Below are 142,347 nucleotides of genomic sequence, written 5' to 3'. Positions count from 1 at the left end.
AGGGCTCCCCCATATTTTGCTTTATGTTCAACAGCAGCAACTTTTTCCTTCTCTAATTCATCAATGTGTTCAGTTAAGAGAGATTCTTGTGCCGGGTTCTTGTCAACTTCTATGCTGATGCCCACTTTTATTCCCAAGATATCAATATTAGTAGCCATGGCATCTATCTGTTTATGCAGCTTTCCCAGCAGATAAATTGTCCTGTTCAGAACAGACGCTACTTCATCCTTTACCAACATTCTTAAGATGTTCAAGGTCAAAGCTAGTTTCTCACAGTCCTTATCTTCAGACCAATTTCACAGCTGCACACTTGTAACAATGTCCCAAAACTCCCTCTAGAGGGAAACAGTCTCAATTTGTATCAATCCTTTCCAGCACAATTCCAGAAGTAAATTAATAACAGTTCCCAGTTACTTTTTCTTCTTTTTAAGTACAGAAGCAGACAATAGAAACAATGTCTTTCTTTCAAAGCTAGCTGTCAAGTTAAAGCTAGCTGTCAAATTTGTCCTGTTTACCGTCAATGGACTTTTTGCAAACCGTTCCCAGGTTCAGAGACGTGATGCTTCAATTTTTAATTTTCCACCTTCTCCTGCAAGTTCACTTGGTCAGAATTGATGGTTTCAATCAGTGGAGTTTTAATCCTTTACGTGAGACTTTCCAAAACCTTAGTTAATAACTACTTTGCTTCAGTCTATTTACAGAAAGGGAAGGTGGACTTCCTGTTTAGACCTTCCCCGTTCGGTGCCAAATTAAATTATTTAAAAGCTCAATTTCCCGTTCTACTCACGGGTTGTTGTTTAGAGTCCAACTGTCCACAGGAAAAAAGTCAGCGCTCTCCGACAGCGGCAATGCGGCTTCGCTCCGTGAAATAAGCGGTCGATTCAAAGCACCGCGCCTCTCACCCCACGTCACTCTGGATTCCCGATACCGGGTCTCCCCGCGAGTAGGGGGGCGCTGAAGGTGCCAGCCGAATCCCAGGTTCACAGACTTCTCCCATCTGTGATTTCTAAGGGTCTCCGCCGTCGCCGTGGCGGTCAGACCCTGTTTTTCACGGAGCCGGTTCCTCCTGATCGGAGGAGCTCCGCCATTGCCGGAGGCGCTAACCCGGAAGTCCTTACCTTTACCTTTTTAATGCCTAAATGCCTTCCCAGGTGTGGACAAGTCATGACAACTGCTTGCTGTTTCGGTGTTCGCCCTGAGTCTGTAACTGCGGCAAGACTTTGCAGGCTCTGTTGTAAGATGATTCTTCTAATTAAGCACTAGAACTGATCACTCTGGTGTTTTTGACATCCTTCTTTGGTTTCCCTGCACGAAACCACTCACATGGGGCCCGTGGATCAGGACAACCACAGAGCCATGTGAGGGACTGTTAGAAATAAAGAGGAGGGTACTTCTGAGCACATCCAGAGCTTAGGGTTTTGTTTTAAATACCAGAAGTGCACTGAGTACTGCTCACCACCCTTTCACACAAAAGTGTTCCTCATTTCAGCAGCCTAACGTAGGTGTGAAAGGTCATTTTGTTCTTGCTGTTCTTAAGCAGTTGCTTTTTTCTGATTTTCTACTATTTTAAAAATGTTTTTTATTAAAGATTTTCTTGGTTTACAGAAGTACTGTATGTGCATTGTCTCTTTTTTCAGGTTGTAAAGTCTTTTCTACGGATCAGTTACATTTGTTATGAGTCCTTACAATATGGTTTTTAAAGCCTTTATACACCTTTGCCTTATCATACCATAAGTATGCATGCCAACCAAAGCTATTATCATACCCTTCCAGATCCAAAATGTCTGTGTTCTCAAGAAGTAGCCAGTGTTTCAACCAGCAAAAAGCTGCCGATTCATAATAAAGTCTTAAGTCCGGCAGGGCAAACCCCCCTCTATCTTTTGCATCAGTTAAGATCTTAAATTTTATTCTGGGCTTTTTGCCCTGCCAGACAAATTTTGATATGTCTTTCTGCCACTTCTTGAAACAAGCCATCTTGTCCAAAATCTGCAACGTCTGAAATAAAAATAGCATTCTAGGCAATACATTCATCTTAATAGTAGCGATCCGGCCTAACAAGGAAAGTTTCAACCTTGACCATATTTCTAGATCTTTCTTTACTTCTAACCAACATTTTTCATAATTATCCTTAAATAAATTCACATTCTTAGATGTTAAGTTTATCCCCAGGTATTTCACTTTTTTCATTATTTCCAAACCTGTTTCATTCTGAAATCTCTCTTTTTCCTCCATTGTTAAATTTTTTTCCAACACTTTCGTTTTTTGTTTGTTCAGTTTAAAACCTGCTACTCGACCAAATATTTCAATTAATTCTAATACTCTTTTAGTACTAGTGTCTGGCTGTTGCAGGGTCAATACTAGATCATCTGCAAATGCTCTTAGTTTGTAGTGTCTAACTCTGACCTGAACTCCTTTAACCAACTGGTCCTTTCTAATCATGTTTAACAAAACCTCCAGGACTGATATAAAAAGCAAAGGGGATATTGGGCATCCCTGCCGTGTACCTTTTTCTATGAATATTTCTTCCGTTACCACATTGTTTACAATTAGCTTAGCTTTTTGTTTAGAATATATTGCACCTATACCGTTTTCAAAACCTTGGCCTACCCCCATCCCTTGGAGATTCTTCTTCATAAAGCTCCAACAAATATTATCAAAGGCTTTCTCCGCATCCACGAAAATCAGAACAGCCTTCCTGTTAATGTCAACTTCTAACAACTCCAAAATGTCTATAATGTTCCTCACGTTGTCTGACATATGTCTCCCTGGGAGAAAGCCCGTTTGGTCCTTATGAATCTCCCCTATCAACACTCTCTTTAATCTTTTTGCCAAAATGTCTGCAAAAATTTTATAATCCACATTAAGTAGAGATATAGGGCGGTAGTTTCTAACCTGGTTCTTTTCAGTCTCTGTTTTCGGTATAAGTGAGATGAAAGCCTCTTTCCACGATTCAGGTGCCTTTTTCCCCTCCAAAATTTCATTACAAACTTCCTTCAGTGGTTGTATTAGCCATTCCTTCAGCACTTTATAATATCTAGCCGTCAAACCATCTGGTCCTGGTGATTTTCCCAATTGCATATTCTGAATGGCACCCTCTATTTCTTGTTCTGTTATTTTCTCATTCAGGATCATTTTGCTTTGTTCTGAGATTTTTGGTAGGCCATATTTTTTAATAAATTCTTCTATTTCCTGTTCGTTAACTGGCCCTTGTGCATACAATTTCTTAAAAAAGCTTTGAAAACAATTACTTATCTCATTAGGTTTGTAGATAATTTTTCCATCCATTTCTAGACTTGTCACAGTATTCAATTTCTGTCTCTTTTTCAATTGCCATGACAGAAGTTTCCCACATTTATCTGCTGATTCAAAAGTCTTTTGTCTCATTTGCTTTATTTTCCATTCTATTTCTTGATTCATGAGTTCCATGTATTGCATCTGATAAAACTTTATTTCTCTCAAAATCTCATGGGACTTTGGTTTGGACCTCAATTTCTTTTCTCCTTCTTTCATTTTTTCTAAGATTTTTTCTTTCCTCTCATTTTGTTTCTTCCTCTTTATGGAGTTCTGTTGAATTAGGAAACCTCGCATCACGGCTTTGCTAGCGTCCCAAATTGTTCTTTTCTCCACTTCTGTTCTCAAATTTATCTCAAAGTAATCTTTCAATGTTTTTAGGGCCTTCTTATAAATCTCTTCATCTCTAAATAGGGTGTCATTCATTCTCCATCTAAAGGATCCAGTTGTTGTTAATTTCATCTCCATCTTTACAGCGTTGTGGTCGGAGCAGGTTTTTGGGCAGATTTCTACTTTTTTTGTTCTTGGCGCCAGGCTACTAGAAACCCAGATTTGGTCGATTCTTGTCCATGTCATTTTTGCTTCAGAGAAAAAAGTTCCCTCTCTCTCAAGAGGGTTCCTTATTCTCCATATGTCAATCAGGTCCATAGTTTCAGTCATTTCAAAAAAAGTCTTTGGTAGTCTCCCTTCCTTTGAAATCACCTGTCTCTGTGCTTTATCCATGTTTGTGGAGACGACTCCATTCATATCTCCCATCATTACGATTTTATAGTCTAAAAAGTCCATTAAAGTCTCATGCAACTTCTTAAAGAATTCGGCCTTCCCTTCATTTGGCGCATAAACTCCAACTATCAAAATTTTTTCTCCTTGAATTTGTATTTCAATTGCCAGGTACCTTCCTTGTTCATCTTTAAATATCATTTTTGGAGCCAATTTTTCCTTTGCATAAATCACCACGCCTCTTTTCTTCACTTTGTCTGATGAAATAAATTCCTGTCCAAGTCTCTTGTTTATCAGCAATTTCCTGTGTATCCTGGCAATGTGGGTTTCTTGCAAGCATATTAGGTCTAATTGTTCTCTCTTCAAGATGTGAAAAACTTGACGTCTTTTCCGGGGAAGGTTCAAACCGTTGCAATTCCAACTAAGAAGTTGCAGAGACATTTTGTTCTTAAGTACCTGTTCCTCCGACTGCTCCAAGCTTTTGTTCTTCCTCCGATGGTGGTGGTAAAAGTCCGAATGATAGATTTGCAATGTCAGTTGGTTCTTTCTCCTCTACAATTCCTTTCTGCAGGTCTTCCACGTATCTCTCCAGAAACTGTTCTTTGTCTTGAATTGTTCTTATTTTAATCTTCCTTCCTTTAAAATTGAAGGACAGTCCTTGTGGGAACTCCCATCTAAAAGGTATGGTGTTTTTCTTCAGCAGGTTGACCAAATTTTTATAGAGGGTTCTCACCTCCAAGATATATTTAGGGATGTCTTTAAAAATCTGTATTTGACAGTTCTGAATCACCAGTACCTTTTGATAATGCAGGTTCAATATTTTATCTCTTTCTTCCTTTGATCTCAGTGTAATTAGACAATCCCTTGGTTTCTTGTCCTGCCTCCTGCTCAGCCGAAAGGCTGTTGTTATCTCAAATTCATCTTCTTCCCCCCATTCCTCTTGCCAGAAAACCGCAAAATTCTCTGTAAGGAAGTCCACGAGGCTGTCCCCCTCACTTTCAGGAACCAATCTTAATTTCAAGTTTTTCTCTTTCCTCTGGAGTTCCAGTAAGGACAGGGTTGCATCATATTCATTCACTTTTTTTATGATCGGCCCAAACTTTTCCCTTGTCTCCTCTGCAGTATTTTTTGCACTTTCAGCGATCTTTCGTGTTTCAGAGCTCTCTTGAATTAATCTATTAATAGAATCTGTGTTAGATGTTACACTTGCTGTATTCACATCTAGTCTTGCTGTCAACTCTGTCAATTTTTTGGAATTTTCTGTAGACAACTTTGTCAGTGCTTCCAAAGATTGGTTTATTTTAAGCAGTGCCTGTGTCATAGGATCCATAGAGGCTGTTGCTGCTTTTTCCTGTGCAGCTGGTGTTGTGCCTGATATTGAGCCCCTTTTCTTCTGTGATTGCTTTGCTTTAAGTCTAGTTACTATCTCTTCTGTTCCTATCATATCCTCAAGGTCGTTCTCACAGAAAGAACTTACAAGTGGAAAATCCCACTGTTTCTTTTTTGATGTAACAGTTTCACTTAAAACCCTCTAGAGGGAGCATTCAATTGTATCCGAATGGAAAGGAGAAACAAAGGAACAAGGAAGCATAAAGCGGTAAACAGCAATTTCCAAAGTCCACACTGTAAATCCTCAGTTTTTCAATGTAACCAAAAATTCAGCAGGCTACTCCCATTAAAGTCCAGTAACTTTGTTTCAGACAAACCCCCACTTTGTATCCAGTTTAGTCTGACAGTTCACTTTCCCGATGCCTTACTTAGGCAGCCCGACCTGGGGGATTTGGCAGTGAAAGATCTTATTTTCCCGTTTATTTTCACGCAGGTTATCAATGTCCAACTCTCTTCCCCCCTTCTCCTGCCTGTCGGGGGGAAGCCTAAGTCCGATGTCAGGTTTGACAGCTTAAAAAAATATTTTCCTTTCAAATGCAGCTTGCTTTTTTCGTTGCTTTGTTTATCATGCAGCTCAGGGGAGGCAGACTTCCTTAGTTTATGCCTTTCCTGTTTTCAGCCAAATTTCCAAATTTTAGTGTCCCGTCAATCTCTCAATCTTACTCACGAGTGAGTCCGCTCTCAATTCTTCCTTTGAAGTGCTAGTTTGAATTCAAGCCGACAATATAAAGGATCTATCTTTGCAAGCATAGCTTGAGCAGCATCTATAAAGGATCCCCCCCCAAAAATTAGGAACTCAAAATCAGACTTGTTGTGTCACCTGACATCATGGTGACACCAGGTGATTGACAGGTGGGCAGCCCTGCCCACTTGTCAAAATGGCCCCAGTGGGAGCCTACATTGGAGTAAACTTCATTAAACTTGGCAGGATCTACTTCTGAGAAGACACTGGTTGTATTTTCAGAGATTTTTTTTTAAAAGCTCACTTTAAATCAATTATTGCATTACCAGCATCATAATAGAGGCCCCTTTTTGAGATATTGAATGATACCCAACGTAGCTTAAAATGTTATAAATGAAAGCTATGGCTCATTGCTAGACTGTAACATTTTGTTCATCTCAACATTTTGAGTTTCATCTGGGATCCCCAGATGAAGGACGGTCTAGAAACTTAATAAATAAGAAAATAAAATCTGAAACAAAAACATTCCTTAAAAAATGGGCGCTGAATATGTAGCTCTCCTATTTACAATTTGCCATCAATGATTAAAACCGAACCTTGCCAATGAATCAGCTAATCAGTTGGTTGATTTACAGGTTAAAATTCCCGCAAGCTTTAATTTAGCTTTGAGATATGTTTCCTAAACCCAAGTGTTCAGTGAGGTTTACTCACATATAAGTGTGAATAGGATTGGCAGGCTCAAACTTTGTGGCTATAAGGTCAATCTTTCTTCCTCTCACCCCCCTGGTTCCCACCTTCTGAATACAGTCTTGAGAGATTAGTCACCTATGGATGGCCTCCTGTAAGTTTGCTCATAGTTGCAGGTGTGGCCGGGGTCACCTTTTAAAGCCTTTATTACAGACTGATTCTTTTCGCAAGAAATTTGGCTTTGGAAGTTGTGAGACAGACCTTATCTGGACTCATTCCATTCAGACAAATAAAATGGTGATTAATTCATTTACAGAAGTACAGATGTAAGCCGTCTACAAAGGCACCAAACTGCCAAAAAATAAAAATAAAATTCTTTTTGAGATAGGAATTAGGAAAAGTCAGCAAAGGTTTAACTTTCTCCCCCACCCCTTGAGGCATGAATTAGGGAGAGCTAAGGAGGATCCCAAAAGAGGTTTTCATCCATTACGTTCAAGGGTGACTTGTTCCAAGAGTAAGAGTCCGTCATCGCAGTGAGCAGCGAAGTGAGCATTGTCAGAATCTCAGCTTTCATTTAAAAAACAGTCACATTTTAGCCCTTAAAGGTGCAAAGACCAGCTTTTATAGGCAGTCCCTTGGAAAATCTTAGAATGAGGGGTCAGCATGACTTCAAAGGGTGGGACACCAGAGTTTTCAGTAACTCCTTTCCTACCCCTTCCAGTGCCTAGCAGAAGAAATATTGTGTCAAAGGATATATGCAAATTTGCACCAATTATGTAAATGACAGATTTCAGCCATTTGGGGGTAAATTTAGAGCAAAGGTGTGCGCGCGTTTGCATGGAGTAAACCCTGCTCCAGTTATGATCTGTCTGTGATCAACAGTTAGTCCTTCATTTGCAACTAAAACCTTTGCTTCTTACCAAATGGTTCTCTGTGCACACAGAGTCCTATTAGGAGGCAGGCTGCAAAAGGCCTTCTGCACTTGTGGAGAGGGAAATCTCCATATGGAAACCTAGTTCACACCCACACTATACATTTGAAGCACCCTTAAAAGGGCGCTGAGAGTTTTCCAGAGAGCCCACCTCTTCGAGCTACAATTCCCAGCATCCTTAACGAACTACAGTTCCCATGATTCTTTTGGGGATGCCATGCTGTTAAAGTGATATAAATGAGTGCTTTAACTGCGTGATCCTATTTTTTCATTTAGATCTTGCGAAATCCAAGTCAGTGGCCAAAGGACCACTTTAACGCCAGACATGATAACAGGCTGTCCATATATAGCGTTCTAATGTGTATACACCTTTGTACATGAAAACTGCACTGTGGTACTTAGGAGTATTATTAGAAATTGCCACTATGATTATTGGTTGTGTTTATACTCTCAGAAGACATTGGAGATATTCCAGCTTTATTGATAATACCCACCCAGGACATATTTCCTTCTATTCCTTTACAGTAGTTTCTCCAACCTCTCTTTACAATCACAGTGTAGGCTAGACTATTTTAGCATTTTTTTCAGGCTTAGCCTTGCACATCTAGCTAATGATTTGGGAAGGTCTTTCACTCCCAGCAAATGAGGCTGCTGCTTGCACTGCACAGCCAGCCAAGTCATGGACCTTGACAGGCTGAGTACAATCCAGGTTCTTTTGTCCAGAGAACTATTGTGGCACAAAAGCTTAATTACCCCATTCGTTCATTCTCTGGCTCAGTTGCTCAGTTTTACAAGGGAAAAATGGATCACATAAGCTCTGCATTGTGGTTGCTTTAGTTATAAGCGTTACTGACCTGGCTCCATAATTCCAGAGGGGTAACCGTGTCAAGTCCATTGCTACAGCCAAATCTACAAAGAGTCCTGCGGGCAACACCTTAAAACTGAATGTGGGACAGGAATAGCATAGAGTTAAAAATGGTTCAGATCTAGGGATTAATTTCTCCTGTCACCCATAGTGGGAAGGAGCAGTGGCTTCCCAAAAGGCCTGTAAATTATTCGACTACATAGGCATTGGGTCTTTCCCATTCTAATTGGGTTTTAATTGCACTGCTAGGTTTTAGATTTGTTTTGTGAGCCACCTGGAGAACGGATGTTACCGGATAGCTATATAAATTCAACTATTCACAAATTGGCTCCCTACCCATCTGTCCCCCTCCAATGTGCTTAAGTCCTTCCCATGCAACACACAGTCATATTGGATTGGACCACATGAGTGTCTCCCATGCTGCAGAAGACACATGCAAAGCTATGCAAAGTGGGGTGCTGGGCCCAGAAGCCCTGTCCTGTGAATTAGATTTGTGTTGGGAGTCATGTATCCAGAGTCAGTCTAATAGGAGACTAAGCCAGGGGGAAGAGCCCTACTACGCATACCGATCTAGAGTGACTTTGGGTCACATCAACAACATACATTTGAAGGGCACAGTCCCCACCCCCACAAGAATCCTGGGAACCAAAATTTGCTAAGGGAACTTGGAATTGTAGCTCTGTGAGAGGTAAACTACAGTTCCCAAGCTCCTGGGGGGGGGGGGAGATCATGTGCTGTGAAGGTGCTTTAAAGATATGTGTGTCTGTTTATTTGCCACATGCATGCAGTGTGTGTGTGTGTGTGTGTGTGTGTGTTTGATGAATTGAGTTTATGAATATACTGTACTTGTTGTGTATAGTGGTGCATGATGCATTTTAAATATTGATCTGGACTAATCAGAAAGATTCTTGCCAGAACAAAGACACATTACCTAATTTAGGGCCTTGTGGATTTCAATTTGACTGCAGTTCCTTTCCTTCTACTTCTTCTTTTTCCTAGTGGCATCAAGTTCCCCTTTTTGCTAGTGGATAAGAGAGAACAAACAGCAAATAGTGTCTTCATGTGTTTGAGGAGAGGGAAGGTGCTGAAATGGTGACGTTCTATCAAACATCACCCTTTATACTCAGGGCTTTAGATTCTGCAATGGAATCCTAGAACCTGAAGGGATAGGGGAACCTCTAATTCTCGACTCCCTAAAATACGTTTTAGTCCAAGAGATTTTGCTACCTGTGCTACCCTGGGCTCTTTTAGGAGGAAGGATAAGAGAGAAATGTGGTTATCAACAAATAAAGGCATCCCCTCTCATTAGTTCACATGGGGCACAACAGAAAGTTTGAGTGTGGAGTTTTAACCCCCACGGGCCACAGATGCACATGCTTTGCGGTTGTTTGGTGACCTGGTGCTGGAACATTAACTGCCAGTCAGGTAATTGGCCCAAGGCAAGTGAAATTTGCGGATGGTACTTGTAGGCCCCAATCCACCCTCCTTTCACTCAAAGGTAGTTCAACTCTGGAGCTGAAAATCTGAGGGGTGTAATGGCAGTGGCTCCTTTGAAAAGTGTCTGCGTGGTGTTGCAACCTATTTGCTCTTGGCACAGCTCCCCTTTGCACTGCAGCCTTCCAAGCTAACGTATTAGATTTTAGGATCTTTCTGCTAACATAATTTGCGTGCTTAGGAGTTAAGCCCTGCTGTCAGTTCTGACACAGAAGTGACAAACTGCACACTTGGTTGAGAGCAAGCAGGGGAATTTGGTACAGCTTGCTTCCAAAGTGTTTTGCTGCTGCTTTCAAAGTAAATGAGGCGTGGGAAGCAAAGCAAAAACTTCATGGTACAGAGCAGTAGACAGTTGCTTCACAGCTCAGGAATGCAGAGGGGCACACAGGTTGAGGTGCATTTTTCCCTCACTCAGGTCCTTAACCCCTTGGAAACCTCCCGCACTAGGCATAGGTTGATGCCTGACAATAGACAGACTGCAACATGTCTGCATTTCCAAGCCCCCCCCCCTTGGTATCTGGGTCCTGGGATCCATGAAGATAAAACCAGAAGGGGCCTCCCCCATTGCACAGGCCCATGACTTGCAAACATGTCCCAGCCACCACTAGTGTGTGTGTTTTGTCTTGGGTGCGATCCTCCTGCAAGCTCTTCTAATTCTACAGACAGATCATGCTGACAGAATATAGGTGAAATAACACCTTTCTCAGGACTGCGCTAAACTTTGGGAGCTCCCAGTCCTGAGTTTCCCTTGTAAGGGAAATGCAGAGGCAGGAGTATTTTCAGGGGAGAATCAGTGGGCCTGGGTGGGTCCTCAATCTGCAGACCATTTTAGACCCAGGTGGGAGGTAGTGAGAATGGCCCATGGAGGGGTGGGGGGTGAGTTGTAGTGAAAAAATGGTTGGTGTAGGAGGTGAAGGGTCTTGCTTGCAGGCCTCATAGAGGCATCTGAGTGGACAACTGTGAGAACAGGATGCTAAACCAGATAGGCCTTGGGCCTCATCCAGCAGGGCACCCCTTATGTTCTAAGGTTGCTTATATTTGCATTTCCCAGGACTGTAGAATGCTACCTTATGCCAAGTCAGACAATTGTTCCATCTCGGTCAGAACTGTCTCCATCCCTAGGGTTTCGGACTCAGCGACATTCTCCATTTTACATGTGAAGCACATAGATCAAGGCTGGGGAGCTTGTGGCTCTCCTGCTGCTGTTGGACTCCAACTCCTATCAGACCCAGCCAGCATGGCCATGATCAGGAATGATGGGAGCTGGAGTCCAGCTACCTCTGGAGGGGCACAGGTTCCCCAGCCCTGTGTTAAATGTACATTTCTGCTGGAGTATCTCAAAGTCACAATCTCTACCAAACATGAACAATTGTAAAACTTTTTTTCTTTAAGAACAGAACTTTTTTTTATTAAATGTTCAAAATCAATCTGAGCAAGGAACATATTGTGCACACTCAGCTGAGTGCTGGCATTAAAAGCAGATTCTTTCAACCTGTGCTAGATCAACAGCTAATTCTGATATCTACATTGTGGTGGAACGGACAAGTCTCTCCCCCCCCCCCACCAACCAAAGACCTCCTAACCCTTGAAACCTGCTTCATTTGTTTCTTTTCATGAACCCGCTGCTGTTGGCTTGGCATGAATGTCACATTGACTTTCTTGCTGTACTCCCTTTCTCGTCGTCACTTTGCAGACGCTAGGGGTACGTGCCAATTCACACTCCGATGCCTAAAATGCTTTCTTTTCTTAGGAACATAGGAAAAGACATGTGTCCAGCTAGTCAAGTATTTTCTGCATCCAGCTTCCCCAGCCTAGTGCCTTGGATATTGTTGGGCTACAATTCCCACCACCCCTGACCATCTGCCATTGGTGGCGAGGGCTGATGGGAGTTGTGGTCCAAATGGCTGGTCTGCACTGGCTGCCAAACAGCTCTCCAGGTTTTCAAATGGGAAGCCTTTCCCAGTCCTGCCTGGAGATAGCAGGGACCCCCTCCAGAAAGAAACAGGTGCCCCAGGTTCTGCCATGTGCTTGCATCCCTCCCACAAAACCATGGCAGTACAGAGGGCTCCCTATCCTGACACTGTATCTCCCACTTTGTTCTTTCACATGGCAAACCTGCCAGCTTGGAAGTAGGCCCAGATTGCTGCTTCAAGAAGCCACCTGGAGCCCTCCTCAGCTAGCGACCTGGAAATGGACAGGGCTCCTGGTTATATCTGCTCTTCAGGGCTGACCCTCCTGTTTCAGAGCGTGAGGCAGCAACCTCAGGTGGCAGGTGCTGAGGGGTGCAGAGCTGTGCATGCCTCCCTCCAACTTTTTCTGACCAAAATCCAGGACATCTTCCCCCACAATACCCCCACCATGCTGCTGCCATGGCCCACCACTCCCCCGTGCCTGCCCAGGCCGCCTTGGTCCACTCGCACGCATGCTGCTGCCGCACTTGTTGTGGCAGAAGGAAGCCACTTCCTCCGCTCCAGGTGAGACCTACTTACGGAGTTTAACACCAAGTAGTTTGTGGAGGAAGCTGTGTTGGGCCATTGGCAGCTGAGGCTCCGCCACTTTGCACATGCACACAGACCCCTCTCCTGGGGGCTGATGTAGGAAAGAGAAAGGGTGCCGTCTTGGTAGGCACCAATGCCGCTGCTGCTCCAGGAACTGCTTCTGTGACCCCCCCCCCTCTGCAGGCTGTGCAAAATCGGGTGCCCAGAGACAAAGGCAGACCCCATGGTGCCTTCAAAGAAAGGGGAGGTGTCCCGCTTAAAACGGGGCACTTGGCAGGCATGCTACCAGCCTTGCAACCTCTACACCAGCCAGATGCCCTCAGGGTCAGTGGAAGAGGCCCTAGGCACAGTGCCAGTGTTGAAGGGAGATTCAGCTACCAGTCCAGGCAGCTTTGGCAGGTGGCATGAGGTGGCACAAACCATCCTGCCCTTTGATTCAGACAGCAAAATGTCTTGGGCCAGTCCTGCTGGTTTTGCATTCTGCACAGAACAAGTGTGAGGAACAGTTTCCAGCCTGAGGGTCACTCCCTCCACAAGTGGGTCGAACAGCAAAGGTCCAATTTGTCTTTCTGTGGCAAGCTGGCTTCTACACATGTTCACACACACCTCTCCATTCTCCATCCTGGCAAGCAAAAGGTATTGTCAGAGTTCAAGAAAGCAAGCTAGCTTGTGCTATTAAATATGTTTACAGATGATAACATGGACCTGGCAGATAAACCCCTGATAGGATACGTATTGATATCCTAGCTGCACATATAGCTATTGCCACTTTTGGAGGAATTTTAAGGAGCTAATTTAACAGCATAGAATAAAAGGGTTTGGCAGGCAGACCTAGCAGAGAAAGTTACACACCAACTAAGAGTTACTAGAGGAAATGAGCACAAAGATACCTTTACGAGAAACTGGTGAGGATTTATTACTTATGCAAATAGTTCAGGCATCAAAGAGAAATCCCTAGGGTGGACTCCAGTAAGCGGATTTTTGAAAGATTTTCTTTTTTTATTAATTTAAATACTGTATCTCTGCATTTTGTGTGGGGTCTGCACATAGATGCCTCTTGGTAGTTTAGTTTCTGGTTTTGTCCAGTTGGTTATGTTCTAGCTTTTGTAACAATCTTTTCTCCTTTATTAATTTTTTTAATTGGTTATATTAGTTATATTGGTTATACAACTTAAGACAATAGTATAAAGTAATTTTTTTGTGTTTTAAGGAGACATTCCAGTCAGGCAAAAGTATTCAAAGAGTATGCAAAGCAAGGCTGTTGAGGGGTGTGGCCTGGCCAGGAGAGGCTCAAGGACCAGGTAGGAGGCCTGCAGGCCTGCAGACGTTCCTCACCTGACATAGAATACCATGGGGCAGTGAGTCCCCCTTAAAAAAGGACCTGCCACATTAAAGACCAAAAGTGCAGCATTGACACTATAGTAGGTTTGCAATGAAATTGCAGCAGCTTTTCTGGGGACATATCCTGCAAAAACAGCTGGAGTGAATACACCCCAGGATCTTTTCCTCAGCCCAGACTTTACAGGACCCCTCTGATTCACACAACACAGCTGATAAGGGGCAGATACATAATGTGGCATGTTTTGATCTCAACTTCCAGAAAGCTTGTGGCAGGCTGGAATGCAGATTTAGTCAGAACCTCTTGCTTGGACCTGCCCAAGGACACAACTCACAATAAATCTGGCTCAGGGGACATATCTTCACCATTTTATGATTCACCATTTTAGCAACCTTCAAAGCTCTGAAATGTTGTCCTGGTCCTGCTCAGCACATATTTTATTTTCCCTCCTTCCTTCCTGCACATTTTACTCAAGGCAATTATGCAATGCATGGCCAACCTCAAGCAGTGCTGAAGAAGTTCCACCAACATCCAGTACTTCGGTGAAACCATCTGTGTGGATACAAAGATGCCCGTGTTGGAAGGAACTGCATATGCAGCAGCTGCAACTTCATAGGCTGTTCGTGGTGCAGCAGCTTGAAGAGCTAAGCCACCGTTCGCTTGTTTGTAAACAGCTAATTTCTTCCATGTTGGGCAGCGCTGCAAAGAAACCAAACCACAAGACTCCACTTCTGTGTGCATTGTTCCCACCTGTGTGTATGCGCATCCTTTGGAGCCCAGCATCTTGCTCAGAGTCAAGCCCAAATAGATTTTCACATAGCAACCAGATGAATTTGGCCCTGAAATAATCATATCTTCTCCCAACAAAATCTAAGGGGTTGAGCCTTAAAAAGAACAGAACAGTCATTAAAAGAACAGAAAAGTCAGTTGCTGCCTTTGGGCTTCCATATCTACTGAACTACCACCACCCCAAGCCCATTTTACCTTCCTTCTTCCCCACAAAGCCTAATTCCCTATGGGGAGGGGAGTAGTATGGGCCACATACTGGTGGTAGGCAGGGCCAAATTCAGGGGTCTGGTGGGTCAGATTATGCCCATATTCTAGAGGTCTCTCACCCCTGTCTTAGAGAACCCACCGCCTGGAGTCTGGGGAAGCTTCTAGGCCGTGTACACAGTATAACTTTGCAAAGCACATTGTTTCTCTCAAAAATTCTGGGCACAGAGGGTCTACCAGTGTGTGTCATGGTTTGACTTGATCATGCCTACTACTGGCATGAGGGTTGGCCAAGTGGTCTCTGGCTGAAAAAAGGTTTCCCATCTGTGCTCTTCACCTCCAACTGCTCTTTAAGACAGTGGCCAGTTGAGATGCAACTCTGTGCTATACAAATGGTAGACACATCTCTGCAACAGCTGCTTGAGGCTGAAGACTATGGCTGTGTACTATAGGTGTGTATTATAGGTGTTCAAAGCTATTTATCCCTGCAGAGAATTCTGGGCACCATAGTTTACCCCTCACAGAGTTACAATTCCCAGCACCCCTTAAAAGACTACAGTCTGGGGGGGGGGGAATGGGTTTTGAATGTGCTTTTAATTTAAGGTATAGTGTGCATGCAGCATTAATATAGCAAACATGCAAGAAGGAAACATTTAATTGTCATGCAATAATCTGAGTACAGGGGAAAACAGCCCTCCACCCCAGTAACAGAACATACCCCTTGTTCCCAGGTGTTGCAATTAGAGCCTTTGCAACTATCAATGTTTGCAGAGTGAGCTGTTGTTTGTGTGGACACAAGACATTTTTGCACCCAGCTTTGCGTGTGTGTTGCATTCTTTCCCACACTGAGCCTGCATAGGACTCACAATCTTTCTTGCTGTTTGCAGAGACTTTTCCTAGTCATGGCAAGAGATAAGCACATTCCTATCTTCTGTGCTCAAGTTCCCAATAGCAAGGGGTTCTGGGCGTGGCAGAAAACAGCAAAGGAGTGAAGGTGGGGTGGCAGAACCCCCAGTGGTAGGCCCACCCCATTTATTTTTTCTTCATCACTGTTGTTTTAAATGGGGAACCTGAGGAGGGAGGGGTGTCCTAAGGGAACCTCATTCCTCACTTTTGGAATTTTCTGCCACAAGGCAGATCAGTGGTTCAGGTGCAGAAGTGGCTGGTACCTGATGCTGGGGCTGATAGGGCAGAAGGCAGGGAGACCAACAGTAGGTGGTGTCAGAGCCAATGACAGGCAAAGCCACCTCTTGGACTGGTTGTAAATATGAATGCAGGCAGGTGGCAGGCTGGCTGAGAGCAGACTGAGGTTGATGTCCTTAAGGCGACAAAGGGAGTGGCTCTGTGCCTCTCTCCCTCAGCTGTCTGTTAGCTGGAAAGACAAAAGGCCAAAAAGGAGACTTATGTGAGCTGGAAGCTAGACGGCAGGCTGGAAAGGCAAAGAGAGCGTCATGCTTCTCTTCTGCTGGAATCCAAGGCTTTGGCTATGGGATAAGCAGGACCCTGCTGTGAACACCTCCATCATAGGCTCAGGTTGTATATATGTGCAAATAAACCATATATAAAAACACCAGAGTCTCTGCTGTGCCACATTCCGAAGGAAACACGGACCCTGGAACCCCTGGAATCTTGCCCTGCTTGGAGACTGGGGTGGTTTGCAATATTATATACATCACATGACTGTTATATACAAGCACATCTGTTATTATATGCAATAACAGAAATCAGGAATTCAAGTAATATATGGTCATACCCACTCATTCAAGAATCACACTCTCATTGCACACAGCGCTGCACCCCCTCCACTCTATTCTCACTTCAGCAAAATACTCAAAACGGCCAACAACCCCAAATCATGGGCAAATCCTACAGCTGAAAAAACAAAAAGACCAACCATTTTCTCCCCATCTTTCACCTGAAGCAATGCAAATGCCCTCCCACTATCCCTCACCTACCAACAGAATCAAAGCTGATTCCCAAAACCTCATAGGGAGCATCCCAGTTCATCAAGTAAAACAAAACAAGTCTCCCTAAAAAGAACAAGTATACCCCAAGAACAACACATTGAAGAAAGGACAAATCATAGCAGGACTTATCTGCATGCCATTTGGCTAAAGACCATATTAGATATCACTTTGCATTTTGTTGCTTAACATTGCTCAAGGTAGAGCATCTGATGCAGTTTCAGGGTTGAGGGACTGGAGCTCCTTGTTTAGCTTATACCCTTGGGATACAAAGAGAGATGACTGCATGCAAATAGCACAGATCAGTGAGTTAAAGAGAACTAGATATTTAGATGCCTTAATTGGCTAGATGTTGGTCATTTGCAAAAATCCCCTTTCATTCCAAGGCTCCTACAAGTGTTTAAAGTAACAGATTACTCGTTTCAGATTAGCTTTCTTGTCTGGTTTTGGAGGAAATGGTTTCCAGAACAAGGGATCCAAACACAGCTGGTTAACTACTTGCATTTAAAAGGCATACCAGGAGCGATGCCTGGAGGTAACCAGCCTCAGCCACTGCTTCACCTCCTCCTGCTGCCACCAGATAAACAGACCATTAGCATTTGTAGCTGCTAATGGGTTTGTGGATTGTTTTGTTATTGTTTTTATTATGTATTTTGTGTTTTTATCTTGTATTTTTATGTTATGAACTGTCCTGAGATCTACCGATGAAGAGTGGTATATAAATTTTAAGAGCAATAATAATAATAATTATACACAGAGCCCAAATAACATGGGCCTCTTCCTTCCTCTAGCACTTGCTAGGTAAGTTTAAAAACTGATGGTGAAGGCAGAAGTAATATTTGCACAAAGAAAGGGGCCAAGTTCACTGCATGTATGATGTTAAAGGAAAATATAATGAAAATGCTGTATAGATGGTATTTGACTCCTGTAAAATTAGCAAAAGTATACCACAACAGTGATAATTTATGTTGGAAATGTAAAGAAAAAGAGGGTACTTTTTATCATATGTGATGGGCCTGCCCCAAGGTGAAAGACTTCTGGGAGAACATTTATAATGAACTGAAAAAAATGTTGAAATATACATTTATTAAGAAACCAGAGGCCTTTCTTCTTGGAATAACAGGTTTGGAATTTCCCAAGAAAGATGTTAAATTATTTTTGTATGCCACAACTGCTGCTAGAATTTTGATAGCAAAGAAATGGAAAACACAAGAAGTACCAATAGTGGAAGAGTGGCAGATGAAGATGATGGACTTTTTGGAGCTGGCCGACCTGACTGGAAGAGTCCACGACCAGAAGGAGGAGGAGTACCAGGAAGAATGGATAAAATTTAAAGACTATTTAGCTAAATATGTTAAGATAACCTAACTGGAAAAGCTTGCAAATACAAGATCGGCCTAGGATTTAAAAATGTAAGGATAGGAATTAAGATGTCTTAAGCCAGATAGAAGGAATGAAAGATGTTAAGTGACAAAGATAATTTTTCTTTGAGAAGATAGATTTGGGAAAACCGTTAAAATGATATATAATGAAATTCAATCAGGGGGATTTGAGGAAGTCACTTAACAATGTTACCAAGTTTGGTTTAATTACAAACAGGATGTATGTACCGTATGTTTGTTGGGTTTTTTTTGGAAAATTAATTAAAAAATTGGAAAATTGGAAAAAAAGAAGTAATATTTGCACAGAACAATTGAAACTATGAGACTGTGCCATCTTGCATAGCTGCTAGGAATCCAAAAAGCACTGCACTCAAACCCCATTCAGGGGCAGCTGGGAGGGGTGTTAGCTGGCAGACAGCACCCACGCTCCCACATGTGTACTTGCCCTATACTTATGGGGAGCTGCTGCTGCTGTTAACATCTGCCCACCAAAGCTGGCGGTGGACTGTGGCTCTGATGCGGACTAGTGATGCTCAGTGTACAGTTACAGAAACACCGTGTTAGAACCTTTCAGACTCTGGACAAAGCTGCCCCATAGTGAGTCTGACCACTTTTCCACCTAGCTCAGTATTGACTGCCAGCATTTCTCCAGGGCTCCAGAGAGGGAATCTATTGCAGACTTACCTGGAGATGCCTGGGATTTGAAACCCATACTGGAGGAGGGTGCTCTTTAGCTAGTAATGTGTTACGTCAAAATGTGGTGAGCTGGCCCACTCCCTGCTCACTCTGCTGGGTCTCTGCCCCCCAAATCTTGCCCTGATGGCTCCACTGATAGGAACTATAAATTTGTGCCATAAATAAGAATCTTTAGCATTTGTACAGTGCTTTCAGCTGTAAGAATCAAATGTGCTACATGATCACTAAGTCAGCTTCACAGACTATGACTGTACAGTGGTACCTCGGTACAGGCACCAGTGGTAATTCGTTCCGGAGGTCCAATCTTAACCTGAAACTGTTCTTAAGCTGAAGCACCACTTTAGCCTCCCACTGCCACTGCGCTGCTGCTGCTGCACGATTTCTGTTCTCACCCTGAAGCAAAGTTCTTAACCCGAGGTACTATTTCTGGGTTAGCGGAGTCTGTAACCTGAAGCGTACTTAATCCGAGGTACCACTGTATACTGTACATGCCATGCATTGTACAGTCCATGACTCCCCCTGCCAAAGAATCCTTAGAACATTAGTTTACCCCCCACAGAGCTACAGCCTCCAGCACCCTTAGCAAATTAGTTCCCAGGAGTCTTTAAGGGAAGTCATGTGCTCTAAGTGGATGGTGTGTATGCAACCGTGATCTCAGTCATCCCCATGACTGCTCTGTGAAGTGGGTTCCCCATGCAACCTGGGGACCCCATGCAATCTGCAGGGGGAATTCTCCCGTCAGTGACTTCAGCAGGGAAGGGAGGCGTCGGTTTCCTTCAGCCCTTTACAGTGATCCCTGGCAGGGCTGGCCCACTCATGAGGCAAGGTGAGGCAACTGCCTCAGCCTCAGGTGGCAGGAGCCACAGGGGCAGCAGATCCCAAGGTTGGTCTATGGGGGTCTGCTGTTTGGGGGTCTGCCTCAGATGCCCAAATGCCTTGTGACCACTGCGGAAAGGGACTGAGGCTCTGCAGTGTTTCTAAGCCCGTGTTTGCCACAATCTCTGGTTGCCTAAGGGGGCAAGGGGCACTCAGCCAACCTCTGGCACCTGTGTTTGTGTTGTCAATGGCAGCCATTTTGTACTGGCACCCTCAGCATGTTTATCAAAATATTAGTATCAGCACCTCAGTTTTTACAAAAAGCAAATGCTGCTTACAGGTAAATCTGCAAAGGATTGTGTTGTAAATCTGCAATGCTGCCTATGCTCTTACAAGGTACATTTGTCAGAGCTGGTAATTAGCAGCTAGATTTGCACATCAAAGAACTTTCTGGACCATCAGTTTGTAGCACAAAATACAAGCCTGTCTTTGCATTGAAATAAATTTGAAGAACTAACAAGGGAAGATCTGCATACAGAAATCCCACCTCATATCTGTTTTAGCCCCTAATTTGCTCTTTAAAGGCAGTAGCTGGCGATCTGCAATTGTGTTTGTTCCCTCAGTAATTTTTTTGGGTATTATTATTAACGTCAACTTTATTGGAATACAGAAAGTATGGTGATTACAAGGAGTTATTTCCATGAAGAACAAGAATGGGGAGAAAACCAGGATAAAAGCAGAGACAAATATCAAAGCTTTAACTAAAATTGTCTTCCTTCCTTCTAATATGGTCTTTTTCGGGGGGGGGGGATCTTTTGTACTTGTAAGGCTATTAACACCGGCAAGATATACCTTTTTTATCTTGAACAGGTGTTTTGCTTTGCTGTTCAGGAGCTTATTCCTTTTAAGTTGTTATTTTACTTCCCAGTGGAAGTTGAATATTCACTGTCTTGCCTTGCTCCCATTTGCAAGTCCGCGCAGACATACACCCCCGGTCTCCACTTAACAGAGCGGGGCCACACCTGAAAACGTTCCTCCCAGGTGTCGAAATGTCCGGGGAAAGGCGCGTTGAAGAGCTCCAGCTGCAGAGGCCCAAGAACGAGAAGGGAGGGTCTCCTGGAGAAACTTGGGCAACTGCTGCCCTCTTTGGGCGTCTCGGCCGCAGGGAGGCTTCTCTTTTCTGCTCGGGGTTACCTTCCAGCGAGAGAAGGGTTAAAACAGGTGCGCCCCCCGCCCCCTCCGGGGCGAGGCAGCCCGGGCTCCGCCCCTTGGCTTTCCAAAAAGCCACTCAGGTGCTGCGAGTCCGCCCTCGGCCCGGAGCGCGCCCGCCCCCTCGCCCGGCCGCGCATATAAGGAGGGGCGCGCCCGCCCGCCGCCCGAGCCGCCCTTCGCAGCCCGCCCGCCCGCCCGCCCGCCTGCCTGCCTGCCTGCCTTCCTCCCGCTCCGCTCGACCCCGAAGGCGCCACGATGAAGAGGACCAGCACCACGCTGTCCACCTCGTCCTTCCGCAGCGCCTCCGCGGGCCCCGCGCGCTCCTTCAGCAGCCGCTCCTACACGGCGGGCCCCGTCGGCGCCTCGCGAGTCAGCACCTCCTATGCCTCCTCCAGCTACGGGGGAAGCCGCTTCGGCGGCGGCGGCGGGGGCTTCCGAAGCAGCTCGTCCTTGGGCGGCGGCGGCGGCATCACGGCCGTCAGCGTCAACCAGAGTCTGCTGGCGCCGCTCAACTTGGAGATCGACCCCAACATCCAGCAAGTGCGGACCAAGGAGAAGGAGGAGATCAAGACCCTCAACAACAAGTTCGCCAACTTGATTGACAAGGTGGGGCCGCGGGCGGGGGCGGGAGAGGGACGCTGGGGGCGCGCGGAAGAAGTGAGGCCCAGTGGTTTCAGCGGGGGGGGGGGGAGGACTCCGCGGTCTTGTTGACTAGCGCCCTGGGTGCTATTGTGGGGTTAGTTGACGCGGCACCACCAGCGCCTTGCACGGGGGAAAGGGGTCTCGGGCTCCCAGGAGACACACTCCCAGGTAAGATGGGGGAAATGAAAGGGTGAGCTTCACGCCTGAGAATGGAGGTGGAAGCTGTAGGGGGGCAGCCCAAGCAGTCGGGTAGAATCGACCTGTGAGGGAATCTCTGTAAAAGTTCGCATCTCTCTTCTGCCAGCTGATCTCTCCTTAATGAAGGAGGGTGTGTGTACCCAGGTGTGAGATGGAGGAAAGGGAATTCGGCAACTGGCAGTCTTTATAGGGAAGGAGAAGCACGAGAGAGGCCTTTGCTGTGCAGGCAAAGAAAGTGAAACCTGGATTCTACTCCTGGGTGGTGCGCAGGAATCTGTGCCAGAAACGAGAGGCTAAAGATCGCTTTTAAAGAGCACATTCATGGGCTGAAAGTTTCCTGGACTTTGCTCACCCCTGTGGTGGGGGAATCAGAGCTGGTCCGTGTGTGATCAGACCAGTTGAACAAGCGGAGGCTCCTCCTACAGGTGTGAGAGCCGACTACACACAAAAAGTTCTGTCTACTTTCCTGGTTAAAAAGGACATGGGTAGGGAAAGAGAGGAAACGGTAAGGTCCTCAATCACATTTTATATCAATGACTCACCATGTATCACTGAATGCCGTCCCTGGATGGAAGGGCAAACTGCCCCCTTCTGCAGAGGCCTTAGTCAAAGGTTATGAGCAATTTTGTTTGCCAACAGATGGGGCTTTCCTAAAGATGCCTTTTGAGGCTGCAAACCTTTATGCAACCACCTGGGAGTAAGCTCCGTTTAACTCTGTGCTGCTTACTTCTCAGGAGCTATTTTGCCAGGTGCTGCCATAATGTTTCCACTCTCTAATTATAGTCTGTCAGGAGTGGTTGCAGGATTGGGCTGTCTCCCGCTGCTGCCATTCACAATTCCCTACTAGTGGGTAGAAGCCTTCAGACTTCCTCAAAGGAGGAAGAGTAAAAGCATTTTCCCTAGCATTAACTATCCTCAGCCTGATGTAACCAATTGCCAAAGTCAGGGCCATTGCAGGAGCAGGTAGGAGGGAGGAAATATGCAGGTATGAGAGGTGAAGCTGAGGAGAGGGAGCTTACAAACTTTGATCCTGCAGTCAGCTTCTGAACTCTTACAAGCAGAGTTAGAAAGTGGAAGCCTTATTTCTGTTAAAGCAGAATGGGAAGAGGGAGAGAACCACCAACTTGAATTCCATGTGCATTCCTGGCTATGCCAAGTTTTTACTAAAGGATATCAGAGACTGGATTGCAAAATTTGGAAGGTCCTCCTCTCCTATAAGTTTTCTGCAAAAGTTCCTGCATGGTTCCTGTGGCGGGCTCCTTGATACACCTGGACAGGGCCCTTCCAATTTTTGTATTGTCTTGTCTCTGAATTTCTAGGAATGCTTTCAGTTAATTGGATTCCTTTGCATTCAATTCATGTCAGGCCTCTGTTTCCTACAAAAAGATGCAGAGTTTGAAATCGGGTTTATTAAGAGACCAGGTGTGGTGTTTGAATGTGCACCAGATGGTACCTGAGTGGAGCCAGACAGGATTCAGGTAATTATTAGTGTTAATAATAAATAATACAGGAGTCATCAATTGGCTCCACACCTTTCTAGCTCGAACACTACTGCAGCTTCTCATGTCTGGAACCTACAGAGATGAAGGGCTCCATAAGGTTAGACATGAGGGCTTACCCACACTTCCTCTAGTCCCACTGCCCCCCCCCCCCCGAAAATAGCTCTTTAGCACTCAATCAGAGCAAAAGGTAATTTCCCCCAGATTGAAGTTTGGTGTAATTTAGAGCAAAAGAGTGGATTTTCCCTGAGAAAGGAGGGGGAAAACCACTTGAACCTGTTTTCTAGGAAGGGCTCAGGCGGAACTGTGGATGAGCCCAAATACAACTATATCCACACTGGGGACGGTATACACAAAGACACTCACTCCATTGTTGTTACTTGCCATCTGACAGGGCTTCTGCATTCTGCCTGTAAAAATGGCTTCCAGGTCTAAGTCTTAGAGCTGCCTCAGATTAAGCACACAACCTAAACACCAGCAATGCCAACTCACCTCTACATCTTATCACCTGGGGTAATCTTATATGCTTAAATCTGGCTTTAATAAGCATTTTGCCACAACAGCCATGGAACTGTAGTTCTTTGACGTCGGGGCAATGAACCTCTAATTCAAAATTGATTACTCTCAACAAACTACAACTCCCAGAATCTTTTGTGCATGTTAGGGCTGCTGGAATTTCCCGAACATAGCCAGGATTCGGCTGTTGGAAACAGCGCCTGCATGTAAATCGCTTTAATGTCCAGGAGAATCTGGACATATGGCAACCCATGTTGGAAGGGTAGATTTTGGCAAATTTCCTTTAAAATAGCTCAAAAACTTTTTATTTAGATTTTGCAGAAAAAGCCCAGCAACTTTTGTGTCCAGATTTTCACTTTTTGAAATATGGAAACCCTAATGGTGGTGGGGAAGAAAGCGAGGCTTGTCGAAATGGTATAAAACAAATATGGAGTTCACCATGCTTCCTTTGCCGGAGAGTATGAAAATGGTTGCCAAGTGGCTGTTGCTTTTAATTGCTTCCTCTGGCAGTTGTTGCTATGTGGCTTTGTAGCTTGTAATATTGATCAGATCCCCCCCCCCTTTGTTGATGCTGCTGAAAAGTTTTCCTTCATAAAGTTCTCTGATCCATTATAGTGGGCTGAACTTTTGCTGTGTGGAAAAAACCTTTTCAGAGGGAGCTTTGAAAGTGGTCTCCATTGGTAGTTATATTATGGGCCCACACTCTTGACTGCAGGAGGATGGGGTGAGGGAGAAGGAGTGATAAATGCAAGGCCAAAGGTATAAAAGGGGAAGACCTCTGGCAAACAGTAGGCACTCTGAACTGAAAAGCTTTCTCCTGTATCCTGGAAAACCTTTATTAACACACACACATATTAGGCTGAAATTAGGCTGCTTTTATCGTCCATCTGTTTATGGTGTTTGATGAACCTGGGCAACAGCTGTCAAACAAGCTCCTAACCAGAGGCCTGCTGGTAGTCTAAAGGTCTTTTTTTTGGCCCGAGGCCTTTTAAGAATGTGCCCTTCAGTCATTTCTGATCTGCAGAAGCAGCAAGATCCTCTCAGTCTCTGGTGTTTCAACAACAGCTAGTAGCCATTGGTAGTCTTCCCCCTGCAAAAAAGAATATTGGGATCTGAAATTTATTTAGTGTGGTAGCTCTGTGTTGGGGTAAACTCCCAGGATTCCTTGGGAAGCCATTGCTTTAAATATATGGGTGTGTGTGTGTGTGTGCCAACTGTGAGATAATAGAAGATTACACCATTTTGGCATCTGATGAAACAGGTGGAAGAGACTGCAGACTTCTACAGAAGTGAGCTTTCTATCTTGAGTATTTAACTGGATGGAATCCCTTCTGTTCTCCCCCCTTGCCTCCAGGTTCGCTTCCTGGAGCAGCAGAATAAGATGCTGGACACCAAATGGAGTCTCCTGCAAAACCAGAAAACCACCCGAAGCAACATGGACGGCATGTTTGAGGCCTACATCAACAACCTGCGCCGGCAGCTGGATGGCTTAGGGCAGGAGAGAGTGAGGCTGGATGCTGAGTTGGGCAACATGCAGGGCCTTGTAGAAGAATTCAAGACTAGGTGAGTGGGGGGCTGCTGGGTTATTGCACCTTCATTATTTAATCTTCCTCTGACTAAACAGCATTAAGCTGAACCTCAGTCACGCCTGTTGTCAAGGCTGTGAAAATTCCATCGTTGCTCTGGAATCAGCTCTACTATTTGGCTTCCTGAAGTTATCGCATTTCTTCTTTTTAACATAAAAGTTGTTAGTCCACACCAATGATGCGAATCGCTCCCTGTATTAAAGTTGGCAGTGGTGTCTGATGGCTTGGGATCTGTTTTCCTGACAATGACCTTTTGCTGCCCATATGTCTGATTAATGCAGATGTAATAGTCCCAGTCTCTGGGTTGCAGTACGTGCTAACCAGGTTCCCCACTCTAATCAGGAACGTTAACAAACTCTGCCGAGGAAGGAACCTGATTGGTGCTAATATATAACTTTAAGATGGGAGGAGAGGAATTCTTTCCAGGGAGCAACTGTGTTGGTGCAAATAAATGCTCTTGCCATCTGCTTCCCCCACATTCCTCTTCACACACCTGTGGTCACTCTGAAGGTGGAGTGGGGCTCTAGAAACTTACAACATGAGAAGGGCAGATTGTATGCTGACTATTTTACTGCTTTAAGATCTTCAAACCTATGTTTCTAAGATGCTTCAAAGCTTCTGGAGAAATGAGAATTAAAAAGCATACAAAAAACAATCTCTAAACAATGCTACACTTGAAATGAATTGTTCCCTTTAAGAGGAAGTAACGGAAGACATTTTTGCAGAATCTTAAAATGGTTGGGTCATAAACCTGCACATGGTAGCTTTATCCCCCCCCCTTGACTCTTCAGTCAAGTGTACACACCATGTTACCTGAGTGTGCTGTTCTTCTTCCTTGTACCAAGCACAACTACAGCTGCTGCAGTGCACGAACCAGTCTTGCAAGTGTCTGACGATTTCCAAAATGAGGCTGACACATATGGACACCCTGCCTGCCTCTCAAGACATACTTGACAGTGAAGGGAATACTGTTCATTAGGGTTGCAAGCTTTCCTGGGACTGGGAGGGTGCAGGGGTGTGGTACCTGGGAGATCCAAGGAGACATCTCTGACCCAGAGGAGGAGCCGGGCAGCCTTTGGTGATTAGACCACAACCCACTCCTGAGCAATCTCCAGAACAGGATTAGGATCTCCGTCTCCATGCATTTTTTGGCATATATTATGTCTGGTGGTGGTGTCTACCACTCATGCACCTTGCCTCACAAAAGAGGAAGAGAAAACAGACTGGAATAACATGTTGAAAAAGGGGGGCGGTTTATAAAGAGGAACACAGCTGGGATTGGATTGCACCTGAAGACAGAGGCTGCAATCCTATGCACAAGGGGATGGAGATCATGTGGTCATCCGGATGTGGCTCTGCTTGTTAATTGAACTGGATGCTAGCTGAGTGACACCTTAATTTTGGTTTGTGAATTAAACCAGCTAAAACCTAATTTTGTGAATTGAAAGCTGTTGGGACTGAGCCTTGGTAGGAAGTTTATGATGTCTGCTTCCTCTGTTTTAGAGGTCCTTTGGGGTTGCATGTGGGATATTTAGAGTTTCTTAGGAGAAGGCTAATGCACACTCTGCACATGCTCAAATACAGTGTCTCCACACATGCTTCCCAAAGCAGTCTTTGCACCAAAAGCGTGTGGCCTTGGTTTAAATGAAGCCATTCTAGGCTCACTTGTCACCTAAACTAATCCATCCTGTTCCTTTTCCCATTAGGTATGAAGAGGAAATCAACCATCGTACTGAGAAGGAGAATGAGTTTGTCCTTTTGAAGAAGGTGAGTGATTTCCTAGCTAGTGCTTATTATGCTTTGTGACAACTTCGGACAGGTCTTTATTTATAATGGTGGCTTGTGCTCTACCTCCTTAGGACGTGGATGAGGCCTACATGAACAAGGTTGAGCTGGAGTCCCGTCTGGAATGCCTGACAGACGAGATCAACTTCCTGAGGCAGTTGTATGATGAGGTAGGCATCACCTTTAAGGAAACAGAATGGCCAGCGTGCCAAGGCTTCCAGGTTCAATCCCTGTCATGTCCCTGTGGCTGGTCAGCATGGGCACTACTTAACTAGATGGACCCAAGTGTCTGGTGCAGGACAAAGCAGGTTCCTATGGGCATTCCTCCTATTCTGCTTGGAAATACCAGGGGGAACCTGTAAAATAAGAATAGGCAGCCCAGACATATCCATGGACTGAAATTATTACTAGTATTTATTAAATCTGTTTACTGCCCTATACCCACAGGTCTCTGTGCAGTGCACAGGATAAAATCAAAATATAAAACCACAAAATACATAAGCAAAATAAAAACAAGAACAACCCAATACCCCTCTCCCCAAAAGAAACCCCACACGCTTTGAAAGGGCATTGCATGTCAATCAGCCAAAGGCCTGGTTAAAGAGGAAGGTTTTTGCCTGGCGCCTAAAAGTGTACAATGAAGGCACCAGGCGAACCTCCCTGGGGAGAGCATTTCACAGACGGGGAGCCACTGCAGAAAAGGCCTGTTCTTGTCTTGCCACTTCCAGACTTCTTGTGCAAAGAGGCTATCGGGGTCTTTAAACTTAATAGCAAATCTTTTTTCCACCTCCATGTCTAATGCTGAAAATCCTTTTAGCTTCCTGGGCCCTGGTCTTAATAAGGTTTTAGCTATTCCTACTAGTGTGTTGAGACATGAACAAACTCCTCCTTCCAATACCATTAAAGTTGACTTTCCAGTGGCTCAAGTTTAGCAAAGCTATTCTTACTGGGCTGCGTATGTGAAGGCATTGTTGGGCAAAGTGTTTAGCTTTCTTCCAGGAAGCTGGACTTTTGGAAACGTTGCTCTAACCACTAATAACATGGCCTAGGAAATCTCAGTACAGGTGATGGAGTAGAACCAGGATGGGGAACTTGGGGCGCTCTGGATGTTATTGGACTCCAGCTCCCATCATTCCTGACAACTGGCCATGCTGGTTGGATCTGATAGGTGTGGCAGCCCAACATCGCTGTCCCTGACCCTAAGTGTTGAAACCCCTTGCAGAGAACAGCGCTGTGCCTTGGTAGCAGAGCATGTACTTTGAGGCCTTTCTTGGTTCACTGCATAAGAATTTTTTTTAATTTAAAGCTTGAAAAACAAAAGATGGTGTACAGAAGTTAACATCAAGTACCAAGCATTTTTTAACATAAAAACTGAGAGGAAATAAAGAAAAAGAGGAAAGGAAAGGACAAGACTTCTGATTCTGTATCAGCTGTATATAGACTTACGCAAAACACTTGCTCCAGAATAACATCTAATTCTTCTTTCCATAAACCAACCTTTTTTCAGTCTTCAAACCCAGATATCCAGACAAGTTCCATTTTCCTTTTCACAGTAAAAAGTCCCTAAGAGGTTCCTAATGATTTATAAATGTCAACAATGACTTTTCTCTAAACACGTCAACTCTGCCATCTCTGACAAATCCAATAATTTCAATAACCATTTTTCCATAGTAGTTAATAGTAAGTCCTTCCATCTTTGTGCATATAGCATAATCTCTGCTGTGAACAAATATTGAAATAATCTTCCATAATCTTTTTCTAGTTGTGTATTCCATTAGTTCCAGCAGGAGGAGTTCTGGCTTCAGTTGAATATTAACCCTCAAAATCTTCTGTACAGTATTAATGTATTTGTATCAATTTTTAAAAGATTTTTTAAGATGTCCACCAAGCATGATAAAATGCCCCTTCATGTTCTTGAAAGCCTTTTTGGTTCCTCATGGCTGTTTGCTTCTTGATCATGATTAATGATGGTAATACCAAATTGCCTCCAACTTTTTCTCCATGCAGGAGCTGCGTGTAATGCAGTCTCAGATCAACGACACCTCTGTGGTCCTGTCTATGGACAACAACCGCAGCTTGGACTTGGATGGTATCATTGCTGAGGTCAAAGCACAGTATGAAGAAATAGCTGCCAAGAGCCGGGCTGAGGCAGAGAGCATGTACCAGATCAAGGTGAGCCCCCCTGCCTTGCTTACTCCTGGCTGGGCTAGGAATCCTTCCTGTTTAGGGTGCAAATTGGCATATTACGAGGGGGGGGACGCCTTTTGATCTGTGTTTCTCCATGTTTTTTGTTAGTATGTCTAGCTAGACATGAAACCCCAGTAAACTGTGAATGAGCTTGAGGATTTTCATATTTATGTTTGCAATAGGTTGACTCGTTCACCCCCAGTACTCTGCGAACTATTGACTGTGTTATCATCACAGTCCTCACATCACATTCATGCCATGTGGCCAGGGAGTGAAACTTCCCACAGGGCCAAGGATGTAAATCTTTGCCTCTAAAACCCTGAATTACCAACAAGTTTACATCTGTTCTCCTTAGTGAAAGACAGCCAGTGTCAGCTAACGTAATTGAAATGGCGTGACTATATTGAAACAGGATACTTCCACCCTTGTTTTGCGCCACCTTTATGGTAAATTGATAAACACTGCCCCATAATTTCAGATTAAAAAGCAACAATCCTAGCAAAATAATCTGCTTGGACTCAGAGTATGGAGGAAATCTGCAACATCTATAGGGGGAATGTATGTATAGACTCCTGGCAAGAATACCAAGGGCTAGTGTCCTTCCAGTAGATTAGCTAACTTTGCATGTGAAATTTGTTAGAAAGGATCCTGAATTTTGTGAGTTTTTGCATAAGGTAGGGTTGCCAAAACAACTGCCATTTACTGGCATGACCTGCAGAATGGTGTTCTGACAAGGGTTGGTGTATTCTATTCTGAAATGCCCCTGAATTCCATGTGCTGCATCTCCTGGCTTCTGTGTTGTCTGATGGATTTATATTTAATTGGAAGTGAGCTGCCTTGATCCTAGAATCTGCAAATGGGGTGGGTGATGGGGAGTGGGGCTGCCAAACACATGCTGGTGAGCGTCAGTATTTGAGATGATGGTGGGTGGAAAGTTGCCCTTTGACATCAATCACGTTAATCATCATAATTTGGCATAAAGTATGAGCAATGTGCATAACATATATATTATCTCAGTGACAACAGCCCTGTATTACTATGATCATCCTTGTGTTGCAGACAGAAGCAGGTGAGGCTAAGAGATAATAGCTTGCCTAAGGCCACACGAGGAGAGTTTGTGGCTGAAGTGAGATTTAGGAAGTATTTGTGCATTGTGACTCATACTCTTAGCCACTCCAGTGTACTACCAGTTTTCTTGGAAGTTGCAGGAGGCATATGCAGAGGACCTGCCCCATTCATATTGTACCTGTTCTCCAAGGACTTCAGGGGCTGATCCTAGTTTAGCCGTTCCAATGGGACGTCTTGGGTTGCTTAGGAGACTTGGCCACCCCCTCAATTTGTTTTGTGCCTGGGCTGCATTACACACTGCAACATTTAGAACATCCTGCCAAAGAATGCTGGGAACTGTAGCTTACCCTGCTCAGATCTACAATTCCCAGGATTCCTTTTTTTAAAGGGGCGGGAGTGCTTTAAATGTGTTTCAAATGTATGGTGTGTATGCTATGTTAGACTCATGTCTGCTCTGAAATGTCAATAGGTCAATAGGCCTTTCTCAATCTTTGGTCGCTAGATGTTGTTGGGCTACAGCTCCCATCATTCCTAGCAAGTGGACAGGGGTCAGGGGTGATAGGAGCTGTAGTTCAAGAACATCTGGAGAACATCTGAGAAAAGTTGCTCTATTCCCTGGTTGGTGGGGAAGAGAGGGGCCCCACCCAACCAACCTGCAGCATCCCCTCTGCTCACCAGTGGAAGGACCCCCCCCCCCCAGTCTTACTGCAGCATTAGGGCACTGGGGGAGGGTCACAGCTGTGGAGGGTTAAATATCTCCATGTTTTAAGAGGTTGCCCTTGTGTGTGCACTGTGTGTTTTAAGTGTTTAATCTGCCTGTCATGACAGTAGTAACAGGGGACTCCATCTGAGTGTCTGCAAAGGTCTTCCCTTGCTGGATTCTTGAGATTCTCTGACCCTCGCCTTTTACTGAGAGCCACCTTTTTGGAAGCTGTTCCCAACGCATGTCACATTTGTCTCTTTTTGTCTCCTCCCTGTAGTATGAAGAGCTCCAGTCAGTGGCAGGCAAGCATGGAGATGACCTCCGCAACACCAAGAATGAAATCAATGAGCTCAACAGGATCATCAACCGGACACAGTCAGAAATTGAGGGTCTGAAAGGCCAGGTCAGGAGGCAATGTTTGTGATTGATACAGTGCCATATATAATAACATTAGCCAAAGAGGCAGGCCTCTGACCTCATGGAACTCAACCACCTACCTGTACATAGGCAAATGATTTTGATTGCTCCAATATCATATTGGTTGTGTTTTTCTTCAAGTTCCATTGCTCTTGGCAGAACTTGCAGCACACCATTTCCCTTGAAACTGAAGCACCTAGTGTTTTCAGTGCTCCTAAATGCTTGGTTTTGGAGCAGACAGAACAGCTCCTCCTCAGTGTTCTTTTCCAGAGTGACCCTGGGAGCCAGTCCTCAGTGGCTGTCTCGCCTCCTTTCAATCCTGACTGTGTTATTCTCAGTGGTGGAAAAAACCCCCCTTTCTTCATGCAGACCGGGCAGCTCCAGGACACTGGAGACAAGGACCCAGAGGCAGAAATAGGACTGTGTCTTTGGCACACACACATATGCACATACCTATATGCACTCTGGAGCACTGCACCGCTGCTTCTGGCTTTTGGGATTTTAACAGGCAGTGCTGAATATCTCTCTTGCAAATGGGAAAACCATTGGGCTCTTCCTTTTTTCCTCTCCTCCCCAGCGTGCTAATCTAGAAGCTGCCATCACTGAGGCTGAGGAACGTGGGGAGTTGGCCGTAAAGGATGCCAGCAGCAAACTGTCTGAGTTGGAGGCTGCCCTGCAGAGAGCCAAGCAAGACATGGCCCGCCAACTGAGGGAATACCAGGAGCTGATGAACGTCAAGCTGGCTCTGGATATAGAGATCGCCACCTATAGGAAGCTTCTGGAAGGAGAAGAGAACAGGTGGGTGCCAAGACAGGGCTCTGACGTGTACTTCTAAAAAAAGAATACAGTGGTGCCTCGCAAGACGAAAAGAATCCGTTCCGCGATTCTCTTCGTCTAGCGGTTTTTTCGTCTTGTGAAGCCCATTGACGGCTTAGCGGATTAGCGCTATTAGCGGTTTATCGGCTTTTAGCGATCAGCTGTTAAGCGGCTTATCAGCGGATCAGCTGATAAGCGGCTTAGCGGCTTAGGAAAAGGGGAAAAAACCCGCAGGAACTCGCAAGACATTTTCATCTTGCGAAGCAAGCCCATAGGGAAATTCGTTTTGCGAAGCGCCTCCAAAACGGAAAACCCTTTCGTCTAGCGGGTTTTCCGTCTTGCGAGGCGTTCGTCTTGCGGGGCACCACTGTAGTGCTCTTGGTGGCATTTGGGTGGTCATATGGGATCTAGTTTCCAGTACTGCTTGTGCCTGCAAAAATTTTGGGGGCTAATGTACTGCTTTGTTTCCAGTTAGTGCATGTTCCCTTTCTTCTGTAGTAACTATACTGCAATTCCTCTGGGATGCCTTTTCTTCGTCCTCCTTTTATTACACTGATTATTAATGCCAGAGTGCCCCTCCTGAAAGCGACAGTGGAACGATCAATAATGCAGAATGGACTGGACTGTCCAGTAGAAATTCACCACTATTATTTTGTCAATGGCATGTTGCAGAATACACCTGCAAAAAACCCCAGCTCTCTGTAGCCCCCTCTCCTCCCACCCCCCAAAACCAGTAGTGCATTCTGGCAGCAGCATATGCTCCAGTGCTCTGTCCTTGCATGGGTGTGCAGCAATTGGGATTGCCGGCACATAGACAAATGCTTCCACTTCCACATAGACTTTTGCTTTTAGCAGTTCCATTTTTTGTCCCTGCTTCTTCTGTCCCTGCATGCTGATTTTGTTTTTGCTTTGTCTTCCCCTCCACCCACTTTGGCAGGCTGGAGTCAGGGATGCAGAACCTGAGCATTCAGACCAAAACAACCGGCTATTCAGGTAAGCAGACTTTGCGACTTGGTTGAAATAGGATGAATCCACAGGGTTATGTTTTGAGGAATGGAAGAGTCATGGCAACTAGATTTCCCTTTTCTATATCACAATGTTTTGCTGGTGATACACCAGTTGAAAAGCAGATATAGCCAGCTCTGCCAATGAGAGGCAAAGCCAACTCCTCCTAGACTGGTCCTCATCCTCCTCTGAGTTCTACTGGGCAGGAAACTGGGCCAGAAGTTGACAGCCAGTGCAACTCCTGGAATGGCTGAAAGGGGCTGCCTGGCAGGTTGAGCAGTGGGCAGGGCACTATTTGTCCCAGTTAACCAACCTCCATTGATAGGTGGAAATTTTGAAAATGTAGCCACCATGTTGGATGTATCCACCATCTATGCTTGAAGGAGCTGGGAGGCCCCCTGTGTCATGTATTCCCCAGTTTCTGCCAATAATAGGAGCAGCAATATCACCCCGGGGGGGATTAAGGCTGATAATTCTCCAATGCAGATTGTGTTATGGTGGGCAGGGGGGCGGGATTCCAGAAGCATCACCGTTGCCCTGAAATCAGTTCTGTCCCAGAGTCCTGACCAAGGGGACCCTGGGATGCCCAGAGGAAACTTTTTAACAGGACTACCCCGCTGTTGCCTGGGTGACTCACATTGTTCTGGGGCAGCTTCTTCCCCTGTCAAGGGTTTGGAAACACCACTCTGTCTCTAATATTAAACTCCTTTGTTCCCACCCAGGTGGTCTGTCCAGTGGCTTCAGTAGTTATGGGGGTGGCTACAGCTCTTCATACTCAAGTGGTGGATACTCCATGAATTCTTCCCCGCTGGAGAGCTCTGCAGTCACCAAGTCGAGGGCCATTGTCATCAAGAAGATCGAGACTCGGGATGGGAAGCTGGTGTCTGAGTCCTCAGATGTGCTGTCCAACTGAGATGCTGTTTGCATCCCAAAAGAACCACCTCCAGCAGTTTAGAGTGCCTTAAATCCAATGAGCCTTCTTTTATCTAGCCAGGTCAAAAGGTCAATGGGAGGATTGGGAAGGGAAAAGGGCAGGAGAAGGGGTAGTGGGGCAATTTTCTTCTTCTCAACCTTTGCTGGGGCATCAGATATCACAAGGGGGACCTGTAACAAAATGTTGCAGGGTGGTTGCTCCTACTCAGATTTCAAGCCACCTCCCCCTGTTTTTCCATCTATTTTTCTCTCCCCTAGTTTCCCTACCTAAAGAGCTGAGATTCTCCTTAACCTGTTGTTAAATCTCTTCTTTGTGCTTTTTAGGCTATGCATATATAGTTTTTTGTATCCCTTCCTCTCCCACCTACCCTGACACAAGTGATTTATGTTTTAAGTACCCCCCCCCCCAAGTCTGTAGACACTCCTGTTTTACTCAAGAACTATTATCAGTGACTTTTTGGGTGCAGGGAGAGAAGCTAGGACTGCTCTTATACCTTCAACTACAGGTTGAATGGTAGAAATCAGCAGGCAAAGCTTCTCATAGTACAGAGCAGGCAGGCAGGGCTTGTGGCCAACCCATGTTGTTGGACTGCCAACTCTCATCAACCCCAGCCTGCATGGGCAACAGCCAGGTGATGGAAGTCCAATAATGTCTGGTGGGCTACTTGTTCCCAGTCCTGCTGTAAGCGAAAGAGAGAACCTTGGGCAATATAGAGCTGCCTTGGTGCCTTATACCCAGGGGTAATGAAGCTTGATGCAATGTCCTGTCTCCTACATGGAAACGGCCCCAAAGGTAATTTTCTCTGCCTCCTTGGAATGTTTTTCTACATAAACCTCCAATGCAAGGACTTTTGTCTTTGCTTGATTCTTTTACCATGATGGGATTGCCCCTTTGTGGAATCCTTGATGAGCCTCTGTAGAACCCACAGGAGATTTCGGTTGGATCACCTCTTCAGTCCCAACTCATAGGTCCTACCAAAGATGCAGGCACACACAAACTAAGAAAGTGTTGAAATCTTCCTGGTCCAAGTCAAGTGATGCTGAATCGCCCACCCAGCTGGTTTGCATGATATCGGGTAACCTTTCTTTTAGGAGGCTGCTGGTGGTGCTTCCCCTGCTGCTCCTCCTGCAGTAGACATAGCTGAACTTCTCAATGAACCCTGTGCTGCATTTTTACTAGGAAGGAAGTTCTACTTGAATTCAATGGGGCTTGCTTTTTTAAAAATATTTTAAGTAATAAATACACACAAAAATAAAAATAAGCATTGGTCGGAACTGTGGCCTTAAAAGTACTGCGTGCATTCACTGCCCCAAACGAAAAGAGCAAAGAGAGGGAATGAATGTGAGCAGCTGTATCACTCAATCTAGCTGGATGAGGGCAGAAATGTGTGCATTTCATTCTTGAAACACACCTTAATTACATTTTAGTTGCCTCCAGCATGGTTTTGATGTGGGAGATGATTTCGTAACTTGCACCCCCTTTGCAGGGCCAAAGTGGTAGTTAAAAAAACTAGATGGGGGCACTTGGTTAAGCATTTAACAACCCCAACAGTCCACATTTAATGCAAAAGGGAGCCCCAAGTGACTCTCCCAAGTTTGTAGAGCTAAGGCATAGGCCTATATATGCATATGATTACTTGGGGGGGCTCATTCCCATGTAAGCACCCATAGGATTGCAGCCAGGGCTTGTTCTTGATGTCTCTGCCAGAAAAGTCTTTTTCATTCCTATGGGGCTTGTGGAGTAAATGGGTCAGGAGGATGGACTGCATTTCTTTTGTGTTTTTTCTCCCCTCAAATGGTATCTCTGCACAGCAAACCTCTCACCTCAGACCTTGTTTAATAAAAGCATTAATTACACAAAGATGTCGGCATTCATTTTCTGCACCCAAGAATCACTTGTTTTGTGTAGCAATAGGGATGTGGCTACATATAGCAATAGGGGGAGCTGTGGCATGTTCTGGCTTCACTTGGGTTAAGGAGAAAACTGACTGATGCAAACACAGAACCAAAGTAGGTGGTGATCAGGAAGCAAGTCCCTTGGTGCCTTGTTCATCTATTAGCTTAAGACACCAATTGACACTCCTAGGCAATACTGACATGACATGTGGCATACAGGTGGAGGACCCCGAGTCCAAATTCCTACCACATACCATATTTTTCGCCCTATAAGACGCACCAAGTTTTTGGAGGAGGAAAACAAGGAAAAAAATATTCTGAATCTCAGAAGCCAGAACAGCAAGAGGGATCACTGCGCAGTGAAAGCAGCAATCCCTCTTGCTGTTCTGGCTTCTGGGATAGCTGCGCAGCCTGCCTTTGCTCCATAAGACGCACACACACTTCCCCTTACTTAAAAGTGGGTCTTATAGAGCAAAAAATACGGTAATCACTCCCGTTTCTAAGAAAAAATGTCCACAGTAATATATCCCTTGAGATATCTCCAGCTAAACAATGTGATGTATTGGTTGGCTTCATGATTTTCCCTACATTGTGATTTTTGCATAGCACAAACATGATTCACAATGTATTGCCAGGTAGAAAATTATGAAACTGATGTCACTACAGATTTTAAGCTGGTTTTGAATGAGATATCCATATATCAATATATCGCCCAGCCCTAGAGACATCACAACAAAAGTTAGTAGGTATTCTCCATTTGAAATCTAAACAACCAGCTTACACTGTACAGTGGATGTTCAGGTTGTGAATGTGTTCCGTACGAGAGGCAAGTTTGCAACCCGCAGTGCCGCATCTGCGTGGGTTGCGATTTGGTGCTTCTGCGCATGCGTGACCACCGAAACCCAGAAGTAACCCCTTCCGGTACTTCCGGGTTTCGGTGCGTCCGTAACCCAAAAAAACGCAACCTGAAGCGTCTAACATGTATGACACTACATGTTCTTCAAAGACGTTAGTGGGCCCAGGCCCTGTCTGCAGGAGTGAACCCTTTTCACCCCCACAGGGCCACAGCTGCCACTTATTCGGGGACTCTGGTTTTTTTTGGGGGGGGGTGTTTCTCCTTGGTTATTGGACTCTTGCCACAGCAGTCAAGGAAGAAGGAACTTTTATACAAACACTCTGAATAAGAGTGCTATTTTTTCAAACAACTTGCAAACAAACCTGGAACCTGGTCACTAAGCCCAGATCTTAAAATGACGGGAAAATATAAAACTTCCCCAACAGACTGAATTTCAGTGGCCACAAATGGCAGCAACACCCCCACAGCCACCCCCAAACAGAGGGCCTTCTCTGTAGTGGCGCCTGCCCTATGAAATGCCCTTCCATCAGATGTCAAGGAAATAAACAACTGACTTAGAAAACACCTGAAGGCATTAATGTTTGATGTTTTATCGTGTTTTTAGTATTCTGTTGGGAGCCGCCCTTATTATTATTGCCCTTACTAGGGGTGTTTCTCGCTGAACCCCTTCCTGCATCTCACTCTTCAGGCTTTTTTCCATCAGAATTCCCACCCTCACCTACAAGAACGAACAGTGGAATTTTCATCCATTCTCAACCCCTTGCAGTTCGTCATCCTTAATTAGGGGGGGAAAGAGGCATTGTGGAAAATATGGAAGCATTTATTGCACATGAACATTTTAAATTAAACTCGGCAACCCCTGTCTCTGCCATGAGGCAGCGGCAGCTTCCTCATTTCTTCATTCTCATTTCTTCATCCTCTTTTAATTAAAGTGGCATCTGAAAAATAAAATCTCTAGCGGTTTCTGGAGATCAGTGCGAAGACCGTCGGCGAGTCCGGGCCGACACCGGGTGATGGCTTGGCTTCCAAACGTGGCAAATCTTTGGCATTGCGGGAGCACCTGGCTTTCCCAGCTTAAGTCTCTGTCCCACATCATCCCCCACAGGAAGCAGGCTGGGGGGAAGACCGGAAGTGAGAGCCCAGGATCCTTCGTTCCGGCCTGTGGCGGAGAAAGAGCTGGACTCGGGAGGTGATTGTGCTTCTTTTTCTCTTTCAGCCAAGCTGCGGTTATTATCAGAGGAGACTGGCAGCTTGGAAACTGTCCAGGGCACTGCGTCCTTCCCCACATATGGACGGAACAGACAGCTTGACACTAGGGGGCCTGAGATCAGACCAGCACCGGCCGCTCCAGCGGCTTCAAGTATTCCCTTTTTTGCTGGGAGCAAATGCCTTTGCTGCAACCCCCAGTCAGGGCACGATGGGTTTTGTAGGATCCAAGCCCCAGGGAAATGGGGGGAGAGGGAGGGCATTGGGCCTTGAGAGCCTGCAGCCTCTTTCTCTGTGAGGAGCAGAGGTGCCTGGCCTCTGCAGCAGTCCGTGGGGCCCGGTGCCTGTGGCCCTGCCCTGCTGGTGTTGGCTGTGCTCCCCTTCTCAGTGCTCACAGCGGACGATCCTGGTGCCTCTTTGCAGGGCAGCAGCGGCAACACACCTACATGGAGGGCGAGGCTGGGCCTGCTAGGCTTCTGAAGCTGCTTGTGGCTTCAGCTGAGCTTTCTCCATAGCCGTGCCATAAGGAAGTGAGCGCTTGAAAAAGCCCAGCTGTGGAGGAAACACAGAGACAAGATCAGGGCTTATAATGTAAAAGGTACAACCCAGGAATCTTCTGGGGCAAACACCACTGCAATGAACATGCCTTGTGCACATCTCTAAATACTCACCTTCATCGTGATGGGGAGACAACCAAAAGAAGGAAAACTCCCCCAGGAGACATTCCCAGCATAGTTTACCCATAACAGTACAAAACAAGAACGGGACTGCTCCACCCATCTATCCAGTGAGTCTTGTAACACTACTCTAGCCCACTGCATCTTATAGATCCTGCCTGCTAGTTTTCAGACAGATCTCCAAACTAGAAACACCCATAGGGTAAAAGCAGAGAGGTTTTTGCACAAGTCACAGAAATTAGGGTTGCCATATTTCAAAAAGTGAAGATCCGAACACAAAAGTTATTGAGATGTTTTTGCAAAATAGCAAAAAGGCAGGAAATAAAAATAAACCAAAACTCTGCAGTCAGAATAAATCATGAAAATTAAGCACACTTAAGACTCCTTCACACGAGTGTACAAATCACTAAGTCTCTGTTGAATATGTGAACTGACTACATCAAAATGCAGGGCAAACACAGCAGTTGGACTTGCAGCAGCGCATTCTCACATGCAAATTTTGACTGCATGTTGTAATCATCAAGCGACCAAAGATGGATTCACATGTGTCATGCTTTTTTCCTTCTTGTTGTTGTTTACACTAAGTCTTTCATTTCCACAATCCAAGAATTAGGAACGTTAGGGACTGAGGGGGAGGCTCACACATTACAGCTGCTCCAGATTCCTTGCGGCGGCAGCTACATGTGAAGGGCAGAATTGCATTGCTCCTTGCTGCCTGCATCATACATGACATCACACATGACACTTTTAGTTGCACAGAAAGCAGAAAACACACATTTGCAACTGTTGGAGATGCTTTAGCTAGGTAACTGCAGTGTACCTGCAACTCTCAGTTGAGCATGCAGGCAATGGCAAACCTGAATTTAGCTCTGTGCAATGTGCAAAAATGACTCAAAGTGCCTATGAGGGTGCGGGGTGGGTATTGCAGGGACTAGAAATAATAGAGAAAGGAGGGGCTAGGAGCTGTCCAGAGTGCTGAAGCCACACCCCATTACCACCACTTGAAATCCTGCAGTGTTCATCTGGAATTTGGAATGTTATTATTTGTTCATATTGCTCTCTGCAACTGTAAGGCCAAGAAACTGCTGTTAAAAAGCATTTGAAAGCAAAGCTTTTTAGCAGTCTAGCATAAAAACGTGGAGCATCCTAAGCTGATGAATTTAGTCATTACAGTCCTACTTGCAGCTGGTGTGTCAGAGATTCTAACACCTTATCCCCAACTCTGAACCTTGCCCCCCCCCCACTTTCTCCCAATTCAGTTATCCCACCTTGTATAGAACATAGATGAGCAGCGCCAAGAGCAGCAGTCCAATCAGAATAGCTAAGATGATGATCCAGAGAGGAACCCCCTGACTGGTCTCTGCCTTGGGCCAGTGCAGTGATGTTTGCACCTGTCAGCAGAAAGGAAGCAGGAATAAGGTTATCACCTGTCTTGCATCCAGAGGCTGCCAACCATTCAAGTTAAGTGGAAGCCTCATGTACAGGAACAGTCTTCTCAGTATCAGGCACAGGGAACGAACACCAAAGGCGGCCATTCCTTGGTTGTGAGCTTCTATCTAGAGGTATCTGGCTGCCTCCTATTGGAACCAGAATTCCATGGATGGACCCTGATCCAATCTAGAAAGATCTGCAAAACACTCTCTTTGATCAACAGCATGATTCAACAGCTTGTTGAAAGAAGGCCCAATTGAGTTCTATGGGACCTATTCCCAAGTACGTGTGCGCAGCAGCCCTGACTGGTGGGTCTAACTGGGTCCCCAGCCCCCCAAGTGGCCTGCAAATCATGTCCCCTGATGTCATATATGATGGCAGATGTTGGGCAGGCTAAGGCGTAAGTGGCCCAAAGGGAGGTTGCAGGCACCATAGATCAGCTAACCATCAGCACCTGCAAAGCTCCCTGAACAGTGCTTTGCAAGCATTGACCATCAGCTGATCACTGGGGCTTCTGCAGCACAGCACTAAGGAAGAATGAGTCACCCAGTGTCATTGTGACATCAAGTGACTGACAAGTGGGAAGCCCCCCCCCCCCCCCCCCGGTCAGGCTTGGCTGTTGTCATAATGATCCGGCCAGTCTGTCAGATCCAGGACTGCAGCCTAATTTTTACTTGTTGGAAAAGCAACAAAATGTATTCCAGCTAAACTGTCCTGTCCCCCTCTCCATCTATCTCCAACTGTTCTGTGGTGAGGATCCTGAAGACATGCTAGGTTTTTGTGATTCTAATGCTATTTGTAAGTTACCTTGGAAAGATCTGCATCCTGAAAGGCAGGATACTACTATTATTGTCACCGCCACCAAGGATTTATAACAATAAACATCAACAATAGTTAATGGTAATGAATACTGACCTTGAGGTAAGCGGTGGGTTTCTCTAGAGGCTGGATTTTGTAGGGCACTTTCTGCACGTAGTAAACAGCTTCGCACTGTATGGTGTGGGGATTATTCTCTTTCTGCAAATGTGTAAAGGGGATAAAATAAAAGTGAGGGCCAGATCCTGGGATGCACTGGGTTAGTATGTGGCCAGCTGACTCTGAAGAGACCTAGTAAATGTATGGGGAGGGGAAGGCCATTGGCTTCCTGCAGTGACTATTTTATTTAGGCAAACAACATTTCCATGTGGAAGAGAGGGTCAGACAGACACCAGCTGCATGCCTCTCTTCATTGCTCCACCACCAAGAAATAAGTGCTTTGATTCTCATCATCAGTTGCAAGTCATTCTGGGGCTTGTTTGCTTGAAAAGCGGGATATAAGCCTTTATCATAAATAAACAGAGCCAAGTCAAGAAGTGTGGTGTGTCCTTCCAGTGGAGGCAAGAGGGTCTGGGAAAGCTGGCAGGGGTTTCAGCACAATACACCAGATGCTGTGAAAGCCAGCCAGCACCCAGCAATCTCTTCCTCTCTCTCAAGTTGATTCTTAACCCGGAAATCAAATCTGCAGCTGTAAAGTGAGGCCTGGAAGAGGCTCCTGGCTGCTGCTGTGCTTACCAGCTGGAAGCTCTTGGACCAGACGCGGAAGTAGAGGCGCAAGCTGACACTTTTCTGTCTCTGCAGCGCCCCCATGTGGCAGCGGAGCTGGAAACACTCCTCGTCATTGCATTTCTACAGCACAAGAAGGAACCATAGTCAGAAGAGAGCCTGAGGCTGAAAACACCCCCAGAAACCCAGTTAGGCCACCAGGGCCAAAGGCAGCGATCGGATGCAGCAACAGGGCTTCTAACAACTAAAGCGTAACTCCTGGGGAAAGTCATCATGTCTAAGTGATTCACAAACTTTCTCCCTGACCCACGACCCTTTGAAAATTGTTGAGGGTCTTGGCAGACCACTTAATGATTTTTCTGCCGGTTGCTTAGGAACTGCAATGTGCTGTGCACAATGTGCTGTCTCTCAGCCTTTCCCCCTCTTTCTCATGGCTTCCTTCCTTCCCATGTACTGACTTTCCACTCCTTTCAAGTGCCTTGTCGGTCTCTTCTCCCCATCTTGGCCCAGCTGCAGTTTTCTTCCTCCTCTGAGGGCAGCAGAGCCTCCTCTCCTTGCTGCTTCCACACTTTGGGAACCCTGCTCTAAAGCTATAGCTGGGAAGGGAAATGATAAGGGCTGTACACAACTTTTCATACCGATGGAGATCTTAGAATCCCATGAAATCATTATGTGAGCAAAGGCTGCGGAAGAGCATGAGGAAGGGATGCATTAGGGCAGCGTTTCTCAACCTTGGGTCCCCAGATATTGTTGAACTACAACTCCCATCATCCCTAGCTAGCAAGGCCAGAACTCAGGGATGATGGGAGTTGTAGTTCAACAAGATCTGGGGACCCAGGGCTGAGAAACACTGCATTAGGGGCTTTGTCAGGCTGCAGCAGCAGCAGGAGGAAGACAAGGGAAGCAGGACCACTCCATCAGCTCAGCTGGACCAGCAACTTTTGGCTTCTCCTCTCGCATTCCAGGTGGTCATTGTAAGCGCTCTGTAGATAAGAGCAAGTGCTCAAGTTTACATTTTTCTTCCTACATGTTATGTATTTTAGACTGAAAGTCTGAGGGCAGCTAACTGATTGCTGTAGGCCACTCTGGGTGATTTTTTTTTCCAGCTGAAGAAGCTACAAGGCTTACCAGAGTGTTCAAAACTCCATCTTGTTTCTGCACATAGTGCTGCTCTGGCCAAGGTGAAGCTGCTGAGCTCTGCTCCAGCTAAAAGAGAAAGAAGGCACCTTTCTAAATAAGTTATCAATAGTCACGAGCCCATTGTACAAGCCTTTCGATAGTAGCTGTGACCCAGTGATACAGTTGACATAGTATATACTCTAGATGCTGCACCTCTGCTCATAGAATCATAGAGTTGGAAGAGACCACAAGGGCCATCGAGTCCAACCCCCTGCCAAGCAGGAAACACTCCACTCACCGACCCCACTGCCATTCCCCCCTGCAACAACTCATTCTGCCTCAGATGACGGAGGCATAGCCTTAGCACAGCCACCATGGCTAGGAGCCACCGATACCCTCCACCAAAGCCTTCCTTGCTGCTGGCCATCACCGAGTTCCATCCTTGAACTAACATTCCGCTTCTTTGCATGTCCACAAGTTCTGCTGAATCAGACTGAGCAGGAGTGCAACAGGAGATGCACAGAATTTATAAGAAAACAGCTGATTCTTTCACTGAGGTTTAGCAGTCTCCTTCTCTGGTAGTCAAGCCTCTCTTACTTAGAACAAAAAAGCCTCCCCATCCCATTGTTCAAAAGAAACTCAGCTCCTGGGTCTGCCTGTGTCAAGAAGCAGGCATGCAGTATCTCATGGAGACACCGTGCTTAACGGTTTTTTCTTTTCCAGCCGACCAATGGAGGCAGGTTACAAAGGCCAAAGATATGCCAGGGGGCAAGAGAAGCTATTGGAGAAATGTTGGGGAAGGGGCAAAGCATTAGGGTTCCTGGCACAGAACAGGATGGGGATGAGTTATGAAGAAGGTTCAGAACCTGGAGGGCCATCAGATTGTCAGAGTTTTCAGGAAGGAGTCAAGAAAATACCAAGAAGCTTGAATAATTAAAGTGGATCAAGGCGACCTGTCTCTATGGCAACAAATCCACTTAAAAACCCCAGAAACTGGATTTTTGCGGTTTGGAAAGTAATGGGGAAATGCATTGAAAAGTGTTAAGATGAACAGAAAGATGTAGAAACACCCCAAAGGCAAATTAGGATGAATGCTCAATGTCATAGAACCTCCCTACAAACAAATTAAAATGAGCGCCCAATAAAGGATACACATAATCTAACTTCTCTGTAGGCTTTATGCAACCAAATCAGGATGAATGCTTAATAAATAGGCTTGTCTGGAGGAGAGGCTGCCATTCTGCAGTGTGAACGCTGAGTCCCCCCCCCCCCCATCTAAAAATGTTCCTACTACTCAGCATTTTAATCCTGTGCTGATAGGGAATTGCACTCTCCCTGGTTGCAGAGGCTGAGCCCCAGGCCCCAAACTCACATCCCAGGCGGAGGCGCTTCTTTTCCTGCCCACTGACCAACCATTACCTGCAGGCGTGACGGGTTGAGGAGGTGGCTGGAGGTGCAGTTGGCTTGCGCCACGTAGCGTGTCATGTACAGCACAGCTCGCCCTTGAGTCCGGAGCGGGCAGCTGATGTCCAGGATCCCCTCGCTGATGGCGCTTGGCCCGTCATTCAAAAACTGCAGGACAAATGGGAAGAAAACAAATCGCAGGGACATCGGAAGCTGCATTACGTCACCAAGTCAGATTATGAGCCCGTCTGGCTTGGTGTGGTCGGTTATGGCTGGAAATGGCTCTCTGGGGCTTGCAAGGACTGAGAAGCTTTCTCATCACCTGCAGGCAAAGCAGATGCTCCAGCACTGAGCTACAGGATCCTCCCCCAAAGAGGCGGCAGGAGGGATGGGGGCGGAGGGGAAAGCACAATGGTCTAAACATGGTGGACAGGCCCAGTGGTCACAGAGAAAGGAGGATAGACAGATTGGTGCTGTTTTAAATAGTGGCAAGCCAGGTGCTTCCAGGAATGAAGCAAACACTCTTTCCTGCAGTTTGCCCTTTAGCACCCATTATCCAACGATACACTGCCTCTAATGCTGGAGGTTCCATTTTGCTATCAGTGCTGCCAACAGATTTCTCCCTTGTGAAACCTTGAAAGCTAAGAATATAAGATAGTGTGCATGCCATAATTCTTCAGGAACACAGAAGAAACACAGATTACAGCACTGGGCACAGGATTCAGAATTTCACCTTTTTTCCTCCTTGCTTGTTAAGCAAAGGTATGGTTCCAAAAGCAAGAGTGATCCTGCCCATGCATGAACTGCCACCACCCTTGCACTCTTGTCGTCCGTGGACAACACCCACCTCATAGACATGGCACACACCAGGGCCCACGTCTTGTTCTCGTTGCAGCGCTCGACTTGGGAGCAAGCCAGTCCCTGGAAGGGACACTGTCTCTGGCATGGATGCTCTATAGAAGGGGAAAGGAAGGCACTCAGACATGCAGAAGAAAAAGCGAATTTAAACAGGCCAGAGCAAAATCCTTATGAATTATTTAGGCTATTCAAAATGGCAAAAAATGCAAAATTATGAAACTTTACAGAATTGCAATAAAACTAGTGTTGCAAATCTGAAGGCCAAAGCCCTCATCAGTTGCCTTGTATTGTATTCTGGTGTAACAGCGGATTTTATTGCAACTTTTAAAAAATCTCTCTTTGGTAATTTCAAAATGAAGATCCTTTTCCTAGCCCACTTTTCCTCAGCAATATCAAATTGTAAGATCTCTGGCATTGGTATCATTTATTTATTGAAATATTTTTATTGCTCCATAAATTGTTCCAGGCAGCTAACCTAGATTCTCCAAAAAGGTGATGATAACATCCAAGAGGAAAAAATAGTAAATTAACAAGAACAACAACAACAGGCTGCCCATCTGACTGGGTTGCCCAGCCACTCTAGGTGGCTCCCAACAAAATATTAAAAACACTATAAAACATCAAACATTTTTGTTAATATGCTTTATGTGTATTTGGATTTGTCTACTTACTGAAACAAAAGAGTTTCTGATGCAGAAGCTTTATGTGTATTTGGATTTGTCTACTTACTGAAACAGCTCGTGTGGCTATTTACAGCTCGTGTGGCTCACAGGAGCAGATTAAATGAAGTAAATAAGAATTACTGGCAGCACGACTTTCTGCTGCTGAGAGAACTGTGCTGGTTGCCAATTCACTGCAGGGCAGCTTCAAGGTTCTTGTATTAATTCACAAAGTCCAAAGTTCCTAAAGGACCACCTGCTCTCTTATGCTCCCCCTCGATCACAGATATCCTCTGACTAGCCCAGCCTCCCGTGGGGAAAACAGATTGAGTGTGAACCAGCTAAACCGAAGCGTCTGGAGCGTTGTCGTAGTGCTAATTCAGATACAGGATTCCTAGACCTGCTTCTTGGGGCTGCTACAAAGGATCTGAGCATCGGGTGAGATTCAGCTAACTAGTCCTGAGCGCAGAAGCCAATGCAGGGGCTTCCTCTAGCTCAACAAGGGCTTTCCCCCCTCTCCTCTCCCCACACCGCCCACAAATATGAGCTAGAGGGTTGAGGGAACCCCCAGGGCGAGCAAAGAGGGAGGCAGAGGGGAAAGTCTCAATGAACGAGCAGACCTCACTTCATGAGTGTATATCCCTCCCAAAGAGAGACGGGGCTTCACCAGGGAAGAGCTATAATTTACCCTTTGGGGACTGAAGAGGAGATGTGGGGGCCTCACACCTTCTTATTAAAACAATTAATGACCATGCCAAACACTTTGCTTCTGGCGTCACACTCACCCCTGGGCTTTGAGATGAACGGCGGCCTCGACACGCAAGGGGAACGAAGCCACCTCACTGTGGGAGTTGTTTGCGTTCTTGCTGTAGTGAAAGAGACATAGTCATATGTGACTGTATGTAGGACTAGCACTGCACAGAAGAAGAGTACACAAGAAGCAGCTAGGAAAGGGGTTGTGGACCTTCATTCAGCCCAAAGGCAGGTGGGGCCAGAGACAAAAGTGGGCAGAGCAATGGGTGGAAATTGTACCTCTGTAGTTTTTACACAGACGCATGCACACCCCTCTGTCATCAACCTAGGGAAGGAAGAGGCATGACCAGAGCGCGAGGACACATTCCACTTGGGCAAAAAGCCCCCGTCCCCAGAAAGGATTAAAGAGGCACAGGGGGAAGAGAGGGGGGAATTCCTTTGCACAAGAGGACCATGTTCTGCACTTAGTTGAATCCTGCCCTGGGGAATCCTGCGGTTCCTCTGTCACAGGGATGGGGAACCTGCAGCCCTCCAGGTGTCATTTGGCTCCCAGCTCCCATCATCACCAGCCATCTTGGCCAACGGACAGGGATGATGGGAGTCCAGAAACAGGCTGCCAATCCCTGCTCTGTAGACAAGCCTCCCCGAAAATCATCTCACCCATTTAGCCCTGGTCCTTCCTTGCAATGCGCCGACCTGGGGCAGGTAACAGGGGCAGCTATGGGGAGAATTTGGGGAAATTCTCTGGCTCATTTTTACCTGTGAATCTGAAAGTCAAATTGGATGGATTTCTTCGCATCAAGGTGAGGCACAGTAAAGCGTAGGCCACCCCAGAGCTAGGCGAGATACGGAAAAGAGAAGAGTCAGTATCTGTGTCCCTCCCCCCCTCCACTGTCAATGGCTGTGCGTCACCTGAGGCAGCGGCCTCACTCTGCCTTATGGTAGAGCCAACCTTCCTATTCTGGGTGAGCCTAGCTAGCCCTACCCTAATTGGTTAATCCTCACACACAGGTGGGATGAATGCCCCCCAACAAATAGCTCCCACTTGAAGGAAAAGGCACTGTGCCCCATATATACGCTCCCCCCATTATTATGAGTGTCATCACTCTCCCTGATTGCAGCTTCCCAAAGAACACAGAAGCTCTCTCGCACTTTGTCGCTGTGTCCCCTATCACAAATAGATTAAAGTGGCTCTGATCACAGCTTGCTAGTTTTGCCTTGCTCCAATGAGCGGCCCCTTCGCACCATAACCATAGATCCCTTCATCACAGTTGACTTCTCATCTTATGGTATCCCAGGCTCTCCCAGCACACCCCAAGCGCCAGGGAAGTGGCCCGAAAAGTCCTCCAACCACCTGCCCCTAACAAGACCCCCTTGCCATGGAGTGCAGACACTCACACTGGTGCCTGCCTTCATTGGATTGCCGAGGTCACAGAAAACCATGTTGGTGTCATTCACCGTGTCATAGTGGCAGCTCAGGCTGGAAAGGTTCTAGAAGACAGAAGGGAACAAGGGTGAGAAGAGGAGGGTGGACTTGCCTCTGCTTGAGCTCAGGGGTTGGTGCATTGCCTCACCCTCGCGACAGATGCTTCAAGTATTTGGGTCGCATCAAATGTAGCAATTTCTCATGTGGCTATTGCAGTAAAGTGTGTTTTTTCCCCAGAGCATGGCGTTGATGCACCTCCTTGCTAAGGGTGCAAGGGACCACACTAGCTGGGACCGCGGGGAGCTGTACTCTAAAACATCTGGAGGACATCCGGTTGGCAAAGACTGGGATGGTGGGTGGAGTCATCATCCCAGCCCCACCCACAGGTTGACTCAGAAAGTCTGCTCTCTGAGGAAATCAGGGACATTATTTTATTTTTTTTAAAAGAAATTTGAGAGCATTTTAGTATACCAATCTAAGCAATCAAGCATTGCAGCCTTACCATAACCGCATTCTCTGGATCCCTCAAGAGGGGGCCATGATAGTTGCAGCTGCAAAACCTATTATCAATTTCTAGCATAGATCTATCCACAGACCTTCTACCCCATGAGGACTAGACCTTTTTGCAAAACCACTTCCTATGTTATTTCAAAAACCCACAAAGGATAAACTTGCTGCCTCTTCTTCTTCTTCTTCTTCCCCCCTTTAAAAATGATCATACTCAGGAACCCACCATCATATATCTGCTTTCCCAAAAATTGAGAATTGTGCTTGTATCTCAGTTCCAAGCTTTGGGAAAGGACAGTCTCTTCATTAAGTTCACTCCCCCCCGACCAGAAGGGGCTGCAAGGCAATTTGCCTGCAGAAGGATGAGATCCCCCCAGCGGTGGCACGTACCCCATGATTCCGCAGAACCCCCATGTAGTCTGCTTCCGGTGGGATGGTAACGTGGAGCTCAGCCTCATAAGCACCACCCTCACCGCGGTTCTGGGCGTGGAAGGTGAGGTTCAGCGCATTCTTGTCTCCCAGGTAGACAACAGTGTGGTCCCTGCATCAGACCCAGCGAAGAAGGAGAATGAGAGCACACACATATCAGCGAAGATCCAGGGATGCCCATTTTTAGGAGGTACAATATAGAGAGAAGCCATTTCAGACCATGCAAGTCTGGTTGTTTTCACACATGAAGCTTCTATCACTTTGAACTTAAAAAAACAATGGCAAAAACTGTATTCAGTTTCTCCTCCACCCTTCATTTTGGACTGACATATGGAACAAAGAGAGTCCCAGAAGTGCCTCGGGTACATTCACAGAACTGCAGAGTTGGAAGGGACCACGAGGGCCATCTAGTCCAACCCCTGCAATGCAGGAATCTTCCACCCAACATGGGGACTGAACCCACAACCCTGAGATTAAGAGCTGCATGCTCTACTGACTGAGCTATCCAGCTATGCCCCCACCCCTCTGGGCAGCTCGCATTATACACAGGATTATAAATGAAAATGGGCCTGTATGTTCAGTGTGCATGCCAGGCACAGATCTCTCTGCGTAAAAAGGAGTACCTATTTTGTCCTTAATACTAGTGCCATATATATATATATATATATATATATATATATATATATATATATTTCCCATAACAAAGGCCTCCAAGAGCATTCCTTGAATGCACCCAATACTGAGTGATTAGCATTTGCTTAACTGAGATCTCAGGTCTCTGCACCCTGGAATGGAAACCTTGTGAAGGTAGGAGAAGGGGACTGAATCCCTAGGAAGGTAGGAAGTGACCTTCTACAAAGTCAGGTGACTGGCCCAGGTCAGCAACGTCTATACAGATTGGAAGCAGCTCTTCTGGGAGTTTCTCCCAGCCTTGCCTGGAGACACCGGGGGCTGGACCTTCTGCATGCAGAAGAACATAAGAAGTGTCCCGCCGGATCAGCCCAATGACTCATCTAATTCAGCATCCTGTTCTCACAGTGACCAACCAGATGCCTGTGGGAAGCCTGCAAGGAGGACGCAGGTGCAACTACACCCCCCCCCCCGGAATTCCCAGCAACTGGGATTGAGAGGCATAATGCAAAGTAGATGTTCTTCCATGGAGCTACAGCCCACCCCATTGATTGCAGACAGATTCAGATAGGAAGGGGTTGTTGGTGCTGGATGAACACATGCCCTCCCCTTAATTCATAGCTTGCTTCTGTTTATACGACGCCTTTTGCAATTCTTACTCTTTTAAATTACTCTATTATTAGAAAGCTTATTTTTTAAAACATTTACATATGGGCAAGCAGTGTGCAAGATGCTGCTGACACAACACAAGAAGTGATATAATCTATGTCCATGTGCTATTAGATGGGAAAGGCACGAGATCAGCTAACAGCAGAGAAGCAGGAGCCGTTGCTGTGGGTAATAAGAAGAGCATAGTTTTGGCCATCTTTTTATCCCGTCCAATTGCACTTCCATTTTACAACAGCAGAGGGAGCCAAACTGCTGAAGGTGAACCCTTCTGAGGGAAATCACTGCTCCCCCGGCCCCCCAACGCCAAAGGTGTGCAAGTATTGTATTGTATGTTCTGATGTTCCCACGTGGCCGTGCTGGATGCAGATGCGCTGGTAAGAGGGAATATCTGATTAGCAAGAGAGTAGACCCCTGGAAGAAAGGAGGGAGATCAGGACTTCTGCAGAGGGTGCCAAGAGCTACAATCCCTTCCTGAATCCACAAAAGCAAAGGGTTCAACATGTGTAACAAGGATGCAAGGGGGAGTGGGGATCTGCCTGAATATTCTGGGTGGTGGATAAAGCAACAGAATGCAAACAGCACTCAAACTGCCTGGCTTCTTCCATGTTTGTAATGCCACAGAGCGAGGCAAGACAGAGCCTTACCCAAAAACGTCAAGCTGAAGGTCAGGGACACAGACATTGTCTTCACCACAGTCCAGCTGGATCTGGGCCTGGTAGGCAAAAAAGGACAAAAACACCTATTTGCCTGTTTGCCGACACTAAAAGGATCACGTTAACCTATTACTATGCTGACATAACATAAGCTACAAAACTACAAAAGCTGTATTTGGTTGAACAGCTAAACCATGGTGTGGAACTATGTTCATAAGCTGCAGTGAGTCTTGGGCTTGCATGCTTCCCATCTCCTCCCATGCAGGCAGGGAAAAGATGCTGGCAGAATTTTCTTGCCGAGTCCCGGAATTCTGGCTCCTTGTTGTGTCCAAGACTGAGCCACTACTTCTGAGCTGTCGTGTTTTGAAAGTGACCATTAACTGTTGGATAGCCTGCAGTTCTTCTTGAAACGAATAGGGACATATTCTAGACAAAGGGCATTAGGTTTCCCTGTCCTGTAGACCTTACATGCTTTTGGGTTATTATCTTTCCAGAAAGGCTGAGTGTCGCTGCACTGCAGTCTACCCTGCCAGGGAGGAGAGAAGCCCTTTCTGTACCCCATAGCACCAAACATGTGTTCATGGAATGCTGGGAGCAACTGCTGGGCATCCTCCAACCCGAGAGTACCTTCTGTTCAATGTGGTTGTGCGTGAGGTAGTTGAGGGTGGGCTGCAGACCATGGGCGTCCTGCGGGGCCTCTGGATCCAGCGAGAAGTTGAGGGACAGGTGGATGGGGGAGAGCTTGTCGCGGAATTCAGTCTCGTTCTGGAGAAAGAGACAGAGGGGGGATAAGGCACCAAGGGCATGGATCCCATGCTGCAGAGAAATGCTTGCTGCGCCATGGGGTGACAGGTGCTCCTCCGAATCTTCAGCCAAACTGCGAGGGCTGCATGGAGTTGCAGGTGCAGTCACATGCCAGCCACTGTGGGAACCCTTTTTAGATCCCTGGATGTGGGTGCTGGGAAGCAGAGTCCAGCACATCTGGCAAACCCACAGGTTAGCCACCCCTGCACAAAACCATAACTTCTCTTGCAATGAAGTGCAGAAATACCCAAGAGAAGAAGGCAGAGCTTGTGGGCACAGACTGAGACTCACCCTGAGGTAGATCTTCATCTCGCGGCACTCAGAGTTGGCACCGTTGCGGATTTGGAGGGTCTCGACTAGGTGGGGCTGGCGGGAACGCAGGAAGAGCGCTCTCTTCACTGCCCCTTTCTGTTTGAGGTGGTCGAGGTGCAGCTCCACATTGAACCCTACGCATGCAGGAGAGAAGAAGATGGGGTCAACCGAGATGTGATAGTACTATGCCCCAGAACGCAGCCTAAGAGGGGCTCCCACATCAGTCCCAGAAGAAGTACTGATCACCCACAAGATATAACTCTTGGTTTCTTAGCAAAATGGCAGTCAGGGAGGGCTCAGATTGATGGTTTGGTTGTTTGCAGGCATATTCTGCAACATTTCATTGCTTATGCAATAATAGAGGTGGACTTCTACCAGACCACCCAAACATCATTCAGCTTTATTAATTGTTCTGCAATGCTTCCTCAGAGTTACAGCATTTTTGGCATCTGGAAGGGACACTCTTGCACTGTACTCGGACCATTGGTAATTTGGGGCCTATGGATCACTACAAGTGTGGCAGATGCTCTTCCTGCCCATTTTCATTACAACTGAAAGAAATTTACGATGAGAATACTATTTTCAGATTTGTTATATGTCCACTTAAAGGTAAAGGGACCCCTGACCATTAGGTCCAGTTGCGGACGACTCTGGGGTTGTGACACTCATCTCGCTTTATTGTTGGCCTCCAGTGCCTCTCTCAATGTTGCTGGACTCCATCTCCCATAATTCCTGAGCATTGGCCATTCTGCCTGGGGGTGATGGGAGGTGGAGTCCAGCAACATCTGCAGGGCCAAGGTTCCCCATCCTTGCTGTGTAGCCTTCTGCTTTCGCCATGCTTTCTGTCCCAGCTTCTGGGTCCCAGAATCTGAAAACTTGGCTTGACCTCCAGCTGATCTTGACCTAACTCCAAGGCCTCCTTGATGCTGAAGGTTCATAGGAACATAATAGGAGCCCTTTGGATCTGACCAAAGGCTTCCTCTAGCCCAACATGCAGTTCTCCCAGTGGTCAACCAGATGCCTGTGGACCAGCTGTGCTAGACTCTGAGACAACTTCTTGATGCCAGCACTTGTCAGTGGCACAGATGCCACCCCTTCCCCATATTACTCACCAATGGAGTCAGGCACATGTTTCCCAGATGCATTCAGACAAAAGCTCAGGTTGATGCTGTTGACATGGGAGAAAGGGGGGAGCAATGAGTCATTGTAAGAAATGAGTGAAAGGCAGTGCAGTCTAGGGAGGGTCAAATTGGAATGTGAGTGCCCTGGGTTCAGATCCTTGCTCAGTCAGGGGCTCCTCTACATCTCCACTACAGTAGAATGACATTATTTAAGGGCAGGAGTAGTCAACATGGTGCCTTCCAAATCCCATCAGCCCCAGCTGTAATGGCCAATGGGCTGATGGGAATTGTAGTCCTGAAACCTTGGTTATTCCTTGTTAAGGGCCTACCTCAAAGGATTGCTTGCTTTAATCACTGTAAAGCACTATGGTGCTATAAAAATGGAAATCGCTGCCAGGAAAGGAGGTTGGTGCTCTGGACAGGGTGCCTTCTGATGCAGCTGGAGCTGAAACAGAACTTCGGGGGGAGGGAGATAGAGGAGATCCAGTGGCACGCAAGAATGCCACCTATTTAAAAAAAGGAATGGCTATGGAGATAGGAAAGATGTGCCACGTTCTGTCAGTTCTGCCAGGAAGGAAACGGGATGGGGCAGCAAAGGGAATCTGGGCTTTGTTCCCAGGGACACAGGTGATCCAAGGCAGAACAAACTGAAATGCAGAGAAGAGGGCAACAAAAGGCACCTGGCCTCAGGGCAGCTGTTCTAGGTGTAGAAAGGGAAGCTCATTCAAGAGGCAGATTCTCTTGATGCAAGAATTGGGGTGGGGGGGTGGTGGTGGTTGGGGTGTGTTCCTGTCTGGATGACTCAGCCTCTCCTCCCAGCCATGTGGTCCCAGCCGGGTCACCAGCCTATTACAATCACCCATTCATAGTCAAGTTGGGCAGGTGGCCAGGGCAACCTCCACTTCTCTCCAGTTGCTGAGCAACTGAAAAACTCAGTTCATAAATATCCCCCCAGGCCCCTTTCATGGCTAGAGGATCAATACAGCCCCTTCTTAGCTGGAGCAAATCTGGAAGGCACATGCTATTTTTGTCACATGGAGACCACATGAAACCGATCTCCATTGTGACAGCTTATTTCACCTCTGCCATAAAATGTCACAAGACTATCTGCTTCCTGGTTCTGCTTTGCCTGGAGTGAATGAGTTAGTGCAAGCACGGAGGTAAGGGCTCCTAGGGGTTTGTTCATGCAGGAGCCTGCGAATGAGGTTCCATGTGGTGAGAAGCCTCTAGGTAACAGTAGAAGCTCTTTGGTTATGACAGCTGCTACAAGCACCCACAGGGGGGCTTCCTTCCAGCTCCCAGCACTGCTGCCCACTAATATGTAGATCCATGGCCATTGTTTTTGAAAAGGACAGCCCCCCACATTTTAAGCGTTTCTGGAATTTTACAAACTGTTGGGTTTTTTTTAACACTCCTACAGTAGCATACCATTAAAAAAACACACACACAAAAATGCAGACACCAGGATGCACATGCTAGCGCAGGTTTAATAGTAAAAGGCCTCCTGTCCTAAGACTCCCTTACTGAGAGATAAGCCCCGGCACTGATCTCAGATGGGTCTAACTCACAGCTCTCTTAGGGCTTGTCCACATGGGACTCTTCTCTTTCTCTTATCGGGTAAACACCAGAAAGTGTCCTGGTGAGAGGTGGGGAGCTTTTGCTCGTGATACTCCTTTACAGTGTGGAAAGACACTGCTTTTGAAATGGCTCACCGGCCACAGGAACACAGGAAACTACCTGACACCAATTCAGGCCACACCCCCTTGCAGTGTGGTCTACACTGACCAGCAGGAACCTATTTCAGAGTTTCGCACAGGGTTATTTCCCAGTCCTACCAGGAGATACTGGGGGTTGAACATGGGACCTTTGGTGCCCTCCCTCTGAGCTATGGTCCTTCCCTATGGCTTACCCCAGAAGACTGGGAATTGTAGCTCAGAATAAGGCCAAGTGAGCTACAGTTGCCACCGTCACTTGAGGACCATCAGGACTGTGGTTTCCTTCCAACATCACTCACCAAGCAACGGGGGTTCCAGTGCCCTCTAGGGTGCAAGCTCTCTCCTCAGGGTTAAACATGGTGGGGAAGATGCTGAGAGTGGCGCTTGCATGAACAATGGGGCGGCCCCTGTGAAGGTAGGCAAGAGAGGGAGGGAGAGAAAGAACTGTGATGTGTTTACCATTTCACCTGTCTTTCTGAACCTTTCAAACTCTTCTCCCCCAAATCGAGGGGTGGGGAGATGCATTTGTCTGCATCCCCATCCACAGTCCTTATGCACAGTGCCTACCTGTAAACCAGGGCTGTGTCCATTCCAAAGGCTCCCACAATCAGATCTGAGAGAGAGAAAGTAGTGGACAGGCAATGAGCTCTATCTTGTTGCAGATTTTGATACCATTTTCCAGGGGATGGTTTCAAAAGAGAAACTTAGCTCAAAGCTGCTTATGTGTCACATTGCCTATTGTTTCTCAGTGGTTATGGGGAAAACCACTTAGCACATGCTCAGAGGAAGCCTCCTTTATTGCTCTTCCTTGCAAAGTCCTCTGAGATAAGGGCAAATCAACAGCTGCATGGTTAGGGGCAGATAATGCTCTTATGTCCAAGTTTTGCGAAGATAAGTATCAATGGACCACTTAAACATAGACAAGGGCAGTAGCCTCCTTGCATGACTGCTGCCCTTCAAGTGAGAGTCTCTTTGGAGACCTGATATTAAATGCTCATGATAAAGTGGGTGTTTATAAATGCCATTGCAGAGGGCTTTTACAATACCACTGGGACACTTTCTTGCTTTCACTCTGCCTTTGAGAGCATTCTGAGGGTTGCCTCCCTGAAGACCTATATTTATGCCAGATGTTAACATGCTCCTTAGGATACAAGATGCCCAAACCGGCTGTTGGATTAACTGATCAATCATCAGGAATATAATAATTCCCCTCTATTTCCAACACGCAGGGTTTGAGTGCCGCTGCCTACAGAGCCAAAATGGCGCCATACATGCACGAGGGAGGTATCAGGAGCACAGAGATCTTAAAATAAAAACCACTAAAGCTGTAAGAAACCTCAGACAGTTCAGTGAGGACTGAGAGTGCTCGATGGCCACAGAATGCTGAAGGGGGTGGAATGGGAACCCGGGTGGGAGGAACTGCCTAGAGAGCATGGCTGGCTGACTGATACAGTGAACAGGAGCACTCCACGTGGAAACATTTTCTTGCAGATCCCACTTGTGAATATTATTTGGACTTCCTTAAGCTGTTACTCAATTGCACAGAGAACCATATTGCCTCCGTATTGGGGTCAGACAACAGAGTGCCCTCCAGATATTGCTGGACGATGAGTCCCATCATCCCTGGCCAGTGGGCGACACTGGCTGGGGCTGGTGGGGACTTGGGAGTCCAACAACTTGGCTAAACCTGCTCTATAGGATAAAGAGTTTGCTGGGCCCCCTTTGGATTTCTGCCTTTAGCCAGACAGAGAGAGCTGGGACCGAACCTGGGACCTCATCCATGCAAAGCTACCAAAGATAACCTATGGCTCTTTGATGCTTCAGATGCTCCATTGCAGCCTTTCTTGTGGTTTCACACTCAGTCCTCACCTGGGTAGCCGTTTCCATCCAGGTCCTTAGCCCCACGCATGGAGAAGCCAAAGAAGTCTGGAGTCTGGCCAGCTGGCCAGTGACCCTGTAACACCTGAGAAGGCTTGGGATTCAGTCCGCCAGGCCGGCCATTGTACACATAGACCATGCCTTGCTGCTCCTTGCCACCAAACGGGGCCCCAATGGCCACATCTGCAGGAACAAATTCCAGCGTCAGCATTCATTCAGGTATTTGACAAGGCGTAGATGCCACTCGATCTACAAACACCTCTTAAGTGGCTGGCATGAAACAGGTGCAGGTGAACTTTGGCCCTCCAGATGCTCTTGGACAGCAACCTTTTTCAGCTGTGGGCCGGTCCACCATCCCTCAGACCATGTGGTGGGCCAGACTATATTTTTTTTTGGGGGGGGAATGAACGAATTCCTGTGCCCCACAAATAACCCAGAGATGCATTTTAAATAAAAGGCCACATTTTACTCATGTAAAAACATGCTGATTCCTGGACAGTCCGCGGGCCAGATTGAGAAGGCAATTGGGCCGCATCCGGCCCATGGGCCTTAGGTTGCCTCTCCTGCTCTTGGAGTTGAACTTTCAGCTGCCCCAGCAAACATGGCCAATGGCCAGGATGACGGGAGTTGGGAGTCCAGCAACCACGGGAGGGCCAAAGGTTCCCCATCCTTGACATTAAACAAAACACTCATTTAAAGAAATGCCCATGTGTTGAAAGCAAGTTGGCCTAAAGCATTTCGAAACAGAAGTAAAACCAGCAGTTTTAAAAAAAGAAATAACAAATCACAATTACCTGTTAAAAACAACATGTCAAATGCACATCTGGACAGGCTTGATTAAAGAAAAGAATTTTTAGCAGGGGTTAAAAAAAGCAATGCAGTGACAATTGGAATAAAGAAAAAAGGACAGACTAACCACCATCAATAAGGCACCAGTTCTCCCCGTTTGCTTGAGACTGTTGTCATGCTAGCGCCCTTGAGCGCATGCACAGCCAGCTGTGACTGACAACTCTTGCCTGTGCGCAAGTTGGAGGGTGAGGGAGAGAGGGGTGGTAGTTAGGCGGTCAGAGGGGAACTGCCATCACCACTGCTGAGCTGTGAGCTGAGCTGAGGGGAAGGCCAGAAAGGCTGAGAGAGAGGAGGGCACACTGGGTTATAACCTCCAGAACTGGAAGCCGTTATATTGCTGGCATCTGTCTGGCTCAAGAGACAATGGAGTGCACCTCCAGGGGTGAAGCCAAACTACTGCATTAGCAGCACTGAAATGGGCAAGCCTGGGCAGGGTGGATTGAGGTCCTGGGCTGCTCAGGCATGACCCCACTCTCAGCCTCACTGATGTGGTCCAAAGCAAAGCAGAGCAATAAGCTTGGCACCAGCTGGGCTGCAGGAGACTCCACTCCAGATTTGTGTAGGTTTTAATCCTTAGTCTGTTCTTTTCCTGAAGATGCCCCACAAAGCAGAGGAGGTTTAGGACCAGAGTGTTCCTTCTCCTAGATGGACTCCCTTACCAGGTGGACAGCCCCACCTGCCCCTCACTTCCCTCAACAGCACATGCAGAAACTGTTTTCTTGACCGTTGGACCCACTCTTGGTCTTGCCCACTCATTCCGCTGGAGCCTTTCTTGGCAGTGGTACAGTTAGATAAATTGAGTTGCTGGTCTTGGTCCTACAGAGTCCCCCATCCCTCCCCACTTTAGATGGTGAAGTGTCTTATTTCACTTCTTTCAAAAAGGAGCCCAAATGGATTAAGGGACCCTCCTTCTCTCTCTGCTGAGTTGTCCCCCAAATTCCCCAGGCTGCCTCCATTAGTACTCTAACCAGAAACCACACCGAGAACCAATATGGTGTAGTGATTAGTGTTGTCAGACCAGGGACTGGAAGACCAGGGTTCAAATTGCAACTCAGCCATGAAGCTTGCTGGGCCTGACACTGTCTCTCCGCCTGACCCACCTTACAGGGTTGTTGTGAGGATAGGAAGAGGAGGGGGGAGCCAGGTATGCCACCTTGAGCTCCTTGGAGGAAAGGTGGGGAATAATGTTGATGACATTGAAATGAAATGAAGGGGTTCTAGTAACAAGGTAAAAGACTATGTAAGAATGGACTGATGGTAATTGAAAGCTTGAAGTTAATGAATTTGCTGAATTAAATTTTAAGTGGAATACAAAAAAGGGAGGCGTGAGGAAGTCAGGAAAATAAGTTAACTAAAGAGGAGAAGATAAAAAAGAGGGACTTTTGTTTTTCTGGGTTTTTTGTTGTTTTTATGTTAAGTGTCTGTATTTTTTGTATTTTGTATTTCTGTGTTTTTGTATTTTTTCTTGTGTTTTCTTTACTGCTTGTTTTATAACTTTTTATTGTTAAAATTCAATAAAATATCATTTTTTTTAAAAAAGGTGGGGAATAATGTAATAAAAACACATCGTAACCTCTTCTCACTCCACACCCTCATCCCCCTAACTTCTGTGCCCAGGGAACCCCAGTACAGGAGCACAGAAACGGTTTCGCAGGATCTGTACACAAGAATGCACACTCCGCTCCAATTAGTTTTAATTTTTGCTGCCTTTTCTCTCTTAGCTGCTTTAGAAACTTCTGTTAAAAGGTGAGACCAAAGGAAATATTTTAACACAATAAATTAAAACAATGGAGAAGAGGAAAAGCATCAGGCCTTAGCCTCTTGTGCAGGACTGTAGCAGAAACCAGGAATTTCAGTACCTGCTTCAAGGTGTGCCCAGACATACATAGCACGATGCAAATGTGCAGTATGAACCTCCTCCAGCAGATGGCAGCCAAATCACATGTAGGGTTTTCCTATTCGGCTACATACACAAATATGGGTCACAAATACCTATAATACTTTTGTCCTGGGTTGCATCTGGCTGTGATCAGAATCCAGACCTTGCTCATAAACGTATTCTGAAAGGGCAGGAGGAATCATTGCTCTTTAATGATTTTGGAGCCCCTCTGATTTGCCTATGACATTAAAGGAAAACTAATCTACTGTAAGCTATCTTGAGTATGCACACTATGTCTAGGGCGGGGAACCAAATCAGACACACATTTTCTGCTGAACAGATTGCTGCCTCCTCTTTCAATGTACCACATTAAACTTGATCCCCACTTTGCTTTGTTATTTTGTGGGACACTTGTCTGGCAGGTTCAAGAGGGTTCCCTAATGGGAGCCTATGTTGCAGGGGGAGTCGATCACCAAGGGTCCAGCACCTATAACAGCTGAGTAGAGAAAAGGGGAATTCAGTAAGTGCACACTGGTTTGAACAGCTGCTCTTGCCCAAATTATCCCATCTACACAACTGTTAAAGGTACATGAGCTCAAATGTCGAAATGATGGGCTTGACCCTTCTGTACTTTTAGTTATATAATGGCTCATGAGATCAGGACTCTGCAGATTCAAAACCACATCCCAGGGCTTGCTAGTGGGCTGCAAGAAAGCAAACAAATGAAAGCTGTGGCTCTTCAGATGCAGCTGGACCACAATGCTACTGTGCTGCTGCATCAGGGGAGATGAGATTGTCCAGTCCCACTCCTTGGAAAGGCTCAGCCATTTTCAAGGGGGCTGCCTCTTGCATCTCTGTGCGAACTGTTACTCTCCACTGGCTGCTTCCATTCAGGAAGCATGCCCTGAACAATACAACATGCAGATGCAGTTTGGCATTGATTGGGGTGTGCTTCCAATTTTAACTCTTAACCCGCCCCCCCCCCAAATCCACCAGAGTACCTTAACCTCAGCTATGAAAAATCTGGGAAGGGCGGGAGAACTGCTTTGAGTGGAACAGGGGTCTGGCATCAATGCCCGTGTGGCATTGTGAAATAAAGGGAGGGTAGAACTAACAAGCTGTTGGTTAATCCTGCTGTCACAGTGAAAAAGTTCAAGAAAGGGCAGACATTTAGCAACAGCAATAAAATGAAAATGTCCTCATGGATGCTCACAAGTTGCAAGAAAATTGTTAGGAACTTGGTAACTTTTGACGAAAGGTGGGATGCAAATATCTGGGGCAGCCCACCCCTGCATCTCCTTGTCAAAGATCCCTACCATTGTAGCCATCCTGGTCAAGGTCTCCCAGGGGAGCAATAGCACTGCCAAAGCGACCAAATTCTTGGTGACCAGTAAGTGCGGCCGACGCCACTGGCTCCATGCCGTACAGCTGTTGCAGGAAGATGTAGACTCTGCCCACCTCCTGCACACGACCATCTTCTGTTTTTTCCATGTATAAGGGGGCACCAATCAGTAGGTCATCTAGGCTGCATGGTGGGGTGGGAGGAGAAAGAGAAAGAGCCTTAAAATACCAACTCTGGATCCAAAAGGTACAAAGAGCTCACTGTCAGGGTTCAGAGAAGCACTAGTGGGAGTGGGAGAGCAGCAGGGTCTAGAGGCACATAGCCTCCCTCCTCAACCATGGCCAGAGTATCTCCATGGGGTCTGCACTGCCCCTTCCCTCTGCTATCCATGGCAACTCTCTTCCTCCTTCCTAGACAGAGCCCACCCAAAATCTCCCAAACTCAAACATAGTCAAACATTTCCACAGCTTCTTCTAGTGTGAAGAAAAGCCTCTCTCTCTCTCTCTCTCTCTCTCTCTCTCTCTCTCTCTCTCACACACACACACACACACACACAAACTAGTGATTGCGGTCACCCTTCCTCAACACTCACCTGTCACCGTTGAGATCAGTGGCAGCCACAGCATAGCCAAAATAGGCAGCCATCTGTTGAGGGAAATGACAGGCAGCTGGTGAGGCTCAACGATGAAGGATCCTGCAATCGTGACAGACTGTCTGCTCAGGGTGGGACTCCCCACAGACTACTCCCCACAAACCCCTCAGACCCAGGCCACATCTGCATTGTACAGCGAAAGCATCTTCAGGGTCGCTTCCCCCAAAGAATCCTGGGAGGTGTGTTTGTTAAGCAGGCCAAGAATTGCTAGGAAACCCCTGTTCCCCTCCCAGAGCAACAATTCTCACAATGGAACTCTGGGAATTGCAGCCCTATGAGGGGAACTGAGATCTCCTGACAACTTGCAGCGTAAACTACACTGTTCAAAGTGGCATAATTCTGCTTTAAATGCATTGGGCAGGTGTGGCCCCAGACCCATCATGGTACCTGCACACCTCCAAGACAGGATAGTTCCTAAAATTTCTGGGGTTCTCCAGGGCAGCCTTCTCCCACTGGGAGCCCTCCAGATGTTGTCTGTAGTCTAACTCCCATCGTCCCTGACTACCAGCTTTGCAACAACACTTCTGTTCAGACAGATAAGCACTAACAGGGTATATACTCTGGACGAAAAACCAAATTTAACACCCTGCACCCAATCAATCCAAATCCTGTACTTTTGATAGACTGAATCACACCATAGACAAAGTCCTGTCTAAGGCCCCAGGTAGCCTGAAAGCTGGGGGGGGGGGGTTGAGTGGGGAGGAAATAGGATTAGTAAACACAGTGGATCTTAGGAACCATCATATGCTTCCTATTTCTTGCTCCTGTCCTTTCCTGGAATGAACCTCAGACCTCAACGCAGGTGTGGCCTGCAGGTGGCAACCTGAATGGCACCCTAAGGGATGGCAATGGAGCCTGGCATGAGGGCTCTGGGGCCTCTGTCAGAGGTTGGGCATAGCCCAGCTGCAGCATCAAGACCCCCTTTCCTGGCTTCAGTGTGAACAGTGCAGCCATTTACCTGCTCTCCAGAAAAGTTGTACAGGGGCCGAATGTCACTTCCATTTAGAATTGTGACCTGGAAAGAAGGAAAGAAAGGAAGAGAAAATAAGAGGTCTTCAGTCTCATGTAGACTGATCCAAAGTGATCCAGCCGGAATCCTCCACTAAGGCACTGCTGGATTACAATTCCCACAATCCCCAGGGAGGACGACCAATGGCCAGGGATAAAGGGAGTCATAGTTCATCAGTACTCAAGGGACTCAGCTGGGAAAGGCTTGTTGTGGCAAAGGAGCCAACCCAACTTCTCCTGACAGGGATGAAAAGGGAAACGAGGAGTCTTTGCTCCCAAGACCCGGGGTCTCGCTTTGGCCATGTACGCATTCTCCTTCCCCAGCTGGGGAGTCCTGGCTACCAAAATAGAAACCTTTTCTTTAAATAATACCAATAATTTATTCAAATCACTGTAATTAATTGCTCATATCACTAGGACATTTTCCCTTCCTTCATCCACATAGGCAGTTTTTCACAACACTGGTAGTACTCATATATGTGTGTGCATGAGCTCACACATGATTAGAATTTTCTTGAGTCGTGAGTCAATTTAATGATTGCTTGTTATGTATTGTATTGTATTGTATTGTATTGTATTGTATTGTATTGTATTGTATTGTATTGTATTGCTGTACACTGCCCTGATATTTTATGAGAGGACAGTATAGAAATGCTATACTGTGGGGGATGCCAGCAGGGAGAGAGAGAACAGCCCTGAGGTAAAAATATCTGTTTTGAGTCTGGATGCCTCCTGCACTACAGCCCCAAACTTAGAATGCAGAAGTAAACCTCACCCAAAGGATCCCACAGTGTGGCAGAAAATGAGTTGGCGGAGGCTGTATTGTGGGAGCTTTGGGAGGAGGGTGCTCAAGAAGTGGGGCTGAGGTTCCTCTCAGACTGCTCTGTGGGTGACTAAGTGTCACAGCAAGGTCACCGAGAGAAAGGCAGCGCCAGGAGGAAGGAAGGCCACGTCACATGTTAGAGGCGAAGAGAATCGCAGCCCAAAGTAACCTCTGCAACAACATCATGGGGTTGGTTCTTGGCCGCAGCCAAAAGGCCGCAGGGAAATCAGATTTGTTTGGTTTCAGGCCTCTACATTTCCCTCATCTTTAGAAATGCACCTGTTACCATAGCAACCCACAGGGTCAACAACAAACATGCAGCTGAGTGGTGCCGAATCAGGAGAGGGTGAGGAGGAGAGACAGGCTGGCGTGTCATGTGTGAGGCAACATCTCACTGAGCTCACCGTGAACTCGTGTGTCCCGTGTCAGGGAAAAGTCACAATGGCAAGGGATCACGGGAGCCAAAGAGCACACCAGCGTCTCCAGGTGGGATGACACCCACTTTCACCTTGCACCTTCCTGTGAGTGGGGCCCTCCCCTAACCACACGGGAAGGGGAAATGCCACACCGGTTGATGCCATGGCACCACAAAGCCCCAGCACAGGACTCTTCAGCCCGGATGTGGCCAGACATGCCTCTCATGGAACTTCTGGGAAGGAGCAGCGGAGGCCGGTGCCCACTGGGACGGGTAGGGCAGAAGGCTGGCAGGCCAACAGTGGTTGGAGCCAGAGCACAAGGCTGGCAGAGCCACCTAATTCTGGTTCTGTCTCCATCCACCTCTCTCCTGAGTTGTACAAGGGCAACACTGAGACTAAGGAGAAAGGAGTTTGGTGGCCCACTGCCACCCCCAGGACTGGTTATAAGCAGGTGGGGACTGGCTAGGGGCAGAGCCATAGCATGGTTTGCCAGTGCCCGTGGCGTGCGTGCGTGCAGGGGGTGGGGTGGGCAGAGGATGAATGGAGCCTGCCGCGCCAGCCCAGCCCTTGCTGCTGGAGTGATCCCCCACTGGAGTCAAGAAGGGCCATGCTGTGTCACCTGCCTGCCCGCGCAGGGTGGAGCTCAGCTGGGTGGCACAGCCCTTGCACCATCCCAGCGTCGCAAAGCAGCTCAGGGATGGCAGGGCGGTGTGAGAAGGATGCAACAGCAATGTGCCCTTCAATCACAGCCTTGCCAGCTTTGCCCAGCGAAGCATTCAGATCAGATTCCAGCCTCGCAAAGTGCTGCAGGGTTGTCAGAGCAGCAGGAGGAGCCAAATGCACCCCCCCCCCGAGAAAAATGTGGCAAGCCTTCACCCCGGCTGCACCCCCTACACATGATGCCCCTGACTGGGGGGAGACGGAGGTTGGTGGAGCAGTGCCCTAATAGACCAGCCTTGACTCAGAAGCAACTGACTGCTTGCTGCATTGCAAAGAAAAATGAAGAATGTATTGAGATTTCAAATGGCTTTTAAACAACTTTAAAAAATAAAAACATAAAAACATAAATAATGCTACCAGTACTACTTTATGGGCTGGATTCAGAGAGTCCTGCTAGCACAACACGGTTCACTTCCCTTCCCCAGTGCCCACCCCCCAGTCGGCTTGGGGTGGGGGCTTGGGATAACCCCCAGAAAAGGAGGTGGTTCCATCAGGCTGCGCCAATAGAGCAGTTTCCTGAATGCTACTTTGAATTTCACCCTCTGGGTCTGGTCCCCTATTTACCCATTAGTAACCCAAGTAGAAAGGAGATAACGAGTACCGTATTTTTCGTCCCATAAGACGCACCTAGTTTTTTGAGGCAAACCAGGTCAGGGAATCCAAACCAGGTCGGGGAACAGCGGTATGGCGGCGCTCCGCCTCCCCACTGTCCCCCGAGCTTGTGGGGCTGCCCGATGTCTGCCGGAAGCACGGGGCGCTCTGCTTCAGTGCGCCCCGCGCTCCGTGCAGCAGGCTGCTATCCGCAGCCTAGGGAGCCCTTCGGGAACTCCCGTGGGTTCCTCAGGCTTGCTGATAGCTTCCTGAAGCCTGGAGAGCGAGAGGGGTCAGTGCGCACTGACCCCTCTCACTCTCCAAGCTTCAGCGAAAGCCTGTATTCACCCCATAGGACGCACAGATTTCCCCTTCATTTTTGGAGGGGGGAAAAGTGCATCCTATAGGGCGAAAAATACGGTATTTCTCAGGCAGCCTTCAGCAACCTGGTTGCAAAACCTCCAGAGATTGCTGGACTCCACCTTCCATCGGTGAAAGCCAGCGTCCTCAGGGATTAGGGGATTGTAGTCCAGCTACAACCCAGAGGTTATCCCGTTGGTTTAGGCCAGTGTACTTCAGCCTTGCGGCCTCAGATGCTGTTAGACTACAACTCCCATCACCCCTAGCCTGGCTAAACTGGCTGGGGATCATGGGAGTTGTAGTCCAACAGTCTGGGGACCCAAGGTTGAAGAGCACTGGATTAGGCTAGCCAATGAAACTGCTCTGTTTCAGCCCCTGGAAAGTATTTTTGGGGGAAGAACTTTCCAGTTTGTGGATCAGGCATTAAGAAGGTCTCAACGACTTATATCAGAAGTTGTTAAGAGAATGTTCCTGGTTATGAGCAGAAGTGGAGATCTGAGGAAGTTGTTCTTTTAAGGTCCAAGCTGTATAGCAATTTTTTAAATAAACACTCTTGTAGATTAGCTTGCAGCTGGAAGAACCTGAGGCAGCATCTTGTGCACCTGCTGAGGAAGGTGGTGAGGGGCATCTGGAGCACTTTTACAGAAGTTCCTGACAATCCACCTGCCATCCACAAAAGGTCTGCTGCCAAATTCTGTGCTAGCCCCTAGAGCATATTTTCAAGGGAATTACTGTATGGCCAATGTTCCAGCTCTACAAAGCAGGCGGGGGACAGGGACACTCAGCCAAATGATGCAAAGGTTGCCAGGAAGACTAAGAGTTACAGTACACACAGAGAGTGGGGAGAAAGGAGGCACGGGTTTGGCTCTTACATATCCATAAGTCAGGTTTCCTTTAGGAACGCCAGCCACAAAGTCTGCAAGAGAGCAAAGGAACACAATGCAATCAGTGGCAGCAGGAGTCCGAACTGCTGCAAGCACACTGTGAACAGCAGAATATGGCACAGATCCTAGACCCTGGAAGAGCCCTCATGGGAGAGGAGGAAAATACATACATACAGTATGACTTTTAAGAAACCAGATAATAATGCAGTGCACTATTTACTAATCCCAAGCCCTTATTATGAGTCCCTGTCATGGGAAAAGGTGGGTTATAAAATAATAATAATAATAATAACAACAACAACAACAACAATAATAATAATAATAATAATAATAATATGAACCCCAATCTCTCTCCTACTGCCCTCATAATTGCACTCTTATTTTGCATTCCAATATTCCCTCCACAATTTCTAACAAAAAAATAGAAATAAAGTTATTATAATTTATTTGAAAACCTATTTATTGTCTTGGGGGGAGGGGTAGAATTATGCAACATTTTGAAATCTTGATGTGTGTTATTTACTCAGAATGCAATGGAGGTAAATATTTTTGACACAAGGTACACATAAACTGGACTGTCACATGGAAGATTGAGCCGGCTTGATTTCTCTTGCCCTGGGGGGTAGGACTTGTACCAACCGATTCAAGTTACAAGAAAGGAGATTCCGACTTAACATCAGGAAGAGCATTCTGAAAATAAGAGCTGTTTGACAGTGGAATGGTCTCCCTCAGGAGGTGGTGGACTCTCCTTCCTTGAAGGGTTTTTAGGAGATTTTGGATGGCAGTCTCTCGTGGATGAGATTCCTGCATGGCAGGGGGGTGGACTAGAGGACCTCTACAATTCTAGATTCTTTGCTCTCCAAACCAGCCCTACCACCCATGCTGAAAGTATCTTCCCTTACTAATAAGCCCATTGGTACCTTCAGTGGCATCTCCGCTAAATTCACCGACCGCCACAGAGTAGCCTAGGGAGAGGGAAAGGAGAAACAACATGATTAAGGGGGGGGGGATGCATGCCATTCTACACCTACCAGGGCCATCAGGAAACGCTACTGCCATTTCCCAGCATGTCATGCGGTACCACAGGTTGCCATAGGTCCCATAATGCCAACTAGTTAGTCAGCAATCTGGCCCCAGGCTGAACATCGCTAGGAGGCAAAATCCTTCCCTTTGGAGGAGATGGGATAAGGCCCCTCTCTGGGTTTCTCTAAAGGTAAGTGCATGTGGTCATTTTTGCAGGGAAATGGAAAAGGACAGGTTGTGGGCTCAGTGGCAGAGCCTCTGCTCTGCATTCAGAAGGCCCCAGGTTCAATCCGCCGTATCTCCAGGTAAGACTGGGAAAGAGCCCCCCCCCCTGAAATCTGGGAGCACAGCTGCCACTTGGTGCCGAGAAAAGTGTGCCAATAGTCTGACTCAGTTAAAAGCAGCTTCCTATGTTCCTAAGCATCAGCAGGAAGTGAAAAAATTCTGTGACTGGGTTGAAATAAAGGACATGGAGTGACAAATTTCACCATCATAGTGTGGTTACGGTGATGTAACAACTTCTATCTGTTAAGTAAGATTAATTCCAGAGCATTTGGGGTATCCCAGGATGTCTTCGCTGACCCTGAAGAGATGCTTATGCATCATTCTGCTTATTATTTGTGAATAATATCAACACTTCCCATGAACACTACTCACCCCCACCTCATGGATGAAACAAGGGGTGAACTCAAGTACCCTGGATCTTGCAGAGATCTGCTGACTCTGAAGTTCAGGGAAACCTCTGGTCCACTGCCCATTGACAAAGGCTTGATCAGAGGCCACCCCTTCCTAACAGGGCCCAGATTCTGAACTGAGCAAGTGCTGAAGCGCCAGAACCACCTGCTCAGCCAACCATGAAGCACAGAATGGGCAAAGGCAACCAGCTCCCAGGAAGAAAATGCTACCCCCTAAGGCAAGGTTTAGAGAACCTGCGGCCTTCTGGGTGTTCATCTCCTCCTTAACCTGGACTTCTGGGCTGTTGCAAGATCAATCAACAGCCTCTTATTGTGGGAAAGGGAGGAGCACAAAGGATGGTAGGTCAACTGATAAGAGAGATATGTTCTGATTGTATTTTAAAAGATTTTGTAAAATTTAATATCTGTCTGTCTGTCTCCATCCAACTCCTCCATCACTCCCATGCAGCACAGCCAATGGTAATGAATGACAGGGTTTCAGGACCCCACCTCCAGCACTGTCCTAAGACAACGATATTCTCTCTCTCCAACCCTTTCCTTCCATCCAGCACTCACCAAGGTAGCTGTCATCAGCCTTGAAGTTAGCCTGACCCGTCTTGAGTTGACCTCGAGCCTCCAGGACTAAATAATTTGGGTCATATACCTCCACAATGGCATCCTGTGCTGCGGAAAGCACCTGGCCTGAAGGGAAAGGGGGGGGTGGCAGTTAGAGGGTTGGACTAGGACTGAGAAGGCCAAGGGTCAGGTCCCCCACTCCCTCAGGAAGCTCACTGGGTGACTTTGGGCAAGGTGGCTACATCTCAGCCTAACTCACCTCACAGGGTTGGTGTGAGGATAAATTCATTTATATAGGGTGGCATTCCAAAAAGCTTTGCAAACATACAGCTCAGTCCCTTCCAATAATTTCAGGGGACCTACTGTGAGTAAAACCTAGCCAAATAATTTCTAAACAGTCCTTCATCAAAAGAGATCTCAGGACTGTTTACATACAAGGACATTTTTTAAAGAACATACTATATAATAAACACCGACAATAGAACTACAATAATAATAACAACATAACAGGAAGTTATTCTGTGTGCCACCTCTGGCTCCTTGGAGGAGAGGACAGATAAACACTGAATGGATGAATGAATGAAGTTATCCTGAATTTGGGGGACAGGAAGGTGGGAGATGGGGGGAGAAATGGGGGTGTCAATATCCCCAGGTGCAAGGAGTCTGAGGCAGTGAACAGCTTTATGGATATGCTGTGATTCCACAGGAACACAGAAAAATGGCTCTTCCTGGGAATCTCAAGCTTTCATTTTCTTTTCCTTAAAAGAAAAAAGAACAGAAAGGAGTATGTTACTAGCCCTTATGGTTAAGAAGGTGCGTTTGAAAAGGAGGCACTTGATCAGCTAAATAAATATATAAATCTCAATCAGCTGGACCAGTGAAATAAGGATCAAATAAATATTGCCAAAATAGTAATATTTTTCATAATAGTAACAAAGAAGCTGGGAGGGGGTCACCTTGCCAGTAATAGCTTCCGGGGCCACCAAGGAGAACACGTCCAGCCTGCCAAGACAACAAAAAACATTAGTTTTCTTCAGAGGTATCTGAGCCAGTTCACCTGACCTTTGCCTTGAGTTTTCCCCTTGTATCTTCACAAGTACCCTGTGAGGTTTGCTGGGCCAAGAGATGGTAGCCGACCCACAATCACCCAGCCAGCTTTGTGGCTGTTCAGGGGATTTGAACGACTCCACTTCCCGTACCTGCTACATCACGCTCCCTCTTGACACCCACCCACTGACATCCCCATCACTTCACTCAGAGATCACTCCGGTCACATTGGACCACCCTCAGCTCAGCACCCTGTCTCTTAGCAACCAGGCTGTGACTCACAAAGGTCACACATGAGCCATCAATGATGCAATCAGAAAAGCAGGGGCTTTAGGCACTGGACCAGTCTCAGGAGGTACGTGTTGGCAAGCCTCAGCTGAACATAGTTGAGGAGCTGTAAGTCTGGCAGCAATACTCAAAAGCATTTTTGAAATTGTCTTAGAAAACAATATTTTAGGTAACATTAGATCAGCTTTGTAGATCAGAAGTTACCAGACTTTTACAAGCCCTCTCACTCGCCGGCATGGAGTCCTGGGTTGCCTGGGGTGACCACGGGAGCTGTCAAGTACAAGACTGGTGCAGAATATCCAGACGGCCACAGGTGATGCATGTATGTGCACAGGCTTGATAGGGAAGGAATTCCCAAGCAGAACCCCGCAAACTCTCAGCACGTCTTTCCCCTGTTCTATATAACCAGAGCACCACTAGCAAGGAAAACAGCAGCCAGGTGTCCCATAGAGTTGGGTTGACAGAGAGGGGAAATAATTGGCCTTCTGCCCTGCCCTTCAGATGTTATTGGACTCCAATTCCCATCAGCCCCAGCCGGCATGGCTGAGGAAGGTGGGAGTTGTACTCCAGAAACCTATGGAGGGCAGCAGATTGGGGAAGGCTGACCTAAGCACAGGAGCATTTACCCATACAGCTCATACAATTCACCCTCCTGTGGGCTTCACAGGCTATACTGTTTTCCAGATTGGCATTACAGCTGGGGCTGCAGACAGCTGCCATGTGGATGCGTCTGCAGTGCCTGTTGTGTATCCACAGCCAGCCACCCTCATGCCAAGGAGACTATCTCTGTCCCAACCCCCAAATACAGGAGCCCATGTTCCGCCCATGTTCTTGGCAGGGATGGAAACTCACCTTTGTGAATTCAGCACTAAAGCCACTTTGGCAGTAGCCTTGAAATCTGAGCCCGCTCTTTTCTGGCAGGAGAAAGAAAGACAAAAGGGGTGGGGGGGGTGGAAATGGAAATTCAGAGGTGCTGGAAAAAGTTACAGTATAGAAGCTTAAGGATACAAGAGAGGACCATGCCTTTTGCAGCTGAATTATGCATTGGCAATCGGAGTTTTTGAATATGTTCTGGTAAGCTTCAGATTTGCCAGTTGCAAATATTTATTCATATTTGCATGACTAATAAATGTGTGGTGCATGGTGGGGTAGAGGGCCTATTGCAACCAGCATTCAAAATGATCCCTTCCAAATACAGGGTCCTATTCCCCTCACCCACCAAACTGAAGCCACCCTTTAACTGGAGCCAGAAATCACCAAACAATAAATATGCTATTAAAAATATCCCAGTCCATCAGAAGGTGGTCCTGTCCACAGGCTTACAGATGAATTATTAGAGAACCACCAGATCAGTGCACTTGGAGGAGAGAGAGAAGGAAGCTGAAATGCTTGCACTGACAGAATGATTGTGAGTGTGTGATGCTGATTCCTCCCTACATAAACTGTTCTGTCAGACAACACATGAACAGGAAGCCAATATGCCTCAGGTTGTGACTAGCTTCTAACAACAGAACTGTTACAATAAAATAAATGATCCAGCCTTTCACCTCCAAAAAAACCTCACAAAATATGGGCAACCAAGACAGCATTAGAGCATGGGCAAAGTGCCATTTGCCTGATCACAGCCAGACTTTCAGGCATATACTTTAGAAGGAGTACTACAGCTGTGATGAAGCACCAGAGGTCCAGCAGGGAATCCCAGCCCTGAGCAGGGAAGAGGAATCCCCATTATTATTATTATCTACTCTCCATCAGCTGGCAAAGAGATAAACAACAATGACTTTCCATTTTTAATGTCTGATGTTTTGTTGTGTTTTTTTATATTCTGTTGGAAGCCACCCAGAGTGGATGGGGCGAGCCAGTCAGAGGGTGGGGTACGTCTTCTCCACCAAGTATGGTCTCTGGAGACGGGAACAGTCTTTTCCTTTGGCAATGTGGGCGTCTAGGGCTTGAAGCTGCGCGTTCAGCATTCTCTTTCCACCACAGGCGCTTCTCCTTTCAGGCAGGCGCCCCCTAGCCTAATTCTGCTAATTATCAAGAGGCCACAGCAAATAATAATAATAATAATAATAATAATAATAATAATAATAATAATAATAATTCTTCCTTGGGAAAGGATTCTCATCTTAAGAGAACAGCTTGGCCCTAGGGAGCATATGGCAACAATAAGAGAACCCAGGGCTGCTGTGCCCACCCTGCCCTGCTATAGCCTGTTCTCCCTTTGCTTCACAACAGCAAACCTTCAGCATCAATAATTTGGTGGGTGAGGTGGTAGAAGATACAACACAGCAAGGGGCAAATTGGCTGTATTCTATTACTATGCTGTCTGTTATTGTTTTTATTATTGGTGCTCTGTAATGTGTTATGTTGCACACTGTCTTGGGATCTTTTCATAGAAGGCAGAACATAAGCTGAACTCATCTTCGTAATCCTCCTCCTCTTCATTTTCAGTTGAGCAATATGACTTCCCTCAGAGCTCCGAAGGACAGCTCTTGCTTGTGTGCATCTGTGGGGGACCAGGAATGCTTTTGCCGGAAGTCCCTCTTCCAGAGCTGACCTCAAGCTATGCAGTAAACTCAGCAAGTGCTGCTCTTTCTGGCTCTCTAGAGACTGGAGTGGCCACTGTGAGAACAGGATGCTAGACTAAGTCTTTGGCCAGATCCAACAGGGCTTTTCTTATGGGGGGGGCCTCTGCTGGTGGCACAGCAGACTTCTGGTGATCACTGTATGGGTGTCCCCAGGGAAACGCTCCCAGCTTTTCCCACACCCACTTCCTACTGCTCCAGATTATGCTTAGGAAGCAGCTGGCTGGCTGGCCCTTTGGTTCATCTGCCGTGTTCTTTCAGCAGGAGGGACGGCTCATTAAAAGAGGTTAGTACAAGGGACAAGGAAGGGACTTCTATAGTCACTCATACTTCTTCCAGCTCCCTAGTCTAGTGGATAGCAAACCTTACCACCACATGCAGCTCCCATACCTTCATTGCCCATCACCAGGCGCAAGTCAGCTGCACAGTGGCACACAGCTAAGGCAAGGTAAAAAAAAGCCTAACAGCACACAGATGCACCTCCATGGAGGAATAGCTACAGATCAGGGAACCCAGAACCAACACAGCAAAGACACTACTGTGTCCCCTTCCTTCTTTCTCAAAGACTGATGAAACCATAGGGAACTGAATTAGACATCCAGTTTAAAGATGAACAAGGGGAGAAAACGTGGTCAGCCCCTCCTTTATGCAACCTTTTGGGCACATTCAATAAGTTACCTTAAATATAATGTTCCATTAGTTATACAGGCGATGACCAATTAGCACATGTCAGAAAGACATGTAATCACACACAGCACCAAACTTGGAATTGACTGAAAATGTCACAAAAAAGTCATAAAAGGGGTGGACTTCCATGCACTCAGTCGATGTGCACAGGGGCCAGGAATGGAACCTCTGCATGAAATGGTTGCCAACTGTATTAATAAACCTCATGGTCCCCCTTACGTTTACCAACCATTTATTTTATTCAGCAGATGTGTTGGTTGGTTGTTATGGTTTTATATGTATTTTTTGTGGTGTCCAGTGGAATCTTCTAATGTACTTCTACAAAAATTCAATACAGTTTTCTTAAAAAGAAAGAAAGGCTGAGGTCCTGTGCAAGTGCTGAACCCCTGCCAGGCAGGCACCCTCTCCAGAGCCCCTTGTTACCTGAGCGGCAAGGTGCGTATTCCACAAACTTGGTGAAGTTGTTGATGGACAAAAAGCAGGTGCCCACAACCTCATGCTCAGGCTCGTCATTGTAGGTTCGCCAACTGTACAAGGGGGCGCAGGCCTAAGAGGAAGAAGATGAGCCTGGTAAGCAAATAGAAAGGGCTCCACAGTCTTCATTCATGCAAAGCATTTCTACCCCCACACTTCTGATGGAAAAAACTCCCAGGGCTGCTTACAAATCAATATAAATAACCCAGCACTCTGGCCTATGGCACAAAAAGGAAAAGGGGTGGGGAGGGAAGATGAAAACAAGCAACCTCATGCACCAGACTCTTAATGTTACAAAGTTCTTACAACCACCAGCTTTCAGTTTTAATGTACAGAAGCTGGGAGTGAGATGGTCTTCTCATTTGTGGCCAAAGCTCTCACAGCTGGAGTCAGACTAGCCCTGTACAATTCAAGTGTCAAACACGGCAGCTTCAGCAATGCCAATGACCTCTGTAGAGATGTGCCACCTTCTGCAGATGACTGCCCAGCAACATCCAGGCCTATCTTGCAGCCACACCCTTTCCAGCATCTCAATCCACATGTGGCCAGATCAGGACATTGCTCTACATCGTAGAGTCTACAGCAAAGAGTCCCAAACTGTGTCAGAGCCATGAAAAAGGCGGAAGAATTCCTTGGTGATTTAAGGCACACTCTTTGATACATTCACCAGTCACTCTCTGCACCAACACAGGCACTGGCACTGTCCCAAAGGAAAGAATCCAGGATGCATTAGAATTTTCTAAGGCAGCCTCTGCTGTAGTTAACCAGCATAACAGAATCCTAGAAGCCCCACCACTGGACAAAAAGCAGAGTCCCATCTCTAAGAAGGAAAAGAGGAGGGGTGCTCTAGGCCAGGAGGCAATGTTGACCCAGGTTCCCCTGAGTTGCAAGGAGGATGCCTTCCTGCTGTCCTGGGACCCAAGATATCCACCCACCATTTGGAGAAGGGCCATAGATCACTGGTAGATCATTTACTTGGCACGTAGAAGATCCCAGGTTCTCTACACCAGCATCTCCAGGAGGGGCAGGGAAATCCTGGAGAGCTGCTGCCAGCTGGTGTAGGGAGTCCTGAGTTAGACAGAGCAGTGGGGGAAGCTGTCTATGTTCCTGTCACATACGCACTGTTTGCATTTTGTACTTTAATTGATTTTGTTCTGTAAACTAACCTTGTATTCAAATAGGATGAAGGGTGCCTTTTTTAAAAAAAAGGTTTCAAGCAAAATAAAGTAAGGTTGGAGTGAAGTGTGTCTCTCATTTTAATTTAGAAAGAAAGCAACAAGGTATGTCCTAGATGTCAAAAGACTGGAGGAAGCTCTGCCCTGCAGCAAGCTAGTTGGAAAGGACTACAGGCAGCATCTTGGGGGAAACCAAAGAGAAAAGCAGGGTGTCCTAGTGAGGCCACAGGGTTGCTTGAGCAACGGCCAACAACCGCCTGCCTGCCTGCCTGCCTGCCTGCCTGCCCCCCCCCACACTTTGCATTTCCTGCAGTTCTTACTAGCTGCATCCTTCCTGCCCTGCCCCCATGTGACAGATTTTGGAAAGTTGAGGAGTTCAAAGCACAGTTTGAAGTTCAGCAAGGTAACTAATAAACTGCAGGGAAGCAACCCCCCCCCCCAAACCCTCTGGCAACCCTAAAGCAACACCTGGAAATGAGCATCTGATACTCTTAGTACTGGGGAGATTGGGGTGTGCATTTCAAAAAGGACATTTTTTAAAGATAAAAGAAAATAAAACTTGGTTGGGAGGGGATTAATAAGGAGATCAAGTTCCCCCTGCTCACCCATCTCTTTTTAGAGGAACCAGACAGCCTCTTTAGACAGAGGAAGATCAGTATTGTTGTATGAAATCTTCCTTCAAGTCTACATCAGTTTGTCACAAACTTTATCAATGGACTTTGATCACGACAGGACACAGCATTGCAACAGTAGCCAAAACAGGGGTTTCTGACACTGGGAATACCTGGCCTCTGTGTGTGTGTGTGTGTGTGTGTGTGTGTGTGTGTGTGGACTTAGATATGCAAGGAATCTAGAAGGGAAGAAATGGCATTGCCGCATTGGAGATTCCTGGGTTTCTTACAGTGCAATCCTGTACAGTGTAACAGCATCTTGTTCTCACAGTGGCCAACCAGTGGCCTGCTCTGAGAAATCTGCATCCATGACCTGGGCACATGAGCATTCTGCCCTCCTGTGGTTTCCAGCCCAGTGGCTCAGCCCAGTCGCCCACTGTGACCAGTGTGATAGGAATTTTATGGTCTTAGATATATGGTAATGTTCATAAGTTACCAACCAAGCACATACATAGATCAGCAAAGAAAGACCGAACTGGAACCATTTTGATTCCTAAACTGAGTAAATGTTTTCTCTGCAAGGTCAAAGCGGGAAACCTCCCATTGTCTTTTCCTTCACAAATCCTGTCTTAAGGGTATGTCCGTGTTTTAATAGGGTGATCCTGTGACCTGGCCCAGGAACTAAGTATTTATCATTACAAAAGACTAGCCAGGCTCCCCAGGGTATCCAAACAAGTAACCTGCCAGACAGGAGAAAAACAACGACAGGAGAAAAACATTCAAATTTCTGTTTAGACCGCCTTTTCTGTGATGTAGGCGTGATGTATCTGAGGGGTGGTCTTAGGTTACACCCCTTCTGTGATGTATGCATGATGTTTCTGGGGGTGGTCTTGATCTACAGGGTGGCAATTTCAAAAGTCTTTATAAGGGCTTGCGCGCCATTGTTCTGGGTTCCTCCTCCTTTCCTGCGGGTGAGGGGAGCACCCTGTTGCAACAGATCAATAAAGACCAAGCTTACTAGCTGCTTTGCTTCTCAATATTCGCTGGTTGGCCTCTGCTATTTTCTCCTACCAATAGGGAACTTACGTAAGGACTCTATATGGGCTCTTGGATACCCCACAAGGGAAAAGGGCAATTTTTGTATATAACACCAGCAGGGCTTCCTTCTGGGTAAGGGTGCACAGAATGGCAGCCTTAAAAGAACCCAGCAAAAAATTGGGAAAGTGGCAGTTTTCGCTCTCCAGTTCAGAGGGATCTGGTTTCACCAGTGCTAATACAGAGGCGCCGTTAGCCCTGGTTATCAAATATTCAAGAAACATGCAACTTTGGGCCATGGAAGGCACATAGATCACATCTGTGTAGCACACAAGCCAGGAGAGCCTAGAACTTAGCTATGGCAGCTCCAGAAGCCACTGAGGCAGGAGCTCTCACAGCTACCATGCTACAGAGCGGTCCTGTGATGCGAAGGAAGAAGCAGCTAAAGACAAACCCTGACCCGGCGTGGGCTGTTGTCACTGAGCCCCACCCCCCACCCTGGCGACACGCTGTTTGCTCATTCATCCTGATGTGTTTCCACAACATTTATGCAAAGGCTAAATTATATCCCGTCTTTATTGAGCCTTCATGCTGGTTTGTTTGCAGCGAGGTTATAGGGCAATGAGCATTCATCTCGATCTTCTTGTGGGGTCTTTTAAACATCTTCCCATTATTTATTCATTTATCACACATTTTTCATCACACTTTTCTGTCATGACCCAAACTGCAAAAAGTTCCCAAAACCAAATTTGTTGTGCTAGGGTGACAGAGCACTTCAATTTCCAACGTGCAGACCTAGAGTTCTGGTATGCGCTTAAATCTTTCCTGCAAAATTGTGACCATCTGGAGATGCCCTGGGTCCCCCCGGTCAACCAATTGCTTACGTGCTTTCCCAAATTCATACCACGACTCCGCTCTTACCAGGATGGAGCTGCCATGTGACCGCACTGTGGCTCCAAACCACTGCAGCGATTTGAACTCCATTTGCTCCACCATCCCATTAAAGTCCTCCATGCGGGATCCTGCTGGACAGAGAACACAAAGGGGTCTGGATCAGTGTTCCTCAAAGGCTTTCAGATACCCGGGACACAGCTTCCTTCCAGCATTCTGGATTAAAATTTTACTCTCACTGTTGAAAGAAGGTGGATAGGCAGAGAGAGATGATGTAAATCATATACACTTTCATTTCAGTCAGCCCCTCGAAGAAGGATTGTAGCTTGGTGGCAAAAACATCTGCCTTGCATGCAGAAAGTCCTAGGTGCAAAAGACTCCTGTCTGAAACCCTGAAGTGCTGCTGCCAATCAGTGTAAGCAACACTGAGCTAGATGGATTAATGATCTGACTCAGTACAAGGTAGCTTTCCATGTTGCTATGCTGCTTTCCTGTGTTTTCTATGGGATAACCCAAGGACTATTGGCCCCAGGTATCCTGACCTCCCCTTTGCCCAGGCACATCAGGATTCTGGGACTGGACCATACTTTGGGGGCATGGGGGATGTTTCTGGGAATCCCCGGCATCCATCAAGTGCAAAGCATCTTCCCCATCTGCTTGACTTGTTACCTTCTCTGGCTCCATCCCACCACCACAAATACTTCCAAAATCTCCACTTTTTCACTGTTTTCCTAAGATGTGATCATTGCCCCATTTGGTTAATTCCCAAACTGCAAGCCAGGACACACTACTTTTTATTTAAATCATGAAAATCAGTGTCAATGGTTCTGTGTTTTATAGGTCATGATATCAACTAAATAAAAACTTAATATAAAAATTTGAAATACATAAATAAAGCATAAGAATAACCAACATATTGCAATATGTATGTTGTTTGCATATTGTATTGTATTTTTATATTTACTGGGCGGTATTGGGAGGAGGGACTATAAAAAAACATAACCAATACAACAAATACTGTCTTTCACAAGGCAACTGCCAGAAAATAACTAAATGAAGGTGATTTGTGGGCCAAATGTATTCACCCTCAGGTGTGGCAGCCCATACACCCCAGCACTAGTCATGGCTCCGGCCTCTGAGGGGGGCCTAGGAAATTCTAGAAATTCTGCCCCATCTCAGCCTCAGGTGCGACAGGATCCTGCCATCACTCCTGCTGCAGAGAATTGCTCACCCACAGAAAGGTTGCCCCCCTACAGCCCTGAATGTTTCTCCACTTTTTCCAATCAGGTCCAGATCAGCAGCTTATGCAGAAAATGTACTAAATCCATGTGGAGTGCTAAGAGGGAAGAGGGCTTCCCGTTTTCATTTAGGGGGTGGGATGGAGCTTGTGGGAAACAGCCTGATCTGAGGCTGTGAGCTTGCTATTCTCCCAGCAGTTGTTGCCTTTGGTTTTGATCCAGACCAGAAGAGGTATCCCCAGCCCACTGGCTCTGGTTCATACAAGGCCCTTCATATCAATCCAATGGGATGTAGTGATAATACCCTCAGATCTTGCAGGAACGAGCACCACTTAATCCCTTTCTTGCAAAAGAAACCATCAGGCAGTGACCCCAGAAGACAAATGCCAAGTCTCACAAGCTACTTCTCGTCCATTAAGGGCATTTCCAATTCTCTCCCTCTCTCAATTTACTCTAAACTAAAGGAACTGCCAAAAATACAATTTGGTTCCACGTGGGCATTTCCAGCCCGCCCCTCCACCCTTCTTTAATTCACATCACTGACTGAAAAATCAACAATTCCTGCAGTTTGCAATTTCAAAAATCCCACACCGCCACTGTGAACAATGCTCCAGAAATTCCTCCCTTGTTTATTCAGAAAGAGAAAATATTTCATAACATAGCACTGCTGCCCATTTTCCCCTTCAAGATTTCCCATTGTTCCCATCTGGTGGGGAAGAGGAGACTGGAAGAGGAGGAGGAGGAGGGTAGGACCAGGGAGGGGGGGAGGTTGTTCTTGTTAATCAAAAACCACTTAGGCCCCACAACCCTCCCTAATGGTGCGATCTCCACTCCAGTGGTTCTTCAAACTCCAGTCCAGGAAACTGTGAGGTGCCTTGGATGCCTCTCAAGGTTTCCGCAGTGAGAAGATGATTGGCAATGGCAGACGCGCTTCCTTGCCATGCTTGATCTTCCCCTGCAACTCACAGCCCGAAGGAAGCAGGGGCCGCGATGAGAGAGAACAGGCTGACCAGTGCTCCTCAGACAGAGCCCCAGACCATTCCCCACAAGCCTTTGCAATGTGCAAGGAGTCCTCAGCTGGGAAACAGATGTGGAAAGGATTCCCTCAAGAAAGTAAGTTTTCAAAAATCTGTTTTACTCCATAGACACATGAAGAAGCCACAACATGGGAAGCTACCATAGACTGTGTCAGACTGTTGGGTCTACCTAGCTCAGTACAGTGGTACCTCTGGATGTGAACGGGGTCCGTTCCAGAGCCCTGTTCGCATCCTGAAGCGAATGTAACCTGCGTCTGCGCAGGCGCGGGTCATGATTCACCACTTCTGTGCATACACGTGACGTCATTTTGAGCGTCTGCACATGCGTGAGAGGCAAAACCCGGAAGTAACACGTTCTGTTACTTCTGGGTCGCCACGGAGCACAACCCGAAAACGCTCAACCTGAAGCTACTTCAACCCGAGGTCTGACTGTAGCGCCTACACGGAGAGGCAGTGATTCTCCAGGACTACTCCTGTCTGGAGATATTAGGGACCTTGGCTCTGCCCTCAGCCGCCACCCTCCCGCTCACAGTAAGCCAGGGGGGTGGAGCGTTTCATGCTGCTAGCGTGCAATGGATCAGGAGTGAGGAAGCCCGGGCTGAAATCCCTACTGGGCCATGGCTGACCATGAGCTATGGCCTCTCGCAGGACTGTTGCAAAGGTCAGATCACTGGGGTGGGGGGAGGGCACTGTGCTTCAGCTTCACGGAGGAAAGAGGAGGGGAATAAAACAGTAATAAACAAAACATGAAACAAGGAGTCCCTAGAACAGGAATCTTTCCAGCGCTACTTTGACAGCTGCTGTGATACTTTTGTTTCATTTGTGAATGCAGTTCAAAACAAAACAGAATCTGCAGCACAGCCCTCTCTCATCCCAAATGGGCATGAGATCAAACCCAACAACACATATCTCAAAATGCCATGACATACTGTATATATAAGAATTTGGCCTGTGTTTTTGTCACCGAACCTGCAACCCTTACTGTTTCTTATAAGACATTCAGTCCATTTTGCTTATTCAGTTAACAAAATTCTTTGCCTTCCAAGGATTATGTGGGCTCCAAATATGGATGTCAGGGCTGCAGTTCAACAGAACCATAGAAGTTGGGAAAGGACCACCAGGGTCATCTAGCCCAACCCCCTGCAAGGCAGGAATCTTTTTGCTCAAACCCATGACCCTGAGATTAAAAGTCTCATTAAGAGCTATTCTGCATACTCAGGTACTTGAGCATAGGCTTCATTTACCTCACTGAGATTTACTTCTGAGAAGACTGTGCAGGAAAACAAAAAGCCTTACCAATCAGTTGCCCTAGACAAGGGCTGGTGGACCTGTGGCCTTCCAGAAGTTGCTGGACTGCAGCTCCCAACATCCTTGATGGCTGGCCGTGCTGACAGGGGCTGATGGGAGTTGGAGTCCAACAACATCTGGAGGGGGCACAGGCTCCCCAGCTCAGCTGTAGATTTTCCAGCTCATTTTTTTTACATTGCCATATTTGTAGTTTCTGGGGAGGGAGGAAGTATTCAATATAAAAGCTCCAGAAATTAGTATCCTTGTAATGACTCATTTTTTTGCTTTCAGCAATTCTGCCTGGGAAAAAAGAAACCTCTGTGGAAATAAAATGCTCACTTTTCGGAGGATTAAAAGAAAAGTATTGTTCTCTCTTGCTCTCAGCACACCAGTACCCAAGATTTTACCAGCCACCTGGAGAGTAGTTCCCAGATTCAGGCCTACGCGGACGTAGGGGCTCCCTGAGCAATGGCCTGTTTGGCTCTCTGGCTGGAATCTGATCTCTTGTTCTCAGCTGAGCCAAGGAAACTCTCTCTGGCCCACGTCCACTGGGGACCAGCCAAGTCAACACAGAGCCATGCGGCCAGACAGGAAAGCCCCAGGCCAGGCCAGGCCAACTAAAGTCCAGGCCTTTCTGAGCCACAAAGTTACAGTGGTGGGGCAGTTTAGACCATGGGTAGGAAAACTAAGGCCCGGGGGCCAGATCCGGCTCAATCACCTTCTCAATCCGGCCCACAGACAGTCCAGGAATCAGTGTGCTTTTACACGAGTAGAATGAGTCCTTTTATTTAAAATGCATCTCTGGGTTATTTGTGGGGCATAGGAATTCGTTCATTCCCCCCCCCCAAAAAAAAATATAGTCCGGCTCCCCACAAGATCTGAGGGTCAGTGGACTGGCCCCCTGCTGAAAAGTTTGCTGACCCCTGGTTTGGACCCTTTTCTTCTCCCACAGCACAGAATGCCTTTGAACCTAAAGGGAGACTGTCAACATTTGCACTTTACTCTGCCTTTGGGCGGCTTTTGATCTCTTTATTCAAGATTAGTTCTGTGTTTTTGTTGTATTTTCACTCCAACCTTCCTGCAGAAGTTCACAGTACACCATTCTCCCCCCCCCCCCCCCCGCCCACAACAACCCTGTGAGGTGGGATGGGTCGAGAGACAGTGACCAGCCTTTCATCAGCCCAGCTTACCCAGCTGTGCGGAAGGGAAGCTGTTCGAAGGCAGCGTGCATGCTCTCGATGCAAAAGGTCTTAGGCTCCATCCCTAGTGCCTCCAAGTTGAGCCCTACCTGAAAACCTAGAGAATCGGTGTAGATCAGGGTTTCCCAAACCTAGGTCTCCAGCTGTTGTTGGACTACAAGTCCCATCATCTCTAGCTATCAGGACCAGTGGTCAGGGATCATGGGAATTGTAGTCCAAAAAACAACTGGAGAAACCCTGAGATAGAGAATACTGAAGCTAGATGGAGCACTGGTCTGACATGGTGTAAGGCAACTTCCTTTGCTCATCCACATTTGCCTTCATGGCTGCAGGGGAATTTAGAACTTGGGTCTCATCAGAACTTGGGTCCAACACTTTAATCCAGGGGTTCACCCCCGTGGATGCCCATGCTGCCACAGAGGCACTCCCCCTTTCTCCCTGCTGCTCCTGTTGTAGTCAAACAGGCTGCAATGTGTGCTTAGCTACAAGGTGTGTGTGGTGCTCACCACAGTTGCTTTAATTTGCAAATGTCTGGCTCTCCTAACCACAACATCACCCCAGCTCTCTAGGGACTGCATGACTCTTCTACCCTGTGACTTGAATAAAATATTTTTTTGGGGGGGGCAGGTAAGGCCTGTCCTGATCACATGTCACGGTGCACACACACCATTTGAATGGCAATGCCCATCAACCTCAAATATTTAATGGGGGGGGGGCAAAGGGACCTTAGCCCCTAGGATTTGGCTCCTATGCCTTTAATCCAGGACTGCACTCTCACATTCATAAGCTCTATGTGTCAGGAATACACAGGTCCCTGACAAGACACTTGCAAATAAATTCATGAAGAATCCCTGCACAGGGCCGCCTTTACCCCGGGGTGCAAGGGGTGCAGGGCACCTGGGCGCAGAATTCTGGGGGTTGCCAGGCACCCACCGCTGAAGCAGCCTAAGCTCTTAACCTGTTATGAAATAATAAATAATTTTGATTGAGCTAGAAAAACAAAATACATATATACGTAGGTATTATCGAAATGTATGGCTACTATTTACTAAAGGACTTTATGCACTCATTTACCAAAGATCACAATGGCAGCACTTGTGGGGCGCTGGGCGGATCTTTGCACCCCGGCAGCACATATGCTAAAGACTCCCCTGCCCCTGCAGTTGCCTGATTTGAGTATTGAGCTAGGGCTTTGGTGTTTCTGACAAGGCGAATTTGGGCAGGCACCTCTGATCACAGTCTAACAAACCTCTTAAGACCGTGACCATGAACAGAAGCCAGCTGCATTCCCCTGTTCACCATCCAAGCCAATGAAGCGTTCTGGGGAACTCAAAAGCTTGCATGCAATTCTGGTTGGCCTAATAGAGGCTTTGTCCTACTATGGATTTTGTAATTGCTCTTATAGACTGACACAGTTGCCTTTATTTTCTGAATTAAGTAGGGAAGAAAGAAGAAGTGGGAATTCGGGGAATCTGGAGTAGCCGTTCTGCCCAGACACTGAGGTCCAGTGCCGATGGCCTTCTGATGGTTCCTTCACTGTGAGAAGCAAAGCTACAGGGAACCAGGCAGAAGGCCTTTTTGGTGGTGGCACTCTCCCTGTGGAACGCCCTCCCATCAAAGAGATAAACAACTACCTGACATTTAGAAGACATCTGAAGGCAGCCCTGTTCAGGGAAGTTTTTAATGTGTGACATTTTAATGTATTTTTAATCTTTGTTGAAAGCTGCCCAGAGTGGCTGGAGAAGCCCAGCCAGATGGGCGGAGTACAAATAATAAATTATTATTCTTATTATTATGACTGAAAATCAGAGTAAAAATTGGAGGTGGATGAGGATGGGCAAGTAGCCAGCCAGTTAGCCAGCCCTTACCATTGGCACCTCCCAACCCCACACATCCCGCTTACCTTTGCTGCTGTCAAATTCAATGGGTATACAGCTGCTCTCGCCAAGGGGCCAGGGACAGTAGTAGACAGCACCCCCCTCCATAACGTCCACCTGGCTTGTGTTGGCCTTGGGTGCTCCCACGAGGACACTGGCACTGTGGAAAGAAAGGGAGCAGGAAGCAAAAGGATGAGTCTAAGCCAGATGCACCTTGAGCCTGGCTAAGCTCCTCCCACCCTTAAACTCCTGTTCCTGAAGGGGCTACCCACAGATTGCCTCAGGCTCATTGAGCTTCTACCTTTGGGGCCCACTTTCGCCTCCCATAAATTGGAGCCCCACAACTTGCCTTTTTGTGCCCCCGCAAAATCCCTTCCAGCTGTCACTGTTTCCTTATAGGTTTTCCCTTTTTCTCATGAACACTCAGGTGAAGCATCATGCATACATCACAGATACATCATAAATATGTCACAAACAGTGAGGGGTTTTCTGGTAGAAACCGGTTCATCAGGTTTGCCCCCAACCTCCCTTACCCACCACCACACACCCAGCAAGTGATACAGTAGGAATATTTACAAATTCCTGGTTTTCTGGTCAGGTTATCACACTCCTAATCCATTCCTGGGTGGTTTGCCATTGTCCATGGGATGACTGCCTGTCTGACACCCACCTGCCAGGATGCTAGTGATGATCTCTTGTACAAGAGGCTGCTGAGTACCTGGTCTCAGGCTTGAGGGATTATGGCTGCTCACATCCCAGACTCCCCCCCCCCTTGGTAGCCATTCGTTTCCTGAACAGAACAAAGTTGGAATGGTGCAAATCCATACTGGAGCGACTTTATATGACTTTCTAAAGTTTTCCCAGTGAGCCAGTACATAGACACATTTATCAGTGAATTGTTGGATTTGCTAATGTGCAGCAGAGGCCCTTTGAATAGAGATAGGAAAAAACTGTGATGAAGTGTTTTGCAGGGACATTTGCAGGAGTGATTGTGTTGAGTTTGGTAGATGGGGTGTGTGTGTATATGATGTCTGCTGGAGGGGCAACCCCCCGCAACCTTTACATAAATTCCTGTAACACTCTCCTGGGAGGACAGTGCCATTTTGGCTACAAATGGAATGACACTCACACCTGAACCTGAACACTGGGAATAGATGGAATGGTAAGTTTTTGGAGTCCAGAACAATGTGGGCTTGCATAGCAGAAATGACCGGTAGCAGAAATGACCAGCAGAATCTGTGACCAGGGAAAAGAGTCGGCGGAAGAAGATTGGAAGAAGTTTAAAGACTATTTGCAGAAATATTGCAAAATGAATGAATGTTAGAATGATGTTGGATAGAAACTAAATGGTTTCCAGCTGTAATGTTTAAGAGATATGGAAAATAAGGTTTTGAAATAAGTAAAAGAACTAAAGGTGAGGATTTGCTGAACAAACAATTTGAATTGGAATATAAGAAAGGGAGGTGCGAGGAGGTCGGGAAAATAAGTTAAAAGAAAATAAATGAACTTTACGTGTTTTTAAATTGTTTTTATTTCTGTATTTTTGTTGTTTCTTCTTTTTTTGTTTTATTTTTGAAAACCTTAATAAATATTTTATTAAAAAACAAAACAAAAAAAAATGTGGGCTTGCAGTAAAGAAATGCTGTGAGCTGCTGGCAGTTCTGATAGGAGAAATCTACTCCTTAGTAGCCTTTCTCCTTGTGTTCTGTAATGATGCATCTCAGTGGTCTTCCTGAGAGCCCCCAGCCCACTAGCAGGTCTGTTTGTTTTACCTGCAGGCTCAAATTATTGCTTCCGGCTTATTTAGCCTGGAATGATATCCATGCCAGGTTCCTCTCTCCCATTCTGTTCCCCAACTCCTGGCAGCCTCCCTATTCTCCCTTTCCCCTACCCTACCCCCCACCCACTCTTCAGAGCTCCCTGGTGCAGGACAAAGGGCCCTTGTGTAGGCAGCCAGGTGTACAATTCAGCAGCTGCAAGCAGGCAGTGAAGCCACCCCTCCTGGGGCCCAGAAAGAGGCCTGGGAAACAGCTTAAGATACCCAGAAGTGGCAGCAAGAGCCCCACAATATCGGAACAGAGGGGGCGGGTGGCACACAGCAAGGAGAACATCCGCAGCGCTGCAAACCTGTCAGACTCATCCGACTGCTAGGAGGGAATCGGTGGGAACCCAAAACCACCTCCCCCCTTTCAAATCTCTGCAGGGAGCCGACTGCTGGTTCGTAGCCCAGACCAAAGTAACTGGGATAAAGAGAAGCCTGCCAGGATTCCCAGCCCAACTTCAAAGTCTGTTGGAGAAACTCACACCAGTGAGAACCAGCAGAATGATTTAAAAAAAAACACACCACTCCTGCCTCGAGAACCAAAGGAGGAATGAAAGGGAAGGAGAGACAGCAGGGGCACATCTACCCCCAAACCACCCCCACAAAATCAGCTGAGCATTCTCCCTGGCAGGCGTCCATGCAGTGAGCAGCCAAACTGCAGCCACAGGACAAACCAAATGTCCATGGAGAAACCTAACAAGAGAATCTGCCCAGCTCAAGTTCCACCACAGCTGTGAAACTTGGGTGGGAAGGCATCTCATGATTTCTAACAGGGGTCAGCAACCTTTTTCAGCCATGGGCCAGCCCACTGTCCCTCAGACCATGTGGTGGGCTGGACTATATTTTGAAAAAAATATATGAATGAATTCCTATGTCCCACAAACACACTGATTCCTGTCTGCGGGCCGGATTGAGACGGCGATTGGGCAGCATCCGGCCCACGGGCCTTACGTTGCCTACCCCCGATTTCTAACATGGGGTGTGGGTTTGTCTTGTTGTTGGGGCTTGGCCAATAAGCTCTTGAGACCTGGAGATGCTAAACTTAATGGGAACGTCTGCAGAGTTTTGATGAAAACACTAATGCACTGTGTGGGGCTTCTCTTTACTAAAGGAAAACCAACCCCACTGGGAGCTAAGACCTCTACTGAAAGGCACCCAAAACTAGGGCTATTCTCACATTGCATTCAACGAGTGTACAATCTATGTGCACAATAGCGGAGTTGTATGGCTGTAGTTATTCACATGTAACATTCAACAAGTTTGCCATTTACACAAATAGCTGAGCTGTACAAATCAGGAAGTGTTCGCCCTTCCACACAAACACTTGTGCAGAGACAGCTTGTACCTGCAATCAGTGTAAAATTTGAACAAGCCACCTGTGTTCTGCATCCAGGGATATGTTTTCAGTGAGGGCAATTTTTGCAGGAAAAATATAAAGGACATCAAAATTCAATCTCCCAACACATCAGCAAAATAAAGCTAATGGTAAGTCAAACTAAGGAAGGTATTCCCCCCCCCCACGGAATGCATAAGAAAGAGACTGGAGCTCATTGTATCAGGAGGGTGTAGTCATGGGCCCTAATTCCTGTGGATTTTGGAGGGGGGAAGTTACAAAAAAAAAATAATGTAAGAAGATCATGACTGAGGAGCTTTTCAACTGTCAACTTAGTTTCTCTGGGTAATAAAACTGGTTCAGTCCCAACAACTCTGATGGTGTTTCCTGCTTGGCAGGGGGTTGGACTCAATGGCCCTTGTGGTCTCTTCCAACTCTATGATTCTATGATTCTATGAACTCCAGAACTCCAGAACTTCAGAACTTTTCCTCTCAAGTCTGTCTTGGTTCATTTGCATATTTGTTCAACCATGCCCCACAAAATCCAATAATTTCACCCCAAATTCTATCAGGGATTTGCCTGTAGGGTCTGTGAGTACAGACCCCAGGAGTATTAGCTATTTCAGATTAATTCATCTGGGAGTAATGACCCATGATCCTGTTGATAAGTATTGCAGATCACTAGTTTACATAGTTGCCAGAATTTTTTTGGAGCAGGATTGCATTAAAGGGGGTTGCATTTACAATGCAAACATGCCTTTTGAAATATCTGCCCCTGCCATGGTCTGAAGTTGCAGTCCCATAATGAACAGGGAACCCAAGGATAATGGCTAGGTACACACTTGAGTCTTCCCTTCCTCAAGTAGCCTCTCTGATGATATTTTCACAGGAGGTAGGAAGGCCTTTATCTAATCTCTGTTTGAGGAACCTGCTCCTTTTTATCCTCTCAGCAACAAAATAAGCAATGGGATATGTTAGTCCAGAGGTCGTCAATCTAAGGCCCGCAGGCCGGATACAGCCCACCAGGCTCGTTAATCTGGCCCACAAACCTTGCGGACCCTGCTGCCCCCTCGGTATGTTCCGGCGCTAAGCAGGCATGGCGCAGAGGCCTCGCTGTGCGGATACTGACTTCCGTGATGCGACATGGCTTCTGATTGGCTGCAGGAAGCTACTGCAGCCAATCAGAAGCTGTGGATGCCTCTGGGCGCCGCCCCTTCCTTCCCGCTAAGGTGGTCAAGCGGGAAGGAAGCGGCAGCAGTGTGGAGGCTGCCTCTGCTGCCCAGGCCAGTGGTGTGGGCTCTGTACCCACCAAGACAGAGGACGCCAAAGCTGCCGAAAACGAGGCAGCGTTGGCGGCTGCAGCGTGAGTGGCATAGGCGGGGAGGGGGCCTTTCGGGAGGCGGTGGGTCTGGCCCCCCACAAGGTCTGAGGGACAGTGGACCGCCCCCCTCCTGAAAAAGTTTGCTGACCCCTGTGTTAGTCCATCCTTCCCTGGGAGTGGGGAATCGATCATACAAAACAGGGTCAAGAGGTGTCACTGGCATTGGGAGTAGGCTACTCCTCAGCCGGCAGAGGGCAAACATCCAGGACAGCTCCGAGGACAGGTTTAGCTACCTCCTGCCTTCGTTATTTGAAGCTGGGAATCACAAGGGAGGAGAGGACTGTTGCACTGAACAGTCCTAACTTGTAGGCTTCTCATAGGCATCTAGTTGGCCATTGCGGGAGCAAGACACTGGACCAGATGGGCATTGGGCTTGATCCAGCTGGGCTTTTCTTGAGTTCTAAGCTTCTTAGCAAGTGGAAAGAGAGATTTTAAATGACACAGCATTGTTTATTCCCATCAGTTGCAAGTCATTGTGTTGTCAAGTGGTAAGATAATAAAGTAGCTGCATGTGTGAACCAGTTTGGTCTGCTACACACAAACACAAAACATTCCCTCCCAACAAATGACACAACAATACCCTTTGGGGGCTGTCACCCTGTCACATCCTCAGGAAGCCAGAGAGTGGGGGGGGGCATAAGACATAGCACTGTTTGTTTCCCTCAGCACTGTACTGCTCACAAGCCACCTGCTCTCCGATCTCACAGGCACTGCAGCTGCCTGTAAATATTTTGCAGTGCTGGGAATATCAGGCTGCATTGAGTGATCAGGTACTTCTTTCCTTAGGGATGGGGAATCGTGGCCCTCCAGACAGGCTGGGCAGGTGATGGATGGACTACATCTGGAATAGCCAACATATTGTGCTCTAACTTCCTTAACCCCCAGCCAGGGTTGGGGGAATTGTTGTCCAACAACATCTGAATGGCCAGAATATGGGCTGCCCCTGCTCTCTGCGTTACCTGATCTATGTGGCAATCTGCAGGGGTGGGGGGAAGGTTCCATCCTGCAGTTTTCAGCAACTGGTATTCAGAAGCAGGACATTTCATATTGCATGTTAACAGGGCACGAGAAAAGCTGTTTGCTTACAAAGAGATCTGGCAACGCACCGGCAACACTGCTGCAACATCCACATAAGTTCCCAGACTGCCTTCTTGACACAATTCAAGGTGCTGTTTGTAGATTTATAAAGCCACTGAAAGGCTCAGGTCTCACATTCCTGAGAGACTACTCTCTCCCTTATATGTTGTCAGAGCAATGCTGTCTTTCTGACCACATAATCCAGTCTAAGGGGTGTGTATGTGTGTGCATGTACAGACACACACACTTGAAGAATAGCTCAAACAAGATTGGTGTTGGCTGAATCAACACACACACACACACATGCTTGCAACAATGACCTTTAGCACATGCATTTTGTACCACACCTGGGCCCAAAACATCTTGCATGAGCATCACACTCACTGGCTATGGAATTTCCTTCCACTGCAGAAATGCCAGGTCCCAGGCAGAACATTTGAGACCTTCAGCTGAAACTGTCTCTTTTCCCCAGTGAGCCTTTCTATCAAGTGTGGAGAAACTTCGGCCTTCCAGGTGTTGCTGAAGTACAACTCCCAGCAGTCCCAGAAAGCATGACCAGTAGCCAGGGCAGATGGGATTTGTAGTCCAGCAACATCTAGAGAGGCACGCAACTACAGTCAACAGGAAGCAAGGAAAGTGCCTTGTGGCTCAGACATAACCTAGAGGAGCAAGACCCAGAGCTGGGGTGGCTAACCATTTCTGGCCTGATGGGGTAACCTTCTGCCCTCCAGGAAGCAGTACAGCCCCCCCCCCCCACCGCCGGCATCCTAGCTTCACCACTGTCCTGGTAGATTTAACTTTTTGCAGGCCCAAATCAAGTCCCTCATTCTCTTTGCCTTCAAACTTCCAGCTTAGTCAAAACATCTTGATTCAAGAGGAAGAGGAAACTGTGATGTTGCAGGTGTTAACAACAACAACAACAACAACACAGCCTCAAGAGGAAACACATGGGGCATGAAACCTCTGAACATCTATCAAGGATCTTCTGCACATTGCAGAGGCTTCTGGGATATGAAACCTGTGGCTCTCCACATATTGTCGGACTCCCAACTTTCCTCAGCCCCAGCCAACATGCAAAGCAGTCTTGCAGCAACCTTCAAAGACTCAACAGATCACCTTGCAATAATAAACTTTCGCCCATGCTCTTATGTGCAAACAACCATTTTCCCACAAGATTGATTGTGGCATGAGCTTTTGTGGACCAAAGCCTTGTGTCATTAAATGCATAAGGTGTTACTTTCAACTGGCAGGGACATATATGTATGAGTATGGAAGCGAGCAAAACTGATAAATGGTGGGGCCAAAAGGCCATGAAATGCAAGACACATTGTCTGAAATGTCCAGCAGCAACACACAAAAGCAGAATTGGCAATAGCAGAAACCTTCCTAGCTGACTACTGCTGTGGTGGATTACCACTGTGCTCAACATGTAAGCATCTGAGCTTGGCATAGAAATCTCTCTCTCTCTCTCTCCACCACACAAATGTAGCACCTTGTGCCCAGCATGGTCTAAGAATTCTAAGAAATCAAAGAAGTCAGGCCAGTTTTGAAATCAGCGGCATTTTCTAAAGGTTCAGTCCTTTATTTTCATTCAAAATGGTGCCCAGACGTGGACTTCCGGGTTAGCGCCGGAGGGAATCGGCTCCGGAGGGAATCGGCTCTGCAGGATCGGGTCTTGTCCGCGGCGGCGACGCGGGGACCCTTAAAAATCACAGGCGCAGATGCCTGTGAGCGTGGTGACTCGGCGGGCACCATTTGCGCCCCCCCAATCTGTGAAGGAGCCTTTTTAAAGGCTCCGGAATGGAGACGGGGTGCGGCGCGGTGCTGAGAGTAGACTGCTCCTTCTGCGGAGCGAAGCCGCAAGCCATTGTCAGAGAAGCGCTGACTTTTTTCTTGGAACAATTGGACTTTAAAGTAATAACCCGTGAGTAACATGGAATTTGGAATTTACAGGGAATTTTTTTTTTTTAATCAGGAACAAGCGGGGAAGGGTCAAAAAGGAAGTCTGCCCCCCCCCTTTGTAAATATTTTAAAGCAAAGAACCTGCTATCTAAGGTCGAGAGAATCCTTAAAAAAAAAAAAAAAGCCTTTAACCTTCATGGTTTGACACTATAAGAACTTTACCGGAGGATAAAAGATTAACTTTGGGAGCTAAAGTTCCCCCCCCCCCTGGACCCGGGGGCGTCCCGCGAGAGAGCCTGTGGATGAAGTATTGAAGAATTTGACAGCTGTCAAATTAGCTGTCAAAAGGAAAGGAAAAAGGGAACTTTGTTTCTGTCGTTTCTGCTGGTTATATTTGTTACAATTTCTTGAAAATAAGAGAGGGCTGATACATACTAACTTGATTATCAGGTTTGAACTGAAAGACATTAAGGAACCAAAATCCCCCCAGAGGGGGTTTTGGGATATTACAAGAATGGCTGGAGGAGGCAAAAATCAGACTGAACTGGATAGAATATTTGTCCTCTTGGGAAAGTTACAAGACCAAACCAATGTTTTGACTACAAGTGCCAACACTTTGGTCTTGGCAGTAAATAACATTGTTGAAGCTGATAAGGATTTGAAGCAGGAAGCCTATACAATTGAACAAATAGAGGAATTTGAGAGCCATGAGAATATGGAGAAAGAGATATATGTTGCCTTTGAAGAAAAGGAAGGAGGAGCTGTAACCTTGCAGATGTTAAAGGAGAGCCACAATTTATGGCCTGACATGAAGACAACAAAGGAGAATAAAAAATTGAAGTGGAAAGTCTGGCCTGACTTGGAAAGTGCAAAACTGAGAGAACTCCTCATGTGGGGATCTGAAGACCTAAGGATTACAAACTTGACCAAGGTGAAAGTTGGAGTTTTGGGGACATTTGGTTTTGAAAGGAAGATGAAACAAGACTTGGAGTACCCCATAGGCTTTACTTTTAAGCATGAAGGGCTGGTTGGAAAAAATATGGATCCTGTTGGGTCGGAGCCCCTCCGAGATTTGGGGTTCAATACTAAGGACTATCAAAAAGGCCGGCAGAGAGGAACTGAAAGAGATTTAAGAGCCTCGGATGTGAGATCGCCAGGCTAAACAGTATACTAGACTGATGAACACTTGTTGGGGACTGAAACCGGGAAAGGGGGGGGAGCCTGGGAATCCAAAGGGTATATAAGTATAATTTGTTTTGTTTTAATTTGTTTTGTTATTTGTATGGAAGTTGGGAAAGCCGTGGAAGGGAAATTTTGGTCGACTTTAGGAAATATGCTCAAGAATGAGTAATGATCTATAAATATTGATGTCTAAGTTTGGATAAGTTAAAACTGGTTTTTAGAATGGTCAAAATGAAATGAAAATAAGGTTTGCAAAAATAAATTGAGGAAATGGAAGAAAGAGGAAAAGTAAAATATGTTCAAGAATGAGTAAGGAAGTATAAGTAAGTTTCGATAAGTTGAAATTAGCTTTTTAAAATGGTCAAAATGAAATGAAAATAAGGTTTGCAAAAATAAATTCAGGAAATGGAAGAAAGAAGAAAAGTAAAACAACAACATGTTAAAATAAATTATCAAATTAAAGTTGAGAAATAAGTAATAAGGACTTGCTGAGTTAACAATTTAAATTGGAATACAAGAAGGGGAGGTGTGAGGAGGTCTGAGAAAGAGGTTAAATGAAAATAAGCAATTGAAATTATATGTGTTTTTAATTGTTTTTAAGTTTTGTATTTTTGTATTATTATTTTTTTGTTATCTTTTGTCTATTTTTTGTTATGTTTTGTTATTGAAAATGCTAATAAATATTCATTAAAAAATAATAATGGTGCCCAGACATATCCAGACGCAGTTGACAACCTGTTTCTTGATCTTGGGAACTGTAATGCAAAAGTTGGTTTCAGTAGCTCAAGTGGTATCCAAACGCACTGCAAACAAACAAGTTTCTGAAATATAGAGTGGTGTGTGTGAGAGAGATTGCACCCCTTGCATTGCAAGATTTTCCCATCCCACCCACCCCCATTTCCCCTCTATCCCTGTGCAACACACAGATTGCTGTCAACAGAGGAAAAACAACGAATCTGTTCCTCATCCTGCTGACTCAGTGCTGTGGGTGAGTTTTGTTGCAACATGCTTTCAAGGCTACTGCACAGGTGAGGCATTATGGCTGAAGAGCTCAAACCTAGATAAGGACTGCATATCTGGAGATCTTGTCTCAGAACTACAGGTGTCATGAGCCACAGGTGGGCTGGCTGCAGAGTCAATGGGGTGCAGGGGCAATGACCCATGGGCCAGCTGCTGGAGAAAGAACCACACTGGCCTTGGTCATTAAAGGCACAGAGTCCTTTGCTCCTGCCTCTTAATAAACCAGAAGGCAAAAAGACAACCTTCTGGCAACGTATGCAACACACGCTGCCAGTTTTGTGCAGGTAGATAGGATTCTAGTGGCTTCCAATATACAGGATTCACTATTAAAGGAGGGTCAAGAAGCATAAGTAGGCGGCCAGCCGAAGGGGGAAATAAATCTGATATGCGGCTCTGTCTTCCTTTCCTGCTGCATGTTCCTGCTGGGGACCATTTGGTCAAATGCCAGGAGTCCAAACAAATCTGACAGTCTGGGGCTGCACCAGCCCTCAGGCCATGGCCATTCCCTAGAGCTCTGAAGGCAGCCTCTATTTTCAGGTGGGTGAATCAATAGCCAACAATAAGCAGGGCTGGTTAATCTGCAACCTGCTGGAGAAGCAGCTGGTCCCACTCTGAGGCCTTTGATGATGATAATGGAGGCAGCAACCCAAGCTGGCACTCCACATCCCTCTCCCTGGGAAAAGGAATGTGGATTATGCTAGGCTGGAGCTGTAAAAAGGAAGATGCAGGGACACTGCTCAGTGGGAAGAGTGCAAAGGTTTGATTCCCCGGCAAATTTTATCCCCAGCATCTCCTGGTAGGGTTGGGAAAGGCTGTTGTAGTAAACAGTACTGTGCTAGATATATCTTAGAGCTATGACAGTCTCCATCACATCTTCAATTCTCCAAAGGAGCGCAGGCCCTGGCTGAGAGCCATGACCCATGGAATCCTATGCACAGCTTGGCAGGGATCAGGGTGGCCAATGGTTTGATTTTGTAGAAGACTGGCATCGTCTGTTCCTAAAGGAGAATTCCTCCGTGAGCTGGCCTGTGTATATGCACCACCTTCTCAATTCTCCATCTGTTTCACAAATCTGAGGAGATGAAGCTAATAAGGGTCAGCTTCTACTGGCACATATATTATTACCCTGTGGCCACAAAGTTGGATCTTTCACAGGTGTGCATCTCTCCACAGCTCTGCTGCCCACCACCTCCTTTTCCTCCTGATCTTGGTCTGCCCTGCTTGACACTGTTCAACAGAGCCTGTGCAGGCAGTTACAGAGGAATGGAGGAAACCTGCTGTGCCCCCCCCAGCATCTGTCACCCCAGCAACTTGTTCACTGTAATAGTAAGGGCTGTCCAGCTTCCAACACCCATCATCCCCAGCAAGCAAGGCCAGTGGTTGTGGGTGATGGGAGCTGTAGTCCGGAGGGCCCCAACTTCCTCGCCCTTGCCCTGCTCTGTTCTGCTTTGGTCAACCACATCTGGAATACTGTGTCCAGTTGTGGGTGCCGCAATTTAAGAAGGATATTGACAAGCTGAACCGTGTGCAGAGGAGGGCGACCAAGATGATCAAGGGTCTGGAAACAGAGCCTTATGAGGAATGGTTGAGGGAGCTGGAAAAGGGGAGATTGAGAGGAGATATGATAGCCATCTTCAAATATCTCAATGGCTGTTCCGTGAAAGATGGAGCAAGCTTGTTTTCTCCTTCCCCGGCGGGTAGGACTTGCACCAATGGCTTCAAGTTGAAAGAAAGGAGCTTCCGACTAAACACTGGAAAGAAATGTCTGACAGTAAGAACTTTTTCAAGAATGGAAAAGTCTTCCTTGGAAGGTGGTGGACTCCCCGTCGTTGGGAGGTTTTTAAGCAGAGATTGGATGGCCATATGCCATGGTTGCTTTAGCTGAGATTCCTGCATTGCAAGGAGTTGGCCCTTGGGATCCCCTCCAACTTGACAATCCTATGAATCAGAATGTAAGCTCCTTAAGGGGAAGAGATCTGCCTTTTTGCTTGAGTTTGTCAAGCGCTGGTGGCGCGGTGTAAATAAATAAATAAATGGATATGGGGTGCTGCTGTCCCCATGGTCCCCGGAGACGATGGCATCCAAGCGTGGACCTAAGCCCTTTGCAGCCAATCCAGACACTGAGCAAGTCAAGAGACAACAGAAGGGGTCTGATTCCAGAGCAACTGAAATCTCACCGGCATGATTAGCACTGTGAGCCCAGCCATTGCCAAGTCATCCTTTGGGTCCCTCCAAAGAAGTCAGTTGGGGCTGGTGAGCATAGATGAAGCAAGCAGCCACAGATATTTGGCACCGAAAAAAATACAGAAGCTGTCACAAGGCTGAGCCAGAGGGCTTGCATTTCAACCAAGAAGATGAGAATGGGTGGCAGAGGTCAGGGGCTGAAGTGGGAGAGGTCAGCCAATGGACAGGGGTCAGGAAGAGGTCCTTTCCTGACCTCCCATGCAGGCTGACCTTCGGCCGCAGCTGAGGAGTCTCTTGAGAGGCAGAAGAGATACTGCCTCTCCACAAGTCCTGCCTGTTATAGCAGTTCTGTTTGTCAGAGGGGAGCCAGAGTGTGAGCACATCGCAGGCATGCAAGAAGCATCAAGGATACACCAGGCCATAGTTTTGCAGTACAGTATCTGCTTAGCATGCAGAAGGTCCCAGGATGGATCCCCAGCAACTCCAGTCAGCACTTGGAATGCCCCATACCTGAAAGTGTGGAGAGCCACTGCCACTAAGAGTAAACGGTATTGAGCTAGATGGGACAGTACAAGGAAGCTTCCTACATTTCTGTGAACTGAGAATTGGAGCAGCAGCCTAGACCATTTTCATTCCATTACGGCAGCCTTTCCTGGAAATGGACACTGATTAATGTCCCTTCTTTGATGGCAACATCTAAAACTATAAACCTTCTCCTTATTTCCTTTCCTTTCCAGCAATGTGTTGAAGAAGCAGTCAGTGAGAACTGTTTCATCCAAGCTGCTGTACCTCTTCCAAAATGTCCACAAAACTTTCAATAACACCCACCCACACTTAGTAAAGGTGATCTGCACAAGACTTAAGAACCTTACTGTAAGTGTCACTACCTTTCCTGGTCTCTCAACACATCAACCAGGGACCCTGCGTTCCTCAAACTCAACTGGAGAGGGGGGCCCTCAAAGCTGCCTCTGGCCTGGTGCCGTCTGGGGTCCTGCCAGCTGAGCAATGGAGGGAGGAGCACACCCCTGGCTGATGAGCAAAGAGGAAAGCTGGCTCTAGACTAAACCAGGAGCAGACAGAAAGCCATCAAAGCTCTCTTCTCTCCACCCCCTGCCAACTCTGAAGGGTTCTCCCCCTTGAATCAGAGGGAATGAGTCACTCAACCACATTAGCCAGACTTTCTGCAGTGGGGCTGGATGCCACCAACACCATTGTGACAGTCACTTCTCCTCTCTGTTACTTTAAACTGCCCTGCAAAAGACCCCTCTGCTTCAGCCACTGCTCTTTACTGCACCTTTGGTACCACTGGATTTCCCTAGTCCCATTCCATCTGCTCTTGGGCAGCCTCCAAAATCTACTCCAAACAACCCCATCCGTGTCTTGCTCTCTTTAAGATGGAGTATAGTATCTCAGAAACAAGTCTCATCAATGTTGTGCACAGTGCTTTGCAATTAATTTATTTCATAAATACACTGCTTGATTGCAAAGAAAACCCCCTCAAAACATTTTACAAAAGGTAAAATAGTAAAATCAAGAAAAATGTACAGCCACACTTTAAAACATACAAAAGTTAAAATACTGCAACAAATTAAAATTGCCCCAACTTCCTAAGCATCTGGGTAGGCTTGTCCAAGCAGGAATGTTTTTAGCAGGTGCCAAAAAGAGGACACTGAAGGCGCTTGCTTGGTCTCAATAGGCAGGGAGCTCCAAAATGCAGGTGCTGCCACAGTAAAGAATTGAGTTCTTACAAATGTGGAACGGGGATTATGTGGCACCTGCCATAGTGCCAGTTCCACCGATGGAAGTGGTCAAATGGGTCCATGTAAGGCAAGGCGATCCCGTAGGTAAAGTGGTCCCAAGTTGTTAAGGGCTTTTGACACTCAATAACTTAACCATAATTGTGCAGGACAAAGGTATCCTCTGGAAATCCTTTTTATTGCACATTCAAGATGCTTTGTGTCCACAGTGCTATACTGGGTTGACCACACGGACCTGCTTTCAATACTGTTCTTGCAAAGGTTTCAGGACACATTTAATTTCCAATCTGTGCACCCTACTGCTGAATTCCTGTAACTTTTCATATCACAAATGGTCTGGGTTTTAAGTTGATGCACTGTAGCCCCTCTGGGTGGCAATAATCAGCATTCAAAATTAGCCGAGCGGAAGTTGCATTTTGCGACTGGCTGGCACCTAGCATCTCCACCCAGTGGCGTAGCGTGGGTTGTCAGCACCCGGGGCAAGGCAAGTAATTTGCGCCCCCTAACCCATGGATTTGCGCCCCCTAACCCTAACCCCCAGATGTTGCGCCCGGTGCGGCTGGCTCCCCCTGCACCCCCCACGCTATGCCACTGTCTCCACCTGCCTGGGCAGGTGATTCAAGGGGTCTGCAGGTTAGTGCAGCAGCAAAAGACACATCTTTTGCTACTGCGCTACCCCGCAAAACAGCTGATTCACCCGTAGCGCAGCAGCAAAAGACAAGTCTTTGTTTTTTGCTGCTGCCGCACTGCCACTCAAATCAGCTTTTTTTGGGAGTAGCGCAGTAGTAAAAGATTCATCTTTTACTGCTGCGCTACCCTGCAGACCCCCTGAATCATCCAGCAGCAAAAAATAAAAATACTGCTGTCTTTAAAAAAGAAATCCCCCCCCACACAAATGGTAACTAAACATTCTGTTTTAGCACCCGCAATCCAGGTCCCAGGAGCCATATGGCTCCTAGCTTTTGTATCCCAGTTTCTAACCCTGCCCTGTGTTTGATATTAGCCAAGCATTTTGCACCTGGCTTTTGACCACTTGCGACCAAGTGAAGATGCCTGGGCACCAGGATGGCACCTGACATCTCCACTATCTGGGGATCATTGGATCTGCACTGTTTTCACACACTAATGCCCCACCCTGTAGAATTCTATCAATTATATTTTATCTGCACAATTGGAATGAATTTCTGGAACCAAAATGCTTTTTCTGTGCAGCCTGAGCAGGAGCAGTCACCATCAAGAAAAAGAGGTCAGTAACAACCTCCCCTCTGCAAACAAGTCACACTGCAATCAACTGAACGTAGCCCGCCAAGCTCAGGACCCCCTAACCTCTTGCATTATCAATACAAATAAATAAATAAATACATAAACAAAGGACCTACCAATGTGATACTGACACAACCGCCCTACACTAATAATACGCAATAGAACGAAAGAACAATACCCCATGTCTCCTTCCCTCAAATGCAAGATGTCTATGGCAAAAATGTCAATCACTAAATGTGAACCAACTCTGAAAAAACTACAAATCGAAAGTGGAGACAACTGATGTACCTTCTCTTTTCTGTTTGTTTTGTAACACAAAAAAACTTTTAATAAAAACTAGGAATAGAACAATATATATGTGTGGACGGCCCCTGGATCAAGTGACTTTTCTTCTTTAAGTTCTCAAAGCTCTTAACTGAGCTCAAGGTTGTCATCTGAACAAGCCAGATGTTTACTGATCAATCACCATCAGTCCACCCTTTGAAAAATATGACTTTAGAGCCCTCTTGCCCCAAAATGGAAACGAGATGTTCCGTTTTGGTGAACATAACCTTGGTTTAAGGTGCCATTGGGTGCCTAGCTTATATATCTGAGTTTCTAACGCTGCACCCACCATAAAATAGCTCAGGATTGTCTACATCGATTCTCAGCAGCTCTGTGGGATTTCAGACCAGGAGTCTTTTCAGGCTCTACCTGGAGGTGCCAGAGATCAAACCTAGAACTGAATATTCAAATGCAAAAGACAGCAGCTCCTGCACCTTCAGCTGTTGCCCAGAAGAGGGAATTTCAAAAGTTGGAGCTTCCCGGGCAAACTAAAGCCTCTGAAATTCCTCCTTCAACAAAAATGCAGGAGCCCTGTTCACTTTTATGTCTTGCCACCCTAACCTGGCACCTTCTGCTGGCAAAACAAGTGCTCTACTACTGAGCTACAGCCGTCCCTCTACCCCATGGGCCTAGAACCCACAGCCTTGTGGTTTTAACAGCAACATGCCCCTACCCTACCCACTGAACTACCAGACCCAGTGGAGCCTGAAGCTATACAGTGTATTTGTATACTCAGCAGCAGCTGCTTGCTCTGGTTTGGAAGCAGTTTCTTTGTAAAATTGCCATAGTTCCCCCACCCCCAGCTTAAATAAAAACTTAATACAACGTCTTTCAGTGGATCTGGTTGTACTTATTATTGGAATAGCTGCCACATTCAGACACATTTACTATCTGGATAGGCACAGAAGAGGAGAAGGAAGGAAAGGAAGCAATAAACTGGATTTGTGTGTCCATGCACATACATTTACATGCACGCGCACCAACTTCAACATGCACACATCCTCCTCCCAAAAGCAGAGACTTAACTTCCCCTGGGCGGGGGAAGATCTATTGTGTGTGTATTGCAATGTACACTCAGTGTTTTTCTGAGAGACAAAAGGAGGACAGTGATTTAGCAGGGACAGGAACCATAAAACAGGGACAGTTGGCGCTGAAGCACCAGGCTTGCTTAGCCTGCCAGGAAGTGAATGCTGTGTACAGAACCCACCCCTTGCACCAACCAACCCTTCCTGCAATAAAAAAGCTAATGCTGTCACTTTCCGCCCTGGAATCTCGGCAAGGAACTTTGTTTTGGCAATCCATAAAAAGGTCACATTTGCAAGAGCTGCAAAGAGTTTTGCACTTTTTCCTTTTTTTTAAGCTATGGCTCAGTGGAAGAATATATGCTTACCATGTATAAGTCCCAGATCCAGACCCCTGCAGTTTAAGAGACCTCAGGGAACGGAGCTGAGCAGACACCTCTGCTGGAGATATTGGGAGAGATGCTGCCAGTCAAGAGTAAATAACACTGAGCTAGACTCTGTATAAAGCAGCTTTTGATATGTATTTATGTTTGTTATCTGTAGTTGATAAGAACCTATTTCCAATTGTCTCCAGAGTCTTGGAGGGCTTATCACATCTTACCCTAAGTCTCTTGTTTCGTTCCGACATTTCATCCTATGTTACAATGGTTGTGAACAAAGATCCACCAGTGTTTGCGGGGGTGGGGGTGGGGGGAGCACAAGAAACATTTGGACTTTTTACTGGAAAAGTACCTTTTTCACGGAGCTGGGGGAGAATCATGGACTTGGTCCTCTTTTTTTCTATAGAGGACTTCTGTAGCAAGGGGACAACCTCTGTGAAGAGCATCATGTGTGTCTACACAGAAGATCTAGTACCATTGAGAAAATGGGTTGCCATTATGTAGCAATGCCTGACATTACTGCATTTCAAGGAAATCAAGCCATGTCATTCAGGACAGCCAATGAGACCCCACTCAAAGCATGGAATGATGCTATATGACCATAACACACGACATCAGGACATTACAAAGGACTCATCCATTTAGAACACACAAACTGAAAAACAAATATTTTGAAAGAAGCAGGGGTTGGGGGAGCAAACAAATTACTTTTTAGGGATTGCCTCTAAGCTGTTAAGAAAAGCCTACATCTAAGAGGCTGCATTTGTTTCCCTACAACTGTACACAGCTGAGACCACGACACACATGTAGAGCAGGAGCTTGAGAAGAGTGATTTTGAGCCTCTGCAGGCTGCTGTTGGTGGGCTTTTTGCTGCATATAATGCAACATCTTTTGGTGCAACAATACACATTATGGCTGTCAGGAAAAGTACTCCTGCACTAAAGCAACAAACACAGAACATCACCACCAGCAAAATTTCTAGTACATTTACATTAGTCCAGCAGAAACTTACAGGATCACGCACTGATTGAAAATGAAGCAGTTTCTCCACCTTGAAACAGTATTGAAGGAGGAATTGCCTAAAACCTCCCCGATAATCACCATGAGGAAAATAACATTTGGAGGGGCCTTTTGAGGGAACAATCCTCTGCTAATTCTGAACTGCCCTTGACCCAGACAGAATGAGCATAACTACATCTTTACTAATACCTTGAACCAGAGATATTTAACATCTCTGAGGGATCCTTGTGGGCCAACTGCCAACTCTTTAGGGTTCAATGCACGTCCCTCCTGTCTCCTGTCCAAATCTAGATCCTAGACCAAAATCTTTTGCCAAGAATTTCAAGCAACAGCCTGGACAAAGACATGCATGGAATGTTCTTTGTCCCTTTCACTTTACATAATTAATTAGTGACTGCTACTCAGATGCCAAGCCAGCCATTGTGAACTTGTGCAGTACCTGGAAAGGTTGCCACTTCTTAGCAATGACTTAGCAGAGAAATCATCTTCATGGCCCAATGTTGATCTGTTCAAACCTTGTGTCTTGTGCTCAGAATTATAAAATGCTATGAAATGGGCTGCCTGACCAGGAGACCCCCACTGAGCTCTGCAATGTGCATCAGTTAGGACCATCTTGCTGGCTGGATTGTTTCTAGGGAGCCAACCATGGTGGGTTTGTGGTCACTGCACACCTGCTCCAGCTGCTTAGGCAGACACTTCTTTGTCTCAGCCTTGATTTTCTGCAGCTTCGGGCCCCTCAAGTGCAGTATGGAAACAGAGAAGAGGGGAAGCGGAAGATCAGCAGAAAGGGGAGGGCTGTTGGGCATTGCAGCTGAATTTGCTGGTCCTTACCTAAGAGCCCTGGAATCAGTCAAGGAGCAAAGGCTGTCTGGAAGCTCAAATGGAAGACCAAGTGCTTGCTCAGAGACACAGAACCTGCTGGAGTCAATTCCCATCAGCCCAAGCCAACATGGCGAATGGCAGGGGATCATGGGAGTTGTAGTCCAGCAATAGTCTGGAGGGCACCAGGTTTTCCCAGGGACAGGGGTGTATAGGGTGTTAGGGTAGTGTTTCTGGTGGGGGACACATTGTACTCCTTCTGGGGTGGTCTGCCCACCTTTGGTCCCCACCCTGCACTCAGCTCCCCTGTGGCTCCTAGAAGCTGCCAGCATGCGACAGCAGCCACACCCCAGGAATGGCTTCGACTGGCCGGCTAAACCAGCTGAGGGTAGCTGATGGGTCTCAATCCCTCAGTGAGTTAGGAACTTGCCCTGCATGCAAAGGCAGGCTCTGGTGGATTGAGCGGACCAATAGTGGGTCCAACAGTCAAGAAGGCAACATGTGTTGTAGAGGGAAGTGAGGGGCAAGTGGGGCTTGTCAGCCTGGGAATCTGGCCCACCAAACAGAAAGAAATGCTGATCCTAAACCTCTGCTGCCTTGTGGGATATCTTCAGAATAAAAGGCTAGGTTTTCCAGATTGGAATCCCTAAGGCGATTGGATGGTGCCTTGCACACCTCCTTCCTGCAGCCCAGCTGGTGCCAATTGTACTGCTTTCAGCAATGCCGAAAGGGGGAAGATCATCTGGGCAGGGCAGGACCTCCACACACACTGTCCAGGCTTGCATCCTGGGGGGGGGGGCACTTCAGTGCTGCTAACACAGCAGTTTAATTTCATCCCTGGAAGCTCCCTCCCTCCATTGTCTCTCAAGACAGATGGATGCCCACAACTCCAGGGGCCTCAAAATAGCACCCATGCTCTCTCTGCCACGGCCTCATTTTATCTTCACAGGCCTGATCCTAAGCTACTGTCAGACTGTCCCCATTCCACACTTGACAGACAGATATTATTAACTCAGATCCCTATTCTATTCCAGAGCTGGGGAACTTGTGGCTGTTCAGATGCAGTCCCGGCCTGATCTAAGGTGGGTCACAACAGCACCACTATCAACATACAAATATATCTCGGGGTGGAAAACTTACGGCTCTTTGGATATTTTTGCAATCTAACTCCCATCAGCCCCATACAGCATGGCCAATCACCAGGGGTGGTGGGAGATGAAGTCTAACAACTTCTGGAGAATCACATGTTCCCTATCCCTGCTCTATTCTTTCTTGGTAACACCAGCATCATACAAGGAGGTGTGAGTGAGAGAACTCATTGCACTCTCTTCTTGACTACTGCCATGAAGAAAACTAAACAAGCATCCAGATGAAAGATAAAGCAAACTGGAGCACAGAACTGTCCTATCCACTCATTATCAAGAGTCACTACAAATGTGACAAAAAAGAGAACCCCACGTGTGGGATAAATAACATGCAACCAGTGCACACATTATGGCTGGTATATGTGCAATGTGCTACTGAAGGCTGTCCCACCCACCCCTGTAAGCAGCCTGTGGCTTTCCAGTCTGCATGCACATTGCAGCCTATGTGCAAACATCACACATAAAGATCCACAAGCAGGGCTGCATCTTATTTCCTGCATGCAAATGCATCCCGTATATAGGAATGTTATCGCATTTGAGCCAGCCACTGTGCTTGCTAAGCACAGCTGAAAGATCCTCACTCCAAAGTCTGCTTTGGATCTCAAAACACCCTGCTAGTACTCCAAAGACCATCTTGTTTCCTGTGGAGAAGCCTGCACCAGGCCACGGTGGCGGTGGCGGAGAAAACACATCACACACAGCACCGTGCTTTGGCTTTCAGGCAGCCTTCCTAGAAAGTGGGAGCCCGAAGAATCAAGTTGCTGCACATGCCAGCCCATCCCTGCTGAGGCACGAAGGGCCAGGACTCCTGGGATCTATCTCTGTCTCTTGGGGAGAGGAGAGGGCCTGGCGGTGTCAGTGTCTGGCTCAGAGCCAGGGCTCAACACCAAGCAAGGCAGCCTGCCAGATGCCCAGGACGACTGGGCTCTTTCTGAGCAGCGTAATGTTGGGAAGGATGCTGCATTTGCTTCTTGCAAGCTCACAGAGGGCAGAGCCCAATGAGAACTTCTCCAGACAAGTGCAAGCACTACTGGGAACTGCCTGAAAAGGAACAGCCACCAATTCATATCTGGAATCTGGCATGATGTCACATTAAGTTCCATTTCTGCCCCTCGGCTGCGGGTGGACATCTGACTGAAGGGCGCCTCATTTGCTTCTGCTTGTGTGACAGTGTTACTGGGATGGTATGGATTAAATGGGGGAAATGGGAGGGCATGGGGAGTTTCACCAATCTGGGAGGAGCTAATTTCCCCTTCCTCCCCGCAAAAAACAACTCGTTGACAAAGAGAATGCAGATAGGCAAGTCCTGAGGGCATGATGGGATTGGTGTCAGCACCTGGCATGCTGGGGCAGCTGCCAGGGCCCCAAAAACCTTGGCAGGGGCCAAAGTGATGCCTCCCTTACTTGTTATTTTTCTGGACCAGCACACCCATCAGCTGGATCTAGTCACCAGGCCAATTTCCTGCAAAGTCCCCAACCTAGCATCACTCTGGGTAACCAAGCTGCTACCTTCCAGATGTTGCTGGACTCCTCCTTCCATCAACAGCAACCAGCGTGGCCAATCATCAGCAATGAGAGGAGCCGCAGAGTCCAGCGACATCTGGAGGATAGTGTTGGCTGCGGAGCATTGTGGGAAATTAAAAGAGCGTCCACACCCAGGCTGCTCAGCATTGCTTGGCATTCTCAGAGCCCTTTCAAACCTGGAACCAGCCCTGGCTGCATGGAACCAGATGCCAGTAAGTGAGAGGCCCACCCCCACCACCTTGTGAGATGTAATGTAGTGGGTAGAGTGATGGGCTTACACTGGGGAAAACATGAGCTTAATTTTTACAAATGCTCACTTGGTTATCTCGGGCGTGGTCCCCTTCTCTTAGGCAAACCTGCCTCAAAGCGTTGTTGTGAGGATAATCTTTGGGGATGGGACCATGCATGGTGCCCCAAGTTTCTTGGAAAAGCAGCATAAATATATAGCAAAGATTGCAGCACTTAGCAAAAGATGTGGGATGGTTCACCAAGGCAATCTCAGCCAGGCCAAAAGCAGTGACTGGTGCACCTGGAACAGGAATGACCCTTCCAGATGTTGCTCGACTATACCTACCACCACCTCTCTAACCACTGGCCATGTTGGCTAGAGCTTATGGGAGCTGAAGCCCAACATCTGGAGGGCTACATGTTCCCTATCCCTGACCTCAGAGGGAGGCCATTCTTTAAACAATTTCCAGCACAAACTACACAGAATCGTGCAAGGGCCTCCTTTCCTCCAGTGACCTTCTGGCTCACTACATTAGGCTTGCAAGCTTTATAGGGTGGGGACTTTGAGCCTGGGTTTCTTAGCTCTCTTAAAGCCAACACTCTCATCACTGAACTACGCTGGCTCTTCTGAAGCATCAGGCGCCATTTGCCACATTATAAGGGCGTGTCCCGAGTACCGCTCATGGCAGATTAGTTACTGCTTTCTTTCTTTCTTTTAATGCTCAGAAACCATTCTTTCGTCTACACAATCAGGGGATGTTGAAAGAAACTTGGAAGGGTGGAGTTTTTCCTTCCCAACTCTCCTCTGGTGCACTTTTGTGAGCGAGGGGCAGCTCTCATCTCAGGGTATACAGCATATATTCCCTGTGTGTCAGTTAGAAGAGAGTGCAAACCTAGGCATGTATACAAGTTCAGAGATTTTCAAGCTGGTTGCATGCATGTTTACTTGGGAGGATGTCCCAGTGAATTAAATGGAACTTATTCCAAGCCCACTGCAAACTGCATTGCACCAGCATTTAAAGGTCCTTCTGGAAAGCTGGGCCAAAAGGAGATATTTGGGACTAAATCCACTACACAGCTAGTGGGCTCCTTTGGGTGGAAGGACAGTATATAAAATTTAAGAAATGATATATTTGAATGTGTACTGTTGGTGGCACTAGTTGAAAACCTAAGTGAAGTTAGGTAACGTATTTTTCCATGTATAAGACGACCTTTTTCTGATTTTTTTGTGATAAATTGAGGGTCCTCTTAATACGGGTTAATATGCTAAGTAAGCAAGGGCTGGTGCTGCGGCAGTAGCAGGGAAATGTCAGAGAGGAGGCTGCTTAGCCGCTCTTCCCGGCTTAGAAAAAGTATTTGGTGCCACTATGCGGTGTATTACTGGGGGCTCATTGAAAAGCTGCTCAACAGCTCAGCGAACTTACAAAAGAATAAATAGGGGTCGTCTTATACATGGGGTTGAGTTATATATGGAAAAATACAGTAATTTTAGACCACAGATTTATTAGTTGTAATGGGGAAGCCCTTAATTAAACATTTCAATTATCACGTCCTGATCTAATGGCAGGGGTGCCAACTTGAATAAAATATTGGAGGGGCAGGGAAGCCCTGTCCCACATAGGGCCGTCTTTAGCGTATGCGGCACCGGGGTGCAAAAAACTGCCCAGCGTCCCCAAGGAGAGCATTTCCCACAGAGGCTTGGGAGGGAAGCTGTGGGCCTTGTGTGAGCAGCGTGCATGCGCTGGGCAGGCCTCTCAACGGCCCACCAATCCCACGTGCGCAGGAGGGCAGCACCCGCAGCAGAAAAGCCTGCAGTGCTCCGATGGGCTCTGCTCTGCTCGGCAGCGGCTGTCAGCTGGCCTGGCTCTTCAATCCCCGGACTCCAAATCTCGGGCCCAGACTCTGGGCCTGGCGCCCCTAAGAGCCTGGCGCCCCTAAGAGCCTGGCGCCCGGATGCCCTGCACCCCTAGCGCCTATGGGTAAGCCGGCCCTGGTCCCACATAATAAATCACATGTCATGGCACACACACAACATTGGAATGGCAATGCCCACCAACGGGGGGGGGGGGTTGGCTCTTTCATTGAATTTTTTTTTGGGGGGGGGCTTGACACCTCTGTCTAATGGCACCACTGGAACATCCCACCCACTTGCGCAGCAGCAGCTCAGTTGGGAGGTGGAAGAAGTTTCTTACGTGCACATGTGCCCCCACCTGTTCTCCCCTTTGTGCCACATGACCCACCCCACCTCTGACTTGCGCAAGCCTTCCAGACTTCTGGTGTGTGCACAAGCAGGAGGAGCTGCCCTACTCAGCTTGCCCCTCCTTGTCACAGGCGGAGAGATATTCAGGCACAATATTCCCACTGTCTCAGGCAGCATCCTTTCTTTTCTGATGACCATACCAGGATGCGGATGTCTCCTCGACACCCGACCCTCCAGATGCCTTGAACATCCTGGCCAGAGAGGAAGGGGATCTGAGCATGCTTTCTTCTGCTAGACGCCCTCCGCATGGGCAAGTCTGGCCGTCAAGTCCAGGGTGGATTAGCTGGATGCTCTGCTCATCAGCCACCACATAAGCTGCTTTATACTGAATCAGAGCACTGGCCTATCCAGCTCAGTACTGTCTACACTGACTGGCAGCAGCTCCCCTGGGGGTTTCAGAGAAGCAGTCTTTCCCAGCCCCACTGAGGATGCTAAAGAATGAACACCTGGGACCTGCTGCGTCCAAAGCAGATGCAAATAAGGCCCCTCTCTCAAATGTGGGAGAGGAATCCAGAGCAGGATCTTCAGCATTTTGCCTTGCCAAATTCCTCCCCACCCACCTGCCCTTTCCCCCAAAACACCATATGAAAAGACTGAGTGGAGCAAGGAAAGTAAGTACAGTAACTTTGCTACTTCACTAAGCACACCTGTGTGTGTGTGTGTGTGTGTGTGTGTGTGTGAGAGAGAGAGAGAGAGAGAGAGAGAGAGAGAGAGAGAAGAGAAACAATCAGGCTCCCACCCTCCTCCTCCGCTTTGTCCCAAGCTAGAGACCCACTTCCCTAGTCCTGGTCCCGACAAAAGGTTTGGTACCGACTGTGCGTCTCTCTCTCTCTCTCTCTCTCTCTCCACCCCCAACTCCAGCTCATTCAACCCCAAGCCGACCCCCTTCTTCTGTTCTCCCCCCCCCCCCCAATCTCTGGAACAAGAGCGGCGGGACGGAGCTCCGATTACAGGAAATGCTTCGTTGGGAGCCTGTTGGGGGCGCACGGAGAGCGGCGAGGCGAGGGGGGCGCGCACGGAAAATCCTCCCGTCTCGCCTGCGGCGGGCTGGGCCAGCGCGCGTCTCTCCCGCGGAACAGCAGCAGCGGCGGCGCCGTTGCCCAAGGGGAGTGCGCGGGGCGGAGATCCCGAGTAACGGGAGCGGGCTGGGAGGAAACGCACCAGGCGGGGCACGGTGGGTCTGCAACCACTTAGTGGGGCTGGGAAGAGGGAACGGGCGGCGGGCCAGCCGAGGGAGGGGGGGGGCGTGATTTGTGGAGTCGTGCGGGGCGGGGGGGGAGTGGAGAGAGAGAATACACTTTCCGAAGCCAATTCAATCGGAGCCAATTCCATTTCGTTTCCCTTTCTAACTTCTTATCCAAGCTTTGCTAAATCTCCTGCACCTTGGAAGATGTGCGCGCACGTCCCTCGATCAAGTATCCCCACCTCCACTCCCATTTTCACAGACAACCCGAGTCCCCGGATTAATGCGGGGGTGTATGTGAAGAGAGTGAAAGATGTCCCGCTATGCCCCTCCGCAAAAAATATACACCCACCAAGTGTGTCCCCCGGCCCTTGCCTCGCCTTACCTCTGCGCGTCCGGGAGGTAAAAGTCCACCGAGAAGCCAAAGGAGCTGCCGGGGGGGCCGCGGAAAAGCGCCGGCGCCTCGGCGTCCAGGTTGAAGCCCCAAGCGCAGGGCACGCCGAAGAGGAACAGCAGGGCCCGGGGCAACATAGCTGGGCTGGGGGTGCGGGCTGGAGAGAGGCGGGCTCGGTGGATGGGCTGAGAGGCCGGAGCAAAATCCCAGCCGGCGCTCCGGATGGTCGCTCGCCCAAGTCTTCTTTCTCCAACCCGCCCGGAACGTGAGTGCTCCGGAGGCTCGCCGCCTCCCCTCCCTCCCTCCCTTGCCCGGGAATGACTCACAAAAAGGAGGAGCCTCCCGCCCGCCCGCCCGCCCGCCCCCACCTCAACGGGACAGGGGGTGGGCAGGATGGATCTCATTAAACTGCCAGCGCTGCGAATTTTGGAGGGGAGCCAGGAACAGCTCTGATGAATATTTGGAAAAAGTTTTGAGTTCTAGATTTGGCTTTAAACTCCCACACACACCTAAAAACACACACAACAACAACCACGCGCGCGCGCGCACACAAAGCGAGTTCTCCCCCCAAAAAATTAACTGCTCCGTTTTGCAAGCGGCGGTAAAGTTCTCCGGTTTTGCAAGAATTGATGATGTCACATTGGGGTTTTCCTTGCTTGAAGGAAATCGAGCACTCTGTGCCAATTTTTTTGGGTCGAAAGGGTTTGGTTGTGATTGGTTGCCCTGCGTTACCATGAAAACGCAGTTAAGAGTCAACCGAGTGAAACGAAATTTAATAAACCGAGTCAGGTTTTAACTCCCCGCCCCTTAAATAAAAATCTAGAGGGCTGTGTTTGAATTGGACAGGGGTTTTTTTTCGGGGGGTGTTGCTGGAGCAGAGGGATGCCCCCAAATCCTAAAGTGTTCGGATAACCAGGAGCTCGCATGGAGGAGAGTGCCATTTGCATGACGATGGGGATCTAGACAATCTGATCACTGTATTAAACGCATGTGTCTAATAACCAGATTTGGACAACCCTGCCCACTCCCTTGCACCAAGTTTTCTCTCCCAATGATACATTCGCTGACTTAAACGCATTTGAACGATCAGTCAGCCCCCAGTGGCTCTGTTCACAGGTCATCTCACTTCCTGTTACCCTCCAAGTGTTGTTGGATTCCAGGGGCAAGGCTGCATTCACACTGTGCTCAGCTTGAAGGAGCATGTGAAGCACCCCCCACAGAGAATTCTGGGCACTGTAGTTTATCCAGTACACTGGTACCTCGGGTTAAGTACTTAATTCGTTCCGGAGGTCTGTTCTTAACCTGAAACTGTTCTTAACCTGAAGCACCACTTTAGCTAATGGGGCCTTCCGCTGCCACTGCACCGCCGGAGCATGATTTCTGTTCTCATCCTGAAGCAAAGTTATTAACCCGAGGTACTATTTCTGGGTTAGTGGAGTCTGTAACCTGAGGCACCACTGTAGTTTATCACCACGAATGCCTCCCTTGTTCTCTTATAACAACAATGGCGCCCACCTGAGAGGGGCCAGAGCTGAGTCCGGTGAGTTCCAGCTGATAGAAAGCCCTGAGATTATCCCTTGCAGAGTTGCAATCCCCACCAGCCCTTCACAAACTACAGTGCCCAGGATTCTCTGAGTGAAAATGTGTGCTTTAAAAGTACAGTGTGCACACAGCCCAAGGCATCCAAATCCTTCTATTTGGAGAAGCCATAGTTCACTGAGCTAGGCACCCTCTCCTTTAATCAGTGCAAGGATACGAAACCTACATAGCCCTTCAGATGTCTTTGGACTACAGTTTCCATCATCTCTGATCTTTGGCCATGCCTAGTGGGGCTCGTGGGAGGGGGAGTCCCAACCACATCTGAGAGGCAGAGATGGTTAACAGCTCCCAGGTTAAAATCCTATGCACACTTTTTCTGAATGAGGTTCTGAGCAGACATATAGTGCTGTCAGATTTTGATCTGTTTAAAATTGAGATTTGGGAATATTATTTATTTATAAAAAATAACAATAAAATAAAAACAATACACTAACTTCCTAAGAGGTCTCCTTGGTTTAAAACTTTAAAAAAGAAGTGAGGCTTTTTCTAATGCTTCATCACACACATCATTACATCTATAGCCTTGTTATGAGGGAACTGACAATGGTACTCTGCACATGCTTAGGGGCACTCCAGGACTGAGTCCCTTTGTTCCAATTAAGTTTTACTGTATTCAGCATAAGGAAGGAAGTTTGGTCAGATTGGAAAACCCTTATTTATCTTCGGATTCAGGAATTTACCTCTTATCAAGGCAGAATTGGAGTTGGTTAAACCAGTAACTAATGAGACATCTCTTCTCCTGCTTCTAAATTCTACATCTAGGCAGCTGGGTTGGCAGGATGCAAGTTCTGTATAGTCCTGAAGAGGTGCAGGTGCCCTGTTTAAGTAAGGTGATGTCGGCGGTGAAGGGTACTGCTTGAATTACAGAGGAGAGGCAGAGGATGTGCAGCCCCTTGTCTAGTGCACTGCACATCCCCAGCTCCTGTTTTTAGATAGTGTTTATACCTATGACCTCACTAGCTCAGTGGCAGTGGCATGCAGTGACATTTTTCATAGAGGAACAGTTAGGGCCAGAGGCTTGTGGGGGCAATGGGGGAGATGTCGTGCACATGACCACTGCACCTCCCTCCCTGGGCTGGGCAGAAGCTTCCTGGGCTTTGGGAAGGAGGTGCCAGGCTTTAATACTTTAATATTCTAATTTACCAGGAACATTTAGAGGAGTAGCCTAGCCCCCCTAGTCCACTGACCACATGCCACTGGACAGTGAGTGAGGAACCTGTGGCTCCCAAGGTGTCGCTGGACTCCAGCTTCCATTAGCCCCAATTAGCATGGCCAATGATCAGGGTTGATGGGAGCTGGAGTCCAGCAACATCCAGTGAGCCACGGGCTAGCCACTAGGTAGCATTAGGTAGATGAAAGGCTCCTTCTCACTTCCTTTTAACTATGCTTTCCAGGCACAGGTCTGCGTTTTAAAGCTCTCTGTCTGACTGGTTTTGCTTTTGTTTTAGTCCCAGCACTTTCCCCAGGAACACCCACATTTTACCACTGCATGAGACAAATGGCTACAACTGAGCGGTAAAATGCAGGTTTTCCCAGGGAAAGTGTCAGGACAAAACACACACACTACTTTGGCACAGAATCATAGAATGGAGCTTTTAAACCCAGAACCGTGTCTAGAAACACAGCACAAAAGGAAGTGTGAGGGAGCCCTGAGGCAACTAACCCCTGTCCTCCTGACCTTGTACCTGAAATATGGAGATAATAATGTTCTGCCCTCCGGGACTGTTCTGGTGAGGCTATTCTGCTGGAATCATGTTCTGCTGAGTCTTCAGCACTTTTGGAATGAACTATCTCAATGCCAAACGTTATGACTGAAAACCCAGTGTATTCCAAGTTTTTGAGAAAGGCACTCTGCACGCATGTAGGAGGATGCCTCTTCCCTCCCTCCTTCCTTCCTTCCTTCCTTCCTTCCTTCCTTCCTTCCTTCCTTCCTTCCTTTCCGAATGACACTGTGCACAGACATTCAAAGCAGAGGAAGAGCCATAGCTCAGCGGTAGAGATTCTGCTTTGCATGCAGAAGCTCCCAGGTTCGGTCCCTGCCATCTCCTGGCAGGGCTGGGAATGTCCCTCGCCTCAAACCCTGCAGAGACATTCACGGCCAGTGCAGACCATTCTGAGGTAAGAGCCTGAATAGTCTGATCTGATCTAAGACAGGATGTGGGGTGATAGGGCATCAGAAGGCAGCAATGTTTTCCCATGCTGCTTTGCATCTGAGTCAGGTGTGGGGATCCATGGCACCTGTGTTTGGGCCACACAATCTGCAGGCTCTGGGAATAGATTCTCATACCCACCAGGCAGCCTCACAATGTTCCCCGAGGCTTTTGCCTAAGCAAATGTTTTGCAGCATTTGGAAGAGTGGGTGTGTTGCTGTTATTATTTTCCATGATCTCAGTTAGCCAGAGTCAAATGCAGAATCCTGCCTGCTGACACCCCGCCCTGGGGCTTGACTAGGAAAGGATGGACAAGCAGACAAAGCCTCGCCTGCTGGAGCTTGGAGAACTTGAGAGGAGCATCCTGTCCTGCTGGGCTGACCACTTTCTCACCTTGACTTTTCTAGCGCTAGCTCAGTCCCCCGTTTGGGGAGATCTGGGCAACCATCCATTTCTGCAGCATTCTGCCAAGTTCTCTTCTCTTTTTTTAGTCCTCCATGAGAAATAATAATAAAGAAAACACCCCATGTGAGCACGACACTCTTTCTCTCAATACGAAGTAACCCTTGGCAATCTCCTCACTTCTGGACCTAGGAGGGTCAAGGGTTGCGTCTAGGCTGCCCTGTGTGGTTTTAAGGAAAACTTTTTCAAAACTAAATGCAGGGCACTCCTTTCTCTACTGAAAATCTAAACAACTGGGGTCATTACTCATATTTTCCTTTCATGGATCCTATAGTATCCATGGGTGGTAGGCAAAATACAAAAGAAAATCTTTTCCTTTTTTCCTTTTTTATTTATACTTTTAAAATTTATACATTTCATTAATTTTACAATCTGTTTAACATTTCAAAATCTGACTTCCTTCCCCCTTTCTGTAGTTCCTTATTTTGTTTCATATCTTCTGCATATCCAAATTCATTTAATTTACTTGTTTAATTATCTACTGTAAATATATACTCTTATAAAACTGCAGGATATTACAATAATCCTGCTCATGTTTTTATCTGTTTACAATTTATCTGTTTCCATTCTTTTTTAAAGAGTTTGTTATTTTGATTTCTTATTCTTCTGGCACGTTTCACCATTTCTGCATATTCCATAAGTTTTTGTATCCATTCTTCCTTTTCTAGGACTTCTGCTTCTTTCCATTTCCTGTCATGGAGAAGAGTGCTTCACCTGTTGAATTTTCACCTGCTGTAAAGAGCCCTTGTCTACTAAAAGAAGTGACAGCAGCTTGCTCTCCCTCCCCTTGGAACTACAGATTAATCTGCAGTCCCCTTCAGGGGTTAATAATGTTAATTTAAAGTGAAGAACACAAAAAGGGGGCTGCTAAAACAAGAGAAACAAACACCCCACACCACCTTTTGAATCAGTCAGAAACTACACCCTCCCCATTCCCTTTCCAGATACTAATACCAAAGCCGGGAATTCTGGCTCCAAGTCTCTGCCCTGCCTCTGATTGTTACTGGAATGGCCTCCATAGCTCTGAAAAATGCTCTGGCAGCTCACTTGGGTGTGCCTGTTGACATTTAGGAGAAGTGATTTCATTTGTCTTATTATTTATTGATACTGAGCCATCAACATCCCTGGCACTTTTCTTTGCATGTTTCATTGATAAGTGATGTGCCTGATCATCCCGCTGCAAGGTGTTTGTCCCAGGGAGGTGATGGTCCAGTGCCAGGGGTCGTGTATGTCGGCAGAACCAGAGTCTGACCATGAACACACTAGTCAGCACAATTTCTGAGCTGCCAAGCGGGACACCAGCTGCCTGCAGGGCCTCCCCACCTTCAGGCAGGGGCTCAGCGCCCCCACCCCAAGCCTACCTTGGACAGAAGAGGCTTCCTGCATTACAATCTCATCACCAGACATGAACCATTAAATATCTTGGTGCTACGGTATGTGGGCTGAGGGCAGCTGCTCAGTTGTAACATATAGCAAAATAATAATAATAATAATAATAATAATAATAATAATAATAATAATAATTGTATACCATGTGAGTGTGTGTGTGTTAAACTTGCTATCTATGTAACTGAGGTGAGTAAACATAGTTGCAGGTAATGCGGCCCTTGGCCTCTTGCTCTCACTACTGCATTTCCATACTTACTAATAAAGAACGAGGGGTAACTCAAAAGCTTGTATGTTTACCCCTACATTAAATGAAGCTGGCTCCCCCACACAACCACAGGGCAGCATTCTAGCTATTTTGTGAGTTTCCCATCAGAGGACGGAACTCCCCCCTCATTCTGGAAGAGGGACCACTTCCCGCCAGGCTTTGTACTCCTAGGCAACTCCTTTGGAGGCACACAGTAGCAGCAAACCCTCTTTCTCTTCAGCTGCGCACACTGCTTAACGTCCCCTCACATCCGCTTCGGCTGTGGATGGCTTCATTTTCCATCTCGCCAGCCCTCCTTAACTGAGTCCAAAGGTTCTGGTTTTTGTTACTCCAACTGTCTTCTCCTCCCATCGCTGAGAGTCCCTCTGTCCTCTCTAGAATGGTTCTGGGCGGCTGCAATAAACACGCGTCTTTCCAAACGTGGCCACTAGGGGTCAGCTTCACTTGGCGCTGCAGCATGTTGACTTTCACACCTCACCCCCCATTTCCTTTGGGGGCTCAGGGTGTGGTAGATGGCATTCCACTGAGCAGCTACTCAGAGACAGCATGAAGATCTAATCTTGCTCTGGCATCCTGGGAAACCAAAGAGAAAGAAGCTGTAAGCTGCAAACAGACGTCTTTATCTATGAACCAGAATCTGAGTTAGGATTCATTTGCTTTGGAAAGCCGATACAACTGCTGTTACTTTGATACAAGGCGCTTGCGCACCCACAAAATCATTGGACCAGTGCAGATACACCCACAGTTACCACAGGTGCCTACATCTGTGCTGGGGGGGGGGGCGGTGGTGCAGAATCAATCTGCGATGAGCTTTTATTTTTGGAAGAAAGCTGCTTTCTCAAGAAGGCAGGCGGAAATATGCAGTAGGTCTTGCCTGTGTGTTGCCTGTGTAGTGTTCTAAGAATTTAAGGTCTCAAATATATAAATTAAATGTACAAGGCAAACACGTACATAAATCCATAAACCACATATTTGAAACAGTACAGTCCTGAAACCATTTTGACTCTCCCAAACTGACCAAATGTTTCTCTGCAAGGAGGGAAGAAATGAAAAAAAAACCCTCCCCATTGTCTTTGTGCCCACAAATCCTGCCTTAAGGGCACATTTAAGGTGTGAACAGGGTGAGCCTGTGAACTGTGACCTAGATTCAGGAATTAAGTAGTTATAATAACAAAAGAGTGGCCAAAAGGAGAGTAAGTGGGGAAGGTAACCTCATAGAACAGGGGTCTGCAACCTTTAAGACAAGAAGAGCCACTTGGACCCGTTTCCGAAGGGAAAAAAACTGGGAGCCGCAAAACTCGTCATTATAAAAATAACTTTTTTGTCACTTTTTTATTATTTCTTTGTTTGACCCTCAGAATTACTCCTCCTCATAGAAATAAACTCCTCCTCATAGAAATAAACGTTAAATTAACAAGTGTTCTTCACTCCCCTTCAAAACAGTGACCAGCGTACATGCCCCCTTTCAATGCAGTGACCAGCGTACATGCCCCTTGCAATGTAGCGGGCGGGCGGGAAGGTGACGTCGGGACGGTGCGTGACTAACGCACGCACCGCCCCCATGCGATGTAACAGCCAGTACAGCGCCCGCCACAGTGGGGAGTGTCGGGGCGCACAATGCGCCTCCTCCTCTCGCTAGTATCTGCCCCGGAGCCGCGGCAAAGGTGTAAAAGAGCCACATGCGGCTCCGGAGCCGCGGGTTGCAGACCCCTGTCATAGAAGAACAAAAAAAATTCCTTCCAGTAGCACCTTAAAGACCAACTAAGTTAGTTCTTGGTATGAGCTTTCGTGTGCATGCACACTTCTTCAGATACACACTTCTGTGTATCTGAAGAAGTGTGCATGCACACGAAAGCTCATACCAAGAACTAACTTAGTTGGTCTTTAAGGTGCTACTGGAAGGAATTTTTTTTGTTTTGACTATGGCAGACCAACACGGCTACCTATCTGTCATAGAAGAACAGGCAGTGATCATAAATGACTATCCTGAAAACATTATTCTTGATACAGAGGAGGTTGGAGCCAAACAATGTTGGCACCAACAATGTCTTTGAAGTTGGCTGTTATTCCCAGGCAATGAAAATAGGAGACAACAATGTAACTGAGTCCAAAGCATTTGTGGGTAGGAACGTGATTTTGACGAGCGGCTGCATCCTTGGAGCCTGCTGAAGTGTCAACACCTGCGCAGTCATCCCTGAAAACATGGTCATCTGTGGAGCTGAGTGTCTTCGGCGAGTGCAGACTGAGCGGCCTCAGCCACAAACATTGCAGCTGGACTTCCTAATGGAAATCCTGCCAAACTATCACCATCTTTAAAAAGCCATGAAACCAACTCCTACTCCTGTGAAGAGCTGAAGACACCCTTCTCCCAGCATACTTACCAGAACTGCAGTGCTTTCAGGACTCTTGTGTCCGCAAGAACTAACTCACTTAACTTACATGCTCATTCATTCCACTGTGCAACATAATGTTATTTATTAAAATGATGAAAAATTAAAAAGAAAAAAGAAAAAAGAGTGGCCAAAACCCAGATAATGCAATCAGGTAACTTGCCAGACAGGAGATAAACAACACACTCAGGATTCTGTTGTAGTCCACCCCCTGTGATGTATGTGTGATGTATTTGGGGGGTGGGGTGGTCCTGGGCTACAGCCCTTCTGTGATGTATGTATGATGTTTCTGGGAGTGGTCTGGAGTTTGAGGGTGGGCAATTTAAAAAGTCTATATAAGGGTAGGCACACCTTTGTTCGGGGTCCTCCTCCTTTCCTGCGTGTGAGGGGAGCACCCAGTTGCAACAGCTTTAATAAAGATCAGGCTTACTAGCTGCTTTGCTTCTCAATATTCTCTGGTTGGCCTCTGTTATTTTCTCTGACCGATGGAGAACCTACAAAGGACTCTGTAAGGGCTATTGTGTCCCCCATAAGGAAATCAGGGCATATTTTGTTTACAACAGTAGATAAGAAAGCATTCAGTCCCCATTGATTCTAGAATAAAATGCCATGCAGACACAGCTTGAGTCAGACCATTGGTCCATCTGGCTAAGTACAGTGGTACCTTGGGTTACATATGCTTCAGGTTACATACGCTTCAGCTTACAGACTCCGCTAAGCAAGAAATAGTGCTTCAGGTTAAGAACTTTGCTTCAGGATGAGAACAGAAATTGTGCTCCGGCAGCATGGCAGCAGCGGGAGGCCCCATTAGCTAAAGTGGTGCTTCAGGTTAAGAACAGTTTCAGGTTAAGTACGGAGCTCCAGAACGAATTAAGTACTTAACCCGAGGTACCACTGTACTGCCTACTCTGACTGGCAGCGGCTCTCCAGGGTTTCTGTCCCACCCCAGCCTGGAGATGCCAGGGATTGAACCTGCGACTTTCTGCATGAAAGATGATGTTCTGCCCCTGAGCCACAGCCCTTCCCAGCAGTGGGGGGGGGGCAGATACTGCAGTGTGTGTACCTGCATCCACTGCCGTGGATCTGATGCTCACATGCCCTCACCACTACTGGGGGGCGGGAACTCTGTTGCAATGGGAAATAAGGATCTTCTTTGCTTTTCTTCTGCTGATTCCTGCCTCCACCCATTCTTCTCTTACCAATAATGGACTTAGGGGATAATGTGTCCCTTGGGGGAGCTGGGCTGTAAAAGCCAACCCCCATTTTTTGTATAACACCACCGCCCCGTCCTGCCCCATTCCAGACCTAGTGCATGTCAATGCCCCCACAGGCAGGAGGTGGCGCAGGAGCAGTGAGCCATTTGACATGCCACGACTGATGCAGTTTCCCAGTGCTCTGAGTTCGGATGCATTTGCCTGTCACTCTGCAGCTAAGTTTCCTGGCCTGGCCATGGCTGCAGAAGAAGTAAGTCCCTCGAGGGCCACAGCTCCTGCCTCTCACAACTTCTGGATCTGTGGAAAGTGGAGAGAGTTGCCAGACTTTACAAGTTGCCAGTTGCCAGACTTTACAAGTGCCACCCCTCTGCTGCTGAATTTCTGTTTATTCCAGGATCACATTGCCACTGCCCAATTGAAGCCCATGGCTTCTCCCAAGGAATCCTGGGAACTGCAGTTTGCTAAGGGTACTGGGAATTGTAGCTCTGTCAGGGGTAAACTACAGTCCCCTTTAGGGCAGGTGCCTTGGCTCTCCAGATACAACTGAACTATAACTCCTGTCATCCCTGACCACTATCTATACTTGCTGAGGCTCATGGGAGTGGTAGTCCAGCAACATCTGGAGGGCCAAAGATTCCCCACATCTGCTTTACGGGAAGCTGTGACTGCTGAAGTAGTTTAAATGTGCTTTAAATGGATAGTGTGGATGTGACCATGGTCAAGAGGAAGGTTTTTTTTGCAAGGAGCATCAAGCATGTGAGCCCTCAGTGGTAGTCACAAGTGGTACACGCCCCCCCCCCCAAGAAAACATTTTTACCAACTCAGAAAGAAGTAGGCCTGCAGTGGGGAATCTGTGGCCTTCCAGATGTTGAAGGACTCCAACTCCCATCAGCCCCAGTGAACATGGGGAGTGATGGGAGTTGCAGTCCAACCATATCTGGAGGGCCACAAGTTCTCCATTCTGGAACAAGGCCAAATAAAGCCCCTCTCAATTATACTTCAACTCTTGTCTCACATACAGCAGCCATTTCTCACACCTCTGCAGTGGGATGCCCACCATGGTTGCTTCAAAGAGCTTCAGTGCCCTTGGGATGAGGCTTCTGTACCAGACAGATGCAGACTCCAAAGTTTACAGAATGCAAAAGACAAGCCAGGCCTGGAGCCTGCCAGGAAGTTATGACTTATTTATATATCACACATATATCGCCTCTTCCTTCAGGAAGTTCACAGCAGCTTATATGGCAATAAATGGCCAGCTTTTTTGGCAAGGGAACCCCCAGCCAAGTCCAAAGTATGAGATAATGTAACTTCAGGGCACAAAACGTCTGCAGGGTGCCGTTTGCAATGTTATCTCTTGGCAGCTGAGAGGGAGAGGGAGCAAGATTGGAGCCCTGATTTTGATGCCACAGCCCAGGAGAAGGAGATGTCTTCAGATGTTGCTGCACTACAACTCCCATCATTGTTGTTGTTGTTATTTATTTGTGTAGCTGAAGCCATAGCAATACTTGTATAACTCCCTTCAGTCCTAGCAAGAATGGCAAATAGCTTGGGATGGCGGGAGTTGTACTTCCGCAGCATTTGGGGAGCCGATGGTCCCCCCCTCTTGTCAGAGCAGCTGGCCCACTGACCTTCCTGCTACAAACCCTTAGCTCACGTGGCCCTTGTGGCCAGACACGCTCCAGGTTTGCCTCTCCTGCTTGGCCACTGGGAGGACAGGATGCCGGGCTGGATGGGCCCATTTTAGGGTCTTAGAGGTGTTTGCAGAGAGTCTCCCATAGAAGTATTGATAGGGCAGAGGCTGGCTGTTTTTTAAAGATGAAAGACCATGAGGAGCATTCTCTCGTGGAGGGAGGGAGCATCTTTATTTTATTCATACACCACTCTTCTGTCAAGATTGGCTCCTGAAAGTGCTCACAATTAAGCTCATAAAAATATATAATTAGGGCTCTGTGGAGGTGTTGATGGCTGGGTACAGACCAGCACCCACAGGGGGAAATGAGGCAGAGAACATCATTTCCAGCCCATGGATCCTGACTTATTCATTTATGAGAACATTTATATCCCTCTTTTCATAACAAATATCAGAACGATTTAAAACAATCATTCATAAAACCAGTGCTTTTTTCTGGGGACACACATAAAAGGTAAAGGTAAAGGTATCCCTGACCATTAGGTCCAGCCGCGGACCACTCTGGGGTTGTGCACTCAACCCCTAAACATTTTGTGAATCTTTGTACTTTTGTCCATTTACTGTATTTGTTTTCCCAGTTTGAACCATAAAATGGTGATTTTCTTGAGTCAAAATGAGAGCACCCCTAAACATTTTTTTAGAAAAAAAGGCACTGCATAAAACAATAGAAGAAAGATCATATGACCCTTCACCCGAAGTTCACAGGGCAGATCAGGGCTTTGTAAATTAATACAAGGACATTGAACCTGACTCTGTAGTAGTTGGAGCTTCCAGTACGGCTGTTTTAACAATGGCGTCACATGTTCTCATCCAGATGCCTGCACCAGCTGGAGTTTCTGAACCAGGTCCAGGGGCAGCCCCACATGGACCACACTGCAGTAATCCAGCCTCAATATGACCAATGCATGGACCACAGTGGTCAGTAGATTGGACACTCCAACCTCAGCCACACAGGGCTGCCAGCGAGGTGTGCGGGTGCCCTTGAAGCAGCAGTGAGGGCTGGGCTGGTGCAGCTGCAGCGGGCTCCTTCCACTCCCTGCCCCCTGCGCACCCCCCCCCAAAGGTAGCATATGCTCCACCATTGTGCAAACTGTCCTCCATCAACATCAGGGGGCATAGTGGTACCCGGGGGGGGGCAGTGGGGTGAGTGTGAAGAAACAGAAGGTAAAATCCACATTTGGTGCTCTGTCCACTTTTTCCTCTGCCAGCATGTGGCCCCCAGAACATTGCGTATCTGGCCCTTGACCTACAAAGGTTCCCTGCCCTTGCTTTAAATCACTGCCTAGTCCCCCTTTGAAAGCTGAGGTAGCTCAATGCACAAGAGGGCAGGGGGCTCCTGCACCTGCGATCGTTGCATAGAAGAGACTTTCAGCAGGTGGAAGCTGCCATTCCGGGAGCCCTCTTGCCTTTTGCGTCTGGCCACCCTGTTTAAAGCGGCCTAAGCTGGTGGTCATCCTCACCTATGTTTCTACTCCAGTGTTCTCAGTGTGTCTGGTTCTTTGCTATTGTCAGGATTTCGTCAGTCCCTCTCTGAGCTACCCTGCCACACCCTCACTGCCACCAGCATGGTGAGCATCTCCTATGAGCAAAAGTGTTGGGACTATTTGTGGTGGTGGCAGCCATGGCAAATCTTGGGCCTGGCAGGAAACAGCAGGCAGACATCTGTTTGCAAACAAATTCCCCAGCAACCAACCAACCACCATGAAAAAGGGGATGTGAAAGTGAGCGGTGTGTTTGTGTGAATGGCTCACTCAGCTGCTAGACCACGCCTAGAACCTTCCCTGGATACTCTCAGTTGTCTGTTGTCCTCAGTGAATCCTGGTTTCCCATTGGGTTTTTTTTTTAATCAATCCATGTTCTTGTACTTTAAACAGCAGACATTAGCAGATTATAACCCTTACTTCTATGCCATCTGTTAAAGGCACAAGATCAGGCCTGGTTTCGTTTTGTTCTGGTCAGCTGGCGACCCTGTTCATAGGTTTGCAGCCTATTGTGCTTTTGCAAAGACACACTGGAAAAATGGAATTGCACTACTGAATTTGGCAGGTGGTGCTTAGCAGTATTGCCTCGGATGAATAAACAATATTTACGCGTTTTGCTTAGTTTTTAAAAGTGTCTCAAAACATTTTGACATCGCGAATTTGAATTCTGAAATGTTGCCAAGCTTCACATTTGTGTGACCCATGCTTCCAGCTGCAGTGACTTTCTCCCACTGATGGCAGTTGAAACTATGGGGAGGAAATGTTTAAACATCTGATCTTATTCCCCCTTCTTCCTTTTGAAACCATACATACAGAAAAGGCAAAATGACAACATGCTTCCCTGTCTATCTGCATCTGTCCATCTCCCACTTATCTCATCAGTGCCCTCTAGATTTTCATCAGGGGTGTCTTCAGGCAGAGGCTGGGGACTGTCTGCTGAAGGTGTGCTGGCTCTAGGATTTCCTTGTTTTAAAAAAAGATATTTATTAGAAGTTTAAAAATTACAGAGAAAAGAAGAAAAGAAAACAACAAAAAATTTAACATATGTTACAATACATATAAAAAAGAGAAAAAAAACATAAAAACCAGTACAACAATAACAATAGAAAAAACACACACATCCAGTATTCCATATCTTTATCTTCCATTTACTTGTTTCATCGACCTCCTCACACCTCCCTTTTTGTATTCTAGTTTAGTTATTTGTTTCAGCAAATTCTTTCCATCTTTCTCAGTTTTTATTGGGTAATTTATCTTAACAGTCTAACCTATTACTTAACTCAACAAATCCTTTCCATCTTTCACTATATTCTGTCATTCAGTTTACCTTAATTTATTTTAACCTTACCTTACCATAAAATACCTTAAAGCTTAACACTTAATACTTATTTATACATAACTCCTTATATCATTTCTACTAAAGCCAAATAGTTTCATTCCAACATTTTCCCTAATACTCGTTAATTTTACACTAATTCCCAAAATATATTTTTTTTTTAAAAAAAACTTCCTTCCAATCTTCATCCAACGTCTCTTCTTCCTGGTCTCGGGTTATGTCAGTCCTTACTGCCCATTCTATCTAGTCCATCAACCTGGTAATCTTGTGTCCGAGGCTCTTAAATCTTTTCCATGTCTCTTCTGCAGATCTTCTTCTTGTTTATACCTGCACTTTACCTTGTCTTTTGTTGATCTCTTTCTTAATTTCTTTCCTTTCTCATTGGGGAGTAGGTCTCGGGGAAACTCCAACCCAAAAATATCTCCATCTCCCCTCAGCAGATCAGCCCATTCCCCACAGTCCCATTCCCCACATTCAGCAGTGTATTCCAGAAAGTATTTAAAAGCATGTTTCAAAGCCCCTCCAAAATTAAGAGCCCCCACAACTCCAGACCCCCCCTGGCCCGCTCCAAATTCAGTCTTCAAGAACAGCGGCTTATGCTCCTGCAGGGCCTCGGGTCTCTCCATTTGTGTTACTTGAGGTTCAGCAGCAACCTCCTCCATTGTCTTTTGCATTTGCACTTGCCCTGTCAAAACAGGTTCCTGGGTTGGTTCCTGAATAGTTTCCATAAGAGTATTCGCTGCTTGTCCAAGGTTTTTGACTGCAACAGTCACCAAGTCTATCTTCTCATGCAGCTGCTCCAGCAAAACGCTTGTCTTGCAAAGAGCAAGCACCAAAACTTCTTCTAAACACATTTTTATTCAAGGTCAGAGTCTGGTCCCACGATCCTAATCTCCACAGCTGTGAAATCCCCAGCTCAACTCCAGCAACAATTTAACAGGCTCCCTCTAGAGGAGACAATTTCTATTTGTATCCATCTTTTGAAAGCAAGTCCAAAAAAGAAAAATTACTTTCATTTTTCAAATTTTTTGTTTCTTTTAAATGCAAAAGGCAACATTGGAATCAATTTGTTTCTCTTCTTTAACTATCTGTCAAAAGATGTTCCATTCACAGTCAATGAATTTCCCCAGAAATTTCTGTCTCTGACACCCCGTTCCCAGGTTTGGGACGGTGGAAATTTATCTTTCTTTACTCTCTCTCCTGCAGGCTTGAACAATCAAAATTCCCCCCTCTTTTCTCCTGCTTCCAAGAGGGGTTTTGGTGGTTAAAAGTGAAGGAAATTTAGACCTTTATATACGACTTTCCAGACTTTAGCTTGCACAATTTTTGCTATAATCTGTCTACAAAAGCGGAAGGCGGACTTCCTGTTTAGAGCCTTCCCGCTTCGGTACCAAATTAAATGTTTCTTAATCCAATTTTCTGTTCTACTCACGGGTACTTGTTTAGAGTCCAATTGTCCACAGGAAAAAGTCAGTGCTCTCCGGCAACGGCTGTGCGGCTTCACTCCGTGAAAATAGCGGTCAATTCAAAACACCGCGCCGCTCACCCCACGTCGCTTCGGATCCCCGGAAAAGGTTTCCCTGCGAGTAGGGGAGGCGCTCCTGGTGTCAGCTGAATCCCACGTACCCAGGCTTCCTCCACCTGGGATTTTTAAAGGGTCTCCGCCTTCGCCGCAGCGGCAAGACCCGATTTTCGCGGAGCGGGTTCCTCTCTGTCAGAGGAGCTCCGCCATTGCCGATGGCACTAACCCGGAAGTCTGCTGGCTCTAGGATTTCCTGCCCTGAGCAAAGGCTAGGACTAGATGGCTTATAAGGCCCTTTGCAACTCTATGCTTCTGTGATCTTGCCTGTCTTTTGAAGAGCCATGAACATTAGCCAAACACTACTGAATGACTGAAGTGTATGAGTGTTAAATGAACACCCCTAAAGTGAACTGAAGTGCATAGCAGGTGTGATTTTTTTTTAAAAAAACCTAAATAGTCATCAGTTGGCAACAAGCGATACAAATACATTTCAAAGAATGTCAGTTTTGCTGGTGCTCACTAATGTGTTAGAGAAAAGCAATTGCATGGGGAAGAGGATAATGGGAGACAACTGCTTGAGCTTTTGGTTTTCTGTGGTCAGTCCATCACTGAGAAAGAGGTTCTGTTCTCATTCTCCCATTGGATTCAGACATTCCCTGCAAAATCAGCACAGTAGACATCTTGCTCTACCTAATACCTTAATTCTGTTAAGCAGGCAGCAGCTAGGACTTGTAGTTTGCTCTCAATGACCATGGGGGGATGGAGAGGGGTGGAGGACATTTTGGGGGGAAGATAATAAAAGGGTAGGATGGGGACACATCATAAGGTTGCCTGTGCCAACAGCTTACAGCCTTTGCATGTGGTTATGAATCGTGGAACCAGATGAGAAGACATGTTTGCTTGAAGAAACCTCTGGAGACGGCGCTTCCCTTGCAAACTCACTCAGCTCTGCAGAGGCCCTTCTCTATCTATTGCCCACACAACCCTCCGCTCCCTTCATCCCAACCCACAGCTCCTCCCAGGTCTTCTGAAGATTTCCACCGACCCCAGTCTCTTTCCGCAAAGCCCTCTTCTTTCTCCTTCTGGCTCCTTCCCAGGAGCTGGCCACCCTTACGTGTGGAGTGCAGCCCTCTGGGCATGGCATGTGGCCACACAGCTCAGGAACTGCTGCCAATCACCTTCCCACCCACCCCAAACCCCTCCTCCTCCCTTCCAAAGTCCAAGCTGTTTATGAACACATGCTCTCAATTTAAGGCCTGATCCAATAAGCATGTTTGATCCTCTGTGGCTGAGGTTGCCAGATCAAAATTGGAAGAATTAGGGAGAGTTAGAAGGAGCTGATCTGCTTCTCCTGAGGATGAAAAAGAGAATTATTTCTTTACAGCACAGTTTAGGCAACCCAATACACTGCCAGCCTTGGAGAGTGCTGGTCCTGTGCAAAGCTGAGGTCAGCATCCAGGATCCATGGGCAGCTGCTGGGTTCTCCTGCCCTGGGAGGGCCCATCGGCTATGAGCCCCCCCTAAAACATTGTCACAAGGTTCTGGAATGCCTGTCATATGTATCATTCGTGGGCATAAAATGGCAGCCCCCATTTGAATTTCCCACAATTCCTCAGTGCAATCTCAGAAGTGCATTGTCAACTGCTCCAAGGCATTGTGGGAAACTTAGAATGGCAGCATCCTAACAGTGACCAGAGAGGCAGCCACCTGGTGCTGCTACTTTGGGGAGGGAGGCCCCCCTCAATATTGGAACTGCACCTGTTTCCTCTTGAGCATCAAGCTGCACCCCTACAAAAATTGAAATTCATTGTGTGTCCTCCCCCCTCCCCCCGGAAAACAGCACTGGTTATAACAGGAAATATCTGCTCTTGCATCTCAGCAGGAGAGTCTCCTCTCGCAAGGTCAGGCTGAAGAAGGAAGTGGGAAATGAGGTCAGCAACCCTATCAGTCTAACATCTGAGTGAAGTTCAGCATAGGTTAAATCAGGAGGACCCTCTAGGAAGCTTGGAGGTTCCTCTCTTTGTCTACTCTTTCCCATGCACGCACATCAGCCTTCAGTGAAAGCCGACACTTCCAACACAGGGAGGCACTCAAATGTGGGGGAAGACATGCCTTTGGATGTAGAAGATCCCAGATTCAATCTCTGGGATCTCCAATTAAAAGAAAGATGATGTGAAAAACCACTGGCTGAGATCTGGAGGATTAGGTAAGAGAGGCAAATTGCCAGACCTGGCCTAACGCCACTTCCTATGCAAATGCATGCAGACTCATCTACATTACGAAGGCTGCCATCCTAGATCCACCCCACTGGGCAGGGGGTGGGGCTGGATGGGATGGAGGTCTCCCTCTGTCCAGCCAAAGAAGCACTTCTGTCCTTTGCTCATGGAGTGACACCAGTATCACTTCTCTGGCATGGAGCTCCCTGTTCCACCTTCTGATGGGATTCCCACCAAGAGAAGGCCCCAAAATGTTGTGTTCTGGGGTCGAGGGGTTGGGCCAGCCTGGGATCCACCCTAGTTTCCTCACTGCCATTACTTAATGGCATCAGGCCCAGTTGCTATGCCAGCTCACACATCAATCTGCTTTCAATGCTGTTTGAGCCTGCAGATGTTTTGGGGCAGCCACACTGCTTGATTTCCCATCAGTGCATATCCCATAACTTTCTGCTGAAGTCCCATAGATTTGTATACTACAAATGCTCTGTTTTATTTTTGTCCTGCTCCTGTTGTGCTATAGCCCCTCCGGACAGATATGACGCAATAGTACTGGAGAAGCTGATGCGCTAATATTGTGTCAAGTGAAATAAAAAAATTAAGGTCTTATATATATATAATAAATGTTCATAAATGTACCAAGCAAATACATACATAAATATACAAACCACATGTCTGAAGCAGCACAGGAAAACAGCCCTGAAACCATTTTGACTCCCAAACTGACCAAAGGAAAATGGAAAAGCCTCCCCATTGTCTTTTCCTTCACAAATCCTGTCTTAAGGGTATGTCTGTGTATGAATAGGGTGAGCCTGTGATCTGGCTCAGGAACTAAGTATTTATCATTACAAAAGACTGGCCAGGCTCCCCAGGGTATCCAATCAAGTAACCATTAACAGGTCTGCCAGACAGGAGATAAACAAGGCATTCAGATTTCTGTTGTAGACTGCTCTTTCTGTGATGTAGGTATGATGTATCTGGAGGTGGTCTTGAGCTACACCCCTTCTGTGATGTATGTATGATGTTTCTGGGGGTGGTCTTGGACTCCAGGGCGGGCAATTTAAAATGTCTATATAAGGGTGGGCACACCTTGGTTCGGGGTCCTCCTCCTTTCCTGCGTGTGAGAGGAGACCCTGTTGCAACAGTTCAATAAAGATCAGGCTTACGAGCTGCTTTGCTTCTCAATATTCTCTGGTTGGCCTCTGTTATTTTCTCTGACCGATGGAGAACCTACAAAGGACTTTATAAGGGCTCTTTTGTTCCCCATAAGGGAATAAGGGCAGATTTTTGTTTATTACACAAGAACATGCTGCCAAATACACCTGCAAGAAAACACCAGTCCGGAGGAGTCCCTGCTGCAGCACAGGTCAAGGGTGTCATTCCCGTGTATTCTGAACAAATTCAGGCCCTCCAATAGTTCACAGGCAAAGCCAGCAACCTGGCTGTGTTCTTGCAACATCCCTAATCCTAAACACACCGAGTACTAGTTCCTGCAACTTCTCCCAATTTCTTTGCGTGCAGCTGTAGGCATTACTCTGCCAGCTCTGTTAGTTTACTCAGCCGGAGCCCTGGTTTCACACTGGCTTCAGAAGCAGGGTGTGGATCTAGTAAAACTGACCAGAGTGTTAAAGAGAAAAACCCAGACACCCGACATTTGCCCTCTGATCCAGCGCGTGTTTGCTTAGAACAAAATCAAGTGCCTGCAGGATTGCGGTCGTAGGTACACAAATGTATCCCCGCTTTCCATTTGTGAAAATGGTGGAGCGTCTTAATCATTACGCTTGGAGCTCTCTGCACAGCACGACTCAGATAAGCCATAATCTAATGGAGAGCGCGAGGCTGAGCTGTGACTGTGAGTGACGTGAGGCTGCAGTGGAAGTGCAGAGAGTGATAAAGCATGAAGCCAAGGAAAGGGGCCCTTGAAAAGGTCTCCTTCTGTGGTGTGTGTGTGTGCTTTTGCGGGGGGTGTGTGTGTGTGTCAAACTGTTCCCACCACCTGGCTAATTATGGTGATATTCATCCTGGGGCCTGTGTTTACAGCTTTGAGTCGTCACTTGTCAGCAGTAGCTCTGAGCTGCAGGGAGCCAGGCCTGATGCAGTCTTTCTGCAGGCAGCAGATCACGCCACGTGCAGACCCTATATAGCCATGCCAGGCAGAGCGGAGCCCGGCTTGCCCGCAAAGTGGGATGTGAGTCCTCTGGTCTCCCTCTCCCTCAGCCGCACAGTGTCCGGGCGGCAGGACGCTCCTGAGCAGGGTGGAAGCCAGAACGTGCCTGTATGTGTGAGTTCAGGGGGGTTAGGTCAGGCGGCTGATTTCTGATATTGGCCAGATGCAAAGAGTGGAGCCAAGCCTGCTCCCTGCTCAGCACTGCCAGGGAGGAGTGTGCAATCCTGTGCACAGTTCCCAGGGAATAAGTCCCTTGGGAAGCAATGGAACTTACTTCCAGGTATCCATGCACAGGATTGCACTGGAAGAAGGGAGTGGGCAATCCTAAAACTGAACTACAGGCCAGGTTCACCTGAATGGTCACTTCCTTCTCTAGTCCAGCATCCTGGTCTCACAGTGGCTGACCCTGGGGCCCCTAGGGAAGTCCCAGACAGGGGAGCATCTGCCCAGCCCAGTCTGGCTCTGGCCATGTTGACACCATCATTTAAAGCAGTGCCATGTCACTTTAAGCAGCTGTGCCTTCCCTCAAAGAAGGCTGGGAGCTGCAGTTGGTTAAGGGTACTGAGAGTTGTCAGAGGATCCTTATTTCCCTCACAGAACTACAGTTCCCAGAATTCCCTGTGAAGATGAGTTGATTGCTGAGCCACTCTGAGAACTGTAGCTCCATGAGGGGGGTGGGGGCCTCCTAACAACTCTCAGCACCTTTAACAAACTACAGCTCCCAGAATTCTTTGGGAGAAACCACAGCTGCTTAAAGTGGGGTCATAGTGCTGTAAATGTGTAGTGAGAATGTAGGCTCTGTCATCTGCCTCTGTGGGGAGATCCATTGGTGGGGAAGTCCAGCCCCCCCCATGAGGAGTATACCAGTGCGCCTGCCCAAGCATCCCTGCTGGTGGTAGAGAGGCAGTGATGTAGGCTGGGCAGAGAGAGAGAATAGCTGGCCCAAGTCCACTGAGTGAGCTCTTTATGGCTGGGGCTGTGGGGGGCGGGCGGGCTGTCCAACACTATGTGCTCTGTCACAGCAGCTCTCACGTAGCTGTCCTATATAATTTTATGGTGCCTAAATTCTGGCCCAGCAGTAGCGTTAAATCTAGTTTGCCCTTTCACCAAGCTAACCTGGTGGACTGGGGATGCTTCCAGATGGCCAGTGAATTGAGCCTTTATCCTGGTATGTTTGCTGGGTGATTAGAGGATGTTTATTCTCATTTGTTTGTGGGGAGGGTGGGCAATCTGGTGTAAAAGCAAGTATTATCTTGCACTTTCCAGGGCATTTCTCTATCACTTTACTTAGTGCAGAAAGCACATTCTTTTCAAGTTGGGGGTTCATTAAACAACCTGAATTAAACAACCTGGCATGTCAAGAAATCCCAGTCTTCAGACAATTCTTTCCACTTGTCTGCCATGGAATATCTGTGTGTGTTGCAGAGGATTCTGGGATGCCAGATTCAAGAGTGCATCCTCAGTTTACATGGGGTGATACCAGGCTTGCTGGGCTTCACATTGCTTTCATCATAATCTTATCCTTACCCCAATTCTCTCTGCTTCTGACATGACTTGATTTAGGGAGGGTGTGTGTACATCTCATTTTATTAATCTACATGTGAATGCAACAAGCAGGTGTCTGGAAGCAGGTGTATCATTTTGGGAAAGTCTCCAGAGAACTGGCATTAGCGATGACTCCCTGGGAAGCAGACATTTTATGGCAAGCCTGGCTTTGCTGCTGCACAATAAGTGGAGCAGCTCTCCATGCTCTGTTAGTGAGTGTCCTGCTTCATCCAGTTCCCAACCAGATCACTTTGATCCCACCCTGTAAAACAGTTCCCAGATAACTGCTGTGCTGAGAAATAAAGAAATACTTTGATTGGGGAGGGATCAGGTTTGGGGTGTTTCCAGACTAGGGGCTCCTAAAAGCAAAAAAAGATTATCTTGCACGGGTGGTTATGGTTCCCATAACGAAGGGGGAAGTGTCTGCAGAAACAAAAGCAGAATCATGCACCAGTGCTGTAAAACAGAAGCTACAGTTTCACAGTTATAGAGGTAGAGTGCTGTGTTTGTGCCAGTACAGCTCACTATATTCCACTTGCACTAGACTAAACCAGGGGTCAGCAAACTTTTTCAGCAGGGGGCCGGTCCACTGTCCCTCAGACCTTTTGTGGGGCCGGACTATATTTTTTGGGGGAATGAACGAATTCCTATGCCCCACAAATAACCCAGAGATGCATTTTAAATAAAAGCACACATTCTACTCATGTAAAAACACGCTGATTCCTGGACTGTCCATGGGCTGGATTGAGAAGGCGATTGGGCCGCATTCGGCCCCCGGGCCTTAGGTTGCCTACCCATGCACTAGAGGCTGTAACCCAGCCATGTGGGCAGGGGAGGAACAATGTGCTTAAAGCACACAACTTTAGCACTGGGATTTTATTTTATTTTATTAAAAAACAGTTTCAACATTTGCACTAAACCTTTTTTTGTTTTGTTTTCATTGCTCAATTGTGAAAATCAGGAATGGGGAACCATTTCCTGCTGCCCAAGGCCTGCATTCCCTTGTGGGCATCCTGGGGGATGGCACCAGTGGTGAGCAAGGACAGCAGAGGAAATGAGCAGAGCAACGGGTGTGACTCTTACCTTCTAGTCTACTGTAGTAGACTAGACTTGAACTTAAGCCACACAAACAGAGATTTCTACAGACCCCCCCCCCCCCCGCCTCCAGGCAAGTAAGAGGCATCTTTGCAAGTCAGGCAGGCAAAGGCACTCTAAGAGGGCATGGATTAGAGAGAGTCCCAAGGGCCAGGTGGAAAGGCCCAAAGGGCCACATTCGAAACCTTAGCTTGAGAATCCCCACCCCTACTGTAAAAATAATTGTTTCAAATGAAAGGGTGCTTTTAAAAGTTGGATTTTGTGTGCTCCTTAAAGGAAAAGAAGTGGCAGAGGGGAAATGCTGGCAAAAACCAAGATGAGACCATGTCACCCAGGTGACCCATAAAGAAAGGCTCTCAGTTCTGGAGTAAACACCCCCCATGGAACCACCCCCAGCTGACCTGTGAATCTGAAAGCCTATTCCTGTGGAAGGATGAATCCTGGCTTGTCCCCGGCTGCCACCGGTGATGCATAGCTTAAAGACTGAGGTTCAGTAGGTAATCAAGGTCATATGAGTCAGTGTGTCTGATGCTTTGGTGGGGGGCAGCACAGCTGATTTCCCTGAGTCAGCCTTGCTTGGGGTTTCTGTGAGCTGTGTGATGCAGCATCACATCTCACTGCTTAGAAAAGAAGAAGTGAGAATCAGCTCTGATCACTGGGGTGCTCATGGCATGTGGGAGAAGCACGGGCTAACTCATGTCTGGGGAACATGTAGGTGCCTGCCCCCATCTCCAAAGTCCCGGCACACACTTTCCACAGTGTACCACTCAAGGCTCTGTGGCGCATCCTGGGGCATTTCTGTTGGCCTGCTGAGCCCTTTGGCACGACACATCATTTGTTGTTCAGAATCCCAGGAGTGGGTGGGGGCGGCTCCCCCAGCCCTCCCAGCCCTGGGGATCCAGGCTGTCGTTTACCATACAAGTAAAGGAATGTGAAGCTCCCCCATCGCTCCTTAGTCAGAGAGACAGACAGAAAACTGGAGCCTTCAACGGCCCTGTTTCCAAGAAGGGAATTTATTACTCAAAGTCTTGTGGCTGCAACGCTGCCTGTTCCTCTGAAAGGGCAAATAGTGTGTGTGTGTGTGTGTGGAAATGCCATTTCCCTGTGCTGTTCTTGCTCAGGCAGGGGAGATCAAGGGTTTCCCTTGCTAAACAAGGCAAGGATGAGGAAGGCTGTGCAGATGCTGGCATTTCTCACGAGGGATTTGTTGTTCTGGCCCCTTATCACTGTGCAAAGAGTTCGGGACTGATCCTAGCGTGAGGTCATCTTCACTCCATCCTGGCACCCAAGGAGTCACAGAGCACACTTGGGTGGTCACACCCACCCATGCCATACACTGAAGACAGCACCATGCCGCTGTAAACAGTCACTCCAAAGAATCCTGGGAAGTGTGGCTTGATAAGGATGCTGAGAAGTGTTAGGAGATCCCTATCTTCTTCCTAGAGCTGCAATTCACAGAGTGGTCTAACTCTGTCACTCTTTCTTCCCAGGGAACTCTGGGAATTGTAGCTCTGTCAGGAACAGGGACCTCCTAACAACTCTGTATCCTTGAAAAACTATGCTTCCCAGGATTCTTTGGGGGAAGCCATGGCTATTTAAATGGGTGTACTAAGGGCTCAAATGTGCAGATGGAGCCATAGTTTAGCCACTTCACGACACTAGCAAATGCAATTCCTTACCCTGCAAACCGTTTCCTTCCTGTGAAGGGTAATTATTCAGAGAAGGGTAATTATTCAGAGAATACTCAAGTTCTAGTGAAGGATAAATATTCAGAGACCACTCTTTGAGCATGCTCAAACTTTTTGTTATGGGATTTCCACATCCCCAAGAGAGGAGAAGTTCCCAGGAGAGGGTTCTTGGTTTTGGTTTCATTTGGACAAAAGATAACTGGAAATTTATGGAACTGAATATAAAGTCAAGAGAAGGTCAGCCTTTGGGGTTGCCCCATCTCTAATTAAGACAAAGGTGGGAGATCACAAGCCCCCTGGGAATGCACTAGGTCCCCACCACCCAACTTCCCAGCATTAAGTCACAGGATTATTCCACTTCATCCACTTCTTGAAGTGGAGAAAGGGGGCCCCCAGCCACAGTCTTGATTCTGCCAAGCCACCTCCCTTCTTGCTTACAGCCAATCCAGGGGGTGGCATGCCAGCAACACTCCCACTTTGAGTGGGACATCCAGGAATTACAGAAGCTACCCCAACTTCTGATTGGATCCTGGAATGTCCCATTTTTGGGTCTTGCACAAGTTAGCTGTTACAGAACTCAGCAAGGAAGAGGGAGAAGACCAAATGAGAATTTGTTGCCTCCAGTTGTAATTGGCTTTGGCTCCACCTACTGTTGAGTAGTTCCACCTTTACTCTGTCACCCAATAGCATTTCTCCATCTTCTCCACACAGAGGACCTACTACTTGCTTGTTCTTCCTCTTACTTCAGACATAGCCAAAGAAACATTTATTATTTCTAACCTCCCTTGCAAGCCTGAGCTCATTCTGAGCTTTAGCCAGCCTGATCCCCCACCCCAGCAACTGTTAGCTATTCGTGTCTACTCCTCCTTTGTGACTCCCCCTTTCTTCCATTTCTTATACATGTCCTTCTTAACTCTCAGTTCGTCTGTAAGCTCCTTATGCTGCCACACCGGTTTCCTTAGATGCCTCCCACTTTTCTTTCTTGTTGGAAAGATGTGGAATTTGCACCGGCTGGAAAGGAAGCAATGTCACCACCCCAAAACTTCTGTACGCACAAAAAGTACTGAAAGCAGGACCAGATATGAGCTTCCTGCTAGCATCAGCACAGATCCTCAGGGATGAGCAATAAGGAGGATATTGGTGGGTGGAAACGCCTGGGCACTATACTGTGTGTAAGGATTGCCAAGGCTTTGCAGGATCAGGGCTGGTGTGTTTAACCATCACCGGCACACAGTTAGCATTGCTCTGGAACAAGCACAAAGACCTCATCAAGAATCTACTCGGGGAATTGTTGGTAATGAATTATAGACACTGGAAGAGGGCCATGTTTAAACTGGATGTACACTCTAGCCAATTTAAGCTTAATGTTTGAATTACAGATGCAAGGACTGCGGAACACTGATTTAAGCATCACTTGTGAAAACAAACCTAAGGCTTTATTGAAATTTGTAACTTCTTTACAAGGCCCTGGGCTCAAGCCTGCCTGGAAATCAAACCTGGTATGGAAAGAGTTTCCCCCAGATCCCAAGAAGTATGTGGAAGTTTGTTGTGACTATGAGAGGGAAAACACTGAGCATATGCTCAGTAGAACTCCTTAGACTCATAGAATCATAGAATCATAGAGTTGGAAGAGACCACAAGGGCCATCGAGTCCAACCCCCTGCCAAGCAGGAAACACCATCAGAGCACTCCTGACATATGGTTGTCAAGCCTCTGCTTAAAGACCTCCAAAGAAGGAGACTCCACCACACTCCTTGGCAGCAAATTCAAATTCCTTAGAATTATCCTTTCGCACTTTTGAGGACTATGCCATCAGATCAGACTTTTTTCTAGTGGAAAGATCTACATCTACATCTACATCTACATCTACATCTACATCGTACATTCAAGGCACATTAAAGCACACAGCTTCCCCAAAGAAGACTGGGAATTGTAGTTCCCCCTGACAGAGTAGCAGTTTCCAGCTTCCTTAACAAATTATGGCTCCCAGGGTTCTTTGCAGGAAGCAACATGCTTTAAATGTGCTCTCAATGTGCATAAAATGCCCAGAGCAGGAAGGGCTTACCAGGCCTTGAAATCAAACTCCTTCTGGAAGTCCCAGGAACTTCTTTCAGTTTTACAAAACATGCAGAAATAATAATAATAATAATAATAATAATAATAATAATAATAATAATCCCCTTTGAAAACATACGGAATGCCATTCAGAACTAGTCCCACACATTTGGAGTTAGAGTAAGGAAAAGGCAAAGTTTAGTCATCTAATGATGGACTGAGAACACTGCTACAAGATCTCCACTTTTTCCGGAGAGCTTTGAGGGGCAGTGCCGCAAGGGTTTGGCTTCTTTTGAGACGTGCAGAGTTTGTGTAAGTTGGGGTTCATTTAAAAATATGCAAGTGGAGTATCCGTGGAGATAAGCAGCATGTGCATTCCTGCCGGGCAGCAGATCTGCACCCTCGCATCAGATTCTCAGTGAGATGTACTTCATCCCAAGATGCTCAGCATTGGGACTGGTAGGGCAAGAGGCAGGAAAGCCAGCAGTAGGTGGAGCCTGAGCAAATGACTGGCAAAGCCGCCCCAGTTTGGTTATAAGCAAGAAGGCAGGCAGAGGTGGGGGCTGGCAGAGGGCAGAGGAGGATGGCAGGGCGATGGCCAGTTCGCCTCAGTGAACCAGCTTGCCTGCTTCCTCTTTTCTTCTGCCCCTGCCCTGAAAGCTCCACTCCACCCCCACCCCACCCCACCCCTCATACACACACAGCCTGCCTCCTTTATTTGATGTGGCCCTTTCCAAGCACTGAAAAGAAATGCAGATAATAACTGAAGGGTGTATTCTGCAACATGTTCTTGATGCAATAAAAGTGCTTTTGGGGTGGACTGATTCTGCTTTCATTTGTTCTGTGATGCTGCCCCAATGCTACCACATTATTGCTGTCTTGAGGGGGCTGTAGTGGAACAAAAATGGATCATGAGTTAACCCAAACATTTGTAATATAAAACATTATGCTGGAGTCCAGCAACATCTGAAGATTCACAGGTTTCCCACCTCTCATTTAGGCGGAGGAAAGGAGATTGAGGACCGGAGAAAGAGTCTTGCCTCAGGTTTCCCAGGCTTCCTAGCTGAATGAGTTTTAACTCTTGACTTTTGAGTTCACAATCCAGCTGCCCTCTACACTCTCCCTACTTCCCTGAGACACTATTCCTCCGTCGATATTTTATAGTGGAAAATAACACTTGTTTTGCATTAAGCGAACAAGCGATTCACAGTGTGACGGTGAGAGAGCCAAATGAGTGAACCTAGACTTCTGCGGAGTCTTGCAGTCTGTTCTGCCAAAGGCTTTGTGGGCTGGTTTTTATTTTCTGATGAAATAGTAACTTTGAAATGCACATGCTCCTGCAACTCTAAATGCACCATCCTGCATTTCAATATAATTAATTTGTAAGTTTTTACAGTCACATGACACATCTCCGTCCCAAAATATTAAACACTTCCAAATTTCAGCTTTAGCCAGATTGTACAAACCCCTGCCCTGCTCCTTCCAGTCAAAGAGCACTTGCCTGCCAAAGTAAGCTCAGTTTGCCAAGTAAACCCCAGTATTAGGTACAAACTGTACACACAATGAAAGAGTAAGTGCTTTGTCTGTTAGGGTGAAGACAGATGGACCATTTGGGGGGGTCAGTTTGGCAGCAACCTCACTGCTAATGGTAAACACCCCCCAAAAAAAATTCTGGGTTGAGCTCTGAATGTGGTGGGGTGGGAGAAGGAGAACATTCGGCAGCTTTTAAAAGTGTTTCGTTTTTAATAGGGAAAATCCAGTTGTGCACCAATTTACTGAATCCAAATGGAACCTGCAACAAAATGTTGCAGTGTGAACTTCCCAGTCTTCTTCCCCAGTCAGTCAGCATCCCTTGTCATCTGAGCATTCTCCTCATTGGGCAGTGCGGAGGTTTCCCCCTTCAGGGGTTTTTTTTTAAAGGGGTGCTCACACATTCGCTTGTGCTTGTGTACAAGTTGTCTTTACCTGGGGTTCGGCTGCTCCTGAGATGAGCCTACATATGTTGATTTTGGGGGGCAGAGGGGGGGGGATCATCATGTGTAGCTGTTTCCTGAAGAAAGAGGTACTGTATTTTGCTTCCAGGTTGACTGTCTCTGCATGCTCTCCGTGAGGCTTTGGTCAGGAGCAGGTTTTCCTTTCTAGTGTCGTTTTGTGCTTCTGCAAACCTCAAAGTTCCCCAAGACAGCTGCTCCCTCCCTCTTGCACATCTATGATCCTGTTTGTTTGTTTCTTTTTGTTTGTTTACAGAAGCAGTAGTACTCCCTGAATGGCAGAAATAGAGGAACTGATTGATTGATTTCAGGTGTTGTATTTATAGAGTCTGCTTTCCAAAAAGCACAAGTTACAGGGAGGTGGGAGGGAACCTTTTCGAATGTGATGGCATCTGGCTGACATCTCCCACCCAAATCTCTCAAGTGCCAAAGGGAGGTTGGCAGCCCACCTGAAGTCTGAGAGAAGTGGTATGACTGAACAAGCATTTAGCTTACTGTAGGGCTGGTGAACAGCCCTAGCTTGCTCCTCTTCCATTAATATCAACCTGGTCTGCAGAAACTAGAATCAATGGGGTTTCTGGTTCCTATCTGCCTTAATGGAGGCAGCCCCCACGACACCACGGGGATCAAAGGCAAAGAAAAACAAGAATAATAGAGGGTAAATCATTATTGGAAATTCCTACTACAGAAGGGCTGAACTGGCTTCACACGCAGTCTGTCTCAGTACCTGGCTGTCACTTCAGCATGGAATGTGGGGGCAGGGAGGTGCTGAGTGTAAAAGCACTTTGCCTAGCAAAAACCCTCCTATGCCGCTATTAAGAAGCAGAGGTTCCCCTGTTAATTGGCTTTTTAATTGGCTTTAAAGTCAGGCATGCTCTGAGAGAAGATGTGATCAGAACTGCGGAATTGCCCAGCTGCACTGATCTGAGGTTTGGAACTGAGAAAAGATTTTATTCGGTGTGGGCGGTGGATGGCGGAGAGGGGAACCTCCGGTTTCCTGTTTACTTTGAGTTTCTTTATTAATGATTTGGCAACCCTCTCCAGATGCAAAATTGCAAAGATACAAAATGACGTTGGCTTGCAGTATGGAATATAACTTGAGAATAAAAGAACAGTTAGCTGCGTGTGGTTTAAAGAGATGGGGGGAGAGCCCTAATGCTGGAATGGATTATCTTGGAAAATTAGAGCAGGTACAATCTCTACCCCCCTTAAAAACAACAGAGAAGAGATACAAATTAAGTGGACTTTGGCCAAAATGCAGTTGTAAAGATGAAAGGAATTTGGAGCCATGGACCAGGGAGGCATGAAGACTTCGATGCTGATTAATGAAAATGAAATACTCCAAGACCTCCTGTGGCAGAAGCTGGATCCCTCTTTCTTGGGCTGTGGAAATTTCTAGATGTTGACTGAGTAGTGAGAAAGGGTGGGCTGTTGGAGTATGATGTTGTCTGGAAACACCGAGCAAGATGAGAGCACGATGGGAGGGAGCTGATGAGATATTTTGAGAATTCTCCAGGATTATAGCCCCACCCCAGTTGCACTGAGAGACAACAGCAATTGGAGGAATTTCAAGAACTGGACAGCAGACAAAGGCCAAGGACTTTATATCTGGACATATTCAGACTGGCACACGCAGAGAAAAGGAAAATAATTAGAGCACCTCATTTGAAATCCTATGGAGAGTTAGATAAGATACAAATAGTAATTGCTAAAAATGCAGCTATTATCTTAATGATTAAAATACCAACTGAAATGTAATTAGATATTAATAAACCACAGCAATATAAGAACTGGACAAAAAACATTGATCAAGGAGTGTGGGAAACCACTTTGATTAAATTGTATGAATTTGGAATTAATTGGAATTATTTTGATATTAATTGGAATCTGTTTAACTGGCAAAACTGTGGTAATATTGGGTGAATATTGGAAAATTAATTAAAAAAAATTTAAAAAAAGAAACTAGAATCAATGGGTGAAGTTTGTTGCAGCAACATAGCGATGAGCATTACCACCTAATACAGGGAGGGCCAACGTTGTTGCACTTCACCTCTTAAAATTCCTAGCCATGGGGCTGATGGGGGCTGGAGTCCACCAGCATCTCCTCCATTTTTATTAGGCTTTTAGTGTGCCAGTTCTTGACTTGATTTTATTTATGATTTTTATTTCTGTTCTGGGCTATCTCAAGCAGCCCCAGTAGACAGAATGGTGTGATATGTACACTTTTAAAAATAGGATTTTATGATGCCTGTTTCTGAAGGTTAGGAATCTTGAATTAAATTGTTATATGCATGTGCACATGCACACACACACACACACACACACACACACACACACACTAAAATGTTAACTGCCATATATGGAGTGCCCCCATGCTTGTGCTGACTGCCCTATATTTAGGGCATGATGACATAGTAAGGGTAAGTGGAATCATTTTCCTGGGAATTAGTTCAAGGTAAGAGCCTTCTTGCTCCACACTTGCCGGCTCTTCCCATTTACTGCTTTGTTCAACAGGTAGGGTTGGCATCCATTCTAGAAAACAGAATTAAAGCAGAGTTGCTGCTTTGTGCCTGGAAACCAGCAATAGTTTTTAAGAGAGTTGAAAGTGGTTTGAGAGAGACTCCACTTCCTATGATGTACAAAGAACCAGCAATTATTATTCTTTTGCCCCCTTGTTGCCTCTGGATTAGCAGGATTGAAAAGTTTTTTTGAAGCAACACAGAAACCTGCAGAACCTGTTTACGATCCAGAGGCAATTGTGGGATGAATATACACACCACAATCAGTTATCCTGTTCCTGTACAATGCGCAGCAATAGAAGGGTGGGAGATTGGTGGGAGACCTGGCGTGCCAGCTTTAAACCCTGGACCATCCATGTCATCTCATGTAGCCAATTTAGAGCTGAACAGAAATGCCCTCTCCCAATTTGCCACCCTCTGGGGGATGGATTTAGGCTGATTTGGGGGGGGGGGGTGTAGTATGTGTGTTGGGGAGGGGGAATGCATTGTCTCCAGGTGCCAGACCCAACAGCTCCCAAGAACGATGCCAAAGTGGAGTAAGCTTAACCTGCCCCAAATTTTGTCACTATGGGCAGAGCCGTTTTGGTAGTGGTACCCAGCTCTGATATTCTCTCACCAGACAGGCCCAACTGGCACTCAGATTGGGAGTTTTTCGGTGCCAGGGGGAAGACATTCTAGGCTTCTGAAATTTTGTGTTTTTAATTTTAAAATGTGTATAACCTCCACCTTCTTATATCTGTTTTGGTTTCCCCCTTGTTGGATTAGTGTTATTTTTATTGATGTTCTACTGCTTAATATTGTTTTTATATTGGCGTTGTGCTAATTTTGTGCTGGTGCTGCTTTTGCTTTGATTGTTTTCGCTGTTAATTGATCGTATTTGTATTTTATTGTTTTCACTTGGTGAGCTGTCCAGGGGATAGGCTTAATTGTGTGTATATATGCTGAAATAAATCAATACAGCTAAATAAAATAGATAGTATAAACTGCTATGTCTTTCAAAACGCCTCCAGACAGACACCTATTGCTTGTCTCCAGTCTATAGCTTCAGAACAAAAGGAGCTGTCAGGGACTCAGCGGGAGCGCAGGGAGGAGAGGAGATGGAAAGCGAGGGGGAGCAATCCGAGGGCAGCGTAGGAGAATATGACAGCAGCCCGATAGATTCCATGAGCCTCTCCAGCGAATCGGAAGATTCACAGAAGGGGGCGCCGATGGGCAGGGCAAGGGGCGACCCAAGGGGGACACCCCAGAAGCAAGGGGCCAGCGGGGACTCCCAGAGCACCAGTTGCAAATCAGGACCAGCTTCCCCACCAGAGCGTAGTGGGGGGGAGGAGTCCCAGGTGTCAGAGCCCACATATGCACCACCAGCGAGAGAAGATGAGTCAGGGTGGACCACGCCTCCATCGGAGAGCGAGTTAACGGTTAAGAGGAAAGTTGCAGGCTGGGCGCGCGCGCCAAGTTCAAAGGTACAGGCGAGCGGCACAGAAGGTAGCCCGGATAGGGAACCAGGTCCTAAAGCCCGCCGGAAGGAGGGGCAAGAATCGTCAGGGTCAGCGTCAGAGGAGTCGAGGAAGGATGAGACCCTAGCGGGCAGGAGGGCCCAGAGGAGAAAGGAATTTAGGAAGAGGTGGAGCAAAGCGAGAGTCTTAAACTGGTGTGGAGGGGGAGGAGACTCAGACAGGACTTCGCCGGTCTAAGCTCGGGACGTAGAGCTGCACGCTGCGGCTTTGAAATGGAGACTGAATCTCAATAAAGACTTTTGTACATAACTACAGCCTAGCGTTGGTCCTCTGTGAGCTGGGACCTGGAGGCAGCTCTGACAGTAAGTCCTGTCTCAGATTTCAAAGAACCTCGCAACGTGAGAGGACGCAGCGAGGGGCGAAGATTGGTGCTTCGCGAGCTCACAAAAGCAGCACAAGATGACTACAGAAGAACGACTGGCAGCTTTGCAAGAAGCCGTGGTACAACTTAACGCAGAAATACGAGCGGCAAGGAGGAGAGAAGAGGAATCAGATGCTGTCTGCAAGGATCTGCAAAACAGGTTGGAAATGTTGACTAAACAGGGGCCACCGGCAGCCAAATCAGAAGGGATCGGGCTCGGGAAGAGAGGGGGGAGCCTGGTGTCGCATTTCGATGGGAGTCTGCAGCAATATCCTAACTTCAGAGCAGACGTAGTTTTTGCACTAAAGTTGCTGGAGAAGGACTTTAGAGATGAGCAGGAGAAAGTAGGCTTTATACTAACGCATCTCCATGGAGAAGCTAAAGCGTGGTT

At 47.0% G+C, this 142,347-nt stretch overlaps 2 protein-coding genes and 1 long non-coding RNA gene across 6 annotated transcripts; 2 read left to right on the top strand and 1 right to left on the bottom strand.

The window, feature by feature from the left end:
* Window positions 1–21,160: 21,160 nt before the first annotated feature.
* Window positions 21,161–36,175, top strand: KRT8 (keratin 8). The gene is made up of 9 exons (XM_079967771.1): window positions 21,161–21,565; window positions 25,169–25,377; window positions 27,107–27,167; window positions 27,260–27,355; window positions 29,193–29,357; window positions 31,421–31,546; window positions 32,138–32,358; window positions 33,314–33,369; window positions 34,104–36,175. Exons 1-9 carry the CDS (start codon window positions 21,215–21,217, stop codon window positions 34,292–34,294), a joined length of 1,476 nt encoding a protein of 491 aa, XP_079823897.1. The 5' UTR covers window positions 21,161–21,214; the 3' UTR covers window positions 34,295–36,175.
* Window positions 36,176–37,865: 1,690 nt separating this feature from the next.
* On the bottom strand, window positions 37,866–109,577 carry ITGA5 (integrin subunit alpha 5). Of its 3 annotated transcripts, none has more exons than XM_079967817.1 (30): window positions 109,299–109,577; window positions 84,114–84,247; window positions 77,480–77,580; window positions 73,687–73,810; window positions 70,844–70,905; window positions 69,613–69,658; window positions 68,657–68,782; window positions 67,304–67,348; window positions 66,372–66,415; window positions 62,540–62,596; window positions 61,522–61,574; window positions 60,904–61,112; window positions 56,851–57,042; window positions 55,549–55,594; window positions 55,281–55,388; window positions 53,258–53,313; window positions 52,125–52,279; window positions 51,657–51,794; window positions 51,021–51,088; window positions 49,039–49,189; window positions 48,114–48,206; window positions 47,475–47,551; window positions 46,748–46,828; window positions 45,293–45,398; window positions 44,461–44,613; window positions 43,051–43,128; window positions 41,932–42,045; window positions 41,296–41,397; window positions 40,218–40,340; window positions 37,866–38,824 (listed from the first exon to the last, which is right to left on the bottom strand). In XM_079967817.1, the coding sequence occupies exons 1-30, from the start codon at window positions 109,442–109,444 to the stop codon at window positions 38,741–38,743; spliced, it is 3,072 nt and encodes a 1,023-aa protein (XP_079823943.1). In that variant the 5' UTR covers window positions 109,445–109,577; the 3' UTR covers window positions 37,866–38,740. The 3 variants fall into 3 exon arrangements, with proteins under 3 accessions (XP_079823943.1, XP_079823942.1, XP_079823944.1); XM_079967816.1 differs by having other exon boundaries at window positions 77,480–77,583; window positions 109,299–109,568; XM_079967818.1 differs by lacking the exon at window positions 109,299–109,577 and adding an exon at window positions 84,389–84,429 and having other exon boundaries at window positions 77,480–77,583.
* On the top strand, window positions 107,903–114,865 carry LOC307211350. Of its 2 annotated transcripts, none has more exons than XR_013836394.1 (3): window positions 107,903–108,341; window positions 114,187–114,730; window positions 114,765–114,865. It is a non-coding gene; the product is annotated as an uncharacterized lncRNA (long non-coding RNA). The 2 variants fall into 2 exon arrangements; XR_013836395.1 differs by lacking the exon at window positions 107,903–108,341 and adding an exon at window positions 108,778–108,904 and having other exon boundaries at window positions 114,765–114,863.
* The last annotated feature ends 27,482 nt before the right edge of the window (window positions 114,866–142,347 follow it).

Source organism: Podarcis cretensis (genome assembly GCF_951804945.1).
Source record: "Podarcis cretensis genome assembly, chromosome: 2".
In the NCBI taxonomy this organism is placed as follows: domain Eukaryota; kingdom Metazoa; phylum Chordata; class Lepidosauria; order Squamata; family Lacertidae; genus Podarcis; species Podarcis cretensis.
This window is presented reverse-complemented; position numbering and strand designations above follow the sequence as displayed.

Coding starts and splice junctions, on each gene's coding strand:
- KRT8 (XM_079967771.1), top strand. CDS start 21,215: ATGAAGAGGACCAGCACCACGCTGTCCACCTCGTCCTTCCGCAGCGCC. Junction 29,358..31,420: donor AGAGCATGTACCAGATCAAG/GTGAGCCCCCCT, acceptor TCCTCCCTGTAG/TATGAAGAGCTCCAGTCAGT. Junction 33,370..34,103: donor CAAAACAACCGGCTATTCAG/GTAAGCAGACTT, acceptor GTTCCCACCCAG/GTGGTCTGTCCAGTGGCTTC.
- ITGA5 (XM_079967816.1), bottom strand. CDS start 109,444: ATGTTGCCCCGGGCCCTGCTGTTCCTCTTCGGCGTGCCCTGCGCTTGG. Junction 40,341..41,295: donor AACCCACCGCTTACCTCAAG/GTCAGTATTCAT, acceptor TTCTGCTGACAG/GTGCAAACATCACTGCACTG. Junction 38,825..40,217: donor TCATCTATGTTCTATACAAG/GTGGGATAACTG, acceptor TTTCCTCCACAG/CTGGGCTTTTTCAAGCGCTC.